General features: G+C 39.6%; 5 protein-coding genes, 1 long non-coding RNA gene and 1 other non-coding gene across 9 annotated transcripts; 4 read left to right on the top strand and 3 right to left on the bottom strand.

The window, feature by feature from the left end:
* Positions 1-2058: 2058 nt before the first annotated feature.
* rbp7a (retinol binding protein 7a, cellular) lies at positions 2059-3128 on the top strand. The gene is made up of 4 exons (XM_032572428.1): positions 2059-2286; positions 2491-2669; positions 2798-2899; positions 2990-3128. The coding sequence occupies exons 1-4, from the start codon at positions 2214-2216 to the stop codon at positions 3047-3049; spliced, it is 414 nt and encodes a 137-aa protein (XP_032428319.1). The 5' UTR covers positions 2059-2213; the 3' UTR covers positions 3050-3128.
* Positions 3129-4854: 1726 nt separating this feature from the next.
* Positions 4855-21515, top strand: ube4b (ubiquitination factor E4B, UFD2 homolog (S. cerevisiae)). Of its 2 annotated transcripts, XM_032572364.1 has the most exons (29): positions 4855-5190; positions 6663-6882; positions 8318-8453; positions 8648-8735; positions 8934-9078; positions 9203-9428; positions 9624-10094; positions 10907-11014; positions 11876-12017; positions 12300-12400; positions 12521-12635; positions 13290-13373; positions 13624-13680; positions 14111-14227; positions 14451-14549; positions 14638-14751; positions 14948-15146; positions 15325-15463; positions 15538-15637; positions 15852-15979; positions 16133-16231; positions 16386-16621; positions 17304-17430; positions 17552-17696; positions 17876-18010; positions 18181-18372; positions 19577-19751; positions 20944-21090; positions 21233-21515. In XM_032572364.1, the coding sequence occupies exons 1-29, from the start codon at positions 5167-5169 to the stop codon at positions 21295-21297; spliced, it is 4134 nt and encodes a 1377-aa protein (XP_032428255.1). In that variant the 5' UTR covers positions 4855-5166; the 3' UTR covers positions 21298-21515. The 2 variants fall into 2 exon arrangements, with proteins under 2 accessions (XP_032428255.1, XP_032428264.1); XM_032572373.1 differs by lacking the exons at positions 9624-10094; positions 10907-11014 and having other exon boundaries at positions 4856-5190.
* Positions 21516-23701: 2186 nt separating this feature from the next.
* On the top strand, positions 23702-83498 carry kif1b (kinesin family member 1B). The gene is given in 56 exon segments (XM_032572344.1): positions 23702-24024; positions 25493-25644; positions 41141-41217; positions 41315-41335; positions 41337-41495; positions 41747-41815; positions 42054-42101; positions 42103-42233; positions 42841-42952; positions 44556-44633; positions 44729-44794; positions 45276-45351; positions 45737-45815; positions 45932-46074; positions 48877-49010; positions 49824-49903; positions 50776-50851; positions 51917-52029; positions 52359-52465; positions 52958-53041; positions 53229-53323; positions 53325-53410; positions 53504-53576; positions 62910-63015; positions 63722-63870; positions 65301-65479; positions 65836-65976; positions 67267-67366; positions 67368-67454; positions 67456-67520; positions 69634-69752; positions 69989-70074; positions 70235-70267; positions 70269-70365; positions 70664-70686; positions 70688-70818; positions 70989-71079; positions 71171-71289; positions 71623-71678; positions 73486-73594; positions 73697-73763; positions 73904-73988; positions 74342-74447; positions 75555-75669; positions 75745-75878; positions 76640-76701; positions 76787-76932; positions 77597-77671; positions 77673-77858; positions 77937-78008; positions 78091-78212; positions 78957-79109; positions 79297-79489; positions 80311-80429; positions 80515-80533; positions 80535-83498. Coding segments are annotated over 55 exon segments (5382 nt in total). The 5' UTR covers positions 23702-24024; positions 25493-25538; the 3' UTR covers positions 80559-83498.
* LOC116725932 (uncharacterized) lies at positions 36945-39200 on the bottom strand. Its single transcript, XR_004340506.1, has 2 exons — positions 38736-39200; positions 36945-37028 (listed from the first exon to the last, which is right to left on the bottom strand). It is a non-coding gene; the product is annotated as an uncharacterized LOC116725932 (long non-coding RNA).
* Positions 83499-83981: 483 nt separating the features above from the next.
* pgd (phosphogluconate dehydrogenase) lies at positions 83982-91062 on the top strand. 2 transcript variants are annotated; one of them, XM_032572326.1, is made up of 13 exons: positions 83982-84107; positions 84527-84602; positions 84711-84890; positions 85623-85688; positions 85782-85900; positions 86012-86081; positions 86175-86309; positions 86403-86592; positions 87499-87629; positions 88585-88718; positions 89031-89130; positions 89496-89618; positions 90569-91062. In XM_032572326.1, the coding sequence occupies exons 1-13, from the start codon at positions 84100-84102 to the stop codon at positions 90686-90688; spliced, it is 1452 nt and encodes a 483-aa protein (XP_032428217.1). In that variant the 5' UTR covers positions 83982-84099; the 3' UTR covers positions 90689-91062. The 2 variants fall into 2 exon arrangements, with proteins under 2 accessions (XP_032428217.1, XP_032428225.1); XM_032572334.1 differs by having other exon boundaries at positions 83992-84107; positions 84510-84602.
* A 3204-nt stretch (positions 91063-94266) lies between these two features.
* Positions 94267-94482, bottom strand: LOC116728842 (small nucleolar RNA U3). Its single transcript, XR_004341034.1, has one exon. It is a non-coding gene; the product is annotated as a small nucleolar RNA U3 (small nucleolar RNA).
* Positions 94483-96991: 2509 nt separating this feature from the next.
* On the bottom strand, positions 96992-102064 carry tardbpa (TAR DNA binding protein a). Its single transcript, XM_032572313.1, is given in 6 exon segments — positions 96992-98741; positions 99297-99467; positions 99661-99801; positions 99926-99970; positions 99972-100090; positions 101327-102064. Coding segments are annotated over 6 exon segments (1191 nt in total). The 5' UTR covers positions 101568-102064; the 3' UTR covers positions 96992-98267.
* Positions 102065-119200: the final 17136 nt, after the last annotated feature.

Genomic DNA, 119200 nt, shown 5'->3' with positions numbered 1-119200 from the left:
ACTAAACAATAATGGAACCTGAAAATGTACATTTTAAACTCAATAAACAATATTTTCATTTTTAAAGGGGGCATCAGTTTTTAGTTTTCAGGAGGTTTGTTGCAGAAGAGGATCAGAGCTAAAGGCTAATTGTCTGTTTAGTTTTGGGAGCACTGAGCCAACAGGCCTCCAACCCAACAACATAAAGAGTCTACATGATTAATTCACTCAAGAATCGCAAACCATTTCAGTTTCGTTGAGTGCTGATATGTAACATTACATTTTTGGGACCACAAACAATGACCTCTGCTTGTTCTGCAAAAATAAATATAAATGTAAACAGATACGACACATCTAATATCTTGTATGAATACACATAACTTTTTTTCCCCCACGGAAATTAAAACAGACTTCCTTTTATTTTCATGAGTTATATTTACCTGAAGGATTTTATTTTATTGAAAATTCAGAATTTTAAATACATTTAGTTGGTTTAGTTAAATTGGTAAAATGTTCTGACTTGAATCAAACAGTTTGGATATCCTTACAATTGTTAACAGGAATTTTATGCCATTCCATGGTGTTTATTCTTATTAGCACAGATGAACATGGCTCCTTCTTGGTTCTAGAACTGGCGCCCAATGTTGAACCAGACTGGTCGAGGTTCACAATTCTCTACCGGACTTTGTTTAACTTTTCAATTATGTCTGCCAATTCTTAAAGCAGGGCTTTGGAGGTGTTGCCTTGTAATAACATCAATAGGTGTGCCTCCTTTTAGCTTACAAAGACATATCACCACCGTCTGGGCTTTCCCAAATGTTCAAAGACACGGTAAACTCAGTGTGTGTAAACCACTGAGAGTAATGAAAGGATTCTCTCATTTTTCTGGCATTTAGCTAACAGAAGTACAGTACAGACCAAAAGTTTGGACACAACTGTGTGTCCAAACTTTTGGTCTGTACTCAATACAGACCAAAAGTTTGGACACACTTTCTCATTGAATTCAATGAGAAGGTGTGTCCAAACTTTTGGTCTGAACTGAGTACAGACCAAACGTTTGGACACACAGTTGTGTCCAAACGTTTGGTCTGTACTGTAGGTCCAACTTACCTAAAGCAGGAGGTGTGTAGTCCGATGCAATGTCATATAGCAAGAAGAAAAGGTTATACTTCTTTCAGTGCATGTCAATAGCTGTCAGAGTGACGGCTATGATGTGTGTTATTATATACAATAACACAGTGGAATAATTTATGTTTTGGCACATTTGAGGTTTGATTTAATTGATTGTAGAACGTTCAGTTCCACTCAGACCTCTGAAAATGTTGGTTAGAGGAAGTTAAGTTATCATGCTATCACACAAAAAGATAATTATTTTGAAAGCATTTGGTTAGAATAAAGGATTAACTTCATCACAGAGGAAAATGATTAACTTTGCAGTTAATGTGTGAAATCCAAGATTGCATCAAAGCCTCCACTCTCTTGAAAATTGCTGTAACACTGTGGAGTCATCCCAGACTTGTGTTTTTTTTTTTCATAGAACAGACAACACCTCAGCAACAGCGTTCCAGGAAAACGCTAGTGGCCCTTGTTTTTTAACCTACAACAAGGTGATGTTTGTTTTCTTGAAAACTGAATTTCTTCCACACTTTGTGCTCGAGTGTGTCTATTTGTCAATTTCAATTTGCTGCTGCTCAGAAAAGTTTGCCATTTTGCTGTAGACTGTTGTATGACATTGATAACAATGTAACTTAAATTGGTTTGAGGTCAGGAGAGATTTGCTGCAGTTTAAATTTAATTGTTAATAAAAATTAAAACATTAAATTAGTTGCTTGCATAATATTAGAATAGGATATTTCACATTATTTAAAATTAATTCACAAAATTCACATATTTTTTAGCTAAATATCGGTAGAATTCTCTGACAGTAAACAACGAGGTCTGTTTTTTTCTTTTATTTGTGTTTTAATTCCTTAGCTTAAAAAGTTGTCTGACAGCGAACCTGTCTGACAAGTCTTTGCTTTCCATTACCATCCAGGTAGTGACGAGAGTGCCTCCTGCATCCTCACATGATCTTAACGTCAACAGAAACAGGAGGGATGACACACCCACCTGTGTGTCACGGGAACTTTCTGAGAGCAGCACTTATTAAGGCTCATCTGCACTGGATCACCAGTTCAGAGATCACAGTTTGCTCCTAGTAAACCCCCTGAAGAAGGAAACTAAGAGAAATCAGCATGCCTACCAGTCTGTGTGGAACATGGGACATGATCAGCAATGTCAACTTCGACGGCTACATGAGTGCACTTGGTGAGTTTGAATTTAAAAAAAGTACTCCATAGGATAAAAACTTAAAAGAAAAAAAAAAACAACTGAAAATTTGTTTGTGCTGTGAATACACAAATATACAAAGAAAAATTGAGCTTGGATTTTACACCAGGGTTATTATTTTATTCATGAGTCTGTGGCAAGAGTATGCAAAAGTATTCCTAATACATTCCTTCACTATTCCAGGTATCAGTACTTATTTGAGAAAGATTGCCCTGCGGCTGAAGCTGAAAAAGGTGATTGAGCGGCAGGGAGACCAGTATATCATCAAAACTCTCAGCACCTTCAGAAACTATGCTATCTCCTTCAAAATCGGTCAAGAGTTTGAGGAGTTCACAAAGGGACTGGACAACAGGCACATCAAGGTGAGGACTGATGTTAAACGTACCACTCAAAGGTGTTTGTATGAAGCATGAAATGTGCTGACCTAATTTTTTTGCTCCCATTCTGATTATTCTCTCTCGTTTATTTTGCCTGTTTTCCGTCTGCGCAGTCGACAGTGACGTGGCAGGGGAATAAACAAAAGTGTGAGCAGATTGGAGAGAAGAAGAACCGCGGCTGGGCTCACTGGGTCGAAGGCGACAAGCTCCATCTGGTAGGAATGAAATTACAAAGAAATTTCGACTTGTCTTAATTTCATGTGGTTCACATTCACTAAACATTTCTGTCACATTTTCCACCTCAGGAACTGTACTGTGATGGAGAAGTCTGCAAGCAGGTGTTTAAGAAGAATGTAAACGAGTAAAGAGGAAGGAGATGTTTAAGGAGAATTCGCTCGGTGCTGGAAGACAGCATGCGTCCGATCCACAACTGCTGACCCTGAAGAAAAGAGAGCCACACCAGTCTAGAGACTGTCAGGGGCTATGGGGGGACTCAGATCAGGAACAACAGATGTAGCTTTTTCAAGACACAAACCTACCCCACTAGATGGCACCACTACACCACTTTTTACACTGCATACTGAAGCTACATTCAAGCTTATAAGATGAAGCATCAGGAATGTTTCGTAACTTGTTTCAGCTGGCTGAAAACAGATTAAAGGTGCTTTTGGCTTTTCTCTTGTTCGAAATTCCTCCTTGAGAGCTGTTCTGTTCAATTTGCATTTATTGTTTTAAATGTAAAACTCTTATTCATGTAGATATTTTTAAAAGAAATGTAAGATATACTAAAATATGTTTGAGATACATTTTTGTACGATTTGAATTTTGCTAAATAAATTTTGTTTAAATAAAAGCTGTAATTTGTGATATTTGTCCATCAAAAAAAGTGAAAGTAAGAGGTGTAAATCTACTTTCTATGTGGTTAAGACCAAAATTATTCAGACCGCTAGCGGATTGAGATTTGAAATAGACCCGAAATATTGATTCAGTGGGGATAACCTCAAATGCATGCCACACTTTTCAGATATTTGATTTTAAAAACAAATATCTCCCTTTCCTCCAAATTCACAGATATCCAACCCATTGTGCTTAAAATGGCAATAAATACATTAAGGTTTGTGGTTGCAGGTAGAACTTTTTTTTAAAACAAATATAAAGAATACTTTTCAATTCCCTGTATAACCATGAACAACTACAAATGTTTGTTTACAAGACGGGAACGATCCTTAGTTCCAGGTATTTTCATTTTTTACAACAGTGAGATAAGTTCAATTCATTCAAAACATAACTGAGCTATTGTTGCTTTTTGGACTTCACAGTTTCAGCTGAGGCACCATAGGTTCTTGGTTACCCAGCAAAACAACAACAACAACAACAAGAGTAAACATAGAGTTTAAAACCAGACCAATCAAGTTTACAAATGTGAAAATTATTTTAGAACACAACACTAAATGCAATGGTATAAGCATTTTTGCCCATTTCAACAGAAACAAAACTTCCCATGTCTGCAGAAAATTGTTTGTTGGACAAATAACATTGGAAATGTGTGTTAGTTTTCTATTACTTTTTAACCTTTGCTCATAATATGTTGACGTAAAGTGAGCATAAAAGTCTCGAGACTTTCACGCTCAAAATAGGGCTGCTGAAAAAAGTCAGAATTCTGACTTTAATCATTCTAATTTCAAATTAATTTGAATTGAATTACTTAGCTTTCCTTTGGGACTAATAAAGCATTTTTGATTTAATTTAAATAAAAAAAGGCATCTTTTGGAGGAAAAAAGAGATTACTTTATTGATTGATGACTTAGATATTAAGCCAAAATTATTATTTTTTTCAGTTGCCCAAATCCTCTCTCGTGTAAATATCTTGGGTAAAAAGGTTTCATTTGAAAATATGCGCGAAAGCTGGCGTTATATAAAAAAAGTGTCTTGCTTGTTCATAACTCAAGGCGAAATCTACGTAAAAAAAAAAAGAAAAAGGCGATGCAGACTGAATGTTTATAGAGGAACAATCCTGCCATAACTAAGCATGCACACCGAAATACACAAATGATCAGTAAATTACTAGATTAAAATACATTAAAGTACTAGATTGCTCCTCCAGTACGCCAATGCCCAAAGAATATTTTCGACGCAGTGACGCAACACTCCTCCTGAGCTCTCTGAGATCACGTGACGTGGAGTAGAGCCAAAATGGCCGCTGTTGTATTTTGACGTATATAATAGCTAGCTACTTTTCTTTTTGTTTGATTCTCGGTAGAAAATCTACCAAACCAGAGACGCTTTGAAAGATCCGCATCTCGCCATCTACCATATATCGGCGTCCTAGTTTTTACCTTGGCGACAATCAAGACTGACACCTATTCGTTGAACGTGTTAAACTATGCATATTCAGTTCTAATCGAAGCTAGCTAGCTAGCTGGTTCTGGCTGGCACTCCGAAGCAACTGAAAGTGAAATAGCTAGCTGGCTTAGCTGCCAGGATGGAGGAGTTGAGCGCAGACGAGGTAAGGTGACAATGGATGAATGCCCTTAATATATACGGAGCGAAGCGTCACTACATTGATGTTGTTATTTTCAGTCCTAACATTTCGTCTCGCAAGCTTTTAGGAGTTGTAGAGCGAGCCTGGTTGCTACAAAAGGTAACAGAGATGTTAGCTTAACGTCAAAGGAAGGAATCACTCGCTCAGTTGATTGATTCTACAGTTCTCTTATTAGAAAGACAGTTATGTCCGAGTTGAACAACTCGGCTCCTAATTTTTTTTAAATTAAGTAAATTCATAATTGAAATATTATGTTGAAGAAATCAGTGGAGAGTCGTGTAACTGCCTGTGCCGTGTCATTTAGCAGGAGCACAGTGCTAACTGGTTAATGTTAGCTCACACGCTGTGCTTAACGGTGTTTTTTTGTGTGTTTTTTTTAATAAACTCAACGAAAGACTTATTTATACAGCTGGTCATTTTCACTTCTAACATGGATACTTTTTTAGTTTTAAGTTTGTGTTATTCCACTTGTTCTAACGGTAAAATTTCTTACTGCTGCTAGCGTTGACTTGCTAGCAGTGTTTGAGAAACGACTCAGCAGAAAGGGGCAAACAAACATAAAAACAGTGGACCACCATAGTAGTGTTGACGGGGCTGCTCCCTTTAGACCTCAGACAAAACATGCACTGCTTTTCCTAACCTTAGATTACTATACAGAAAATATACTGTCATCCTTTTAGCTCCACGTTCTGACTCTGTTTACAATGTTGCGCATTTTAACTATTTTTAGGCTTAAAAAATTATACAGAACTACATTGTTTGTAAATATCTTAAAATAAGTAATAGTTTAATTCCAGTCCAACACAACCAGCCTCAGTTTACACAGTGGATGTCTGAAAAATATAGGTTTCCTACGTATAATTTCATCTGATAATTTTTCAAGTTTAGGTAAATTTGAAAAAAATGAAAACAATTGGAATGTATTTTTACACCTTCCAGTAAGATAAAAACAAGATTAATACTAAATAAAATAAAAACTACCGAATTGTCAGTTTTAAATCTTCTGTAGGATTTGGTGCATGTTAAGTGCAAATATCTGCTGAAATGGTTTGGTTAAGGAGTCCTGCAGAACTTTAGGTTTTCTTCATCCTGAATTTCCTCATTGCCTAACCATTACCTTATAGTACCCACTGTGAAGAGGTTTGAAGTTAAAAACTTGATTATTGTCATTACGTAAAGGCCAAATGGCAAGGGCATTGCTCAGTTGCCCCACAACCTTGGGCATTTTGCCTATCTTATTACTCCCTTTACAACCGCTTGATAAAAATAAAACCTTATCTCTTCAACTTCACATAGACATGCCTTACAATAATCATGAATAGGGAGTAATACTGTGTAATTAATCAGAAACTGCCTGAAAATATTTCAGCTGGCTGGATAGTTTTGTATATCTGCTTCACTTTCTCTGAATTTATCATTTTTATTTTTTATTAAAGATTCGCAGAAGGCGGCTGGCACGGCTGGCAGGAGGACCGACATCGCAACCCAGCACCCCCCTAAGCACCCCTCTCACGTCCCCACAGAGAGAGACTCCACCTGGACCCCTCCCTGGCCCCTCAGGCGTCTCACCCCAACCTGTACCACCAGCTGCCTCTCAGTCATTGGGTCTCAATGTCCACAGTGGTACCCCTGCCACATCCCCTATGGGCACCTCTGGTAAGTAATCAAAGTTTATTGGTTATGGCTGCACTCTGGCATTTTATTCTGATGACTTTAACTGCCAGAAGTGTTTTGGGTTAAACATTATCATCTAACAGTTATATGTGTAGCACCATATTTTGTGAACTTTTGCTCAACCCTGTACTTATCTGTAATTAGCCTGGGCAATATATTTTCTGTAAGCCACACAGGATAAAAACTTGTTGTCTGAGCAAGATTTTTGTAAGGAATCTTAATTATTGCAGCCTTTATATATTTGAGGGATAAAAATGAGAAAATTGAATAACAATGGGCTTGCTGTGATCACTTTATATGAGACATAAAGGGTAGACAAGGTAGGGCAGAGGGGAAATTTAGGCTTTTCTCTGTGTTTTGCACTACTATTGCTCATATGGACACATACATTTCCTGGCATTTTCTGGGTAGACATTGGTTGTGCTTTCTGCTACCTAAACCTGCTTGAAAGAGCCAATAATATCTCTTAATACACATTTCATTTTTACTTTTCTACTTGGCTATTGGCTAAGCTTCCAAGGGATGTAGCTTAAATGATTAAATAAATATTTTCAATATAATTCCAGCCTCCTAGCAACCATTAAATTTCTTTAGGGTAATTCTGACCTATAATCATGTTGCACACAGAGCAAAGCTTAAAAGCAAAGTAGTAAACATGCGTGAGGTACTTGTGGTTTCAGAGTTGGTTAACTCTGGCAGCTACTTTGCTTTTCATAGCCTTACACTTTCAGTCTTTCCCAACTGATCAAGGATAGAATACTCCTGTCTTTCTCTGTCTTTCTTCTCCTCTTAGGCATATGGCTTTAAAAAAAAATGTTCAGGCTGCTGACACACATTTTGTTTTGCCTCAGATGTTTAAATTTATAGTTAGGCCCAAAATTATTCATACCCCTGGAAGAATCATGTAAAGTAATCTGTAAAATGTTGTTTATGTTTTTGTTTTGATTGAAAAAAATGTACATTTCATGTTGGCGCAGCCAAGGGCCTAACCTCAGTCTGATAAAGAGTCTGTGGGGAAAGCTGAGGATTAGGGAAACAGCAATGAGGCATTCTGACCTCAAAGGCTTGGAGTTCAACACCAGAGGATAAATTGTCAAAATACCACTGAAAACCTGCAATTATAAAAAGGAATTCATTGCCAACAAAGATTTTTTTTGGTTGATATAATAATAATAATAATAATAATAATAATAATTTTTGAGACCCGTTTGCTTTTTCTCAATAAAATATAAATAAAGCTGAATTACTGTTGTCAAAACTAGTGCTCCTTCTCCATTGTTCATTATCTTTTGAGAGATGTCGGCCTAATTTTCTGTCAGAAGTAAACTCATTGGTTGAATTCTGATTTTTAAAATGAAATATGGCAGATATATTAATAATTTTGGGCTTTTTTTTTTTTTGACTAATGTTCCTGCAGGGGTGGCATATGGTAGTCAGAGCAGCGAAGGTGTAAGCTCCCTCTCCAGCTCCCCCTCCAACAGCCTTGAGACACAGTCTCAGAGTTTGTCTCGATCGCAGAGCATGGACATTGACCCTGCCTCCTGTGAAAAGAGGTAAAGTTTTTTTTTTATTATTGACGTTTGCTACAGTATTCCCGTAAGATACTGTTTGTTATATAAAAAAGTAGCTGTAAAAATGTTTTATTAATCATCTGGAAAAGAAATGTTGGGATAAACTAATTGGCTTAAAATGTTTGTAGGATATTCACAAGCCTGCTGAGTTTTAACACATTCGGTCTTTTCTGCAGCATGTCCCAGGTGGATGTGGACTCAGGGATTGAGAACATGGAGGTGGAGGACAGTGATCGCAGGGAGAAGAGAAACTTAACTGAAAAGGTAAAGGGTTGTGTTAATCAAAAATCAGGCTTTAACATAACATTATTGTTTAGACCTTCAGATTAAACACGGTTGTTTACTTCTGACTAGGCTCTTTTTTTGTTTCACTTTTGGTAACTTTCATTCCTGGAAGCATATCTGTCACCTGATCAACCGGAGTGGTTATAGTCAGTGAAAAGATTTTCTCTGCTTTTTCAGGAAACTTCTGCAAACTCTGATGTCTCTGAAGATCAGGCTCTGCACTTGATTTGTAAAATCCTCCGCGTATCGTGGAAGGAGCAGGACAGAGATGTCATCTTTCTCCCTTCACTAGCTGCAGATTTTCACCAGAACCCTAAAGATGGTATTTTTCTGAACTGTCTTTGTCTGCCATTACAACTGTAGTTATTTTATTGTAAATTAAAAACATTTACTTTTTATTTCTGCCTCAAATAAATTGTTTGTTGCACTTTTTGTGAATCTTGCAGTGTACTCTGACTTCAAAGACCTCATCAGCCAGATCCTGATGGAAGTCTTAATGATGTCATCCCAGTCAAATGTCCACAACCCGTTCGCCAGCTTGACCGCCACCTCTCAGCCCATTGCGGCAGCGAAATCCTCCGACCACCGACTGACGCTGGTGCAGCCCTCTAGCCAAGGCGGCAGCCCGATGGGCCCCAGTGCTGGGTCTTTTGGAGCCAGCTCTCTGTCCAGGTAAATACCCAGACTCACGGTTTTTTGCACATGAACTGTGTATATTTCAGAAACGCAAGTAGATTGCTGATTTAAAAAAAAAAAATTGATCATGAAGTTCCTTTGTGGATTTTCTTGTCATTTTTTTCTGCCCTGGTTTCATTGTCAACAGACCCTTTTTGCCAATGATGATCTTGTTATCAATGCTATCCACAGTTTGTATGGGTGCGATAGTCCTCATCCAATGGCGTTGAATGCAGCAGAGAGGACTTGCCCGTCTCTCTCTACCCCTGCTGCACCTGCTCCACCCTCTACGCCACAGTTTGTAGTTCCCCCCAGCCCACCTGCCACTGCCGGTACCAGGCACACCCTCAATCCGTCATCTACCCCCATGCCCATCTCTCAGAGATATCGACCCTACTCTGTCACCACTCCCTGGGTGGCTTCTACTCCCTTGAGCCCAGTTTACAGAGGATATAGTTTCCCTGGTCTTTCTCCCAGCCCAGCTGTGCCCTCCGTTCCTCCAAACACCCCGGTTCCGGCAACGCCTTTAAGCCCCCAGTCCCTTCTTTTGAGCTCTCCCAGCTCAGGCATTCATCCCCCTTCCCCGCCCCTTCCCGTTGTGCCTCCTTCTCCCAGACTGAGTTCTCGACAGGCTGCCTTTGCTGCCAGGATCCCATCATCTAGGTATCTCATCTGTCATTTGTATGTGTGTTTGGCATGATCTATTTAATAAACACATAAAAAACGAACAAAAATAATTTTGTGAATCCCACAGTTTTATGTTAGGCATGGCGTGTGTTGATCTATAAGTTGGGCCGATTTTCTTTTCTCTTTTCTCAGCCTGTTTTGTTACTTTTCACTCAGACAAATCTCTGATTGTTTTAGCTGAAGATTTTGACTACTGGTATACAACAACTTAGAGATTTATTGGTCACTAATAGCAAAGAGCTAGATAATAAAAGTTACTGGGTCCAGCAAGCAAATGTTGTGCTAAAAATGTTGGGTCCATTGTCATTACACACACATTCCATTTTTAATTTTAATGCAATCATTTGTAAATATAGACTGCACAAACGGCTTGTTTAGAGTGAGGCAGACATACAATCAGACAGGAGTTTAATGCAGTAAGGGTTCCTGATCGTTTTGCATATAAATTCTATTTGACTCTTGGAATTGGATCTGATAAATCCATTTCTAAATGTGTCTAAAGTTTTTAAGTGGGACCTAGCTAAAATGTCCTTGTCTCACTATAGTAGATCGTGTCCTGGCTTCTGGGGGTAGCTGTCTTATTGTGTTAAAGCTGCACTTTGAAAAGCTTAAATATTTAAAAATATTACAAGTACACATCCATAGTAGGGCTTACAAAGCTGTACTGTTGTCTTTGTCCCACTTTCCTCCATGTCTTTTAGTAATTACCATTCCAAATTATTATTTTTTTTCTCTCTTCCTGTCCATACATTCTTTCTCTCACCTCTTCCCTTTTCTCATCCTGTCAGCCCCTTGTCGTTCCTGTTTTTTGCCCTTTCTGACATGTCTCAAGACAGCAGTGATGAAGAGTCTGAGGAGGAGGAGGAGGATTTTGCACAGGTTCAGTTTGGGTCCAGGTACACCAATGCTCGGTGTGTGTTGATGCGTGTGTGCGCACGCTTGCACATGGATGTGCTTACTGCATGGTCCATCCAGTGGCTCCAGCAGGTTTACCACTAGGGTTGTGCAAATATATGAGTCAGAACAGAGAAACTGATGGACGTCCAGCTGTTGGATGGTTTATTAAATGTTTCTTTATATGTAGGTGGTAAGTATAAAGATAAAGAACATCTCAGGTGGGATTAGATGGAAAACCTTTTTCTGATTTTGACATTTTTGTGGCTTATTGTGCCATTTTACTTTGTTGTATCTTTGGCTAATAGATTTAAATAGTTTGTCAGTAACAGTTAGCATCCCTGTACTGCTAACATTTGTCCTTAGGTTTTACACATTATAACCTGACAAAGCTGTGTTGTTTTAGAGTATTATCATACATTATATTTGAGAGCAGTGGTGATTTATTGATGCATTGCATGTTTATAACCAAGTTTTGTGTAATACATACTGGGCTTTGAAACCACTCGTACCATGTTGCAGCTGACCACTAACAGCAGTTTGAGCTTTTATCTCTACATTGTTTTGGTAAATGCATAAATGAAATGAAATGACATGAGACTCGGATAAAGGTGAGTTTTGCCTGCAAGGATTTGCTGCAAACAATTTAATTATTTGAACTCTTCTAAGCCCTTTTTGCCCCCCTTTGAAACCCTGGTGAGACCTGCGATGCTATTTAATAAGCTTGTTTCCTTGCAGGATCCTTCAGAGTTTTGCGTTTGTTGAAATCATGGTTTGATGTGATGGAACTTCTCCCGAACACAGCAGGGTTTTCTTCTGTTCTCTAACAATCCTCTCTCTGTATTTCATGTGTCTGTTTTTAGTCTGGGTGCCTGTGGAGGGGGGATGTCATGCGATTCAGCCAGCGACCGTTTCACCATTGAAGCATGCAAAGAGACAGAGATGCTGAACTACCTCATTGAGCGTTTTGACAGTGTTGGCATGGAGGAGAGGAAAGCTCCCAAGGTGGGCAACTGTCTGCAAGAGGAGATTTCTCGTATTTGTGTCTTTATCTCCAGATAAATAAGAAAACTGACTTAAGAGGATGAATTAAAACATTGTTAATTTCTGGACCTTTTTCATGAATAAGTGTGACTTAATGACTGACGCTAAAGTCTTCTTTCTGATGAGCTCCAGTCTTGTTCAAAGAACATTATTACATTATTATCTTGATCTGATTCTGTGAAATCCATCTTCTCGTTCCCATTTTAAAACCAGGAAAATATTTTATCTTGTTTATTTTTCCAGATGTGCAGCCAACCAAATGTCAGCCAGCTTCTCAGCAACATTCGCTCTCAGTGTATCTCCCATGTTGCCCTTGTCCTGCAGGGGGCTCTGACTCAGCCTCGGTGAGTGGAACCATTCACTTTTTTCCTCTTCAGCTATTTATTTTGTCTCCATAGCAACTACTCTTTCTCCTTGCATCCAGAGAAGGTTAATTATCTTTTGTCTCCTCTAACTGCGTGTAGGAGCCCCCTCCAACAGTCTCTGCTGGTACCTTACATGCTGTGTCGGAACCTTCCGTATGGCTTTATTCAGGAGCTGGTGCGCATCACCCACCAGGAAGAGGAAGTGTTCAAACAGGTGGGGAGCACGGCCTTCTATGTTCAGTGACCAGCTTGCCATTTTATTTCAGACACTCGGGCAGAATCACGAGTTATAGTTTTACCGTGTTACCTCTGAATACAAATTTAATCGGTTCCAATATGCTGTTTATATCTAAAACATATTTTTTGACACTGTTGACAGTGTTGAGTGACTTTAGTTGCTAACCTGTAACGCTGATGGAAGAGTCTGAGATTAATGATATATATCGGTCTGATTCCACTGCGTTTTAATCGCAGACTGGACTCTTCTGTTGCTGTGTGTGTTGACTCTTCTCAGTCTTCTACTAGAGTTTGAATGTTGCGCTTGCAAGCAATAACAGTATTTCTGCTGTATAGCTTAAAGGGGCTCTATTTCACCTCCAAAGTTTCATAATATTTTCAAACCAGCAACTGTATTTTATCTAAGTCCGTAATGACGCAAGCTGAGAGGAAAGTCGGCTCACCACAATACCATATTTTGTGTTTTACATTTAAATGACCAATACCGAATGATTTCATTCTGTTTCATAGTTTTACTTCATATTTATAAATGTAAATAATAAGAGAATCTTTTGAACGTCTCTGAAGCCAACAACAGAAACTAAAAGTTGTAGTACTAATTAACACCAGCATTTCCAAACATGTCTTCCAGATCTTCATTCCCATACTCCATGGGCTCGCTCTGGCAGTGAAAGAATGTTCCTTTGACAGCGACAACTTTAAATTCCCCCTCATGGTAAGAAGCCTGCAGAGCGGAAAGGGAGAAATATCATAATTGTAAGACTTAGAAAGTACAATTGGCAGCAAAGAGAGAAGAAGCCACAAAAAAAACCTGACAGCTTTTCTACTTGACAGATCCTTTTATTTCATCCAGATGAAATAATAAAATGTTGACGTTCACTGTCAGATGACAAATACTTAATGCTAAAGTTGTTTAATATTTCTTTTTACGTTTTAAGAAGTCAAAGATTGTTTATTTTCTACAGGCATTAGCTGAGCTTTGTGAAATTAAGTTTGGAAAAACTCATCCCTTGTGCAACTTGGTGAGTACAAGTATGATTTTCAGAGCTATGAGAGAGATTTTGTTTTGTTTTGTTTATGAACATTTAATTTAATAACTACAAATGTTTTTTCTATTGCAATTAAATAATTAAGTAATTTTAAACTCTCCTTTGATACTTTTTTTTCTATGGCTAAAGTTATCAAGTTATTTTTTAAATGAAAAATATAAGTGAAAAATGCAAATCAATTTAAGTTTTGGTTCTTGGTTTTTAATTTTATACATTTTTGTTTATTAACCCACAATGCACAATTAAATACTCTAAAGATAATTACTACTAATAATAATAATGATATTTAATGGTTTATTCTGGGTTGTTAAGTTACCCAGAAACTCTGGGTTGGAAAATGCCCAGTTTGTTGTTTATTATTTAGTGTAACATGTAAATCTGTCACTCTTCATCTTCTGTTTAGGCAACATCACTTCCTCTGTGGTGTCCCAAACCTCTGAGCCCTGGTTGTGGCAGAGAGATTCAGAGACTATCCTACCTTGGGGCGTTCTTTAGCCTTTCAGTATTTGCAGAGGATGATGTAAGTTGCACGTTCAACTTGTATAATTTCACCGCAATATATCAAAAGTCTAACAATCGTAATATCACTGTAATCAACATCCTTCCTGCGCAGACAGAATAAATATTTGATATTTATGTACTTTGCACTGAGGCTCGGATGTTTGCAATATATATGTTTTTTTTGCCATCATTTCCTTAAACCTTTGGGACTTTGAACAAAAATAGCTTGTTCTCTTGTTTAGACCAAAGTAGGGGACAAGTATTTCTCTGGCCCAGCCATCACCATGGAGAACACCCGAGTTGTCAGCCAGTCGTTGCAGCACTATCTGGAGTCAGCAAGGGTGAGTCTTCACATGTTCTTGTTTAATTTATTGTTTTTACTTTTATTTAACTTAATCTCTTATCATAATAATTTATTTCCTTTATCAGGGTGACCTTTTCAAAGTTCTCCATAATATTCTGCTGAACGGAGAAACGCGCGAGTTAGCTCTCAACTACATGGCAGCTCTAGTCAACTACAATGTGAAGAAAGCTCAGATGCAGGTATGTAGCGCACACACATCCTTTATTCATACAACAGCAGCTTGAACATGATATTTGAGTTTCGGATTTGTGTCAAAAAAAAACAAAACTGCAAAGATAAAGTTTGCACCCGTAACATGCCTCTAAGTAAAACTCTGGTTTTCACAAGTTTTGTTTTTCGAGCGACATTTTTTTTTTGTCTCTCTCTTTGTCTCAGACTGATGACAAGCTGGTTTCGACAGATGGCTTCATGCTCAACTTCTTATGGGTGCTGCAGCAGCTGAGCATGAAGATAAAACTGGAGACAGTGGACCCATACTACATTTTCCATCCACGGTGTCGCCTTGTTGTCAGCCTGGAGGAGACTCGTCTTAAAGCCACCATGGAGGAGCTAAAAAGCTGGATGGCTGAGCTGCGTAAGTAGAGAAAAAGGAAAAATACTTTCAGAGTGGATTGTCAAACCCCAAAGTAAATAAAATAAATACAACCTTTTGTTTTTTATTTAGGATGCAGAGATTATTCCTTTGACTAAAATAGAATCTATATAAGTATAATGTTTTTTTGTTTTTTTCTTGTCTGTGTGAACATCATCAGATGAGGATCCCTCAAAGTTCTCAGAGGCCAAGTTTCCCACCGAGTGTTTTTTCTTGACACTTCACACTCATCACTTGTCCATCCTGCCAAGCTGTCGGCGCTACATCCGCAGATTGCGCGCCATCCGTGAACTCAACAGGTAGTTTGTACACGGCAAACGGTTATAACTTTATTCATCTAGTGAGTTATTTATAACCTTGTTTCACATTTTAGGACTGTAGAGGAGCTGAAAAACAGTGAGGGCCAATGGAAAGACTCTCCTTTGGCCAGTCGGCACAGAGAAATGCTGAAACGATGTAAAACCCAGCTCAAGGTCAGTCCTGGTAGATTCTCTTACCGTCTGTCTGCTATATATTGATCCAATCCTCGGGACCGGCTTAAAGGCACAGACACACCAGGATTGTCTGCTGTCAGAATTGACTCCGTTTGGACACTCGTACTTGTTCTTTGTGCTGAAAAACAAGCGATTATGCAAGGGAACGTATTTCCTGAGACATGATGCTTATCATGTGTGACTGTCCTGTCAGAAACTGGTGCGAGCCAAAGCGTGCGCTGACGTGGGCCTTCTGGATGAGAACCAGCTGCGCAGATGTCTGCAGTTTTACAGCACAGTCATTCAGCTCATACTTCGCATGGTGGACCAGGCCTACCCCAAGTGAGTCGGCATACCACGGACTGACCATGCTACTGTTTGTCGAAATGCTAACAGAAAAAGAACAACTGTTTTTATGTTGTTGTTTTTTTTTCTGTCGGTCATGCCATTCTTCAAAAATAAACATTATGCCACAAAATGTTCTCCTTTTTTCAGCATTACCCTTCCTTTGAACCCTGAGATTCCCAAAAGCTTTGCTGCTCTGCCGGAGTTTTACGTTGAAGACGTGGCAGAGTTTCTGCTTTTTGTTGTGCAGTAAGTCCTTCACATGTTTAAGACATAATAAAATTGGATGAAATAATTTTATTTCCATTGCAAAGTTTTATTTCACCTGTATGAATAATTTGCATTTTTCAGCACATAGTACTTCAGAGAATTCCCTTCTTTACTACCTCTTTATTCCTTGCAGGTACTCTCCCCAGGTTCTGTATGAGCCGTGTGTCCAGGATGTTGTCACCTTCTTGGTAGTGTTCATCTGCAGTCAGCACTACATCCGGAACCCCTACCTTATAGCCAAGTTGGTGGAAGTGCTGTTTGTCACCAACCCTGCTGTACAGCCTCGCACTCAGAGATTCTCTGAAATGATGGAGAACCACCCGTTGTCCATCAAACACCTGGTCCCTGCTCTCATGAAGTTTTACACTGGTGGGTCTGCTTTTGACTGAAGAGTTTCCCCTTTTGTGTGCTCCTATATTTAGTGTGGTGACTAATCCTAGTAGTGTAATATCTGTATCTGTTTACAGTGATGGCAGCATACACGTTTAGGTTATCATGAAAATGGACTGAGTTGATTTCTGACTTTTGTATCTATAGATTTGAATCTATTCATATTTCTCTTCATTAGCCAATATATCAGCTTTGAAAATATTTTAATCAACCTTTTCACTTAGAACAGTGAAAAGGTTCTAAGTGAAAGGTTCTAAGACATAAACATAAATGTTTATGTTTGTAACATAGGTGATAGTTTAGTTTTACCAAAGGTTTTGCTGCTTAGTTGGACTCTACTTTTTGTTTGATGTACTTGTCAACTCTGAGTTTTGACATTCCAGCAGGTCGACAACCCTAAACAACCACTTCTAAAACTGAATGAGTTTTCTTTTTCCATTTTAATTACAAAATTCAACTTTATTTCTCTTTTGAACTACTCCATTGTGGATAATTTATTCCTAATTTGTGAGCTTAAATGTTAAAAACAGAGTTGTGTCACAATATTTAGTCAGCTGAATCGTGTGTACTTTTAAAAAAATTTTAACTTAAGTCCAGGTTTTGTACAAATATAGATGTTCCTCTTTAGTATTTCACTAAATCGTTACATTTTTCTCTTTAGACGTTGAGCACACTGGTGCTACCAGCGAGTTCTACGATAAGTTCACTATACGGTACCATATCAGTACCATCTTCAAGAGTCTCTGGCAGAACATTGCTCACCATGGCACCTTCATGGAGGAGTTCAAGTGAGTTTGTCGATTACAAAAATTGATACGTGATTAAAAATAAACAGTTGACGCTTAATTCTGAGACATTTTGGGTGTTTCAAACCTGATTTGAGCTTGTATCTCATCTCATCTCCCCCAGCTCTGGCAAGCAGTTTGTGCGCTACATCAACATGCTGATTAACGACACCACCTTCTTGTTGGACGAGAGCCTTGAGTCCCTGAAGCGCATCCATGAAGTTCAGGAAGAGATGAAGAATAAGGAGCAGTGGGATCAGCTGCCCAGAGTCTGCTCTACTTTATTATTATTTTTTTAATCAAGAACTCCCTGCTGTGTTGCAGTAATATTGATGGATTTTTTTCGTGCATGTTTATTCTGAGTTTCAAAACGTGGCAACAGATATGTTAAGGCACAGTTTATTCGACCAGTTTTTTTTTTTCTTCTTCTTCTTCTTCAAACTTCCAGGAGCAGCAGCAGAGCCGCCAGTCCCAGCTGACTCAGGACGAGCGAGTGTCTCGCTCTTATCTGGCGCTGGCTACAGAAACGGTTGAAATGTTCCACATCCTAACCAAGCAGGTTCAGAAGCCCTTCCTCAGGCCTGTGAGTGTTGCTGCTTCCTCTGCACGTTCTACAAGATTCACTCCATGTATTAAGTGAAGCTATTTCCATAATAAGAAACTAATTGTTCACATAAAGTCGAAATTATGAGCCTGACTTGGTGGTCTCAAACCAGACAATATTTCTGAGCCCGTCCTCTTTTCTCCACACAGGAGCTCGGACCTCGTTTAGCTGCTATGCTGAACTTTAACCTTCAGCAGCTCTGTGGGCCCAAGTGCCGGGACCTGAAGGTGGAGAACCCAGAGAAATATGGCTTTGAGCCCAAAAAGCTCTTAGACCAGCTCACAGACATCTACCTTCAACTGGATTGCGCCCGCTTTGCTAAAGCGATTGCAGATGACCAGGTTGGCACTGACTGCATTAAAGATTTTGATTCAGAGACTAAATTTATAGTGTTTTATTTGGAAATATTTCTATTGAAAATGTTTACCCTTATACCTGGTAAAGTGGTGGCCCTGCAATTGCTTTTCCTCTTTCACAATGTCATTAACATACTGTCAGTGTTGTATAGTAACGAAGTAAAAATACTTCACTACTTTACTTAAGTACATTTTGGAGTACTTCATACTTTCCTGGAGTATGAAAATGTTTGATGACTTTCACTTTTACTTCACTATATTTCCGAACTCAATTGCGTACTTTTACTCCGATACATTTTCAATGTGTGGTTTAGTTACTCGTTACAAAAAAGCGAGAGAGAGAAACGAAGTGTTTTGACCCCACCTACTGATTAGCAAGCAGGCTACCGAACAAAGTCGTAGCCTGCTTGCCTGGCTTGTTCATCACCTCCAATAGGATACACCTGTTTCGCTTCTCCCATTGTTGGGGAAATCAGAAATCGGAACACCTTGCATCGGGTGGGAGGGGGGGTCGAACAGAGAAGAGTGCTGCCCGCACTGACGCGGCTCAGGGATTACGTGACACGCAGCGCCGTGCCCTATAATCCACTGTAAGCTATGTAATGTGTTTTGAGGCAATTGACCAAAATCCCGGACAATTTTTAAATTCCCCCCGGACATCTTTTTAGGTCTGAAAAGTAGGACATGTCCGGGAAAAAGAGGACGTCTGGTCACCCTAGTTCAATGGGGGACAGAAGCCATAGCGATAGCAATTTAGACTAAATTTAACGAATATAGGAAAGGCATGCAAGTTCAAAACCACAAACCATTAACATGTGCTACTCTTTAAAACTGGAACAATTTATTAGCAGGTTTCATTTTGCCTGCACTTGGTTGGGTACATTATTTTAAGTTTATTTGACAAGTTTACCAAGATATAAGAAATGTCATTCAAACTTGCCTTGTTTTACTTTTTACTTGTACTTTTCATTACATTACTTGAGTACATCCATTTTTACAGTAATTTCCATACTTAAGTACAAGAAGTTTCAGATACTTTAAGACTTTTACTCAAGTAACATTTCAGTCAGTGACTTCGACTTTTACCAAAGTCGTATTTTGGAGAGGTACTTGTACTTTTACTTGACTCTGAGATTCCAGTACTTTATACAACACTGCATACTGTTGTGGATCTTTGTTTTCTTCGCAGCGATCATACAGCCGGGAGCTTTTTGAGGAGGTTATTTCCAAGATGAGAAAGGCTGGTATTAAGTCCTCTATTGCCATTGAGAAATTCAAGCTGCTATCCGAGAAGGTGGAAGAAATAGTCGCCAAGAACTCCCAGTCGGAGATGGACTACAGTGACGCACCTGATGAGTTCAAAGGTTCGTTTCTCCAATCAGCAAAGCTAATATTTGGGAGTTTAGTAACTGTTACAAAGCAAAATCAGTACTTTATTCTCAGTCTTCTGCATTTTGCACATATTCTGCAATTATTTCCCTGCAATAAAGAATAAAGTCTGTTTGAACAGATAATATAACGTGGATTATATAACTGAAGTTATAAATCCCTACTTCTAAACTGACTCCACCCAAAGAACCACAAATCAAGTTTTATAAGTATTATCTACTTAGGAATTTAAAAAATATTTAAGGATATAAACAAGACAGTTGTAAACTTTGTAAAAAAAAATATTATAGAATCAACCGGAAAAATGAATTCTTGATGTTTCAATGCATCAATACATAAGTAAATGAAGCACAAATGTTATTTTTTTTTTTCCAATGTCAAATCTGAGTTGTTCATAAGCAATACATCGTAATATGTAAATGCGGAGTCAGAACTCTGGAATCCATATTCAGTGCATAAATTAACCTTTGCCCTCAGGGGAAACAGCCGCTTCGGTGTGACCCCCAGGTCAGTGTAGATAGAGAGGGTCTTCATTGAATTCCAGACATTCGCTGCAGGTTTTGGCAGCTCATACGGATCATATAGACAGCTTAGAGCAAAGCTATCCTGTAACCACAGACTTAATATAATCCACAAAGAGAATGCGGTCTGCATACCAGCTTTGATTCCCAGATATGCCAGCCAGCCCACCACAGTTGATGGGAGTGTGTCATCCAGGACTCGGGCGTGACAGCTGTGTGTGTCGTTACAATGTCGCACGCCTGGTTTTTATTTTTGTAACCTACAGGATTCATATAAACAACTCTGACATTTCAATATATAAGGGGCACTCTTAAGTTTTTATTGGGTATTTGGTTCATTTGTTTTCTTAGTAATATTAGTTCACCTATCAGTGCACCTGTTCAGCTGTTTAGGATGGATTTTTTGGGGTAATTCGCACTTTGTTTTTGAGAACCGACAACCTGCCTGGTTCTAAACTCCATGCACAGTTTGAACTGGTGAACAAATTTGAAGGCTATGTGGTGGAAACAAACTAAAAGGCTCTAAACTTTAGAATGAAAAATGTATCAATTTTATGTTGCATTTCAGAATTAAAAAAATATATAATTAAAAAAAGTTTACTATATTTTTCTCCTAATCTTATCTTGCATATATATATTACCTTAGACCCTCTGATGGACACTCTGATGACTGACCCGGTGATGCTGCCCTCTGGGAACATTATGGACAGATCCATCATCTTGCGCCACCTGCTGAACTCCCCCACTGATCCCTTCAACAGGCAGCCCCTCACAGAGAGCATGCTGGAGTCAGGTAACATCATTATGATGGATATTTATTGAACGACCAAGAATAGTAAAAAGTTCTCAAACACTGAAAGAAACAACTTTTGCGGTTTTTTCAAATTTGTTGACTTGGAAGTGTTTGTTTTTGTTTGTGTTTTTTACTCCTGCAGTGCCTGAGCTGAAGGAGAGAATCCACGCCTGGATGAGGGAGAAACAGGGCGCTCGGCCTTTCTAACAAACCCTCCGTTGGTGTCTGGCTGCGTTACTGATTTGAAGGGATCTTTCCAAATCATCTGAATTTAATGTCACTACTACCAATGAGAACAACATTTTGAGTGGAGGGGAAAAAAAAGGATACCTGATTGGATTTTTATTTGCATTTATCCTTTTTGTCTCAAACCATTATCATGGTTCTAAAAGCAAAACATAATAAAGTTAAAACTTTTGAGTTTGTCTCTTGAGTTTGTGTGAATTATATCAAATGATAATTAACAGTTGCTGGTTTATGTATTACAATTTAGCAGAAATCCATTTGCAAAAAGCTAATTGATCATCTTTACAGTGGTCGCTCTGTTTTTTTTAAACCATCTTGGTTTATAAAAAATCTCGAGTGAGAGCAGAGCCAAGTAGAGTGTGAATATTGGTAAACTTGTTTGTGTTCTTCAGCTCATGTTTGTGCTTATGGATGACAAGTGGAACCATAAAGGATGTAGGCTAATGTAATTTAATTTTCAAAGGAAATGTTATTTCAGTCTTTGAACGTAATAAGCAGGAACTTCAGAAGAAAAAAACTGTTATATTTTGTTGCTGACTTCATTAATTTGATTTACTTGTATGTGTTCTGGATCTGAAGATAAAAGCCTCATTGTCACCTCAAGGTCAAGTATCTGTGTTATAGAAGAGGTTGGGGAGCGAGGGAAGAGACAAATATGAAAAAAAACTACCAGAAACAAAGCTCCTTATGGATAGGCAATTATTTTATGTTACTTTAAATTTCATGTAAAAGCCATTTCAGCTCTTTAAAAGCTCCGAAAGTATTTCCTTTAACAGGAAAGCTCCATGCAAGTCTATGATAAACATGCCTCCTATATAATTCCTGCATATCTACGAGCATTGAAGGTCTTTGGCAGCTCTTGGTGGTACATTTAGAAATTGAAAATTGTCCATACAATTGACAGAGACTGGACAGTTTTGAGACTTGTACAGTATTTACAGGCACTTTTTCTGTGCAAGTCCTGACAATGTAGTACAAATTTTGGAATCTCTTTCCTTAACATTAATGATTTTTGATTTTCTTGAAGAGCTGATCTAAGGAGGACAGGTTCTAACATTTATTTCTGTTTATTGCCAATTATGTCAGAATCTGTCCTCCATAACGAGCACCTGATTCTGTTAAGTCATCCACCTTCACTCATTAAACCAGACTAATTAATTGAAAGCAAGGCAGGGGTTAAATAATAAAGGTGTTTTTTGGTGTAGTTTGAAATTAGATACGTTTACCGTGAGCATGTCTGAACACAGAAATTTCCATTAAATGTAAATAAAAATACATTATGTTCACGTTTCTGAGGCTTAAAATAAGCTTCAGAAACCTCAAACGCATATTTCATTCTTACTGATAGTGATAGTCAACAAGGAGCTAATGACTATTAGAAACTGACTGTGTTAGATGCACTGCTCACTTTTTCTAGTCAATGCAATGTTGCAATTTCCTTTTAAAACGGATGTACTGATTTGTGAGGAGACATGAAAAACAAAATTGCTTTAGAGACAGTTTTAAACAAGATAAAATGTATTTATAATTTTTTTTTTCACGGTATTTAACTGATTCTACTTGATGTCAAAAAGAGCATAGACAAAGATGCATTTGGTTGACGAATAGAAAATGTTCAGAGTTCTTAGAAGGGATGCATTTAATGACCAAAAAAATATATATTTAAAAAAATAAAATAAAAATCAGATTTAACATGCAGGTCGGAAACCTGGCAGACTGATCTTGGCTGAAGCATTGACATGTACAAAGTAAAACTGTTTATTATAAATACAAAGGAAATTAAATATGTTTCCCCTATTTTAAAATTCAAGAACAAAATTACCTGTTACAAAGAAAAACTGTTTATTTTGTAAAACAAATTCAGCTGAGAAAGTCCTTTTCATAATTATAAAATTGATGAAGTCTATGTAGCCAATTTAAGAATACAAAGTGTATAATTTGCCACTAAAAAGAAATTTAATTTTAATTCAAAAAGCCTTATAACGTTAGTGCTATTCTGTTGTAGATATTACATAAAAACATACAGAGGGACTGCACCATAAACCGCCCTTTTGGTTTCCTTTATTGTTACTAAAAAATAGTTTTGCAGGACGCATCCTTTATCATTAGAAAAGGCTCGTTTAATTCCTCGCTAGGCGGCGCTGGTGTGCGGTGACCCTAGCGACACAGTGACAGCGGTGCTGGGAGAGGTGGGGTAGAAATCCTGCAGTGTGGCGTCACGGTAGAAAAATGGAGAGAGAGGCTCCACCCACACCCCAGACGTCCGATTTCATTGGCTCCTTGATGTCTTAGTCACCCACTTCTTCTGCGCTGATTGGTCCGTTGGCCTGACAGTCAGCACGTTGAAGGGGAGTTGACGTAATCTCTTCGGTAAATCAAGGCGATCCATCGATTTCCATTTTCGCTCGAGCGCAGACGGGCGGCCGCTTTTTTCTGTTGCTACGGGGGGGGGGAAAAAAAAAAATCAAGCTATTTCACCGAGTCACTTTGTTCACATTTTATACGTCACATATCCATACGGCGGAGGATACCGCTATAATGGGTGTTTTCCACGGAAGCGGACATTGTAGCAGTTTACGTGTGTGCAGATTCTGATTAAAAAACACCAACAACACATCCTGACGCCCGCAAGCTAACGTTACTTCTCCCCGCTGTCCGGTGGTGCCGCCTTGGATAGAGTCGTCAAACGTGAGTATGAACGACCGGCCTGGGTACATGCATTATATGTATAATCTTAATGGTTGTTATGCCAGATTAATTTCTGCTGGCGAACAGCTGTCTGTTGGTGCCAACATTAGTCATAGAGCTGCGTGTCTGTTACATATTTACGTCACGGAATGTACTCTTTCTTTTATTTTTATGAAATAAGCAAAGTAAATGATGTTAGTTCAAAGGGGTTACGTTTTATGCACAGTTGGTTAGCTGCTAGCTCTTGATGTTGATAGAAACCCCAACCACAAACCTTTCGACATGTCTTAGCAGTGTTAAAATGATCAAATGTTACAATTATGGTTTAAAACTCCAGTTGTAGCCATTTACGTGGTTTTAACCTTTCGTGCTGAATAAACTTGAACAGTGCGTCCCAGCCTACGCTGCTAATGGGAGCCTTAATTCTTCCCACAACATTCAGCACAGGAGGATTAGCCCACTTCTTAACATCGGCGAATTTAATTTTCCAAGTATTAGAAATGGACGCTCTTCATTTGTACCAATGCAGAGTCGCATGCAGGAGACGGGGGCCCCCCGGGCTCGTTGTCCCGCGGTGGCCCTCAGCGAGAAAAAAGGGGGGAGATAGAATTTCATGGGCGTATGCTTCAGCAAGTATGGCTGACTGCTAGAATAAGGAAACAACGAGGGACAATTTGGGAATCTAGAGGTGAAACGGGCTAAAAGCGAGCAGAAAGAAGCACGGGTTGTAATTAGTAAAATCATAGATACAGTGGCGACCCGAGATTGAATGAGGCCCATTAAACAGTTATGTTTGGGTGTCCACTTTTGCATGTTAGAGGGGGGAGAACATCCATAAAGATGTAATAACTATTTAAGTTAGGAAATAGAACAGTTGGGGTCAAAAATAACAAGAAATTGCTTAATTTAAAATTTTATTATAGGTATTGCCATGAAATGCTTAATAATCCCTGACTAATGTTGTCTTTTTTCTGTAGCCAGTGTAAATTTGGTTTCTTAACTTGTTACAGTTCTTTGATTCAATCAAATGCTCTTTACTGTGGAATGTATTTTAAAAACAGCAGTAAAGAAGATTCTGCTTCAAATTTACAACATGTTCATCTTAGATTTCTTTTTTTTTTTTAAATAAACATTATCAAAAGAACTGATGAATCTGATCATTTGTGTACAATTTCCTTCATTTGGTTGATTTGGAAAAAAGAAAATTTACTCATCTTCAAATAAATTAAACATAGATTGTTTGTGGGCACTAAAGCTTTAACAATAAATCCTGCAGACTGACTACTGACTCTACACAGAGAAAAATAGAAAACTGTTACATGCCACAGCTGACAGATACATAATATGTGCCTATAGGGCTGATATAGGACCTACAGTATGTATTAAGTGGATTCTGTTTAGCATGTTGGTAAAATACTTTAGATTACATGGATGCACTTATACTGTTTTTGTGTGTTTTCTTTTGGAGGAATATAAAAGCAGTCTTACTTGGGAGTCCGAACTGAGCAGCAAGAATGTCTGGGGCGTCTGTAAAAGTTGCTGTTCGAGTCCGACCCTTCAACTCCAGGGAAACGAGCAAGGAGTCAAAATGCATCATTCAGATGCAAGGCAACACTACAAGTAAGTAATCTACTGGCACGCACATGAGAGCATCCTTCACAAACCACATCTTTGAGTTCATGCAGGTTTGTCTGCACGTCCTCCCAAGTGCTGTTCTCTTCGGGAGGTCTTTTGCAAAGAGCCGGAGAATGAGCAAACTGAATGGTGGACGGTTAAGGCAAAACAGACTGAAAGGGAATAAAAGGCTTGCAGAGGGGAAATCCTCCCCCTCTGATTGGGGCCTACATGCCTGAGGAGTCTGTGGGAGAAATCCACAGTTGGTTCCTGATAGGGGAAACCCAGAGGTCACTATGAAGACTGACCTGCAATCACCGCCCAGGTCATCGGGGCTTAATCACAGCCATTGTTGTGGCTCTGTAGTTTATGATTGCATTATCTCTGGGCTTACACTAACAGTTTGTGTTGCACCTTCTAGATGCAAATAAAATGTTATAGATTAAAGTTACTCATTCACTTAGTGAACTTTTTACTTCACGTGGTTTTTTGTTTGTTTCTGAAAAACCGAAGCGATTTATTGACATAATTATTAGGGATGCAGCATTCAGTCGACAAAAGTTAGTTAAGAAACTCAAAGCACATTTTCATTTTTTTGTGTGTTCTTTTAAAATATAACAACCCTGAATTGGTGAAATCTAAAATTTGCAGATCAGACGTCAAATAAAATGGAAATCTATATTGCGAGGAAAAGCTATCTCTGAATTTCTATTAATTATTAATTTGCAATGCCCTTTTGTTGTTAGTTTTTTCTCATCCCCTTTAACAACACGTTCAAGAGATGAGTAAGTAAGGTAGTGATGTACTGGTGCCAAAGTTTTGATTCTTCTATAGGTCTCTAGACCACAGGACTTTTAAACATGAAGAGGATGGGTTGAAACAAGCCACAGGGTTTGTAACAGTGGCTAATAAAAAGAACTGATGCCAGATCGAGATGCTGTAAATTAAAAATGTTTTAATTTAATAGATCACATACTGAAATATTGTAACTGAGGCATCCTTGTGGATGTAAAGTGTGTCTTAAAAGAATAAAGAAAAGAGACGATGTTTTTTTTAAAAGTCATGTGATCAACCTGCTTATTTGTGATCGTGAGTCATCAGGTGCTGTGAAGTATTCGCTGCCTCCTTAGTCATGACAGTGCTGTATGTCCTGCTTCGGTCCGATGATTAACACCGTTCCCTCTGACGCTAACAGAACCAGCTAATGACCCAGTAACACAACAACGTCTAGCAGAGGAAACTTAGTTTTTCTTACAGTCTCTCTGGCTTTCCTCAGCTCTTCTCCTATCAGTCTTATCAGCCTCATTAGTCTAAGCTTGTATGAATCTCCTATAAGATCAAGTCTCCCTCCTAGATGTGCCTCACTCGCTCTTTATCTCTCGCAGTCTACCAAAAAGAGGATTTGTTAAATCCCCAGTACTTTTCTTTACTCCGTATCCTCGGGTTTACATCATTCCAATGTCACCCAAAAGGAGCTGGAGGGGAACTTGTGGTTCCTGGCAGAACTGCAGTGGCATACGCAGCGTTTTTAAGGTGGGGGTTAGTCAGCGAGCGTGGAAGTAAGGGAGAGGAGTAGGCTGCAGCACCGCCTGCTCTACCTCCTCATCACATGGCCAGATTGCAGAACAGAGAGAGAGAGGCTGGCAGGGAGCCATGCTCTTCTTTCATCAGGTCTTCATTGCAGATGGTATGCTGAGAACGCTGTCCTATTAGGATGCTGAGAGTTTTAACTGCACCTACTGGGTCAAACATGTGATTTACGGTGATTTGATGTACACTATGTCTATTTCCAGTCTTTTTCATTCACCCTTTCTTTTATCCTTTAAACATCTCACTCTCTCTTTGAGTCCAAATAGATTGCTGACAACTCCTGACTTGAAGAGGAAAAACGATTTGCTTTTTAAAATAAATTCTTTGGAATTAAGTTCTTGAAAGTTTCAAGCCATCCGGACATTGGTCAGGACTGATCAATCTGTGAATTGGACAATTCTGGTCAGCACACGATTTCTCTGTGCTTTTGTGTTTGGGTCTGTAGTGTGTAACACCCAAAGGTCATCAGAAGTGCAGGTGAAAATCTGTTTTTTTTTTTTTTTATTTACTGGCTGATTGTGATATTTTGGATCTGACCTACAGATTTTGTTTTCAGCCTTAATTGATGTCTAAATTTGTCCGTATCAAAGGAAACTCTAATTTGATACATTTAAAGATTGGAGAAGAAAAAATGCATTTCTTGTACTTGACCTCTGGATCATAGAACAGCACCATGTGAAAAAACTCTGACTCTAATCCCTGGCTGGTTGATTTTGTGCTTGACTAAAAAAAAATCACATTAGTGTAGAGGTAATTCTGAGTCATAGCTGCTTGATGTAATAAAACATGCTTAAGCAATTTGTATATTGCGCTTTGTATAAATTAACTCAATATTTGGTTAGAAAGAGCTAATCAAACGCTTCCTTTAACTTGCGTTTTCATGCTATTTTCAAGGGTTTTCTGGGCTTAAACAGGGACTGCAAGCAGTCTGGCATTTTTCATCGAATTGCTTGGTCAGCGTGTAGGTGTTTGGCAGATGTTTGCGAGGGGCCATGACACTCCCCCTATTGTGGTTGCTCAAGGGCATATGTGTCCATCCGTGTGCTTGTGTCGACAGCATAGAGCAAGAGAGAGCTGGGGGGGCAAGAAGAGCAGGACGAGCCGTCTTCTCCTCCGTCCCCCAGTCTTTTCTCAATGCCACAGAGGGCTGTCAGGGATTGGGTGCATGCAGAGTAGCAGCAAATTGATTATCCAGCATGCGTGGCCTCTGCAGCCAGCCTGGAAATAAGCAAAGGCCCTCTTTCAGTAACGGCCCTGAAACATACCAGAGCTAATGTGGTTATAAAGGAGAGATATAGCGGCCAGTTATACTGATATGTATTGGTGTTTCAAATGTTCAATAATTTCACCACGTCCACAGCATTAATTCAGTTCATGATATTCATGCTCGTCTCCATCTTGTTATGTAAACTATGTCGGTTCTCTTTAAGCCAGTGAGCAGAAAACAAAAAATAAATAAATCTGACTACAGAACCACGACTCGTTTGTCTTTCAGATCAGATGAATGACGAAGCCTTTTCACATGTTCACGAACTGAATGCTGTTCAGTATTATGCCCAGTGTTGAAGTATAAACAAAGTGACAAGCTGATAAAGCAACCAAAAGGTCACCACATCAATTAAACCTTCACCTTTCAGATATAATTCTACCGAGTGTCCTCTCAGTAAGAGCTAAGTGGTTGGTGACATTAGAAAATCCCCACCGGGAGGAAACGAGCTCTGCTCCGCTGTCTGTTAACGCATACAAACAGGCAGCAGAAATAACTCTATTATCTGCTATTTATGAGGTACTGACATTGAAAGGAATACTAGTGGGACATTCAGGGAGATATTTGTTTGAGGGATAAACATTGGTGTGATGAATCCTGTTCACACATGTCCGATTGACCCAATTAGGACCAATAATCCACCAGGCTTGCCTCAGGCTGCCACGCCCTGCCGCCGTAATCCTTCTGACCCATGTGGGTTTCCCTGGATATACTCCCATATTCCCACTGGAGAGCTGAATTTCTCAACTTTGATTATTTGTAGTGATGCAGTGACTTCTCACAAATATTCTAGGTTTACCTGTGCTTTTTAAAGGCTAAATTTTACAGTGTTTTGTAATGGATTGTGTTGATAGTAAATATGTTGGGTTACTGTTATCAGTTTTACACAGAGATACCAACAAACAGAATTTTGAGGCTAGTTTGCGATCTTTGGGTTTGTACAGATTTGACTTGCCAATGCTAATTTTAGCCAATTCCAGTTTCTCTTCAGGAATTTTAATTTTAAGAACTATTTTCAAAAAACAGTTCATTCCTTGCAGAATATTTATCCCTACTTTAACGCTGAAATTCCCAGAATTCTGACTCCACTCACCGTCCAGTGTTTGTTGAACGTTTAGCTTTCTCTTGCACTCTTGCAGTCTGAATAAACGACACAAACGCCTAAAAAATTTTCCCTTTTAAATAGCATGTTGTGGGCTTCCTCTGACTTCAGCTTTTATTACTATATTGATAAATTAAAGGAGCTGTCTTTAAATCTGAACAGATTTTATGCCCATTAGAAGCGCTGCAGTATGGTACATTCGCTCCACATAAAACATTGAATAAGTCCAGAGTCTAGCTAGCGCCACCAACTGGTTTCTCTTTGCATCTTTAGCTTCAAATGAGGATTGAAGAGATTTCTTAACTTTTTCTCCAAGTGTTTGGGGTGGAGTAAACATTATTATGTCTCTGATTATTAGACGCAATGATTAAAAATAATTTAAAATAATCTGCTCTTTAAACAAATTGTTTATGATTTATTCAGTAATTAGTTTTCAAATTACAAATCGGCATTATTTAAAGCTGCACTAAAACTTTCCACTGAGCCATTGGGACTTTGTTAATTAGTACTAAATATTTTTTTATTAATAAGTGTTTTTAAATGAATGAGAACTGACGACATGGCAGTAAAAAGCCGCGAGAGGAATCCCACAGACTGCAATGCACTTAACGTGGCCGAGGTCAGAAGAGCAAAGTGATCAGTTTCTTCAAATACTGAAGCAACTACGTAATCGTCGGCTCCACTGCGCCTCATAGATCTGCCTCAGTCAGGTAACCATACGTGTTTAAAATTGTCAGTTTTTGTAGTTTCTTGTTTCAGGCTCTGAAGTCTGTAAAAAGTATTTGTTGCAATTAAACAACAAGTAGAAAAAGTACAACTAATGAGGAAAAGCAGAACAAGCTGTGTGCTTCATAAAAGTTAGTTCTGTTATTCTTACAAAAGGATAAAGTGAGTAAAGGTGCCAAATAGCTGTACTCTGTGAGAACACCAATTTTCTGCATCGACTTGCTCAGTTCAGTTCAGTCCTTTTCTTTTTTTTTCCTTCTTTTTCTTTACAGCTCACATTTTGTTCCAGCAGCTTGCAAATGAGCTCGGTGCAATTGGAGCGAGCTTTTCAGAGGAAATATTGGATATCGGATGAGCTAATAACTACCCCCACTCTTGAGCGAGTGGGGGTAGTTAATCGCATCCTCGGCAGCAGAGACGGTGAAAGTCGAGCACGAGCGCTGTTCACGTGCAGCGCAGCGTGAGGCAGCATCACATAACCACACTAAGGTTTACTTTGCAGCAGATTTCTTTGACATGAACGACACGGGATTAAAAATGCTTGGTGCATAGAATAATTGTTGTGAACTTTCAGTACCAAAGGGAATCATTGATAACAGAAGCTGGCTTTTTATTTAGACCGAACTCAGACAGTCTCATTCAGGTTTGAGTGACTCAGGGATGCTGAGATGAGAGTCCTGGCATATCAGCACTCGCAGCGTTCCTTTGTTCTTCTTATCACTGAAGACGGACCTTTATGAGTCTGCCTGTGTGTTTGGACTTGTTGGCTCCCTGAGGGTATTGCATGACGGATAAGAATGTAAACATCAATGTTTTGACTCCATACTGTATCTACATGGCACTTAAAGGGAAGAAGCGGTTGTTCTTGCTGGGCGTGTCCGGCTGGATGTAGATTATGTTTCAATGAAGATAGTCAAGTCCAGCGTCGCCACCATCTTCTCTACACCACAACCGGCAGTGTTTTTCTCTTTTCTCTTCAGCCTGCATTCGTTCATCCATGCCTCGATGACGAAGCAGATAAAGGCATGTTTGTTTTCCCGATACTATGCTCCCTCTTTGATTCTTTTACCTTTGCTTGGTTCGCTGCCTCAGGCTCAGTTTAAAAGGCTGAACTTTTCCCACATTTTAAGAGCACGGCGTTTTTGTGCCTTCGTTTTCACTGTTCTCACTCCAGACTGTATTGTTGTTTTTCTCCCAGATTCTGAGGGTTGCATTCAGAAACGAGCTCCCCAGCTTTGCAGTCGTAGCACGGCTAGCTTGTTGATGGCCAAGAAGCTAATTCGGGATTATTCTTGTGTGAACAAAGTTATTTTTGTAACCATAATAATTTTGCAAATGTATTAAGGCAGCAGCGTGAAGCTGATTTTATGTTCAAACATGCATAAACTCACAATAAAATCTATATGAAAAGTCTCTTTCTTACTTTAGATAAGGATCAAAGAAAAGTTGATTCTGAAAGATTTTTCTGTCCCCTCCATGTTCATGATGTCATGATTACATAAAGGCAGAAAGCATTTAAAGTGAGAGTTGAGTTGCTGAGGGGATGCTGGTCGAGGAAATCCAGGTCACCGCTCTGTAAAATGGGCACCTGTTGTGTGCCATGAATGCACAGGGCTGTGTGTGTTTTTCCCCCCGTCTGCACCGCCTCGCCTGGTTTACACTGTTGTTCCCACTCAGCTGCTCTGCCCGGATCATATGATAATCCCCACGCTGTTTTCAGGCAAATTGAGAAACTCCTCTGTCATGTTAAGAGATTTAGGGCAATTGATTCCTTTTGAATTTACTGATGGTCAAAAATGAATGGATAATTGGAAGGCACAATTTCAATTTTATGAGTGTGGAGCACAGAAGTGTTTGTATTTCATTCTGCTGTTTTGATCATTCAAAAAAAATCCAGGATGTGACAATACTGTTTTAGTAAATGAAGCTGAGCTGAAAGGTAGAAGCAGTTTCCGCGTACAGAAAAAAAACAAATTGTGGAAGGACTGCTTCCTTTGCAAAACTTTTTGTTTCGTTGTATCAGATTTGCAATCTCACTTCCCAAAAGAAAAATTAAGGTGCTGTTCTGAATGTTTTTCATGACACAGGATGTGTTGAGCAATATCTTTTGACTTTTGAGGCATCATTCATAAAGTATTAAGTGCTGTCCTGGTTAGAGATGCTCCTGTCAGACTGCTGATCCTGATTCCTGAACAATAATTCTTTTACCAGATTCTCAAAAAGCATTCTGTATTTACTGGGATCAGAGGGGATGTCACACTCTGTGGCATAGGAGTCGCTGTAAAACAAGACCTTATTAGTATTTTGAAACGGTACATAATTGCAGTTGACATTTTGTTCCGGGTTTAACATGTAATCTCAGCAGAGAGCTTTTACCTTTGGAATAAATTCTTGGATTTCCTGAAGTCTTTCCAGCATTTCCAAGCCAAATCAAGTTGAAATCAAGTAGAACAGTATTTCTGTGCCATGTTCATCCTGCCTGTTATATCTGAAAGTGCCACTCTTTGTCAACAAGGTGTAAAAACTAGTTTTTCTTTTTAAAGGAATGCATTTAAAACATAACAAATGCTGTAAACTAACTTTGAGCATTGAACTTAACCTCGTTATTATATTATAATTATATTATTTGGTGCATTTGCTGACCAGGAAAATTTTTTAAAATTTAAAAAAAATTATCTTTTTTTATTTTGCCATTGTGGTAATAATTTCCCCCTCTTGAGTTTAAACCCAACACATCAGCTGACGGGCTGCCTTGTGTCCCCTCTCTTTGTTGAAGTTCTGTTTGTTTTGCTTCTGAATGGAGTCCTGCTGACTTAGCATGTTTTCTCTTCTAGAAACCTCCCCTTCAGTCGCTGTTATTCTGATCCCGGCCGCTGAGCCTGTCTAAGCTGCTGCTATCAAAGGCGCTTGCGCCCCCAGTTTGGTATCAGGGAGCGGTGTATGTAAGGTTTGGCTCGGGAGTTCAGCGGAAAGATTGGGCGGCTGAAATCTGTCCATTCCTTCCTGTCACTGACAGTCTGTCGGCATGCGAAGCACTAACTGCCATCTGCTGCTGTATAAATAGACAGCAGAGCAGAACGGGAACAGCTGGCGCAAAGACCAACACTGTGACCTCCTCCACTGCTTTCTAGTTCAGCGAGCGACCCCGTCTATGGTCGCTTTATTTACATGTATGTGTCACTTTTTTGTCTGTGTTTGGTGTAAATCTGGGACGGGGACTAAATCAAAGTTCTTTTTTTTTTTGGTAATAAGATTAAATGCAAATTTATGTTCTTAGATATGCTTTCAGCTACTGCTTTGAATTTCTGTCAGAAGCTTATAGGATTGTGTTTTTACTCCACTTGATTAAGAAGAGGGAAAACCTATTGCCAAATGTGTCGAACCTGCTCTCTCCTACTTGCTGTCGCCTTAAACGTCTGACACAATCCTTTTAAGTTCGATAGGTTGTAAGAGTTAAATGGGAATCCTGATCCACACAGAGGTCAGCAACTCCAAGTCCAGGAGGGCCAGCTTCCTGCAACTTCTGGATGCAACATACCCGATGTTGGCATGTCAACAAGTTTTATGGATATGATTCAGACTAGCTGGAGGAGGGATGCACCCAAACCGACAATGGTCCTCTAGGTCTGCAGACTTCTGCGCTTCAACATTGACTTCCTGTAGCGCTTAGTTCCTTCTCGAGTTAGACCTGGGTACAATTATAAGTAAGTTATTCTTATGCTTTAAAACAAATGTAGCCCTTTGTCTTTGTAGAGGAGTTTATATTTAATAGAACTTCATCGCTTTAAAGCTGAATTATCCAGTTGGAGAACCTTTTTTCTTTTTTCTTTAAACAAAGGGAGAGGGAGGAGAACAGCAGTGTGAAAAGAGACATTGTTACAGAGGAGGACCGGGCACATAAAGCCTTGTCATAACAAATTACCTAATGTTTTTTGCAGACCCCGTTGTCAGCTGCATTACCCTGCATTCAACGCTTTGTCCTGGTGTCTTCCTGTCCTTTTTTTTTTTCTTTCACCTTTTGTTTTCTCCCCCATAGGAAGGGAAATATATGATCTGCCTTCTCACACTGGAGGTTTTTTTTTGTTTTGTTTTTTTTTTCAACTTTTGGTACATTCTTTCAGAGTTCCAGGTGTATCTCAGATGATCGTTGTTTGAACCAAATGTGTGCTTTAGAGAGTAGAAACCTTGTCACAAGTGATTTAGTAAAGAACATTCTTCCTATGACTAGACAAACTCTCCTGTCTCTGGAAAGGTTTCTGCGTTTATGGAATATTTATTAGACCTCCGGTGAAATCGCAATGCGATCAGGGGACGCGTTTTCTGTTTTGGAGATGTTGTACGGCTTGTGTTGTGGTTGCAGCAAGCTCAGCTGTTTGTCAAATGTGCCAAGCAGTGTTCACACACTACTTTTAGCCCCGCATCCAGTGATAACTCTGTCACCCGCGCTGCAGCCTTGGTAACGGTCATCACACACAGACAGTATGCCATAGCACAAATGAAAACGCGCAGAACATTTCTGTGGTCACCTCAGCATCCACCTAGTTCCAGCCTTGTGCTTCCTGTTGGAGACTAAATAACCAAATTAGCGTTACTGTGGTTCAGCTTGGCCTCATGTCAGCAGCTGTTTTGCTTCGGCGCTCATGCAGAAACGGTGACGCAGGCAGGCAGACTATGAAGATGCATAGGGAAACGGCATGCGGCTCTAATATGCTGCTGGATTTTTGTTTCTGAATCACCTGGAATTATTGAGGAAAAGCAAAGGGAGTGACTCTTTTATGTGCTATCAAATAATAAAATACTCATCGGGTGATAATTATCTCAGATATCCAGTAAATATATGTAAGGCTGCACAATATAAGGAGAAGATGCACTTGAAAATGTTGTTGAATATTGCGATAACAATATTGGTTGTGAATAAGCCTGTCACAATAAGCAACTAATCGATTAATCATATGATAAATTAACATGAGCTTGATCATTTCCACTTTTGATAGTTTTTTGGGGTTTTTTTTTAGTTGCAATTTTGTTTACAGAGACATCACAATCCATTTTATTCATGTCTTCAGTTTTGTGTTTTTTATTTCTGTTTTGTTGTTTTTGGTTGATGTGTTTTATTTTGGATATTTAAAATATCTTCCAGTTCCAGTCTTAAGTGTTCTTTATAAAATGAAAGTCTATTGGTTTTTGACAGGGTGAACTAGCATTACTATGCCATTATCATTATATTACTTGAAAATGGTTTTAAAACAACAATATTATTGTTTATCGCAATGATTACTGGGACAATTTATTGTCCAGCTAAATATATAATAACAGGCGTAGTTGTGAATAATGAAGGTCGATCCAACAGGCCAAATGTATCTTTAGCATGTAGTGTGTATCTGCATGGCACTTGAATTCTAATTATCTACCAAATATTGCATTTAAACTGTCATCTGTGTTTGGCACAGATTGATATAACCAGGAGACATTGTGCAGCTCTGGTCACAGGCATTTGTGAATAAGTCCGAGGAAATATCCAACAGTTTAATTTTGCTTACAGAAAAAAAATCAAACAAATGTGTAACACAATTTAATTGCAATTATTTAAAATATTGCTTCTACAATGCAGCCTGTAGCTTCCTAACTGTAAATTTTAAATAGCATTGCCTGAGTTATTTTAGTTTTTACACCGTCAGTCGACTGTTCTGTCTTATTTCCAAACAAGTGAATCTTTCTTGTGGACAAATGGGGCAATCATGAAAACAAATTTTTGTGAATCATAAATTGTCCCAGAAATTATTGCGATAAACAATAATATCGCTGTTTTGAGACCATTTTCAAGTAGTATGGTTTGCAGTACACCATACTGATAAGAGCATAATTTTATCTCATAGGATAAAATTGAAGTTACAAAGCTCATTTTAATTCATAATGAAATTAATTGATGTATTTTTTTTTTTGTGACATTCTTATTCACAAGGGGAAAGTGTTAATCTTCTTTCAGCTAGCTGTGCTTGTTGCCAAGTAAATGTCTTAACAACTCACCCTGGCAAAGGTCAATTAATGAAGCTTCCTGAGCAGAATGGAACAACCCTGCGAAACGTCACCAGCACCTTTGTTAGTATTACTCACATAATTATTCATGTTTGTATTCTGCTGGTTTAATCAGTGTCAGGATAAAATGCTCATGTTGCCACTTACTGAAGGATTGTGTTGCTCTTGTGGGGTTTGTAAGAAGTTTGTCATTGGCTCATTTGTGATTCATAGAGGTAGCAGGGAAGTTGCAGGAAAAAGTCAGAGTTGAAGTAAGTGTTCATACTTAACTTGTATGATAGAAGGACAAAAATGATAGGACAAAAATTCTTCAAATTTTGTTCTAGTGCTTTAATTGGGTGATTGTGTTTTAACACTAGTCTGCACTAAAAGAAAATCTTTAGACTGTTTTCTCCCTCAGTGGTTAAGGGCTGTATCAAGGTATACCAGGTTTTTAGAAAGTTTTTGTTTCATCGTACTGTTTTTACCGTTCTCTGAATGAGTTGGAGAAAATCTAAATGAGATCATACTTCATCTTCAAACATGGATGTTGGGTTAAATAGACGCAGTATTTCTGCCATATTGGGGTCTCACCTGTCCTTTTAGTGTACCTGTGAGATCAGGAGACGCGTCGGCGGTGTTGGCTGCCTCCTCCAACTCGGTGGCAACTGGAGTCAGGCTCCCTTGGCTCTAAATGAAATAAGGTTGCCATGGGAAATGAAATGTTGAAATGAATTACCGCGATATCAGCTGGTGTGTAAGAATAGACTAAGAAGCAACAGACATCTCATTGAGCAGAACATTTTCTGGAACTGCATGACCCTCTTCAAACTCCTCGCATGAACTGAACATGTTAAGCTGCTGAGTGCGTTCAGTTCATGCAGCCGTCTTGGTGTTTGCTTGGTTTTTCCTTTCTTTCAGTTCTGCAGAGTAGCAGATCCTCTTGATTGTCTGCACTGTTTTTAGAGGGGCATTTCTTTGTTTCCTTTAAAAGTCTACATATGGGTTCACTTCCTGCCACCCTCCCCTTCTTGCGATCCTAAATTGGCATTGATCAGCCTGAGCGAACAGCTAGCAGTTCCCTAGAGGTTCGCTTGAAAAGAGAGGCTGATGTGTTCAGCCATTTTAGACTCTCTCTGCCTGTCTCAGGTGAAAGGCGAAAGCTTTTAGTCCCCATCTGGTGCTTGGAGACCTCCTAACAGCCTAATTAGGGAGGTGTGTTGTATTTTTTTTCTTCTAAGCTTTCCTGCTTGGATTATGAGACCCCATGTTGTATGCTGTAGCAGAAAATGTCTGCCAGCGATAACCAGCTGAGTGATGCTCTCTGGATGGCAGGATGTGGTTAGTTAACAGCTACCTACCTTGCTTTGAAATGGAGAGCTCCTGTGGTGTGCTCTCATAATCCCAGTCCTAATTTTGGACAGGATCTATGGATGCAGTGCAGCTCTAATTGGGGGGAAATAAGGTTTCTCATGGCCTTTTTTGGCCTTCAGTAGCTTTTCCTCACATAACATTTCAGTACATTTTTAAGAAATTGTCTCAATTATATAGATCCTTTAAAGCAAGTAAAAATCAATGATGAATTCTGACTATATATGAAGTATATGATGATATTAACTGCTGCACCTGCACACCTTTTATATCAGTGATTTACTTAAAAAGCCTTGGGTAGAGAAAGTTATCATCACTTATGGGATCCGACGCTATAAGTGGCTTAATGTCTTAAGTTACAAATCCCACAGCTTTTCAGAACCGGCGTTACTGTATGTTTCCTGTGTTGGAACCGCCATAAGCCACAAATCCATACTTAAATTGACAGTCATTGTTCACAGATCTGTATTTTAAAGCAATTTTCAGCGATTGGTGATGAGGAATGCACGAGAAGAGAGAGAAAAAGGGAACGCAGCGTGCCGCATCCTCCAACCCCCCCGTCTGTGCCAAGTTGAAGTTGTTATGGCAACCGGAGTCTGGTCCTATACCTGTTGCCATGGTTGAGAGAGACAGATTTTATGACGTCGTTTATGAGGCAGCAAAAATGCGTCTTCCGTCTCAAGATGGAGGATTGCAACTCCTGCTGGAGTTTAAGTGTAAATGTGTCTGCGTTTACAGCAGACCCGCTGGGTTTGTTTCCTCATTGAGCCAATTTGTGACATTCAAGTATGTTGTGAGTTGTAAAATATCAGAGGGTATAATGCTGGTTTCTGGTCCTAAAGGATATTTTTATTACTTTTGTGTACAATAGCATCAAATCCCCCTCCTACCTTTCTCTTTAATAAGAACTAACTCATCTGATACATTGACGCAATGACACACTTTATGCTTTGAGTGGTCAAAAGTGCCGAACATGGTACATAAGAATGATTGAATACCTTTTTCTTCTAAATAGTAACACCATACCTCTGATTTGAATCCAGAAATGCTCTTTAGGAATTTCAGAAAGTGCTTTGTCCTGCTGGAATGCAGTTGTTGATTCCCTAGGCTGAGATTTCCCCATCCACCTGCCGCCAAAGCTCCTCTGTCCCAATATCTTTCATTCGTATTGCTGTGTAGCCTCTCGAGCTAAGGGTGGCAGCTCATTAATAGCAACTGTAGATTGTTCCAGGAAAGGGCAAGAGGGGCATCGGTAACCTAAATCCCCCCCTTGATTTCTTCATGCCAACTCTCCAGTTTCCCTCCGGAGGCAGGTCAGAGGTGAAAATGGTCTTTATTTAGCCACCCATCTCTCTGTATCCTCTTCCAGGGCCCAATATGGAAGCAGCGGCCGAGCACCTTAACCTGAAGCTTGCAGAGCGCGGAAGCAAATGCATCGTTTTTATTTAAAGAAAGCTTGTTTTGGTGCGGACGTAATCGCCGCGTATTAAATGCAAAGCAGCTCAGAGGACACGCTGTGCTTTTCTGTCAGCATGATGTGACCCATGGAGGGCGATATGCAATCCCTGTCCCTCCTCTACTCCTGCATTATTGATAAGTGCGCTGAAATCCTCTGAGCATGTAAGGCACTCTACTGGCGACATCTCGATGCAAAAAGCCTCTCAAGCACCCTGATTTGAAGGAGCCAAAGGGGCTTGAATTTGCTCATCAGCTTCAGGACACAATTAAATACAACAACGCTAATTACAGCCCTGGAGTTGGCACTACACACCTCTTCTGGAAGATTGCAAATATAAACGCAGCATGCACGTATTTAGTATATTGCTCGTAATAATAGTTCGGGCTCCCTTGTAATGTTTTTAAATTAAAGACGAGCAAACATTTCCTTTAAGCTTTCGGTTGCTGTAGCGTGAGTAGATACAAACAGAGCAGCAATCCTTCTCCGTCTGCATTACATTTACATTTACAGCGTCCAGCCTTGAAGCTAGGACTCTTGTCCTGCGGGTAGCAACCAGCGTGGTTGAGGGGGACGACATACCAGACATGGTAGCAGATTCTTTCCCATCAAGAAATGTGTGTGTGGCCTCTGGGACCGGCTGGGCTGTGTGGAAACACTGTCAGCACGTTTGAAGCAGGTGAAATGTAGCAGAAGACGTTGAGTATGTTGGTGCTAAAAGATAGGTTTGTCACGATAACAAATAAACTATCGCAGAAATGATTGCAATAATATTGTTTAGTAACAATCACTGTAAAATAATGGCATAATAATGCAAGCTTGCCCTCTCAAAGACCAATTAAACTTTAATTTTGTAAAGAACATGTAACACTGGAACTGGAAGATATTTTAAATATCCAAAATAAAAACACAACAACCAAAAACAATAAATAAAACTGAAATAAAATGCAACTTAAATCATAACTGAAATTGATTATAACACGTCTGTAAACAAAATCACCCTTTAAAGTATATTAATAATCAGAATAGAAATAATGAAGTATTTTTTTTTCCTCCAAAATCTGTTTATTGTCTTTTATATTTCAAAACAGACACACAGACAAGTAACTCACAAATGCACAAAACACCTAACAAAACCAAAAGAAAACACATGAACAACTTAAACATTCAAGGTGACAAACATTAGTTGACTGCAGTGAGACAGAGTAATTTAAGTTTGCTATCTCAGAGGTGCATGTTGAGACTTAGTCCAAGAGATTTTATCACAGTCCACAAGCTAGCTAATGAGGTGATGGCAGTCGTCCTCCCCGAAACTAGGCATCCCGACATCAGTGTTTCAGTTTCGTACATTTTTCGAGCAAGTGAGTACATTTGGAATTAACAAATAGAGGTAATTTTAATTTATCATGTGATTCATTGCTTACTGCGACAGGTTTACTCAAATCTATTAGTTATTTCACTCTGGCTTAACTTTAATTAGAGAATAAAGACACGCTGGTTGGGAAGACTTGAACCGTTTCATGTTCCCTAAAAAAGATAAAAGCAGATGTAATGTGTCACTGACTCGTGACTTTTAAGTTCAAATATATCACGCCTGGTGCTGGGATTCAAAAACTGCCTCTTTGGCAGCAAAGCATAAAATAAACAGTGGATAAATGCATATTAGAAATTTCTGGTCCTTTTTTGAGGTCTGACTTGCTGATTCAGAGTTTTATTTATTTTAATTAAAGAGAAAAAAGTGTGCAGCGGGTATTATTTTTAAAACCAACAAAAAAATAAATGAATTATAATTTGCTTGTAGTTGACATTTAAAAGCCATAGAAGGGAATGTGTAATTTATTCTTTGGTTTCATTATACATGTTACTCTCTCACTGTAGGTTGTAATTGAAACTTTATGAACAAAGATGTAATAGGTGAATTATACCACCCCAGATGTTTTTAACCTTTTTTCTTATTTTTCAATAATCTCCTCAGCTATCCTGAACCCCAAAGCCCCCAAAGAACCAGCAAAAACCTTCAGCTTCGATTACTCCTACTGGTCACACACCACGGTGAGTAAGACATGCAGATTGCTGGAAAATTTATTTTTAATATCTATTGGTAGCCTAAACAGTTGCAAATCCTAATGCTTTATTTCCCACCTTGCAGCCAGAAGACCCCTGCTTTGCAGTCACAGAACCGTGTGTACAACGACATCGGAAAGGAAATGCTAGAGCATGCTTTCGAGGGCTACAATGTCTGCATTTTTGCCTACGGCCAGACTGGAGCTGGCAAATCCTACACCATGATGGGCAAGCAGGAGGAGGGACAGGAAGGAATCATTCCCATGGTTTGTATTTTTTTAAGATTGCTTTACACAGAATAAAGTGGTTTTGCACCTTTAAAAACAACATTTTTTCTGAATTATTAGAGGTGTTCTCTTGAACATTCTCTCTGTGCATTTTTATTAATCATTGAGATCATTTGATGAAGTTGTTAAATGGTTTGCCTTTTTCACTTGCTTTTTTTCTTTGTCCCTTCTGTTTATTATTTCCAAATTCAGTTCATGTAAATTGACAATCTTCTTTTTCTGTGTTCCAGCTTTGTGAAGATCTATTTGAGAAGATCAATGAAGACTGCAACAAAGAGGAACTGTCCTACTCAGTGGAGGTACATTTACAATTTACAATGGTCCTTCCACTATTACCAACCTGGTGACTTACTCACAATATTTAGCAGATTATTATTTTATTTTTTCAGCCTTTCTCTTCCAGAAAGTTTCGAATATAGATTGATGTACCTGTTTGAAGTTACTGATATGTTTTTAAATCCTCAGCCTTCCAGAACATAAACTCTGAGACTTAAACTTAAAATGTATGCTGACATATTTTGTAAACATTTTTTTTAGGTGAGTTACATGGAGATCTACTGTGAACGGGTGCGAGATTTGCTCAATCCCTAAAAACAAAGGGAACCTGAGGGTGCGAGAGCATCCGCTGCTGGGTCCCTACGTGGAGGACCTGTCCAAGCTAGCTGTTACATCCTACACAGACATTGCTGATTTAATGGATGCAGGAAACAAAGCAAGGTGAGTTAAGCCCCTATGTCAAGGTGAGACATGAGGGAAGATGGGGATATATAGAATGATTGGTAAAACAATATTAACCCTAACCCTATAGTGAGTACTTCCATCATCTGTACTGACAGAATGAATAGTTTAAGATGCTAGATCTGAGTCCTAGATTATGCTAAATCACTTCTCATTCATTTACTGCTATCCAACATTTTACACACGAAGAACTTACAGAATGTGAAATGCATGGATGTTCTGCTGTGTTGTGAAAGCTGCTGTGAGGAGGAGTGAACTCTGCTTTAATCTCCCTCTGCTGACTCAGAGGGCTTATATCCAGAACGTGGCGTGTAAAGCCTGCGTCTCCCTTGTGGCTGTTCTTCTCAGTGTGCCTTGTACACTTTCTGTATGGAGTCCTCACAATATTATCCCCATCCGCTACACAAACTAATCCCCTGGACTCAATTCACCCTAATAGGTGTAAAGCCCAGAGATGATGGTTCTTGTAACAACCAAAACTATTCATACAGCTTCTTTCACAGCTACTAATTTAATAGAGGTAGCATCAGTTTAATGTCTGTTTTGATGTGATTTGATAACTACGCCCCTGTGTGCTTACACACAGAACTGTTGCTGCTACCAACATGAACGAGACCAGCAGCAGGTCTCATGCAGTTTTCACCATCGTCTTCACACAGAAGAAACATGACAGCGAGACGGACCTCACCACAGAAAAGGTCAGACCATTCAGTAACCCTTTGCAAGCTTAGAAACATTTATCCTTTGTGGTTAAATGTTGAGAGTTCATTGTTTTTAACAGAATCGGTGATGGCGCAATTGTTGGATTGTTGGAAATTAAAGTAGCAGAAGCAGATTTTTTTAAATGTGTACTTTACTTTTTAGTTTTTAATAGTTTCTAGGATTTCCTGATTGGTATTACATGACTCAGATGCTCGTTCCTGTTGATCACCGGCTAAAAAATAAAAATTCAAGTCTGCTTTTTGGCTTTACGTACCATAGGTGGGTTTGGCATGAAAGAACAGATGAATATTTGGGAAAATATCTCATGCCCAAACACTAACAACAGTTTAGTGTGGTTTAGTGGGCACTAAACCACACTAAAGCAGTGTGGATTAGTGCGCATACTAAACTACACTAGTTTAGTGTGGTGTAGTAGTAAACTGTTTAATATGATATAGGGTGTGTAATGCTGGTGGCCTGTTTTTCGTTTTTTTTGGAGATCCTGGAAGCCTTGATAGCATACATGGCTTCGTGAAGTCCTTAACAGCAGGAGATACGAAACTAAAAATCTGATGAACTCCACAAGTAAATTGAAATTGGCCCATTATTTTGTTTTTCAAGAAGATAATGATTCAAAAATATTTAGCCCAGTCAACAAAAAAATGGGTTCTTGTAGCCTAGCCAATGCATTGCCTAAAACTAAAGTATTGTCTAATGACAACAGGGGTATTTTGATTTTTCACCAGTGAATTTTGTAAAAACAAAAAAAAAACCACTGAATAAGTGTCTTTGAGATGTATTATAATTTAAGAAAAATATTTGCTTTTGCTTTTGCCAGACTGACTTAAACAGCTGTTTAGAAAATTTACATTCTGTAGTGAATTTGTGAAAATAGCTTAATTCAGCCATGAATGGAGAAGGGGGGGAAATGGAGCCATTTTATATTTGACTTCCAGCATTTCCTCTCACGCTGTAAAGACACAAAGATTGCTGTTATTTTGAAAACAATGGCCATTGTTTCCAGCCACTCTATCGGTTTTTACTGCCAGGCTGCATCTCACCAAACAGGAATGCTTAAATGTGTATTTGGATTAATTTTAACCACTTGCTTCTTAAATGTAAATGTTGTAGATATTTCTCTATAATACTTGGCCCTCTTATTATGTCAGTAATCTCTGGTTTAAAGTGCTGTGTTTAGGTTAGACTAACTCTGATCTAATCTGGTGATCACGTTTTGTTCAGAACCTGATGGCTTCGTCTTCCCAGTTGAACAATATGAAATAAGTGACGGATAAACTCATTGGGTTAGATTATAAAACCAGTTTTAGTTCTGCATCATATGTTTCTAACATTATAATCACTGACTAAATTGTATAAGAGTGATTGTGGTTTCTATGTTCAATCATATTTCTCAGCTGAAGAGAAGTTTTGTTATTTCATCAGAACCTCTTGTATCGACGACGCCCATTATCAAAATGTGTGGAGAAAAATCGATTTGTTTTTTGTCGTTTCATAGCCTAGCACTCGTTAGACTTCCTTAATGCAAATCAAATTTATTTATAAAGTCTGGCATCTCATAGATTTGCACTCTCTCCTCAGGTCAGTAAAATTAGTCTGGTAGACTTGGCAGGAAGTGAACGTGCAGATTCCACTGGAGCCAAAGGTACCAGACTAAAGGTAAGAGTCTCATCTAAAGTGGCACAAAGCACCACCAATCAGACAGTGGATATACTCCCTATGTGTCCTAATTAATATGTTTTATTTTATTTCAGGAGGGAGCAAATATCAACAAATCTCTCACCACATTAGGGAAAGTCATCTCTGCCTTGGCTGAAGTGGTAAGCGCTTTATGCCTGATTTTCCAATTTCTTCCAGTTCTTTCCTCCTCCTATAGCCTTACTTTCCTCTCATTGAACTTGACCCTGCATTCTCGGGGTGCGTTTGTCGCCTGGCATGCTGTAACGTCTGCCCCTCTGTTTTCTCTCCTCTTGTCCTTTCAATGCCTGCTTACACAGGATAACTGTACCAGCAAGGTAAACACTTTGACAGCTAAAGGACTAATGTCCAAAAACAATCATTCATTGATGTTCATACTGTTAATAAAGTTGCACAGACTCAACTGTTCCTGTTTCATCGCCTAATGTTCAGTGCTTTTAGGCAACATGCAAAATTATGCCGACAGTCATTAGAATAGTTTTCTGCCTGTATTGTGATTCACTAGCAGTTTCTTTTTTTTTTTTTTAATGAAACATCATTATATTGAGAATTTCTTAAAACCTATTTCCCAGCTTTAATTTGAGCAATTTTGTTCCTTTGCAGAGCAAGAAAAAGAAAAAGTCGGACTTCATCCCTTACAGAGATTCTGTTCTGACCTGGCTGCTGAGGGAGAACCTTGGTATGAACCTTAGTGATGCTTGATAAATGTGCTAATCTGTTGAAATCTTCATCTTTCACGTGTTTTGAAGTCTTTATTTTTGCATAGCAAGTGACCCATTTTTGTAACAGAAAATGAAGCGGTAGTATATAAAAGGAAAGAAAAAATATCCGAAGCAAGTGTGCCTTACCCTGAGCCAAGTTTAAGAAGAACACCGTCAGCAGACTGTATTTCAAACTAATAATACAAGAAGCTTCCTTCTATCTTCGGAAGAGGCATTTAAAGAGCACAGAGTGCATCTTCAGCCCTTCCTTGATTCTGTAAATTTTACTATTTAATTTACTGTAGTGGAAAAAAAAAATATTCAAAGTAATGACTGAAGTGCCTCCTCAACGTTTCTCATCAGGTGGTAATTCAAGAACAGCCATGGTAGCTGCCCTCAGTCCTGCAGATATCAACTACGATGAAACTCTCAGTACACTTCGGTAAGATTATTGCTATGAGCTCACATTAACAGCAAAAAAAAAAAAACACAAGCTGAATAGTTGAAACTCTCACAAATGAATCCTGATGGGGATTTGTTTTTTGTTTTTTTTGGTAGCTACGCTGACCGAGCCAAGAACATCAAATGCAACGCTGTTATCAATGAGGATCCCAACAATAAGTTGGTGCGTGAGCTGAAGGACGAAGTGGCCCGACTGAAGGAGCTGCTCCGCGCTCAGGGCCTGGGAGACATCCTGGACAGTGAGTGCACAGCCACACTGTTCAGCCACTGCCTCCAACAAGCTGGCAACAACTTCTCTGTTCATTACTGTCTCAAAGCTCTGTGCCGTTCACATTCCCTCCTATCCAAGTGTCTGTATTTGTGCTTAATTCAAAATAATATGCTTTCAAAATACACTTTGATTGGTAGGTATAGATTTATTATTTTCTCCTATGAAATTTGTATTTGGGGTCCTGATGGAAAGTATGCTTTTCCTCTAATGTGCCTGACAACACAAAGTAAACCAGATGGAAATATCTCAGTTCATTAGCTACACACAAGAGTAATGGCTCACAGGCCTGTCAATTAGGAAAAAGACAGCAGTGTCAGCATGAATAATTACAAAGTGTCGCAATGTATAACAAACTGCCTACTTGCTAATGTTTGCTTATATCTTGTGTAACAACTTGGCACCTAACCAGTCAGTCTATGACCTTGCGTCTCGTCCTTGTCATCATTTCCATTTAGCGCTAAAATATTTCTCCAAGTCATTCCTCTCATACTAGCACTGACTTCTGATCCTTCTCATCTCTTCCTGCTCCCTCCCCTTAGTTGATCCAATGGGGGATGATTACCCAGGAAGTGGAATCAAATGTGTGTATATGTGTGCCAGTTATGCTTTGTATATCACTATTTGTCAAAATTCTAAAGGCTAATTGCTTAGGACCCCCACTGCTTATATATTAAGTCTGCTGCCAGCTTTGCATGCATTTGCTTAAAAGCCATAAATGGCTTAAGAAATAAGACTCAGAAATGCAAGGCTTTTGTAGGTGGTCTGATTTGGCAAAGGTTAGCATGCCAGTAGGTTACTATGCTTCGTGCTTGCTCTTCTCTGTTATTTTTTTTAGAATGATGGGGTGAGGCAGCTGCTTTTTTTGCAGGTCTAAATCCTACTATGTACAAATTTAAAGTAGCACATCAGTCTCCGCCATGGATCATTTTATAACCATGTCTCACCTTCTCTCACTCACTGTCTGACACTTCTTTTTTGTTGCCATTGGTTCTTGCTGCTTTTTATTCTGTTTTCTTTCACTAATCATCCACCGCAGGTGACACTGCTCAAAGCTTTAGAATGGCACTACTGAGTTCTCAAAGCGAGGCTCAGATCTACATACGGAAAGGTGCATATACTTTTACTTATAAGTAGCCACTTCAGAAGTGTGTATGTATATGGAGTTGACTAACGTAGTGTGCTTTAATAGTTTGAATAATTTTGTAGTGTGCCCTCTGCTAATACACCCTCTGCCCTCTCTTTGGAAATGGAACCAAAAGTAGTCGCTCACTTGCTCTTTGTAATGAGTGGTGCAAAGTTTAGGAAATTCAAAAGTTGTTCGATTTCAAAATTTAATTATCACACCCTTGCTTTTTCGGTTTTATATATAGGAACATGTAAAAGTTGCAAATTTTTGAGTAAAAGTTCATTCGTTTTTTCTTATTCGCTGTCAGACAATTGCTAACTAACTAAGCAATATTAGCAACATGTCCATTTTTCCTCACTTCATTAGCTATACACAGAAGTGTATAGCTAATATGCTCTTGTGTATTAGCTATACACAAGAGTGTTAAAAGGAAAATTGAGGTTGCAAGTAAGACTAAAGCTAATTGCTTTAGCTATTTTAGCTATTGAGTTTTAACAATTTACTACGAATTGTTGCCATGTAGCTTTATATAAAGTCCTGCAAGTGGACTAGTTAATGAGTTAGAAGAAAAAATGTCATGGTAATTCATAAAGACGACTGCTAATTTTAGCTTGTACAGTTTAAACATTTATCGCATAGTTGTTTCCGCTAAGCTAATGTTAGCTCCATGAGCAGTAAGTTGATTAGCCTTAACCTGTAACAGGTTTTTGTTTCCAGTGGGAATTTATTAAAGTTGTGTATAAATCATCTTGGTGAACTTATGTTGGCTGGAAGACTCACATTAAAGCTGTAGATTTTAAGCAATTATAAGTACATCAATTAGCTTGGAAAATAATTCATGTTCAAAACATAAATAACGATGAATTATTACTGCTACTCAGTTTTTTAGGTAATGTTTTCTGTTTTAACAAAGCCTACATGCCCCACATGAACCGATCACTCAAAATCTTATCCTCTTTTTGAATTTTTCTCCTAGAGAGCACATTGCAGGCCACCTTAATTAACTTCATGGCCATCATTTTAACCTTCCAGTGAGGCAGCTGCTGCTTTGCTGTGTTTCTGGCTCTGCGACCGCATGTGTAGAGCAAATTAAACAACCAATCTGCAGGCTGGACTTTGGCAGCATGTCTGTTGGTTTCTCTTCTTGCACTCTCTTGCAGTCTCCATCTCACTTCCATCCTGTAGTTAATAAATTAACAGCAGTTTTCACACAGGGTCTGTAATGCTGACTCATATTTAAGCTAGTAGGAATCTGAGTGCATGCTGAGCTCTAGTCATTCTTCTCTGAATGGTGTTGAATGGGACCAGTGAATCTCCTAGAGTGAAAACTGCTGCTTTCTGTAGATAATTTGCATTGTGGTTGTTTGTCTTAACCCTCTGATGTAAAATGTGTGTCTTACATTGGTCTTTCCCCTCCTGTGTCCTCCCCCCTCCCCAAATCTTTCTATTTCCCTTTATCTTCCTATTTGATGTTTGGTTCCTTCATTTATGTGTTTACTCCCTCCACCCTAAACCCTGGGCCTCCCCCCCATTTCTATCTTTCTCTCTTTCTTGTTGCTGGCTCAGACCTCAAAGACATTCAGAACAATAAGAATAGATACTTGATAGCCTCAGAGAACCAACGCCCTGGCCATTTCTCCACAGCCCCTATTGGTTCCCTGACAGCTTCTCCGTCCTCTGGCGCATTGTGCAACCAGGGGGGTCTTCAGTCGGTCACCAGCATCCAGGAACGCATCATGTCCACACCTGGAGGAGAGGAGGCCATTGAAAGACTCAAGGTAATTGGAGTAAATAACACTTGTGCTCCTACAGTAGTCAAAATGTAAGTAAACCACAGCTCACTTTGTCTGCACGCTACCGAGAAGCGGAGGGTAATTTTTAAGCTTCCAAATTTGAAATCAGCTTCAAGTAAAAACCTTAATACCACAGCTTTTGCTTTTGTTTAATAATATTGTTCAATATCTAAATACCAGTGCTTCAATCTTAGCCCCCACACCGATAAAACTCCTCATCTAAATCCACGTGTGTCCTCTTGGAGCATCATATTGCTCCTGTGTACTTTACAAGGTAACAACATAGAGGCTGCAAGAGCCCGCCTTGAGCTGGAGCTGCAGTTTCCATGACAACCATGGCTCCCAATCTGTCCGTCATCCCAGTGACGTCAAGCACCAACGCAAATACAGAGGAAATAAGACGAAAATAGATTCAATTCTTATTGGCTCGTAGCAATCACAGTGAGGCACATCATCATGTTAAATGAATGAAAACAATAAACATTTTAGTGATGGTCAATATTTATGCCTCTTATAAATGTGATTCTCCCCAGCACTGTTTTTACACTGTATGCCTGTGATCTGCTTCATTAAATATTTACTGTTATGATGTTTTAATAAAAAACCAATAACTGCAAAATGTAACAACTTGCCCTGCTTTAAGAGTTCAAATTTGTCCCCTTTTAATTTCAAAAGAAAATGCCTCAGCCTAAATAATTAAAGCCGTTTCTTACTCATACATCAGAATAAGTCCACAAAGAGGTTTGTTTAACTAAAATACGCTAAGCTGCAAGATTTTTTTTCCACTTCTGTTTTCAGGAATCAGAAAAGATCATTGCTGAGCTCAATGAAACCTGGGAGGAGAAACTACGGAAGACAGAAGCAATCCGCATGGAGAGGTCAGTACAATCAGACGCCGTATTTTCATTTCCATATGCATATCCTGAAAGGGGGGGAAGGAGCATGTGTCCTCCATGTGCATCCACCCCGTCAGACCTAATTGGGATTCATAGTCTGCCTTCGATGCGCGTCGGCTGGTGTGACGGCTTTGAAAAGCAGCCCCCACACCTCCGTGACGTCAGGCGCTGTTTGTGTTTGACTTTCCCAATCAGGCAATCCGCTGTGCAGGCCTACTTCCTGCTGGGTTTTATGTGTGGATGTGACAGGCGTTTTTTTTGTCTCACACAGATCTCTCTGTTTTTTGCTTTCATCTATTACTCTGCTGCTTGAAACTGTGTTTTTTTTTTATTTTATTTTATTGTGTGTAAAGCTAAATGTGGTTTTCTTGACGTCCTCCCTGGAGAGCTCAGTGGAAAATGCCCTGTTTGTAAATGACGCGTCCCCCTGCTGTCTGCGACTGCTGATTTTTCTCTCTTCTTCCTTACATTTTAATGCCTTTAATTTTCAGCATTGTCTGACATTAAATCTTTAGAGCTTGCAATCAGACCTCTTGCTTCTGTCTCTTCATTCCTCTTTGCTGCTTTTTTCACTTTCCGCTGCACCAATTCTGTCCATTTCCCTTGTCTTGGTCGCCTTGCGCTGCTGCACAAACACCCTTCTTGCACTCTTTTTTCTCCTTTATCCACTCATCTGTGTCAGACAAAATCACTTATTCTAGTCTATTGTTAGGTCTCATCCTCTTCCAGTTCTCATTAGAGATGTCTTTTATGAAATTAAAAGACATCAGAAAGATGTGTAACATGCTTTATGAAGTCCTTATTAACTATGCAATGCTGTTTCTGAGTATACATACATGTTGTCTTCATTACAGGGAGGCCCTGCTTGCAGAGATGGGCGTGGCAATCCGTGAAGACGGAGGCACTTTGGGCGTGTTCTCTCCTAAAAAGGTAGGGAAGGAAAGGATGACACGCCGAGCAGGGCATTGATGGAGGGGAAATCAGTCATAATTCCTCTGGGTGTGGATACTTGCCTTGTCTCCCATCACTTCTGTTTTCCATCTTATCTTTTTCCCCAAGAGAGCCCTCCCTTTACTGTCAGCATTTCTCTCACAATCCACTCGGTCATTCTGTGATTCTTTCCACTTTCTTTTTTCTTTTTTTTTTTCACCTACTCAGCTTAGCTGTGACGGGGCATTAGATGAGCAACTTGATTGCTTTTCTGCCAAGAAGGTTTGTTTAGTTGAATGATTAGACAAAAGTATCTTTCCAGCAGTAGATTGGTTCCTAGAATTAGGGGTCGTAATGTAGTATCTATTCTGTGCTTGTTCTCATGGTTTAGAACTAAACTTTTATGCTTTCATGACTTGTTTTTAGTTAGAAGTCAGATCATTTACATTGGTGTATTATTTAAAAATGCTGCTCTGTTCCACGCTGATGATTCAGACCTTTTACTGCCAAAGTCTTTTATTTAAGCTATTAGCCTTACTAGGCTTTCCATTTGCCCCAGCTCCCCTGCAAGTAGAAGCAGCAATGTGTGGCGTCAGTAAAAACTCCAATTTATGTTTGTGTGCAATTGTTAACAAAATCAGAATAATAATCAGCTTTGGATTTAGAAAACCTCTTCCAAATGTTGTGTTTTAGAGAAATAATGCCTGGCTGTTGCACATTATTTTCTGCTTCTTTTATTTTTTGTTCATATCTTCATATTCAGTTTCTTTTACTGAAATTTCTGTCCTTTTGCTGTCTTCCTTTCCACGGGTTAGCATTTCAGAGAGAAGCCTTGTGATCTCTATACAGACTTTAATGGGGTGTTTTCCCCAAAGAAGGTTAGTTTGGATTTGGATTTGTAGCCCGTAGAATCACCCGTAGTCCGTTTGTGATGCATCAGATACTTTAGAAAACCACAGTTGTTAATCTATCCCTGATGTGACAGAAGATGTAGAACAGCTGCCTGAAGCTGGTGAAAGGTGTTGTGGTGATCTTTATTCCTTTTTCTTTTCTGTTCATCTTCAGACTCCACACCTGGTCAACCTGAATGAGGATCCTCTAATGTCTGAGTGTCTGCTCTACTATATCAAAGATGGGAATAACAAGGTAACCAAAACCTGGATAATAAGACCTACAAGGTTTCAGAGGATCTGCACATTTTCTAATGTTTTATGTCTAGCAAGGGAAACCTGAGGAGTCAGAGGCTTAAAATCTGGCACTGCCAGCATTTTATTCCATCTTATGTGACTGGCCTCTCCTTGTCCTTTTAGTAGACTATTCTTTTGAAGTATTTGGTTACATTATTCCTCTGCTGGGGGGCATTGACTGATGAGAACATTACACTTTAGATCTAGCCTCTTGCATGTGTTGCCTCAGTGGGTCTAATTGACATCTGCTACATTTTTAAAATGCTTGACGACGAAACAGAAGACCTGGTCTCTCAAAATGGACTCTGTGTTTGTGACAGGGTCGGTCAGGCTGACGCTGAGAGGAGGCAGGACATTGTTCTAAGTGGAGCACACATCAAGGAAGAACACTGCATCTTCCGAAGCGAAAGAAATGCCAATGGAGATGGTGGGACATGAATTATTTTTCTTCCCAGTTTGTTTAATGTTTATATTTATTTATTATGGTATACAATGGGTTGTTTATAAAAGGCTTAGAGTATTTTTTAAAGATGGAAGCACTTAAAACTAAAGCTTTGTGAAATTAAGTTCATGTTTTTCTACTCACAATGTTTTTTGGTGTATTTTATCTCAATACTTTGTTTTAAAATTTGACCACATCTTATAAAAGTGGGAAAACTACAAAATAAAAATAATTTGGGGAGCAAAGAAAACAAGCTAAAATGAAATGTTATGAATTTCATTTGCTCCAGAAATACATTCAGATGCTACCATACATGTTTTGTAAGTAAATAAAAGTGGTTAATTAATACATGTTGCAAAAAATAGGCTGTCATTGTCTATAATCAGAACATGAACCCATTACTCCTTGACTCAGTTTTGATTGGTGGTAAACTATTAAGTCTGATAATTTTTTTTATTTTTTTTTCCCGCTCTGAAGTTATTGTCATGTTGGTGCCATGTGAGGGATCTGAAACCTATGTCAATGGCAAACGTGTTGAGGAAGCAATCCAGCTTCGTTCAGGTACGTGTCCTTTGTTTATTTATTTTGTCGATTTAAAATTAGAAATGTAAGTGTTTTTGATTCTGTGATGCTTTTATGGGTAGTTTCTTTTTATTTTTGGTTTATGAGGGTGTTGGACCATATAAAATTCGAGATGTTCATGTTGGGTTGACTTTCTCTGAAACTTCTGGGATCCACCTTTGTTCAGGCAACCGCATCATTATGGGAAAGAACCACGTGTTCCGCTTTAACCACCCGGAGCAGGCTCGAGCTGAACGGGAGAAAACGCCGACTGCTGAGACCCCCTGTCGAGCCTGTGGACTGGACGTTTGCTCAGCGAGAGCTCCTGGAGAAACAGGGCATCGACATGAAGCAGGAAATGGAGAAAAGGTATTGAAGCCAGTCCTCCATTCGTTGTTTGAAAGGTGCTAGGTTTTTGTTTTTGTCTGACTTTATCACAACATACTTTCTGCACCTATGAAGGCTCACCGAGATGGAAATTTTGTACAAAAAGGAGAAGGAAGAAGCAGACCAGCTTCTGGAGCAACAACGATTGGTGAGTTGGGATAAGATGGAAAAAATCAAGACCCACTTGACTTTCCTAAAAATGTTTGAGAGAGAATAGTGCAGAGTGGGTTTTTATAGTACTTTTTACTTTAAGCTAATTTTGTTTTAGCTAGAAACAGCTTCTTGACTGATTTACCTAATTTGGGTTGTTTTGTGTGCGATTTTTGAGGAAAATGTATTTCCACATAGAAAATTCAAAACCAGGATTTTCTAAGCTCTGCTTAGTTTCTTAAATACTAGTTTAAATTGGGACCTTTAAGCCTCAATTAAACAAATGTTCACTGCCGACACTTGTGAACTGAGTGTGTGAATTACATTTTTACTTCTGGTGCATGTCTGTTCTTCTTGCATGGAAGTTTTCAGATGAGCTTTTCATTTGTGTTCGTTTCTGAGTTTAACTGAAATTTTTCCATAGAAAGTCGATCAAGACTTGGATTGCTCAACTTTCCAAATTCCCCTTTTCCCACCTTTCTTATGTTTCTGATAGAGAATCTGAGTCTTGCAAAACAGCACCTGGAAGATAAATCAGATTTGATATGGAAAACACAAAAGCTTTTTAAACCAAATACTTGGTGTTACTAAACCACAGGTTTCTCTTCTCTTCTGAAAAGATGCTGCTTTTGCATGGTTCATGTTATTAGCATGTTTTCTTAACTCCTACTGGTTCTGGACTAAGTTGCAGTGTTTACCGCTGAGCTGTTCAACTCTTTGAAGTGGCTGTCGATTTGCTTGGATTAGATCTCTCTAGTTTTCTTGCTCTGGTTTTTGTCCTGAGTTTCATCTCTTCAATGCAGTTGCTGATGTATTTCAATGCATTGTGATAACTAAAATATTCCTGCTGTAGATTTATTTATTTTTTGACAGATAGTGGTTTTTGACAATGTGGTTTCTCATTGACTTCTTTGGCTACTTCTCTTTGTTAGCATAGCGCACTGAGGGCGCGGCTTCACAGTGGAGTTCTCGCTGCTCACAGTTAAACGACACAAAGACCTTTCTCATATTTCAGGTGGGATCATCTGCAAAAACGTCAGCCATTAAAGTATCGCTTTACCAGAGACATCACATGCCCATTTCTGGCTTCAGGCATAGTCTCACACACACAAAAAACTGACCGTCAGTGTCGACTGGTTGTGATCTGTAATGTTTGTTGTCTACAAAAAAAAAAATAATGAGAAACTGCATTTTGTTTTTCCAACTAACAACTTTTTTGTAGTGGATTAACACTTGCCCTCACTTCTGGTCGTCTTCTCTACTGACTTTCTGATCAGCTGCAACAACACTCTGTCTTCTAATTCACCGCTAACACTAAAGCCACTCAAACCTTCTGGACTAAGGCTCCAAAGTCCACCTGTGTGCATGCCGCTGTCGCATGTTTGGGATCCAGCTGTCAAATTGTAAAACTTTCAATTAAGAAGAGGAATATCACAAATCATTAGAAAAGTACTCCAACCAGCAACTATCATCTGTTATTTCCTTTCTGATCATTATAGACATGCTTTTACTTTTATTATTAATATGCAACAAAGGAAACAATCATCTGAAAATTTGCTCCCAATTATTAAAAAAAAACCATAAATTCATACCACTGTGGCCGTTTAAGTGGTAAAGATACAGAAAAACTGAGAAGAATGTCAATGAAGCCACTGTTGCTTTTGAATTTCTTTTCCCATCTTGAGTTTGAGTGAAATTCCTGAGGTGACTCTGCATGGCGCCATACATCTTTCACCGTTGCGATGTATGCAAAGTAGGGATGTCCTGATCAAGATTTGTTGTCATTTAAGAACAGGCACTTATATATACCATGTCGCAGTCCAATATCAATTCTAGTAGACATGTTTGAAATTTCAGTATCTTTAAAATATAGTTAAACACCATTACATGCATTAATATATTCCATTATAATTTATCACCAATGAGGCTCTGGATATTGCATCCATATTTCTGACTAGGGTTATTTTGTGGACACAGATTTTGGTCAATTTAAATTTGAATTTTGTGAACAAGGTTTTGGTGTAAACAGGTTTTCTGAATTTATTGGCCAATTTTAACATGTTTTCAGAGAGTTTTGATATTATATGTTACCGGTAATTTGGCTTGTAACAATTCAGTGCAGAAAGCTCTCAGGAGCAGTTGTATTGCTTCATAAACTTGGCAATTTGCTTTGAAATAACTCAACATTTAAAGTATAGTGTTGCTGCTTTCTGCGAAGCTCTTTACTACATGTGAATATCTGAGCACACCAAGCTCATTAATCTAGCTACTCTAGTTTTGCTAGTCTTTGTTTTCACAAGCACAGACATTAAAACAGATGGTGTGAGGTGAGTTTATTCAGAGACTCACCTGATGAGAGAAAACACTGGCCATTTAATCAGGTCAGATCGCAACCAAAGTCTGATGCATTCCTTTGGTCAGGACATCCCTATTGCTAAATACATAGAGTATAATTTATAAAAAGTATTTTTTTTATAAAGAAAGTCCTACAAATCCAGGAAAATTCTCTTTAATTGGCCCATGACTCCTACTTTGCTCTAGGTTTAGGTTCCCATGTTGCATATTCATACCTTTTTTTTGTAGTCATTCTTTTTTTAAAACCATTCTTTCATCCTCTCCCTGATTTCCCATTGTAATTTCTCCTTTTTTTGGGAACCATTTTGGTTTGTTGTTTTCTCAAGGATGGAGACTCTGATAGTGGGGATGACTCAGATAAGCGGTCTTGTGAAGAGAGCTGGAGACTGATCACTTCCCTGAGGGAAAAGCTGCCGCCCAGCAAGCTGCAAACCATAGTGAAAAAATGTGGCTTACCCAGCAGTGGGAAAAAAAGAGAACCAGTTAAAATGTACCAGATCCCCCAACGCCGGCGCATCACCAAGGACTCCAAGTGGGTGACCATCTCCGATCTGAAGATCCAGGCGGTGAAAGAGATCTGTTACGAGGTAGCACTGAATGATTTCCGCCACACACGGCAGGAGATCGAGGCTCTGGCTATCGTGAAGATGAAGGAGCTCTGTGCGAGCTACTGCAAGAAGGACCCCAACGAGCGGGACTCGTGGAGGGCCGTGGCTCGGGATGTTTGGGACACTGTGGGAGTCGGCGACGAGCGCATCGAGGACGTCATTACAAACTGCGCTCGGCCCGGAGGAGTAGTGATGGACGATCTCAAAGTGCACATTGATAAACTAGAGGACATCCTGCAGGAGGTGAAGAAGCAGAATAACATGAAGGACGAGGAGATCCGTGCTCTCAGGAATAAAATGGTGAAAATGGAAAAGGTTCTTCCTCTCATCACCCCGGAGGGCCAAGAAAAGCCTCCCGTGGCAGGAGCTCCCACTAGTGCGACTAGAACCCCAAGCCCTCGGGAAGAGAAATCTCCGGTGCAGGAGAAGCCAGAGGAGGAGGACGTGGATGCACAAAAATGCCAAAGCGCAGGGGACGACTCCACCATAAACCGAGGTCACATGCGCTGGATGCGCCAGGAGCAGGTACGCCTCAAGAACCTCCAGCAGCAAGAAATCTCCAAGCAGCTCCGCCGTCATCCTGGACCTCACCGCTTTATACCACCAGAAGACCGTAAGCTGCGCTTCCCCTTCAAAAGTAACCCCAAGCACCGCAACTCATGGAGTCCAGGTACTCATATCATCATTACAGACCAGCAAGTCATAGAGCTAAAGGTGCCCAAAGAAGCTGTAGAAGAAGAGGAAGGAGAAAGCCCTGCTGAAGAAACAGTACAGCCCAGAGACAAGATGGCTGCCTCAGTCGTCCACATCACCCCGCCTCTGCCGAACACTTCAGTCCAGCGCCGTAGAGACTCTGAGCAAGGTTTAAACCAGGGTCACAGACAAAACCATAGGAACAACCAACAGCCACATGAACGCGGCCGCAGCAACTCTTTTAACCACCGCCAGCGGCCCTCGGGTTCCATGGAGTCTCTGCAGCCACCTGAAAACAGGAGACACACGCAGGCTTTCTACCACCCCAACCCACCAGCGCAGCCGGCGCTTCACTACCAGCATCCGCCGTGCCACTACAATGGCGTGATGTACACAGACGGCGGCTTCGGCGGCTACCAGCAGTACCACCACGCCGACCATTGCTAACCCTCCTTTCAGCTTTCAGCCGCCTCCACGAATGCGCAGGCAAATGTCCGCTCCCAATCTAAAAGCCAGCAGAGAGACGGCAGTCTGACTGACAGAGGGACAGAACTAGTTTCAGACACTTTTACTTTTAGGCAAACAGCATTACAGATCACAACAGCAAAACTGACTGGGACTATTGCACTTGATAAATGTGTTACTGGTTGATCCAAGTGTTGTTCAAAATGTAAAAAAAAAAAAGACCTTTTCTCATCATCATGATCATGTTATTCCTAATTTTTATCAGTTTTTGCTGCATTGTGTGTGTGTATGTGTGTGTCGGTCGTCTTCAGGAGCATTGAGAGAGTCACAAGGATTTAAGGCCAACAAGACGATAAGGGGGTTATTTTTAACAGGAGAGCAACGCTTCGCCTCTTCATTTATCAGCATGTACGACAATTCATGAGTCATGCTTTGATTTGCCAAAATTATGCTCATGTTTGAATCTCTGAGTTTACATTTTTATCATTTTAGTATTGATTTGATGACGAATGTTTCAAGCCGCAGCACTATGGCATGTTATTGCCCAAATGAGGAACAGAAAGCAGTTGGTATTTATTTCATTTTTGTGCCATTTGACTGACTTCCAGATGGAAAAAAACGAGTCCTTATTGCAATTTTAGATATTTTCTTTTAATGCAAATCACAAATCACCATTCTCCTTACTTAGCAATCAAACTATTCTTGCTCATTTAAATTTGAAGAACTTGAAGCACCAGTGAAAGGTGCGCCTTTTTTAACTCAAGACTGAGATCGTAGTAATTGTGTGTGATATTCAATAAGTGCCTTTTTATGCACTAACTTTATTAACCCTGCTATGCATTTGCAATTCAGTATTTTCTTTTTCTTTTCCTATGTATTCACTGTGCTGGCTCTTTTTCTTCTTTTTTTTAAGAAACTTCACAACACACCAAAAAGTTCAGTTGTTTTTGCAAGCAGCTTTGTGATTTGTATCCTTTCTTGTGCTTTTTTTCATGTAACTGCCACCACTTTTGTTAAAGTATTTGCACTCCAAGTCTTTGGTAAGCTGTGTATTTACCTAGGGAGCACAGTGATGGTTATTTTACACCTGTAACTTGATTTCTTAGATTTTTTTGTACCCTCCCCCTATCAGATATCTATTATTTCTTCAAATCCTGGAGCTCATTAAGCTCCAGGATTTAATGCTGAAATGCTGAGACACACAGCTGAGATATTAAGTTTATAGTCAAAACCTTTCTGAAGAATTCAGCAGTTTTTCCCCCCCAAGTCATAAAATCTTCACCATGTAAATTGTACTGCATATTTAAAAAAATGTAGTCCAGCCTTAAAATTTTAGTCTTGTGGTTCATTGGGTAAGCACAGAGCTCACTTTGTGTCAATGGATACCCACTGAGTGTTGTCATGGTTCCCAAAGTCTGGCCTTTAAAAAATGTTGGAGGAAGGGCAACGACTTGAAATGTTTGCATACTTGTTATTCAGGAGAAATGTCCATATCAAATGAGATTTTGAGGACTGTTTAGTTTTTGTTGGATCCAGACAGAAAAAGCAATCATTCGGAGAAATACATCTGTTTTTCCCACCGATTGTTACTGTGCTGTAGCTGCTTCGAATAGTTTTAGCAGAAAGATTTGTCTGTTCATGACTTTTACTTGCTCCAGCTGCAGCTCTAAGTCACCCCAATAATTCTCATAACATATAATCAGAAACAAATGCTTAAGGAATATGTTTTAAAGACTATCAGACTGAATGTAATGATTACTGTCCCTCGATGACTATCTATTTTTGCATGTTACATCTTAGAAGTCCTAAACTTATAGGACCTGCTCCTTATAAAAAAGCGATTCCGGAATTGCTCCAGTTCTGATGGTAACCAGTTAGACTGGAAAGTGTGCATAAAACATCAAATGAACTCTGTACAGTATGCTTTTCTTCTGAAAAACACATAACCTCGATACAAGTGTTGTGCATCTTGTTGTTTAATCATCAGTATGTGCCTCATTTTGACTGTGTGTGCTGTTGCTTTTACAGTATATTAGGTATTTTCTCCAGACCTATAAGACCTGATGAATATTATTTACAAGTATATTTGCAAAAAAAAAGGACACATGTGTGTTGCTGGAGAATTTATTTTTCAAATGATGACTGAAATAAAATTACCTACTTTTATTTGAAGGTTTTCTACTAAAGAGTTTTATTTTTGTTTGTTTTTCTTCAATACTGTACAGGATAAAATTGTAGACCTACAGAGATCCCAATCAGGACTTTTAGTCTGTAGTCATACTCATTTAATTATGGACATTTGACAGTGCAATTCCCAAAGCTCTGAATTTCATCAGTATCTCATTGTTTACTATTGTTCCATGTAAATCAGTGATGTTCATGGAACTGCATTGGTAGGTTGTCTTGACAGCAGTAACTCAAGTCTCTGCAGGATGTCTTCTGTTTCAATAGATGCCTCCAAAGCGACACATTCAACAGCAGTTATTTTTATTTTCAGTAAAGTCTTTGTGGAATTAATTGCCTTTACTCCTTAGTAGATTGACAGGATTCGGACCGGATCTGCATTGAGGACTGTGAATATGATGTGCCTGCTCTACCACTGAGCATGTGGAACCCCATTTACATTATTAGTTTGTTTTTGTTTTGTTTAAAGAAATTCACGATTTCCTCCTTCTGCCGATGTCTTCAGTTGCCTGCAGTGCTACGCTGAATGACTCCTAATAATTTGGCTCATACCATATTTTAATGGTAGCCCAGTTAATGTGTGGACAAATCCTCCAAAGAAAACTGTTCTCTTACTTCATAAACGTGGCACTAGCAGGGTTTCCCCCAGAGAACCTGCTACCCCGGGTGTAGGTGCACTAGGTCAGTTCACTAGCAGCCCATCATGTTTTTCTGTTGAAAAATATTGACAGTTACAAAACATTTGTAACTGTGCATGTGCAGGAATCATAAAGTGAAATAATAGCATGAGGTCAATGGGAAGGTGAAGGGAAGGCACAATTCAATGTGTCAACTATAAACCCTAGCTTAATCTGTCTTTACTGTCACTGTTACTGGTGTATAAGTAAAGATTTAAATAAAGACACAACACTTAGACAGGTGGGGGGCAAGTAAAGCCTGGTGGCCTGCCAGGCTTATAATACACTGAGGGAAACCCTGACTAGGGTTCTGGCGTCAAGTAATCAAAATACCTCATCAAAAAATCAATTCTTTATTATTCTGGCCATATTCAGATTTGCAATTATGCTTCTGTCTGTCTGAAGATCCAGCATACGTCTGTCTGTCTGACAGACTTATGCTTCCACCTGAACCAGTGCTGTCCAGTCAACAATGTTGTCGACATATTTAGCAAACTTCCATAGCCCTCTCCTGACTTTTTTTTTGTGACTTTTGACAATTCTGCAGCTTTTTCTGGTGATGTTGTAAATTCTTTGGAGACTTGGGGAAGTACATACTGTTCTTGCTCATCTCAACGATCAGTGGGTTCTGTCGTGGGCTTCTCCCCCGACCCACAGGTCTCTGTGATGCCTGGCTGCTCCAGTCCATCACCAGCTGGAGCCAGACCTCCTCATCTAGGCAGGGAGTAAATATAATATTCTTTATCTGACTTAAACTGCTGCACTAAGGTAAATCACTGAATTTGTTGGTTTTGTCAACATTTTTGTCTATCCAGGTGGTCGATGTTGGTTGCATACCTAAATGGAAAACTAATTTCTTGTGTTTAGTAATCATGATTTAAACATGAACTCAGTTCATTATTATTTTACATATTTTTTTTCCTAACCAAGTAGCCCTACTTAGCATTTTGCTTTGAAGGGGAAGAAACTTAACTAGTGTTTCATCTGCTCCCTGTGCAGTCAGATGTGTGTGTGTGTGTGTGTGTGTGGTGTGTGTGTGTGTGTGTGTGTTGGGGCGGGGGGTATTTATGACAGTCTGCAGAAGCAGGTCACGTGACACTGAAGGACAGGATGGTGCAGCAGCCAACGCACTCTCTGTTTGCTGGGAATGTCACTGTAAAGAGTAAAAACAGTTTGTGGGAAAGAAATATACGAGCCAATAATAAAGCTTTGCAGCACATGCTCACATTAATGGCAGGTGATTTAAAAAAAAAAAAAAAAAAAAAAAACTTCCTCGAGAAGAGTGTGACTGAAATGAAGTCCCAAATAAAACAACAGGTGTCAGAAGCAGAGTTTAGTTCAGGTAACTTAAAAATGCTGTGATGAGGACGGATGCAGCACTTAATATTTTAGAAGCTGTGAAAGACGAGGTAAAAAGTCCTGAATAGGTAGAGTCCAGTACTCTGCTCATGTGAATTGTAATCCATTAAAATTCACTTTGTTTCTCATGATGGCGATTATCATACACTGATAGTGTTGCACAAATGAGTGTGTGTTGGAAATAGGCCTTACATTTGGCTTTCAAAGCCTATAAGTATTACATTTCTAAAATATTTAAACACTTTAAATGCGCATTGTGACTCTGAATCTAATGTATGACGTTTCTTATGATGGTGACAGTTCTGCCAGCTTTACGACGTAAGTCTTCTCTCAGTCGAGCAGCGAGTTCGGGTTTCGGTTTGTCGGTAGTTCTCAGCAGCGAGGCGAGGAGGTCAGCACCAGATGAAAAGGCTTCATTGTTTTCCCAGAAGACTGTGAACAAACAGGATGAGGTCATCGGGACCACAGCCTGCCTGTCCTTCTCTGATGATGATGATGATGATGATGGCGCCCCTCATTGGATTACGTTTGACTCAGCTTCTCTCGGTTCTTTTCTTCTCCCACTGAAGCAAAAACAAAAAAAACAAAAAAATCACTTGGCATTTTAAATTTTAATAATGTATGCTGATGGGTTTTGCTTTCTGATTTACAAATCGGTTTGGATATGGTTTTTTTGTTGTTTCTTGTTGTTCCAAGTAGTACATTTTCTAGGCTATTAATATTTTACACAATGTGCAGAAGTATGCTGCTGTTTAATGTGTACTGACATGTTGCAACATACTTATTTGCCATCATTCTAGATTATGCAAAAAATTCAAACTTACCCTTATGTTGCAGACAAATGTCTTTGGATAAATGATCAAAGTTTTCAGCAACAAAGTTCCTGGAATCAGTCCTGGGCTGTTATTTGGGCTGAATTGTGTTGCTGATTTCACCTGTGTGTGCAGCTGATGGACAGCTGTCCATGTCCCCCTGTGTGTTGGTGTCCAGGTTTACGAGAGCAAACTGCAGGAGCTCCAGAAGCAGGTGGAGACGCGCTCTCTGGTCGCAGAGACGCCCGATGAGGCAGAGCTGGAGGAGGATGAAGAGGAGGAAGGTGTGTACTAAGAAGATGTTTCTTTTTCTGCATTAGCCAAGAATGAAAAGTATATAAATAAATGAGCCTGTGTGTTTTCTTCCACATTCTGTGTCCAGAGCCTAAATTACTGGGATGTGCGTATATAATTTTTCTATAGTCATCTTTTATTCTAAGACATATTAATAGTCATTCTAATTTCCCACCAAAGATACTAATTGAAATCAGACTATAGATTCATAAATCTAATCCAACATAACAGTTTACTAGATGTTTAAATGACCGTACTGTTTTAATGTTTCAGCCCGTTGGCTACAAATTGTCTTAAAAAGTCAGACAACTGTAGTTCCTCCTAATTTCATTTTCCATTTTTAACACCTTACTGGCATCTGCTTGAAGTTTTAAGTCCAGCTGCTGTTGGTAAGTTGACACTTTTAGAAATTGTGATGGAGCTGAATTGGAAAAATAGTCCAGTTTGGATTTTAAAACGGTCTTACTGTCTCTGCACAGTCATTTCTTGCAGGAAATTTGCCTTCAGGACTCCACATTATGAATTATGCTGATTTTCTTCCATTAATTTAACATTCTTTGAACCCGTGGAGAGGCTTAAACAATCCAAACGGCTCTGTAAAGACCTTTCAGAATTTTTTCCCCTGGTCTAATTTGCCTTTAAAATGCGCCGTGAGCATTATGTTGATGTCACCTCTGCTTGGTGTGTTTTCCACAGTGCCGTGGACACAGCATGAGTTTGAGCTGGCTCAGTGGGCCTTCAGGAAGTGGAGGTACCATCAGTTCACCTCCCTGCGTGACCAGCTGTGGGGGAACGCCGTGTACCTGAAGGAGGCCAACGCCATCAGTGTGGAGCTGAAGAAAAGAGTGAGAGAAATCATGCTGCTGTTAATGTTGTTACGATGAATATAACAATGTGTGTTATACTGCTATAACAGAGGACCAGGTCTGATGCAATATTTGGTAATGCTATCCCGCTCTGCACGCCAATAATGAGTCATTTGGGTAAACTTTGATTCTTCAAAGAAATAAAGATAAACTGGGTCCAAGAGGCCAAAAGCTGATGGAGAATGGTGATGAAATCACAATGACATGCAAGACTGAGACTGAGGAAAATGTGGATTAATTGCATTTGCTGGAGGTGAAACGCACAATATTTATAATGCAAATTAAGTTTTTTTCATTTAAAGTCTGGTCTTCTCCTGGGTTCCCTTTTTTGGTATCTTTCTGAAATGTTCCGGAAATTGTTTATAATACGGAAATATGACATGTACATCATGCTTAATGAGTGGCGCTGTTAGGTAATTTATGCTTTGTATTACCTTAACCTTTTCTCAGTGGATCAAAGTCAGAGCTTTAATTGGATCAGAGAGTTTTTGAGATTATCCAGTTAAAATACTAAAATACAGCCTGTGGCCTGTCCTTAATACTTATTGCATGATCATGCAAAATGGATAAATAAGTAGGTCTACTTTAGATGGGCAGTTTTAGTCATATTGGTACTTTTATTGGTATTTTATGTATGACAATTTTGGAGTAAATTGTATTTGACTGAATTAGACTGGTTTGTCCCATGAGAAGACAGTTATTATTGAATAAAATGTTTAATTTGGGGTGTTTTTGAGTGGCATCTCTCTCTCGTTCTTGCAGCTTTTAAATGATCCTCTAATAGTTTGTGTGACTAGAAATGACACTTGGCATAGTCTGCCGACTAGATTTCTAAACACAAACTGTGTGTGATGTCTTCAGGCAATGCAGAGCATCACAAGGGAGACCAAAAGCATCCGCTGATGTTTAGAAGTCAAACAGTTTTTGGCAGTCACAACAGAAAACTGAGTCCAAAGTACACATGATGACTCTGGTGGACTTTGTGTGTCTTACCTTTGATATTATTTAGCTAAAACATTGCATCTCCCTCACAGTTTTACATGCTCAGGATGTGACACTTTAATGTAATGTTGATTGAATGTGGGGTGAGGGAAAAAATGGTGGAGGAGCGGTGCTCTAGTCTGACTTTTAAATCATCCAGAATGCAGCATTGATCCACTGTCACTTGAGACAAATGGAAGTGGGAACAAATCTGAAGCTGGTTCGCTATAGTTTACCTTCCACCAGGAAGCCAAGGGATTTACACTCCACATAAACTGCAAGATGCTACAGTAGAGTCCACTTTCCACAGTGTTTTCATCTTGAGTTTTCATTCTCTGGATGTTTTAAAGTCAAGTTTTGGTAATAGTTTGAGGCTTGAAGCGACTCGTTGAGGGTGAGGTCCTTTCTAAATTCTCCCTCTTCCTCAGGTCCAGTTCCAGTTCGTCCTGCTGACAGACACGTTGTACTCTCCACTGCCCCCTGAACTCCTGCCCCCAGAGCCGGAGAAGGAACGCGACCCGAGACCCTTCCCTCGCACCGTGGTCGCTGTCGAGGTTCAGGACCTGAAGAATGGAGCTACACACTACTGGTCCCTGGAAAAACTCAAGTAATAATTACCTTAATTTGCACACATGATGCTATATGATGTAGCCATGAGAGTAGTTGGACTACACGGTGTCTTCTACAGTTGTTGCAAACTGTTCGATTATTGCTCTGACTTTAGATATAGGCATCTGTAGTAGGAGTTTCAAAAATGTGAAGGAAGTTATTTTATACAGTATTTTAAAAATCAATTGTTTTGAATTATTTTTGCCTTTTTTTTTTTATCTCTACAGAGAAAATAGTCAAATTCAAATCGCCTGAACATTATCGGTTTTTCTCCCCCTCCAGTTTTTTTTTTTTGTGAGCTTGTAAATTTCCATCCTGCATCCATTAATCCTGAGTGCATGTGGTCATTTACAGGCAGAGGCTGGAGCAGATGAGGGAGATGTACGACCGCGCTGGAGAAATGGCCTCCACTCACCAGGACGGCGATGGAGAGGGAACTCTGACAGGAAACGACCCGTTCTACGACCGTTTCCACTGGTTTAAGCTCGTTGGGAGGTTTGTAGCCGAATATGAACACTACACATTTCAACTAAATAGTTTTGGTTCTTGCTTCTTTTTTTTTTTTTTTTTGCTTTTTACTTGTTAAACAGTACCAGGGAAGGGTTGGTTACCAGTATCAGGGTATTTAAGCTGGCTTAAAAAATGTTGCTACATTGTTCATTGTTTACACTTTTTAAGAAGAGCAATTAGATTTATTCATTTGTGTTTAAAATTTTGTTTTAAAACGGTATTATTTACCAAAGCTGTACTGAAGCTTTTAGGATTTCTTGAGGGATTTTATTTTTCATTGCCATCACTTCTCATTGGAGATTCATGTGTCAGTCATATCACATGTTTCCCACATCATGTTTTGTCATTTATACCAGATGATATTTTGTTCATTATTTAAATTTGTTTGTCCATTTTATTTGTTTTTCTGATTTTTTTTTTTTTATTTGAATGTGTATTTATTTTATTTCACATCACATTTTGAGTTTTTGTAACCATTTGTTGTGTTCCCTTTATTTCTGAATCACTTTGTATCGTCATTGGTTGCCATGCTCTTCCTGATGCGTTCTATAATTCATGTTAACATGGGGGTTGGATGAGGTGGGAATGTTGGCGTTTTGTGTTTTATCCTCTTTCAGACAGCTACATGAGGAGATTTACATGCTAATCCATTAATGTGCCGTTATTCAGTGTTGGTTTAAAATACCATTTCTGGTATTTGCTGTGACACCTGCGATTAGTTTAATGCCGGCTCTTTATGAAATGAATCCTAAACTGATGAGCTTATTTAAAGCAAAAGTGGCCTTTGCTTTAAATGAATGCATGTAGTTAATGCAAATAATGCAATTAATGTTAAAAGTTCTTTTTACCTTTTTAATTATTTGAATGAAAGCAGGGTTCCTACACAGTTTGGACAAGTGTGGAATTTGATCCGAGTATTTTTCAGGTCTGGATAAATATTTTCACTTGTCCTTTTTTTTCTCTTTCCATCCTTTTAATTTATTTTTGAAGATTCCCCATTTGAATCCACTTTTGAAATATCTCCTGCAATGTTATAGTGAGCTTTAGGATTTTATGTTTTGCAAAGGACTGAGAGATCCGGAGAGTTAGGTCTCCAGAAGTCTAAAATATTTATATGAAAAATGTGTAGGAACCCTGAAAACATAGAAAAACAGCAAGAATCTTTCAAAATGAAATGAGATCACTGATGCCTCACAAAGCTTCTGAAGCTTTATTTTTTTTTTTAACTCTTCTGTTACCCTCGCTGCCGTTCCCAAACCTTCGCTCCCCCAGTAGCTCTCCCATCTTCAATGGCTGCGTCAACGAGCACCTGGCCGACCGAACGCCCTCGCCCACGTTCTCCACCTCCGACTCTGAGATCACCGAGCTGGCGGACTGAGCGCCAGAGCGAGATGTCGGACTTCATAGACGACGAGGCGTTTGTGGACGACACGAGCTCGGATGCGGGCACCGAAGAGGGCTCAGGACATCTTCAGCGACGGGCAGGACCCCTTCTACGACCGCTCCCCCTGGTTCATCCTGGTGGGAAGGTCGGTGATCTGGGCGTTTCCTCTTCCTCTGCACACGGAGGCTGGGACAGGAGAGCTGCTGTTGGCTTGTTTTACTTTAGTTGAATGCAGTGAAGAGTAGCTGAAGCATCAAAGATAAGAGTATAATTTAAAATAATTAAATTGAAGAAACGGAGGCACATGTAATAGTAGTTGTTGTTTTTCTCAGACTCAGAGAAGCTGGAAATAAATGAAGTACTTTTTTAATGTAACGTAATTCATCATCGTTCTGTGCTCCGAGGTTGGCTGTCGAAAATCTACTTTTAATTTGGACTCTGTTCCTAAGAACGATGAAAAGCCAGCATCACCTCCTGCCGTCGTCCTCCTGTGAGATGTCTCATCCTCCACCACCACACTCTGCTGACTGCATTAACTCCCATCTGTCTGTTAAAACGGCCTATTTGTTGTCATTAAGTCAAACTAAGTACTTGTCCTGTTTGTTGGCTTTTTCAGTTTTTAAACTTGGATTGTTTTCATTTTGATTTGTTTCGGGGGTTTTTTGTGTTACTTTGAAATCATTTTATTTCGGAAATGTATGAACTCAGACTTTTGTCATTTGACCGATTGGGGAAAACAGTTTATAATCTACTTTCTTTAGTGGGTGTATTTAGCAGTTGAAATAAAAAACAAAAACACAAAAATACCTTTAAAAGCAGTCTAAAAACACCTATAATAATGTGAAGGTTAATGCTTCATATGTTGTTTTGTAAAAAAAATAAATTGTTGACTCATGGTGTAGGTGACAGCTGTGTCTAATTTATTATGTATTGGTTGCGTTAGCTTGCTTCCAATGATTGCTGATTATTAAAAAGAACTTACTAAGTAACTCTGTTTAATGGAAATTAGAGCAGTTTTTCAATGTTTTAGTTTTTAAAACAGGCTATTCCTTGTGTATATGGTCACATAGCTGGAAAACAGCTTATAATTTGCAGGTTTTAAGTAATGAAAATGCATTGAATAGAGTTAGGTTTCATATAACTGTGAGTGCTGTTAACACCTCCAAGTAAAATTGCCCAGTTTGCGCCCCTGGTTTTGCACCATGTTGCCTTTTCATTTTGTATCACTTCCTCCCCCTAGGCTCAAACCAGTGACGTTCAGGTGTTTTTTTCTGTAGTTTAGTTTTCTTTCTTTTCAGTAATTTTGGAGGCAAACAGTCAGTAAGAGTTGAAATCTCTTACCTAATTACATTTAACTTTGTGTTGCCACCTAGTTTACATTTATTTTGGTTCTGTTTGGTTGCTCCTGAAATGTGATCAATTACTTCCGCGGTTCCAATCCCAATAACCCGTAGCTACCTTACCTTACACTACTTACTCTAGACTCAATAGATGATAGAAAAGTTGTACATATGTACAAATATCCCTGAAGTGGATGTAAACTGATGCATGGTTAGTAAAAAAAAAACGGCCTGTGGCAGACTGGTCGGTTTGCTACTTTTAATTTGCAACACAAGTAGCAACATAAGTAACCACAGAGTAACCAAAAATGTACAAAATGGAGAAGCTCCTTCTGAAAACATAATATCTTAGCAATAAGCAGTGTCGGTGCATCCAAATAAGACAACACATGGGTGCAGGTTTTTCCCTGCATCACTTTGACTTCAGATATTTTACAGATAGATGTCTTGTGCTTTAGTTTTGGGCATTAGTCTTCATCGAAGTGCTGCAGGTTGTTATAGCGTGTAACTAGGAGCGCTGCACTTGCAAATCATGTCTTGCGAAACGGAATGTCAGTGAGACCAGCACGGCCAATGGCCAACACTGTAAAATGCTCTTATATAGTCTTTACTGCTGCAATCTGCTGATCAGTCATTCCACTGTTAAACTTTATGAGACACAAAAATGTAACTATTAAGTATAATAAGAGATTTTAAGTAGCTTTTGCTCATTACATTGTCTTTTTTGCCTTTTCATTTACTTTGTTGTCACTAATATTTTACTGTATATATTTAATAACTTGTCCTAAACATGTTAAATTTTTAAACCTCTGCTTTCCACCTTCAGATGCTAAATAAATGCTACAGTTATTGATGCGTAGCGACTCACAGCTGCAGCGGTTGTTCATTGTTTCTCTTCTCCCTTTTTTTTGCTCTCAGAGCTTTTGTGTACCTGAGCAACTTGCTGTATCCTGTGCCGCTTGTTCACCGGGTTGCCATAGTTACAGAAAAGGGCGAGGTGCGAGGCTTCCTGCGCGTGGGGGTCCAGGCTATAGCTGGTGAGTAATTAATGAGATCTCTAATGCTCTGGGATTATTACAGCAACTAACAAAATATGTGTAGCTCTAAGTTCGGCTTTGAGATTCTAATGGCAGCATGTGGGAGAGTCCTGAGGGATCCGATGCGCTGGCAACGCAGAGATTCCCTCAGATCCTTTATTTATTCCCTTTGATGTGCTTTGACAGTTTAGGTTTGTGACAGATCGGGATAAAAGGAGAGCTTGTTTCTTTTCTAGCTGACGAGGAGGCTCCAGATTACGGGTCCGGGGTTAGACAGTCGGGGACTGCCAAGATTTCTTTTGATGATGAATACTTCAAAAAGGTGAGTCTGGAGTCACATGAAAGCAGTTTGAAACTCAGACTCTTTATTTCTATTTTTTTTTTTCTCCAAAAATACCAACTTGGTAAAGAAACTTTAGACACTCAAACCCTCTCTAGACCAGCTATATGCTAATGTCTCCGACTTTTATCCATCCAATCAGACTGACTTTCCCTCTACGGTTATGACCCGCTCCTGGCTTGTCCCTGGAGGAATTGCGCATTGTGGAGGGTCAGGGTCAGAGCTCAGAGGTCATCACACCCTCCGAGGAGCTCAACAGAATCAACGACATTGGTACGGCCGCCAGACTTTCACCTCTCCACTCGTAAATTTTCAGCCTCTCTTCCCTTCGCCGGAGAACACGCTCGGCAGATGTCCCTGCTGGATCCAAAGTTGAGCTTTGTCGTGTAAATGAGGCAAATGCAGGGGCTTTTATTTGCTGTGTGAGAGGATTTTTTTACAAAGCTAAAAAAAAAAGAAAAAATTTGTGAATGGCAGGTGTGATGAATAAAGAGGAGCAATTCACACGTCAGCAGCTGTAAGTTTTCTGGTTTTTTTTGGTCATTTTTGATGACCCTGTTGTTCTCCTCAGACCTCAAGCTGGGCAACATCCCAGAACGCCAAGCTGAGTCACAGTGAGGGTCTAGCAGGCCAGCTGGAGGTGGGGAGCATCTTCACCTTCCGCGTGACTGTCCTCCAGGCCAGCGGTGTCCCACCTGAGTACGCCGACATCTTTTGCCAGTTCAAGTGAGTCGACATTCTTCAAAAATAAGAGCAACGCTGTTTAGATTGCCTGAAATATCAGTTTGCGATGCTTCACCAAGCCTTCAGCTTAGGAAAACTGCAACAGCATTACACGTTTGTGTGTAAATTGAATTAATTTAATCACTCTGACTTGTGTTCACGTTTTGCTTCAGTTTTCTCCATCGCCACGATGAGGCTTTCTCCACCGAGCCGCTGAAGAACACCGGCAAAGGAGCTCCGCTGGGTTTCTACCATGTCCAGAATGTGAGTACAGACATGTGGACGTCATTCCTTTAATCCAAACTGTTCCTTATGACCAGAAACTACATTTTTCTTTTTCTTTTTTTCTTTGCAGGTTTCAGTGGAGGTCACAGAGTCTTTTATTGAGTACATTAAGAGCAAGCCCATCGTGTTCGAGGTGTTCGGCCACTATCAGCAGCACCCGCTGCACATCCACGGCCAGGACCTGATCAGGTTGGTAGCTTTTAAAAAATACCTTCTATAGAAATGTAGGATACGGTGCCTTCAAAAATATCTTTATCTTTTTCGTGATGTTGTCACATAAGAACAGCAAACTTGTGTCACTTGAAGGGAGCAAAGGTTTACCTCAGGGCTTACTGCAAAATGTTGTTTATAAATTATTCATACTGGGAACTATTTTCTGATGGCCTATCATATTAAATACAAATAAAAATGTCTGACTTAAATGTAACAAAATGTAGAAATATTCAACGGTTAGGGTAAAAGTTCTTCATTGAAGGCACATTTTTCTCTAAAATACATATGTCCTTTCTTCCTCTTTAACAGTCCTCCAACACCGTCACGGAAATACTACCCCATCCCCATGCCTCTGTCCAAACCAGGTAAGAAATCATCACACAACACCGTGATATAGTGAAATGTTCTGTCACCATCATTTCCCCGTAACTTTGACTTTGTTATGTAACCATATGTCACGTGTCCTTTTTTCATTTCTCGCTTCCTTTGGATCCCTTTTTGTCTTATTGAATCATTTTTCTACAATCTCTATAATCCTCTTACCCAACTCTGTCCTGCCTTTTTTTCCCCCCACTCTTCTTTTTTTCTCCACACATGTACTCACCCATCTTTCTGCCGTTCACACACGCAAACGCACATCACCCATCCAGACCACACCCGTAAGATCGAGTTGATCCGCTACCTCGTGAGCGGCTATGTTAACGGCACAGTGCTGGACACGTTATCCGAGCACGCCAACGCCCTCGCCTCCTCCGCTGTGGCCAGCCTGGAGGACGAGGCTGACCAGCTCTCACACTTCCCCTTCCTCTCAGTGCTCCACGACCCCGTGTTCACTGTGCCTAAGCACCACGGTTGGTACACAGGACTCGGTAGCGGTCGAGGCATTAGATGCCCCCCCCGTAGATGCTGTTTTGTGATTAGACTAGCGCTTTGTTCTCGTGCTGCTCCGTGCTTGCAGGTGCACATCGGAGCACTGCAGTGATCGCTGCGGACACGTTTGGGTCCCGACGGCTGAGCTCTAACCTCCCCTTGCTGCTTAGACTGACTGGAGCTCCTACCTTCCAGTAGATGTCCCATATTTGCAGAAATTTAAATTGCGTCCCAAGTTGTGAAGCGACAATTAATTGCAAAAGACAGCTGATTAGACTACATATGGCAGTTGAATAGTGTCAAGCTATATATAACAGAAACGATTGTGCAAATGAGAGAATAGCTGGTTTCATCAGCTGGTTTAATCCTGCTGATGTGTCAGACAGCAGGGAGCGGTCAGTGTTAGGTGTGATCTGTGATTTAACTCCTCACACTGTCTTCACATTTCAGTCAGGCCCTTGCAAAAGTATTCACACTCATTGATTTCTCACGTTTGTGATGCTGTAATGAAACACTTCAATAAAGGAAGAACAATGACATGTGGGTTTTCAAAAAAAAAAAAAAAAAGCTGCTACTACTCAAAATCTGAAAAGTCACATCTACAAACAGAAGTTTTTGCCCGTTCTTCTTTGTAAGGAATCTCAGGCTCAGTCAGATTAGATAAATGGCGTCTGTGATGATCCCTTTTCATCTCTTGCCACAGACTCTCAATTGGATTATAGGCCTGGACTTTGACTAGGTCGACCTTGCACATCAATACACTTTGATCTATAGATCTATAGAATGTAGGTTTTCTTGAAGAATCACACGCAGTCTGAACAGCGTCCCCATAGCATGATGCTGCCACCTCTGTTTTACTGTGGCATATTTGGGTTCAGGGTGATTTACCGGTTTTCTTTGTCCCTGACCTGTTGGCTGTGTGCCTTGGTCTTCAAGAGGTTGTTTGTTCACTAATGTTCTCTAACAATCCTCTGGATTAAATTGCAAGGGGCTTTATTTACTAATTAAATGGGGGGAAAAAAATCAAATACACCTTATAGTTTTCATATTTTCATTTGTAAAAATTTGTCTTCACTTTGTTGTTTTCGATCACAATGTCCTGAATAAAACACATTGAAGTCTATGGTTGGGATGTGACAAAAACCAAGAAGCTTTTCTACCTTTACAAAGCCCTGTATAATCCACTAGACTCAGCAATGTGCCCATACGACATGACTATGTTGTCTTGTTTTAAACACTGAAATTCAGTGGAACATCAAATTTAAAATACTTAGCTGATGGGTGTTTGTGTGTTTTTGATAGTTCCAGCCACCAAGCTGAACACCATCACCAAGTCGAACCTGGGTCAGTGTGTCAGCAAGTACGACCTGCTCATCTGGTTCGAGATAAGCGAGCTGGAGCCGACCGGAGAGTGAGTGTGTCTCTTTGCACCATTCCCAGGGGGATGAATCCAGCCTCTAAAAATGCATTGAAGCCTATCAATAAAGTCTAACCTGGTTTTGTCCACACACAGGTACATCCCGGCTATAGTGGATCACAGTGCCGGATTGCCCTGCCATGGCACCTACCTTTTGCACCAGGTAAGGGTAGAACATTTTCTGCTCCCCAAGACTCAGGAAGATAAAGACTTGTCTATCTATGATAATACGAACGTATAAGTTGTTTCTGTTGTCAGTGGCTTTTAAGCTGCAATCTTGATCTCCTTTCATCTTTTCTGCAGGGGATCCAGCGGAGGATCACAGTGACTCTTATACACGAGAAAGGCAGCGAGCTCCACTGGAAGGATGTTCGTGAGCTGGTTGTAGGTGAGCCATCTGTCCGTGAGCTTCACTTGATCTAATGGAAACTACACAGTAACACAGGGGTAAAAAAGTGAGGATAAACCCTTTAGACGAGGCTTTACTGCGAATATACCACACATACCTCTGGGAGGGGAGAGAGGCTTCTGTTTTGCTTAAGGCAGCTTCTCTTTCTAAGCTTTTTATACACTGTAGTTGCCACAGATGGACCAAATAATTACATTTCACATTTTTTCCATTCAGCCTCTGGACTCTGACCAGATGTTTGTAGAGTGTGTGTGTGTTTTTAACATTTTTTTATCGCTCAAGAAGTCTGAGCGACCAGTATTGACCCGTCATGCCGTTGTATTCTCCATCAGGTCGTATCAGGAACAAGGCCGAGGTGGACGACAGCGCAGCCGACGCCGTCTTGTCCCTGAACATCATTTCTGCCAAGAATATCAAGTCATCCCACAACACTAACAGGTACGTGAACTGGACTCTCAGAGTTACTTTGGCTCTGATGAACTCTAAACCTGGCAAGGGGATAAATCCATCTGTTTGTTGTGTAGGCTTTTCATGTTTTGGTGTTTAAATATGTGAAAATGTTCTTGTCTTTATAGTTTCTGAGGGTAAAATGAATTCATTGCATGAGCTTTCTGTTGTTTTTTTTTAATTTACAGTTGTTGATGTGCTTTATTGTTTCTGTTGCCTGACTGTTTGTGCTTCTCTTTTTATTCTGTGCACTCTTTCCTCCTGCTGCTGCTGGACTCTTGATTGTCCTCAGGCTTTCTATTGATAAGGATATTGATAGGTACCATTCATTAGAGAGCATAAGGCCTTCAATGAAGGACCTTTATGTCTCTCTTTTAGAACCTGTAGACTTTTAGAAATAAGTTTAATAGATTTTTGCTACCCTTTTTGGTTCCCTTCCCTGTTTGTTGCATAAGATATGTATTTGTTTCCATTACCATTCATTTACAAAAAATCTCAGCTCAAAATGAGATTGATGGACTGTTGATGGACAAAGGCGATCTAAATGCAAATGCACCCTGATCAGTACTACTTTTATAGATTTATAAGTTTGTGACTTTAGTATAAATAAAAGTCGTGAGCTGACCTACTGTGGCCTCAATTTGATTCAATTTTTTTGTTTTTTTGTTTCGTTAATTACCCTGAAATTCAGTAAGGTCACTTGTCTGTGGGTAAATGCTCCCCCTGCTGGTAGACGAGGATAAATGTAACCTCACCGAAAAGGAATTGGCTTGTAAAAATAATACATATCAGTATATTCAAAAAGGTAGCTTTACTTTTAGTTGCATCATGCTGAACTTTATTCTCAGTATGTTCCAGCTCCTACTTTGTGTCTTGTCTTGTCTTTGTGTCTTCTCTGTGTTTGTCCTCAGCATCCTGTCACGATGAAAGTGTGAGAAAGTTTCGTTTTCAGCCATCTAGACCTGTGCACATCCACACACCAGCTTCTTTAGCCAAATCCCAACCTTCCATGTCACAACGAGAAACACAACAGCAGTGTTTTTTCAAGCGAGAAAGCTCAACTCCTGTTGCTTCCCTCTGTTTTTTTTTCCCCTTCAGAACGTTCTATCGTTTTGAAGCTGTGTGGGACAGCTCGCTGCACAACTCCCTCCTTCTGAACCGAGTCACTCCATATGGAGAGAAGATCTACATGACTCTGTCTGCATATCTGGAGGTTTGTCTTTCCGCTTCTGTCTCACGGCGATCTCGCTGCGTCTCGGATGCTGGCTCACTCACACTCTGCTTTCAGCTGGACCACTGCATCCAGCCCGCCATCATCACTAAAGACATCTGCATGGTGTTCTACTCCCGGGATGCTAAGATCTCCCCGCCGCGTTCTCTCAGGAACCTCTTTGGGAGTGGGTACTCCAAAACTCCTGACTGGTAAGCCTGCAGGTTGATGCACTTTGGTGCATCTATTAATGATAATAATAATAATAAAGATGTATAGCACTCCAATAAAAAAAGTTTCTGAGTTTTGAGGTTCTGTTTTGTGTACAACTTTAGCCTGCTGATTACAATTTTGCTTTTTGACTGGGAGTGTAAAACATGATTTTACTGTCAGTGGAAAACTCTGACAGAAATATTTGAATCGATGTTTTACATTGTCTTTGGTGCCTCATAGAATTAATGAAATGATTGGCTGTAGTAATTGTAATCAGTGATATCTGTATTTGTGTTCTCCTGAGAATAAGGACACTTCTCAGAGATTTACAGATGGCAACAAATATTTCTACATCCAGCATTCCCATTACTGAGGGAGAATATTGCTGTAAAACATTCAGTATTTCTGTTATCTGCCGGTCTGAAGCTTAAAAGTAGTTTTAACAAACAGCAGAAAAACTCCTTTAATTCTTATGTATTAATTATTTTAAGTACTTCTCTGGTACTTTGAATAGCTAACATTAAGACTTGTCTGTGGAAGTAATAACTGCCACTTTGATAAGTGTAGTCAATAAGCCCTGGTTGCGTTTTAGGTATGGTGTGTTCACTGACCATAAATAGATCGTATTCTTTTGGTTTTTGACCATACAATCATGTCAGGTCTGTTCAAGTTGAAATCAATCTCCAATTATTACCATGCTTTATACTCTTTTGGCAAAATTTTTCATTTAATGTATTTATTTTTTGCTCCTTTGTTACAGCAATCGCGTCACCGGGATCTACGAGCTCAGCCTGTGCAAGATGTCCGACACCGGAAGCCCTGGTAAACAAGGAGAAAATGATTTAAAGAAAAATCTGAATAGTTGTTTTTTGCCTTTTGTGTTGACAAGCCGGGTTCTCCTGCACAGGGATGCAGCGGAGGAGGAGGAAGGTTCTGGATACTTCAGTGGCCTATGTGCGAGGGGAGGAGAACCTGGCCGGATGGAGGCCCAGAGGGGACAGTTTGATCCTGGAGCACCAGTGGGAGCTGGAGAAACTCGAGCAGCTGCATGAGGTGGAAATTTGGATATCAAATTTTACATTCACATATTAAAAAATATTGCAGTTTTGCATATGGTTGCTGATGACCAATCTTTAAAAGGAATAGTGATTTTTTTTTTTTTGTCTGAATTTTGCTAAATATAGCAAACGTGCAGACATGACCGTGGGTCTGTCAGTCAAACCTCTGTCATAGCAGAGCAAAAAAGGGCAGTGGCTGATTTTTAGACCTTTGCCAAAGTAGATAAAATCGGTGGATCTGATCGGTTCCACATGCAAGTATCGAATGATCACGGATCTCCCAAAATTAAGGAAATCAGGGTCGATTTATTGGTGCAACCCTACTTAACACTGCAACTAGAAGACATTTTAAATATCCAAAATAAAACACAACAACCAAAAACAAAACATAAAACTGAAATAACAACCCATATACAAGCAAAGCCATAAATAAATGAATGATGAAGTCTCTGTAAAACAAAATTGCCCTTCAAAAAAAATATTAATCATCACAATGGAAGTTACCAAGCTCAGTTTCATTTATCATGCGATTAATTGCTTATGGCGACAGGCTTAGTTCCCTTTCTCTGTCATGTTCTTTTGCTGCTGTGAAAACATGCAGTTCAAATAACTCCTAATGATGTAAAAATAAAAGAAACGTGACTTGTACCTCCCCTCAGGTGGAGAAGACCCGTCACCTCCTCCTGCTGAGGGAGAAGCTGGTAGAGGCGCCTCCTGTGGGAACGACTCCCATTCGCCAAGTCCCTGAGCGAGTCTCTGTCCCCCAGCATGAGCTCGGGGACCCTGTCCACCTCCACCTCCATCTCCTCGCAGATCTCCAGCGCCACTTGCGAAAGCGCCATCACGCCCAGTGAGAGCAGCGGCTACGACTCGGCGGACATTGAGAGCCTGGTGGACCGCGAGAAGGAGCTCGCCTCCAAGGTGAGGAGAAATCCCACACGGCCAGACACACGCCGGTGATATCTGAGCTTCCTGGAACTGACGGATGTTGTGTTGCAGTGTCTGCGCCTGCTGACGCACACCTTCAACAGCGAATACAGCCAGGTGGTGAACAGCATCAGCGACTGCAAGGTGAGAAACGATTCAGATGTTTTCCTCGCTCCGGTCACGTTTGAACGGGTAAGCATGCGATACGTTTTGCCTTTCTCTCCAGCTGTCTGACATCTCGCCAATCGGACGAGACCCATCGGTGACCAGCTTAAGCAGCGCCACCCTCACGCCCTCCTCCACGTGCCCCTCTCTGGCTGACTCCCGCTGCAGCTCCTTAGACCAAAAGTAATAATGTTCTCCTGATACTGGTGCATTATTAGCCACGGAGGATGTGTATATTAGCTGTTTTTATTTTTTTCTTTTCAGCTAGTCTTAACATTTACGAAATAAATGTAAACAAAAACTATACACAGTTTGCATTTAAGATAGAAAAAGAAAGCCTTTTCTCTGTTATTGTATTATACTCAAAGACTTTCAAGTAGCATAGTTTTAGCTTCACCTGATTCAAATTCTGTTTAAAGAAAATCTCTTATCAGCATCTTTTGCTATCCGATTATTAATCAGTTAATCCAAAAAATAACACATTAGCCTTATTAAATGAAGCAGAAACAGCTGGACTTATCACATTTTTATGTTAAAATAAACACCAAAATGAAAAAAACAACAACTTTGAAACAGAATGCAATGTATTCCGTTTCATTGCATTTTCGTTTCTTTATTCTTCTTACTTAAAAAATGAACTGAATTATTTGTTTATTTCCATCTTTTAGTGTATTTTTAAATAATGTATGAAAAAGGTTTACATTAAAAATGGGACAGAATATATTTTTTAATCTATTTAAATGTCAGAATAATCGATACAACAATAGATTTACTAAAATAAAGCAAGTTTGACGGTCATACAACAAAATCTTATAAAACAATCTGTCTTCATGAAGGAAGTCGCAAGCCATAGTTTACAACATAAACGAGCATATTTAAATCATATGGTGGACAATTTTGACATTAACTTGGCTTTCTGTCTTAAAGGACCCCAGAGAACAACTCCCGTGCCTCCAGTCCCTCCTGCTCGGACTATGAGAACTTCCCAATGGTTCCCACTCTGGAGATGTCCTACCTTGCTCGGGCTGGAAAGAACGAGTTCTTAAACTTGGTGCCTGATATTGAGGAAATGAGGCCGGGGTTAGTAATAAATGATGGCGGCTCATCTGAATTGTCTGACCTGCACTAGTTGTGTAGTAAAGGAGTTATTTTAGCTTCAAGGCAAACATGTATGTGTCCATCCTGGATGATGTCAGAGGATCAGATAATTAAGAAAACAAAGTAATAAGGTCATTTTAAATATATATATATATTTGCTTCATTTCAGGTCTGTGGTGTCTAAGAAAGGTTTCCTCAGCTTCATGGAGCCGCGCTCCAACACGTGGGTGAAGCACTTTGTGGTCGTTCGCCGCCCGTACGTCTTCATCTACAACAGCGACAAGGACCCGGTGGAGCGAGGCGTCCTCAACCTCTCCACAGCCCAGGTGGAATACAGCGAAGACCAGCAGGCCATGCTCAAGGTGCTCGTCTGTTTCGGCTTCTTTAAATCAGAAGTTTAAATACACTCATAATAAGTGTAAATGTCATATTAACCTTGGGCTTTCATCGATCTGTTTGAGCTGCTTCTTTTTCCAGGGTGGATTGATTATACAACATATAGCTTCAGTCATTTTTATAAACTAGAACCTTACTTTAGTGTGAGTTTTCATCCATCAAGACCTCTTTAAATGTATCAGAATAAGTGTCCCTCTGTGGGTGGCAGAGAAACCTGATGCTTGGACTTTAGGCCTCTTTCTTTGGCAGGATTGGTTCATAAAATGTCCTGAAGCTTAATCCTGCTACAGTTTGCCTTTTGAGATTGTTATTTTGTCATAACACTCAACCCTGTCCAAATATCAAACATCTGACCTGAACTGTGACCCTCAGATGTAAGACAAGTGATGTTCAGGAACAACTCAGGAATGTTCTGGGACACGCGTGTCGCCAGCGGTGAGCTTAGCGTCACATCAACATGGACTGAGAAGAACCGAGATAGAAAGAATTCTGGAACGGTCTTGATCGAAATCAAGCAGGATCTTTGCCAGGAAACCAACCAACTCAAAGGAGATCCGCTAGTTCTGATAAGATCAAATGTCCAGCCAGAATTATACTATGAGCTCTTTGGTGGCGCCTAAAGGGGAGGAGTACTCTCTCAACTTTTCTGTCATTCAGTGCATATCAGTTCTTCTTTTGGAACATCATTGGCTTAAATCAAATTATTTAGTCTCTCCACCTCGGAAAAGTAACTTTTCCAGTCAATCTGATAAAGCTGTGTCTCATGATGTATATTTGATGTCTGCAGACTCCCAACACGTTTGCGGTGTGCACAAAGCATCGAGGAATCCTTCTGCAGGCCAACAATGAGAAAGATATGAACGACTGGCTGTACGCCTTTAACCCTCTGCTGGCAGGAACGATAAGGTACTTTTATACTTTACATATGCCAGTCTTCAGTTCCTCTTGAATGAATGCACCTTTGCCTCACCGCAACATGTCGTCCCCTCAGATCGAAGCTGGCGAGGAGGACGCAGCGGCCTGATGAAGAACTGAGTGGAGCCGAGGAACCCCCGCGGCTCTCGCTCTCTCTGAGCAGCCTTTGATCAAACAAAGTGTTAACACTTATTAATCATTGTGAGTCTTAAAGGTTTCCTCTTGTAAGTAGACTTGTGGCTTAAGTCTCTACTTTTCATGCGACTAAACGTTTAAGCTCCGTTGAACTTTGCCTCTCCCTGGCCCATCCCCTCCCGTCCCTCCGGCACCCCGAGCTCTTCTTCTTCTCCTCCCCCCCTCGGCTCTTTTGTGTTTTAAATTTTTACAATGGGTCTGATTTCTTTCCGCTTTGTCGTCATTCCTGAACTTCCTGACTTGTAGCATGTCGTAGTAGTCTACTTGTGTGTGCACGGCTCTCCAAAAAATCTAATTTTCAGTTTGCCAATCATCTGTAAAAAAAAAAAAAAAAAAGGAAAAAAAAAGTCTTATCAGTGTTATTTGTCTCCCAAAATAAGTTTAATTTAACTTTTTGCTTTTTGGTTTTTGATAACGTGCTCGGATAAGAAGTGCAGCAGCAGTTCCCAGGGGAACACCAGGTTTGCTCCCTGAAAACAACGCAAATTGCAAAAAAAAGAAAAAGAAGTTAAAAATCTGCAAATATATCAAAGCAATCTCTTAGTTATGCTCTATTACTTACTATTAGTATTGCTTTCCCCTTTTTTTATTGTTAGCTAGTAGGGAATTGCGAAGCGAAACTTAAAATTACAAGCGAAATCCTGTCGAGCTCAGCACCGAATCATCCGTGATGCTTGGATCCCTCCTCTCAGCCACTGTACATACACCGACTCCCAGGTAGTGCCAGTGTCAGTCCGAGCATTTGTGCAAACATTAAAAAAACAAAACTTGCTTACTGGATAAAAAGAAACAAAAATGTACAACTTTTGTACGGGTAGTTCCTGCAGGAGTACTTATTTTTCCGTTTGGTGTTCCACCGTAAGAAGGACGTGAGAGGGGGAGGTACGGGAGAGAAATAAGAGAGAGAGAAAGAGAGAACAGCTCTTTGCTTTAAAACACTGCAATACTCAAATCCCATGGTAGGCTGTTCTTTCTGCTTCTACAGCTAACATAAACCCAAACTTGGTTACTCCACTGTCACATGTGTGTGAAACTAAAGACGCGATTAGAAGTGAAGAAGTTGCTGGGTTGTGAGACAAAGCGAGGTGATGAAGTTGCTCAGGCACAGCCTGAGGAGGAGGAGGATGATGAAACGTTCCCCTCGTTGGGTAAAACCTCTAAAATTAAGTTTTGTCCATTTCAGCACCAACAAACATGACCACTTCTTCATTTTCCGTTCAGCTTCCTGAATTGAAACTTCTCCAACCCATCTCTTTTTTTCCCCCCCTTCTTGTTTAAATAATTTTCATTTCTCAAAGTCTTTTTTTTTGTTGTTATTTGAAATGTAAAAAAAAGGGCATTTACTTATTTTTTTTTAACCAGCATTTACTGGTGTTGCACTTTTTGTTTTTGCACATTAACTCGCATCTATAGCAAGGTCAGGTAATGCAGGATTGTATCCGAGCTTCAGGAACAAGAACGAGAGCACATATCAAAGCTACACTGGATGAAAAGATGAAAGGGACGACATGGAGTAAGGGTTTTTTTTTTTGTTGTTGTTGGTGAGGATGTTTGCTTGGTGCCTCTGTCTCTGCGCAGAAGGGCGTAGTTAAACTCTGGCCTACCAACCAGCAGTTCGCCCGCCGTCTCACCTGACACGAGAGCAGAAACGGAGGTCCCTGCGATAATTTAATCTCCGATCACAGGTCAGGAAACCTGCTGGTCAGGGAGTGCTTAAAGAACTCATCGTAGGATATAAACCGTGCATCTATGCATTCATTAGGAGATGGGGGGGGGAAAAGTGCTGCTTTTTCATATGGAAGAACATCAGATCAAACATTTTCACCCCAGTGGGTAATTTTCAGAAGTATATTATTATGGATTATGTGTTTATCATTTAAAAAAAATGTACATATTAGTTTGCAGCTCTTTGCACATATTAATAAAAGGTTCAACTAACTGATCAAGTGAAGTCTGTGTGGTTTAGTTGTTCTGCTCATAGTGAACCAAATGAAGATTTGGCAGCCTGAACTGAGAGAGAGAGAGAGAGTTGAATGTAGGATTTAGGGTGTTTGGTTTTTGTCGTTTTCCACCATTTCTTTAAAAGGGACCTAAGATGTGACCCACTGCACCTTTTTTTTTTTTTCTCATGGAGGCGAGTTACATTAGTGCTTCCTCTTTACCAGAAAGCGGTTCACAAGTCTGCTTTCGTCTTTTGAAGAGATATTTGCTAACGACGCACGGTGGCCAGGTGTCTGAAATCTTAATAAAAGGTGATTTTTATTAGCTTATTTAATCTAATATCAGGGAATATAACACATCGTAGCTATAGACTAAAATTATGATAGAACTCTTTAATGTGACTTTTTTTTCTTTTTTCCGTTGATGCCTTTCAAACAAAACTAGTCCTGATCATCAGCCCCCCTCTGACAGTATCTTTGGGATTCGTGCATTAAGAAGAATAAAAGGAGCAAGACCTGAACATTTTACTGCTGTACATTATTTGTCAGACTGGTTTCATTTTCATACTTATTTTGTAAATATCTATGTTGTACGGAGCTTGAACTAAACTGTAAATATGTTTACTGTATTTGTAATAATTATAATCCATCCGCTGTATAGCATAGATGTGTCATGCAGATATCCTAACTCTGTGTATGGTAATCTTGCACCACTGAACTGTTTAGTGAATGAGACAACAATAAAAAACGAAAAATGCAAACTGCATTAGCAGAATGTGTGATGCCTGCTTTGATTTTTTTTTCTCTTTGTCAAGTTATTTGAACTGCACAGCTAACAAACGTAACACAAGAACCAATTATGAAACGAGCAACAAACACTATTTTGTCAAATGCCGTCATTAAAATAAAGAAAACGTCTTCATTCGTCTTTTATTTCTACTTCCATGAACAGTTTAAATAACATTCATCATTTTTTTAAAAATTTTTTAACAAAGTTTATGACATAGTTTACTGAATTCCCACTTAATATTTTGCTTCAGTATGTGGGATTTTTTTATTTATTTATGCATAAAGCTAAAGGTTAAATTAGTTTCAGTCAAGAGTTTAGATATTAATGGAATTGTTTAATCACATGAAATTAAAACGTGAGCTGAGAGGCCGCCTTTCATTTTTATTAGTTATGTGCAAGTTTTGATTCTTTATTAGTATTTTTAACAGGCGCACTTTAGCCAAGCCGTAAAGCTTCAATGTGGGTGTAACGTGAATGAGAACCGAACCAGCCAATAGGAGGCGGGATATCTCTGGTCAGCGTTGTGGACCAATTAGAATTCTCGGCCGAAGTGCGTTGTGTCATCTAGGCGCCCTCTGATTGGTGGATGCTGTACGTGGGCGTACGTAATCTGTTGCATCACGTTTGGAACAGAGGAAGGAGGAAGCAAGCACCCAGAGAGGAGAACCCGAGGAGAAGCAGCTCGACTCTCATTTTACCTCGTCTTACCTTTCAGCTACTTTACCCGAGGAAAATCATGGCTCAGTAAGTTTTCTAAATACGCCGTACTTATTTTGGCAGTGGCACAACAATTGGTTGTTGTCGACGTTTATGCTTTATATTTAGCAGTTCTTTAGCCTGTTTTAAAAGGGGTTAATCTTCTCTGTTGCAAAGTTTTAGTAGTTTTCTTGCTGAGTATATAAAAAAAGCTCTTGCCATAAGTGCAAATAAATATTTGACATGAACATTTAACATGTAAAACTACACGGATTAGTGACTCAGTAATCACATTGTACTCTGGGAATTGAAGTCATCTTGGGCTCTAATCAAAAGGCCCTTTATTTTAGTAAAAGAGCCAGGAAACCCATACCAAAGTGATGTAAAAGTTTTTTAGTATTCCAGTCTGATGCCAATCTGCCGTCAGATCCTGACATCATATATTATAAGACTCCTCTTGATTCCAGAGCAGACATTGCACTGATTGGGTTGGCTGTCATGGGCCAGAACCTCATCATGAACATGAACGACCATGGCTTTGTGGTAAGACCCTGACTTTCCTTTATTTACATTTCTCCTTGGTACATCGTGTTCTGCTGTTGTTGTGGGTTTTTTTTCCTCCTCAGTATGAGCAACATCTCTGCTCTGCAGGTCTGCGCTTACAACAGAACCGTCTCCAAGGTGCACGACTTTCTGCAGAACGAGGCAAAGGGCTCTAAGGTGGTCGGGGCGGAGTCCCTGGAGGACATGGTGTCCAAGCTGAAGAAGCCCAGGAGGATCATCCTGTTGGTTAAGGCTGGACAGGCAGTGGATGACTTCATTGATAAACTGGTTGGTGTTTTTCTACCAAAACATCAAGAAAAAAAAACCTAAACTATGAAGTATTGTATTCTTAAGAGTCTAATTGTATGATACCCTTGAATAAACATGCAATCCTTTCTATACATTTGCACAAAGATTTAAAACAAAATAACCAACCTGAACTCATTTTAACTAGAGAAGGAGTAATTATTCCTACTGCTGCTGAAATGGCAGAATAAACACCAGGTATATTTAAGGTCTGGAAATGAAAACTTAACAGCCATGTTTTTCATTCTCGTAAGCAAGAGGAGGGAGTAGAAAGGTGGGGAAAGGCAGAACTGTTAATTTATGTGGCATAGAGAGGGGAGGTAATAATGTTTCATATTCATTGAATACATAAACGATAAAAAAAAACACAATTTGTGGTCTATAAAGACAGCAATAAACAGCATAAACATTGACAAATTTTGGGAGTATAATTGAAAAAAGAAATCAAGTTAAGAATATTGTTATAATTTCATTTTCTGTTGAATTATAAAACCGAAAATGTGTAGAAAATAAATCTGAAATCATCAGCTCAGACTTCAAAAAGAAGAGAAATTCAGTATCAGCTGAGATGATTGGTGCATCTCTATTTTAAACTTTGGAGCATTATCACATAAGCTGTTAACAGTTATGAAATGATTTCATTTTTAAAGGCTCGGTATGCCTTCATCTTAAATCCACTTCGTATTCTTTTTTTTTTTTTTTTTTCTTTTACAGGTTCCTCTGTTACAAGCCGGAGACATCATTATCGATGGAGGCAACTCTGAGTACAGAGACACGACTGTAAGTCATAGAAGTTTGGCAGAAACGTTTTCTTCTTTTTTTATTTCCCAGCATAAATTTTCAAAGTTGCTCGCTTGTGTTTTGGTCACACAGCGGCGGTGTAAGAGCCTGAAAGAGAAGGGCTTGCTGTTCGTTGGGAGCGGAGTGAGCGGTGGAGAGGAGGGAGCTCGCTATGGACCCTCGCTCATGCCAGGGGGACATAAGGAGGCCTGGTGGGTCCTAAAAAAAAAATACTGAAAGTTGCCTTTTCTCTCAGTGGTTAAAAGTTAATGTTTGCAATTAGCTGGTTAAATATAAACATTTGACGTTATTCATTTTTAAAGGCCACATATTAAAGACATCTTCCAGAGCATTGCTGCTAAGGTTGGGACAGGAGAGCCTTGCTGTGACTGGGTGGGTGCAGCCGTTTCTTCTTTAAACATTTAGGGTCCAGCAGGCTCCGGCTGTGCGTCGTCGGCTGACGTCGTCGTGCGTTTGTTGGGGCAGGTCGGAGACGAGGGCGCGGGTCACTTTGTAAAAATGGTCCACAACGGCATCGAGTATGGAGACATGCAGCTGATCTGCGAGGCCTACCACCTGATGAAGGACGTCCTGGGGATGGACCACGATGAGATGGCGCAGGTGAGGTTTGGGAAGAGAGCGTCCGTCGACGTTATTTTTCCCGTCTTTTGTCGGTGTCGTGTTAACTCCCTCCCTTCTGTTTAAAATGGTCAGGCGTTCGACAGCTGGAACAAGACAGAGCTGGACTCCTTTCTGATTGAGATCACGGCCAACATCCTTAAGTACAAGGACGCCGACGGGACGCACCTGTTGCCCAAGATCCGTGACAGCGCCGGACAGAAGGGCACGGGGAAATGGACGGCCATTTCAGCCCTGGAGTACGGCACACCCGTCACTTTAATCGGTAGGAGGAAATAAGAAATGAGGAAGTTTCTTGTTTCCCTTCATCTTCCTGCAGTTCTGGTTTCTTTCAGTAAACTCCACTCCTTGTAACAAAAAGGATTAGGACACACCTGCTAGGATTACAGCGTCAGACAGTTATTGAAGAGTAAAGGTCAGATTTATTTCCAGTCAACAAGCGTTTGTTAGATGTGATTGTTATGAGGCTGCAGGTTAACAAGATTGGAGGCTTTTCTGGCTGCTTGCTCCTCTCTAGTGACATAAGAAGGATTTGGACTTGTTGTTTACTTTTATATTGTTGTGATTATCTCAGAAGTACATGAAGTAAGGCTAACATTACAAAAACAGAGAGAACTCACTTTAGGACACGACTGTAAGTAAATCAGCTCCGAGAGAAAAAGTTGATCTTTTTCTAGCATGAACCGCCCCGTTACCAAACCCAGCCAGGCTTTGTTAGGATTAGCTTTTTTTTAATGCCGTCCGCTCTGCTGCTGTCGGCCGCCGCACACTAAAAAGACCTTCATTGTGTGAGAAGTGTCCCAGCTTGTGTGGAGCAGTGTGCATGGGGGGGGGGGGATTTCAGAGGCCTCATCAATTTTTCTCTTGCATCATCTAACTGGGCAGTTTGTTTTTCGCAAAGTCATGCTGACTAAACGGAGTCTTTACAGTAGAAAAGGATTTTATTATTTATGTGTTAAACCTTAAGATTTCTGCGTTCTGTGAAACACCTACTTAAACTCCATAAATAATGCTGAGTCATGCTGATTGTAATTTAACAGTGCTCTGTTGATTAGATTGTGCTGCTTCACGTCAGCTCCTCTGCGTCTGCTCTGAGAGATTTCAGGAAATCTAATGGTCGTCTGTCCCTGATTTCGTATTCTCTCCTCCTCCCTTCTTTCCTGCGTCTCAGGGGAGGCCGTCTTTGCCAGATGCCTGTCCTCTCTGAAGGAAGAGCGGGTCCAGGCCAGCCGCAGCCTCTCCGGGCCCCAGGGGGTCAAATTCAACGGCAACAAGGCTGCTTTCCTGGAGGACATTAGGAAGGTGGAGAATTGGGCTCCTGAAATGCATCATTATTATTATCATTATTTGTCGATATTTGTTTAACCCTTAACTGTCACGAGGTCTCTGGTGTCCTTACAGACCATTTGGATAACATGGAAGCGTTTTCAGGCTGGCAGCTAAGGGGTTAAAACAACAACAGTAATATTCAGTATTAAGTCGAAATTGTAGCATTTTGTCAAATATTTAATAACTTCAATTTAAAAAATTGTTTGTCTCAGTACATTGTTACCTACCTGCAAAATCTGCTTTGCGGATGGCCAATATGGAGCTAAAATTGTGCTGTATATTAGATTTTATTGTGCTACGGCTTATCTGAGAAAATAAAGCACCACAAAATCTATCTGCATTTTTGGCTACAGATGTATCTGCATGAAATCAGAACCTGATGAACACAAATGTTGCTCCAAAAATCTGGTGAACTACAGGTAAAATAACAATAGATTAAACAGAAAAGTAACAAAACTATATCAACACTAATGAAGGTTTGTAAACACCATAACTTATTATTATTAAGTTTGTTGTTGTTGCCTGACAGGAGGATTTTATTTGACCTAAAACAGAGTTCGAGTTTCGCTTTGCTGCAGTCGTTGAATCTCTTAGAAAGTTCAGAAAGTTTAAACTAAATTAACTCAATAATACCGTAAAAATGGATACATATAGAAAAGTGTGGCACAATTTTATATTGTTTAACATTTAATATTGTTTAATATTTAATATTGTTGCTTTCCAAGTTATTATGAAGGACAAGCCAGCAGTACTCACAGGTTTATGAAGGTGTTCTAACATTGACGTTTTAGGGAACTCATCTTCTGTTGAGCATGGCAGATTTCCTGTTTTAAACCTGAGCAGGTGGAAGTGTGAGCTCCTGCATATCACAGCAGCCTGGGCTTCAGAATATTCTGCCCTGTTAAAGCGATTGTTTTTGTTTCTGCAGGCTCTCTACGCCTCCAAGATCATTTCCTACGCGCAGGGCTTCATGCTGCTGCGGCAGGCGGCCAAAGAGTTCGGCTGGACGCTCAACTACGGCGCCATCGCCCTGATGTGGCGAGGAGGCTGCATCATCCGAAGGTGCTACTCAGCCTTGTTCCATCCTCATTTCATGCATGTTTTAATAAAAGATACATAAGGCTTCAGTAGAACGTCTTTCTACTGCCTGAGAAAAAAGCTTTACTGCTGTGATGTTAAGGAAGTTAAATTGGATCTTTTTTTTTGTTATTGTTGTGTTGTAATGTGGGAATTTTAGTGGAAGAAAGTGTGACCTTTCCTTTACAGTCAGATGGAGTGAAGAATGATGACACCGTGGTTGATCATCTGATGGAAAGTGTTGCATCAATCTAAATCACATACAACATCTCTTTGTCTCTCTCTCTCTCTCTCCAGTGTTTTCCTCGGTAAAATCAAAGAGGCGTTTGACCGAGACGCTGACCTGCAGAACTTGTTGCTGGACAATTTTTTCAGCAATGCTGTGCAAGACTGCCAGGTATGAAGAAGTGGGAAGTCGAGCAAACCCAAGCTTACAACAGCCGCATTGACAAAGTCTATTTCCTTCTTGTTACAAAGAAAAGCTGTGATGCAAAGCTGTGACTTATTGCTGTAACCTTTCAGCTGTCTGCTAAGGATCTCTTTACATTTCGGATCAAGTAAATTCAGTCCAAGTTGCTGGAAAACGAAGCCTGGCAGCCGATTTCAAGACGTCCTTATTTTAAAATTTACTGAACCTATTTTAATTAAGACAGATTCACACGTTTAGTACTTGCTGCAAATATAAAATCTGTTCTTCCTGACCAGATGTGCTGCATGCAAGCAGCTTGGATGAAGCTCTCATTTTTTACCTTCTGTCTGTAGGAGTCGTGGCGCAGAACGGTCTGCGCCGGCGTCCAGCACGGCATCCCGATGCCCTGCTTCACCACGGCTCTGTCCTTCTACGACGGATACAGACACGACATGCTGCCTGCCAACCTGCTGCAGGTAAATATGGCAACAGCTGCTGGGAATCGGCTCCCACTGAGCAGAGGGTCAAGTCTTATGGGCGGGGGATGGTGTCAGATTACACACAGAGAACATGTTAGGAGCTGCGTGTTGGGAACTGTTTCTGTGACCACATATTGTTTTTCCACATTTTGCCGTATTACGACCACAAACTGCTGTGGTTTTCTGTAATAGTCCAGCACGACGTAGACCATAAGACCTTAGACAGGTCAGGGAGGAAGTTGTGGAGAATTTATGTTAAAGATTTGGACGTCTAATGGAGCACTGTTCAATCCATCAACCATTGTTACCAATACTGCTTAGTCAGAGTAGCAGCCATTTTTGGAAGTAAGGCGAGTTGGCGTTCTGTTAAAAATCAGGCTGGAGAGACATCATAAGTCATCGTCCAATGAATCGGAAGTTGAAATTTTTGGTGTAGCACGTAAAACACTGTGTATGAGAGGAAATGCTGCCCATCACGTCTGTCATAAAATATGGTGGCAGGATGAGCTGATGGGTAGATAAGTCCTCCAAGAAACCTGTTGGAGGTTTTAAAGGTTTGAGCACCTACAGTAGTACTGGTTTAGGAGCAAATTATATGCATGTTAAAATGGCCTAGTCAAAGTCTGGACCTAAATCTAGCTGATGTTTGGCAAAGAATGTAGCTGAATAAAGCTGGTGGAGACCTACCCTAAAAGACCTGCAGATGTAATTAATTTGCTAAATTAATTCAGGAAAGTTGAATTCAAATAAACACTCTTTTTAATTTGATTACAAATATCCAAAAACTATAACTTTCCATCCAGTTCAAGATAATGTACTAATGTGTTGATCTATCACATAAAGCTACAATTGAACACATTGGCAGTTGTGGTTGAGATGTGAGCAAGATCAAGTGGTGTGAAGGTATCCGTTTTGATCATCAGTCACTTTGATTTTGTTGTTTTCAGGCGCAGAGGGACTACTTTGGCGCTCACACATACGAGCTGCTTTCAAACCCCGGGCATTACATCCACACCAACTGGACGGGCCACGGCGGAAACGTCTCCTCTTCTTCCTACAACGCTTAACAACCACCCCCACCTGGTGCAAAAAAAAACAAAAAACAACCACAAATAAGATGAGTAAAAGAGGACGTTGCTTGGAAAAGAAGAGCCTGGGTCCCACATTCCAGCTTCATAACCAACCTCAGCTTCATCCTGACTTTTACTCTTCAGAGACCTCTTGCAGTTTTATTTATCAAGAAATGGGACCATAGCGTGTTTCTGCTTCTGATCTGTCCTGATGTAGCAACAATCACACACACAACAACCCGTTGACCTCATCTGGACACCATGGCCAACGTTCATCAGTCGTGTCGGACCCAGCGTTAACACTGGATTAAGGTGAAGCGTTGCACTGATCTGTAAAAGGCTAAATAAAGATCTCAATCCCTTTATAATTAGCTTTGATGGTCCTTACACCGTGTGAGCTGTGAACAAGACTAAGGTTTGTTTGTGTGTAGCTCTAAATTAGGAAACTCATTACAGACTCTGGTAGTCTCACAGAGACAGACAGACAACTGGAAATAAATGGAGGCCTTTGAATGTAAGCTTTAACGACATTGACACATCAAGAGTCACGACATGCAAATTCTCTTTTTCAAGTTTGCCCCAATTTTATGGTTATATAATTTTGCTTCAAAGTGTAATTTAAGTTGTTGTCCAGCAGGGGGACTTAGAGCTGCTTTAGGCTGCAGAGTGAACAAAGCCTCTGAGTAAACTAATATTTGTTTTTCAGATTTCATTGGAATTTAAACTGTTTAATTGTATTTGTTGCTACCAGACTGACTGCTACCAGAGATCCTTCCAGCCCACAGCAGTCACCATCACCAACCGCTCCTCAAACACACTTAGATGATATGATTTGTGGTATTTGGGGTAAATATTATTGAAGTATTTTTGATCCTGAGGGTGACAGTCTGGGTCAGATTACTAAAACTGACGATTGGACGTTTCAACAGAAAAACGATCCGAAACAAATTGAAACAGAAAGTCAAACATTTGCACCTCGTTCCTGTTTAAATTTAATTTATTTTGCTGTGTAATCACCACCACAATCGAGAAGAAAAGTTCAAATTAAAACTCCAAAATTAAATCAATAATGGGACTTTAAATGTGAGGAAAACACAAAACATCAAAAGCTAAATCAGTGAACCGTCCCTTGATTCACTGAACATCTTCAAGCTGATGGCCAGACTGGGTTTTAAAAAAAAAATTCCTCCTTTTGTTCTAGCTTCAGTAATAGATGGAGCAATGCAGCAGCTATTGCACCCAACACAGGGAAGGATGCTGCGCCTGCCAACACAGCTGTTACCACACTCACTGGTAATCGGCAAACAAAGCTTCATTACACCTCACCTTACCTTGGGTGACTCTTGTGTTGAGGTTAGCATAACGTTCCCCATCTCTCGTCATGGGACACTTCAGACCTTTACTTCGTGTGTTAAAGCTTATATCTTAAAGCAGAGCAAATAGAGTATAAATATTGTTGCTGATTTATTAAGGGACACAATAAGACTCAGTAACCAGTCACTGGTAACCAGTGACCAGTAGACTCAGTCAGTACAGTAACCAGTAGACTGAGTCACTAGGTAAACTTTTCGGCTTCTTGTCTTCTTGCAGACCATTGATTAGCAGCTGTTGCATGAGAGGCTATCAGAGCTCAGTGAAGCCTTACGGAGGTGAAACTGTGACTCATCTGCATTAGAGAGAGGACAGACACTAAGGTGATGCATAATGGAGCAGGTGCTTGGATCAATTTCCCTTTATCCCACACAATGGACGTGCAACCAATCTGAACTATTTCAGCAGTGTGGAAGTCGTATTATTTTTTACGGTGAGGTCAATTTCTTGCATAATAGGGCTTTAAAAAGTACAACCTCCAACTAAAATGTTTGGGGGTTTGTGATGTAAAAACCTTTCCCACAAGTAATGTGACATTATCCTGTACAATTCAACTTAAAAACAAGCCAATCTGTTATCTTTAAATGCATTGTGACCAGGTGTGCTCCATTTGTGTTTTGTAAGGCAGACAAACTGTCGAGCTATGGGAATAACTCTTAAGAATCAGACAACGGACCAGGTACCTTAAATGTTATGGAAAAACTGGAGTATAACTTTGACTAGACACCAAGTAACAAGTCTTTAATATGTAATTAATATTTCCACAAACCTACAGCTGTAGATCAGGCAGCCTTTGCATATGTGTGAGTACAAAGAGCTGCTGACGTCAACACCAGCTGTGTGAATCAGGCACCAAAACACACAGATTGTCATTAGGCCAAAAATATTTTCCATTTTGTATTTTCTAATCAGCTGTCACAATTTAATCCTTTCTAAATTCATTTAGATACATTTCACTGGGTACTCTTGCTTCCTTCTATGAGCCAAAGACATGACTGTGAGGTTAATTGGTCTCCAATTTATCCTTTGGTATGAGTGTGTGTGCATGGCTGTTGTTAACAACTGATAACGAACATCTTTTGTTGTTTATTACATTTAGTTAACGTTTTTCTTTTTGTTTCAATTTGATCGGTGTCACCAATTCAAGCAGTCTAATTTCTAGTTTCCTTAATGCGTTAAAAAAAAGATCCCTTGAAATAATCAAGGTGCAACAGCACAACCTGCTGGAGGAAGACTGTAACTACACCCCAACTAGTCAAGTTGAACACCTTACATTACAAATGTGAATATGTAGCTGCTGTCCTAGGAAAGCATGACAAATCCTTCCAGTCAGGAGGAATGGGGCCAAAGGTCCAGCAATCTATTGTGGAAGGATATTTAATCTGTCTCAAATTACTCATCTCTACTAAATGCAAAGATAAAACCAGAACTTTAAATACATTGAATACAAAAACACATCCTACCACTGTCTTACCAGGTTCAGCTTCTTCTTCACAAAGTCTTTAGCATTTTCTGGTTTTTTTTTTTAGAATAATTTGCACATTCAGATCAGAATGTTCCCCCTCTCTAACATTCAGAACCCGCCTCCTTCCACAGTGGTATGACTGGCAGGACATTCCCATCATGTCTGTACTGGCATATAATTGTTTGAACAGATGGACGCGGAGCCTTCAAGCATCTGGAAATTGTTCTCCAGGATGAACCAGCAGCTGCACGATTCTCTTCCAGATGTCGTAAGCTGTGTGTTCCAGGTGTGCCTCCAATTAAATCAAATGTGTCAATTAACCTACTAGAAGTGTCCAAAGCCATGACGTAATCATCTGGGCTTTCCCTCATCGATGGTAATCGTCCTTATTTTGAAAGTCGTCAATAAGTAAATAAATATTCACATATTCCCATTACTTGTGGTTGTGGCAAGTATAAATAATTTTGGTCATTCTAAATGACCTACATTAAGAGAAGTTTGGCTGATTTGCCTTCAGGCAGAGAGAAAATAAAATATGATTCATGTGTTTTGAGTGGTTATATCCTGAATGTACAAGTGGAAATAGGTTTGGTAATCTGAAGGGAGGATTAACACCACAGTGGAAAAAAAGGTGGATTTCACCACATACTCGTTTAAATATATTTAGGATTAATTCTCAACTCTTAGTGAAGTTTAAATAAAAAAAATATATAGACTTTTCTTTAACATTGTACTCACAACCACTCTGATCATACTCCATCCCTCGCTGACTCCAAGGAGACAGTGAACGGTCATCAAATGCAAGGAACATGTGACATCAGTCACCTTTCTATGCAAGCTTCCCGCTCAGGATAGAGCATCACCTACTCTTCATCGTGGTTAGCGAGACCATACAGATTAGAAACACATTTCTCAAGTCACAAACTATAGAAATGATCCCTGAAAGTATAGTCTTGACTCATCAAACCTCCTCCACGTCTTCTAGTACAAACCTCTTACCCTTCTCAGTGACGGTGCAGACAACGCGTTGCAATCTCTACAGGTAATTAATGTCAAACTTAATACATCTACACAAACCCCCTTTAGATGGTTGTAATTACAATAGTTACAAGTATAAAGTATCCTGTTGCAAATTATGTTTAATAAAATAGGTGACCTCTCAACTTCCAGAAATGTAGCTGCACATAAAACAGAAGCATAACTCATAACTTAAATATAAATGCTGCATTAAAATGGAAAAAACTAGGATATAAATAAGAGTTTATATATTTGTATTCTCTTGTTACCCATAAGGCAATGCGTTTTAATGTTCCACAGCTCAGACGCTACTGCCCCACGTGGTAGAATATGCCAACAACAAGTGTCACGGTCTGCTGCATGCAAACCGGGGGGTCGCTGTTCAATAAGTGTGCGGTCTTCCGTGTTCCTAAATTAAGCCAAATAACAAAAATGATAAAATAGAAAGGCATATACGTGACGTATATGATAGATGCAATTTAAAAACTCGTAGTCTGTAAGCCTCTCGCTCAAAATGGATAGTTCATTCCTCAAAAGCAAATATGCAAGTCAATGAAACTCGGTGTCATCTAAAAGTAAAGTCCTGGCATGTTTGTGGAGAAGATAGTCAAGTGGCTTTGTCATGTTTTCATGCAAAAACGTCAGACCTTGCTGACACTTTAGTGTAGCTAGAGAATGCTACACTATTTGTAAAGCCGTTTAAATTGTAATGTGTTTAGTTGTTACACATTACTGTACTTATTCAGGACAGTTATACTCCACTGCTCTGTCTAGTACGTCTGCTCTGCTGTGAAACAAAATAAGCACGTTTGCATGGTCACAACAATCTTTTTGTCCTTATGATAAAAAAAAATGTCTGCAAATACTTGTACATATTGCTCAGTTATCTTTATTTCCTCTAAAGTTTATACTTTGTAAGCTGTGAGTGCTTGAAAACCAAAGTACAATTCCTTGTTTGTTAACACAACCTTGACCTGCATACAAATGCTGTCACATTTTTGCTGCATTATGCTCTATGCAGTTGTTTTTTCCACAGCATTATGCATAAGCCAAAGTACAAACTTATTTACAACAGAGAAAAGCTTTACACAACTGTAAACAATATTAATCAAAGTTGAGGTTCACTGAGAGAAATTGCTCAACTTGGCAAACTTTTTAAAGAAATGATAAAACATAATTTTGACAGATTTTGAAAACTAGCTCAACAGTTTGGTATGTAACGATTCCGGCAATGAAATGACTTATAGGGAATGACTATCCAGGATTCATAAGTATAGTTCATTTGGACTGACATACGCAAATGACGTTATAGAAATTCAGAGAATTTTATGGAAGCAACTGATTCATGTCTGAAAGCAATAACAATTTGCTGGAAAATAATGAGACATATGGTGGCTAAATGTTGTGCAAGTTGAATTAGTGATCAAAATAAAACAGATTCCAAGCAGAGAAATGAACCAAAGCAATTGAGAAAAAGTAAACACTTTGTAGAATTGCATGACTGCTTAATCAATAGCTGGGGTGGACACGGCTCCTTTTCATTGCGACTTGTTGTGCGTCAGTAGGTCAGAATATGAAAGATTTGATGGCGTGCAACACAATATCTCTATATTAAAATTATTTTGTTACAACTTGATCTTAGGTCAAATTCAAATATTTGAAGAAGTTGAGCTCTAGCTTTTAATCATCAAAACAAACGAAAAGCAAACACTTGGAATATAATTTTGTATGTAATTAATCCATGCACCAGTTTCACTTAAAAAAAAAAAAAAAAGAATTTCTAAATCGGAGGGCTTAAATGAAAATCACAGCACAGAATAAATAATAATATATAACCTCTGCAAAACTGTCAGCTATCTCAAGTAAAAAATAACATGCTTACCAAAACTGAGACCACATACAACTTAAAAAAAAAAAACCCTACTTTTTATTTTACATTGCAACACTAGTATCAATACACAAAGTGTGATTTTGCGCTCAGGTCTTTATACTTAAAAATGCCAATGCACTTCTTCATGAAGGTAAACAGCTATCAACATATCCTGCTATGCTAATACAACTTTTGATCACAATAAATATAAGGTTTTATACTCGCATATACCAGTAACTTGTGGAAGTATTTATGAACATGATCTAGTGAGGTAGAATTGAACAGTTTTTGGAGAACAAAATGAAATTTCTAACAAGCAGGATGACTTTGGTCCCAATGTGTCAAAGCAAACAAATATGTGAATATAATTTTGATATCACTCTAGCTGAGTGGTCGAATGTTTCTTGCTAATGAGGAGACGTAGATCCTTCCCAGAATTAAGGCGATTTCGGCTTCGTCATCAAGCGTCGCTGACTCCAAACTGGGGCTCAGAAGAAAATCTGGCTTTTTCCAAATCCGACGACCCTAGACATGTGAATTAAAGTGTTGGCAATTCAATTAAAGTCAAAAACAAGTCTTTGTCAAGAGGGTATTTTCCCTAGTTAAATTAAGTTTTATTTCACACTTCCCTTTGATTCACAAAACATAGAAAAATGCATTCGAAACCACTTCAAACACAAACTTTCAATGGGAACTATTCAAACATTCACCAGGAACATCTTCCAAACTTCAGCACTCTTTCAGTGTTTTCCCCCCCTCCCTTCACACAGACTTCACAAACAAAGTCACATTTTCACACAAAGAGGGTGGTAACAAGGAGAAAATAAGACGAGCATTCACATCGCATTGGACAGCAAGAAAAGATCTACTAAAAGATACAGATATTCATAGCACTTGACAATTCAGTGTGATTTTTTTTTTTAAATATAAAAAAAAATCAGGGATGGATAGAAAAACGATACGAGTAAGCAGAAAACTCAGGGATCTTGAGATGCAAGAAATGTCCTTGTGATGGTCACTGAGAACACACACGTACTTTGCTTCTTCCTCTCACACTCGCACAAAGCCACAGGTTCTTCTCACCTCTCCCAGGCATTTGTCTTTCAAAAAATATATAAATAAAGCACAAACAGTTCTTGCTTTCCTTCCTTTTGCTCACTCTCATTCGGTCCAACACCAAATCCACTCATCGAGATCAAAAAGCGACAGGGGCAGACAAGATTTCTATATCCCGAAAAGAGGGAGAAATAAAAAAAAAAAAAAAAGAGGGGAGAGAAAAGAAAGGCAACACCCACCGTCTAACACCGTATACGCAGAGTGAAGCTGTGTTCTCGGATGATAAAGCATTTACACGTGGGAGGAGGGGAAGGGATACTGAGATCTGCCGAACATTGCAGCCAATGAAGCGACTCCTCCCGGGAAATTGTGAAAGAGTTGGTGAACTGCGAAAGAAACGTTCATGAAGGCGTTTCCAAAAGAAAAGAAAAATAAAACAAACCAAAGAAATACAATATGATGCATAAATATATATAATTATCTGACAGCCAGCTTTCGACGGACTGCAGGGAGACCTCAGCAAACTCGTGCACGTTTATAAATAGTTATGGTACATGCACGGCCGTCTCTTCGTAACATATTCTCACAAACAAAACTACGTAGGAGGATTCCACAAACTAAATGTTTTACCCATTCAATGCATGACTACACTGTCAGTCACACCAGTAGAAATGTTCGCTTTTAATAAAATAAAAGGCAGTGTTTCTTTCTTAAATAAGATATAAGCCATTCCTTCCTGTAGGTATACTTACCAGATTTGCCTAACAGCAAGAGAAAACATCAACTCTCACCTAGCTCTACATTCCCCAGCTAGAAGACTTAGACTCCATTGACGTGCCAAAGCCGGAGCTGAAGCCGCTGCTGGAGGCCGTGTTAGTGCCTCCGGCCCAGCCCAGGCTGGCTGAGCTGGGGCTGCTGTAGCTGGTGCTGGCAGAGCTATACGTCTGATCTCTGGTGGTAGAGGCTGTACCTGCCGCTGTGGTCAAGCCCTGCTGGTTAGCCAGCATGCCCATCATTCCCCAGCTGCTCTGCAGCGCTGCCTGAGCTGCTGCCACCATCGCTGGGTTAAGGCCCAGAGCCCCAAAGTTAACCCCTCCACTACCGCTGCTTAGCCCCCCGCGATTACTGCCGTACCCCTGACTGAACCCGCCAGCCCCAAACCGACCCCGATCCATCATTTGCCTACTGTTATTGTGTTTGGGCTCAGCGTTGGAGATGTGCACGCTGACGCCCTTGATGATCAGGTCCTCTCCGCACAGAGCCTGGGCGACCTAGGGAAGAACAGAAGGAGAACATTTAACACCACAGGCTGTTGTTTACTTCAGCCTACAGCTGAGCAATACTATTCCTAATAGTTTGTGGTTTCTTCATTAATTCAATGCTTTGCAAAAGTATTCACCCCTCTCAAAGGTTTCCGCATTGCAACTGCAGACTTCAGTGTAATTTCAGGGACAGTTGTGGTGATAGATCAACTATAAGGCAGCATCTTACTTTTAAAGGGGAAAGAAAATGTATGTACTTAATTTGTTTTTACGAAAAAATGATGTGTAGTCAGAATTTGTCTTCAATGTGTTTGAAGACAAAAACATTTCTGCAGCAGCAAGTCTTTTCAGGTATGTCTTTACCAGGCTTTGTGTTTTTTGAGACTGAAGTTTTAACCCATTCATCTCTGTAAAACAATTCAAGCTTAACACACACAAACATTTGTGGATGTAAAATAAATAACGTGAAAAATGTTTGAGAGGTGTGAATGCTATTTATTTTTTACTGCAACATCTTAAAATTTGAGCTAATATTCAGTGTAAGTGAAGAGTAGCAGCTCTTACCTGATCATCAGCAAACGTGACAAATGCAAAGGCCCGGAAAGGTTTGGGAATGAAGACATCAGTGACTTCACCGTACTGCATGAAGTACTGCCTCAGATCGTCCGTCGTCATGTCCTCTGTGCAGCGGCCAACAAAGATTTTGCGGCTCCGCATCGGTTCATCGGGAGATGCCTGGGGAGAGAAAAAAGCCCGATCAGATTATAGATAGAGCGTTTGACTATGTACAATCTGTTGTGATGATTTAAAAAGTGATTCTCAAAACTTCTAAACAGCGATAACGAAGGAATGTGACTAAATCTTAACAGTGAAAAAAAACCATCAAGTTCTCATTTTCTAGAGTATTCTGTTATGGTGCCGAGCTTACCTTTGAGTTCGGAAGTTTGCAGTCACACCATCGTCCGTCAATCATGTGTCTCTGAGCAATGACTTTAGTTTGCGTCTCATAGTCTGCAAAGCGGACGAAGCCAAAACCTTTTGAGTTGCCAGTTTTTGCATCTCTCTTCACCTGGAAACAGCAAAGCGTGAGAATGCCAGATTAATTTCCGCTTTAAAATTGCTATTCAGTATAGTTAGAGCTTAATATGAGGGGAAAAAACAGGAGCATTTAAAGTTAAATGAGACATTAGTACCTGCACCATAATGACCTCCCCAAAGGTGCTAAAATAATCCTTCAAAGTCTTGTTCTGTTGTTTTCCAAGGCAACCCGAGGACTATGAGGTCTGATGTTTTCTGAAAACCTCTTTTAATTTTAACAGCCGACGCCGCGTCGATTTCCTCCATCTTCCTTTTGTTATCTGCAAAGAACAAATAATATTCTGGCATGAGAAAAAAATAACACAATCACAAAAATCTAATTAGACACACGGAGAACGGAAAGTAAACATCCACAGAATCAACTATAAACCAAGACAATTTATTCTGTGCCATTATATGTATTTGATATATAGCTACGTTTATTAATGATGCAGCTTCCTGCTTAAATGTCAGGATTTACTGACAGGTTGGTAAGAAATTTGTAAAAAATTAAAAATCTTATGTCACAAGCCACTATCACACCTCCTGATTTTCTTTGAAAGCATTTAAACTCAAGACTTTCTTTTGTTTACAGATTCAGGAAAACTCTGTTTGACTGTTAGCTTTTGACCCGACAGTTTAATTTGTCCTTTAATGCCACAATACTGAGGTCAGACTGGTTCAGGTCTTACCTGTCTGACAGGACTTGATATTGGTTTTTTTTTTTAAAGTCACACATCAAACCTTGATGTTTAATTCAAACCTTAACTTTGACAAACAGATTTGGTCAGACGCATGGGGATCCACTTTTAAAGTTAGAACTCTGTTGTATTTTGAAGTCTTAAAACACTGGATCCACAGTTTAATTGGTTCTTATTATTAGCCCTTCTTCATTTTATATGTGATTTTAAACATGTTTTTGCTCACCAATGATGCTCTGAATGGACAGGCACTTGTAGCTCTTAAGTTCTGGACCAGACTGCCCCTCATCTAAAAGCAAATCATTACTGAATGGCTTTTAATACCTTAGGGGAGACATTTTTTTCCTGTTGAACCATGTTGATCATTTACCTTATGTAACTTGTGATTTCTTGACTTATCTGTATGTTAGTTTTGTGCTTTTGTGTTGTATTCTTAATTATACAACTTTTTGTAGTAGTATAATGCCTGAAAAATGCATTCTATGTACGTAGATTACCTTGAATTTATTTTCTAAAACAGTGAAAAGCTTTTGAGGGATTTATGAAGGAGTGCTGATGTGGTTGATAAGTATTGTTTTCACAGCAAACTCTAAAAAAAAAAACTCTGTACTGTGCTCTGAGTAAGCTTTTGCTATCTTTAGGCATTTGATTATAAAGTAACACAACTGCAGAAACTGCAGAATAAAAATAGCATTTAATGGTGGGTTTTGTGCAATAGCTGCTAAATCTGACTGACTGCACACTTGCTGTGAATACAGGCTGAAGTTTGCAGACAGTCTGCTGGTAAACAACAGGAAAACGCATATCCTGTCTTACCTTTGGGATAGTTGACGACATAGACCAGGTTTCCCCAGCTGCTCTCTGGTGCATGCAGGACCCCCTCCACCAGCCGGACCCCCCTCATGCACTGGGACTCCGGGTTTCTGTACCGAAGACCACAAGCCCCCGGGAACTGGGCTGATACCGAGGATAGTAGAACAGTCCCATCGTCCTCTGAGGGGATCTCCATGGGCTCCTCGTTCTCATCCTCAGCCACCCTAATGTACAGCTCTGACATGTTGCTCCGGGATGGCTGAGCGCTGCTGGTCCGTGAGCAGTCAGCTGATGACGGAGCTCAAGTTGCTGGTTAACTACTGAGGTGCAACGCAAGTTGGAAGGTCTTAAACGTGGCTCAAATTGTCTTCGGTTTAAATAAAAGACACAAACGTACGGCAACGGAAGTCAGGAGCGGACAAACCGTGCTCATTCGACAGTTGTAACATTTAAAAGCTGGCGGTCATGAAAGCCCGATGTTTTCCCTCAACGGAACACGTAAACAAGTTAGCCAGCTAGCTAAAGAGCTAGCAAACTCAAAGCAGCTCGGAAAATGAATGACTATGTTTAATGTCAGCGAGTAAACACTTCTTATTCCGGATTACAAGTATGTAATCGAAAACACAATGTAAACAAAAACCTCCAGAAGTTGTTGTTTTCGGTGAAATTTGATGAACGAAATCTGCACAGCTACACACGGCTAACAAAATGGCCGCTCACCTTGTAAAGATGACATCATCCGTACTGGAACAGCTCACTTTCATGTAGGGGAGGTCGAAAAATAAAAATAAATGAAATAAAAATTATTACCACTGGTAATCTCTTTTAATAAATTATAGTTCGTGTTTTTGACGTTGTGTTAATGTTATTGTCGTGCGGGTTTTGATTTACAAATCTTAAGCGAAGTGAAAATCTTTTTAAGGCAAAACCACTTCGACTCAAGATAAAACCAAAACAAAAGGAACTCAATTAATATTCTGGAAAATTTGATACCTACTTTTTAAAAATGTGTAGCAAACTTAAAATAAATACCGTGAATATATTAATAAAAATAAAAAAAATTACTCTGTACAGTCTTTATTCTGTGCAGACAATGCTGAAATGAAACAGGCTGGTGTAGAGACTTACTAGATACAACAAATAAGAAACAAAATAGTTATGTTGAAGGTATATTCCTTCAAACTATAATTTTTCTGCATAATATTCTTAGTAATAAACAAAATAACTGAACTTTGGTTGGGAGTGTCACATCACAAAAGACATACCGAAAGCAGAAGCAAGCAATACAAGCTCTCTATTGCTTATATATTATCGTAAAGCATTCGTGTGGATGATAAGCATTGCTAGAAAAACCTACATGTATTAGGTGAAATTAATAAATTCTTTCATTTTCTACATTTGAAAGTGAATTAAATTCTGGATTCATGTGCGTTTCTGTAAAGCAGGTTGTGTTTTCTGCAATGCAGAAAGGAGAGGGCTCAAATATAAAAGTATGGGCCGGGTTATGATCGACTTGAGTCCAGTCTTACAAAAAATTATCTGATTATCATTTATTAAATCCCAAAGTTGAAGACGAAAATAAAATTGAAAGTATTTGCAAAAGTTTGGTAGAAGGATGTGTAACAAAAGTGACTTAATTTACAGTTTTAGTGCAATAACAAAGAAGACATTGTGACCCAAAATGGTTCTCAAAGCTGTTATCAGACAGTGTGACTGATCCAATACCTTCAGCTTGTGACCTTGCTTTGTTCTCCAATGTATGATAACCAGTGACCTGCTGTCATCATGGGAGAATAATATAATGATAAGATAATTTATATTGCTATTTTCACCCTGGGTTTTGTACTATAAAGTATTTATTTTTCATTTAGCTTAACCAATTTTGATTATTTTTTCTTCAAAATCGCTGAATTTTCGCAATTTCCCATTCACATGCTCGGAAGCGAAGCTGGTGAGGCCGCAGCGAGCTGAGCCTCACCTGGGATTGATCAACTTCTCGCTAACTGCACTGGCTGCCACTCTATGGTAGCATGTTCCTCCTGTCTGTACGTCGCCAATAAAATGGTTAAAAACATTTAATATATGAACTGATTTTCCATCATTTAGCTTATCTATATAATGTACAGTGTCACCGACTGTGTGTGTAACGTGAATCGTGTGCTGAGGAGCGATCAGAAACCGCAGAGAACAGACTCGAGGTGAGGCAGGCAGTTCTCCTGCCTCATGGCAGGGGGCGCTCATGATCCCAGACATTGTGACTCCGCGTCTGCAGAGCAAGAGACAGCGCGCTAGTGATACAGTAAATAAGGGAAGCTATACGCAAGCTATGTGTAGCTTGGCTGATACAGAGAGCGAGAAAATGATGGTTTGAGTTGTATAGGTTTCCCCTTTGCTGTGTAACATAGCACTAAAATAATAATATATATATTTAAAAGTTTCATTGAGTTAACGGAATTTTGCCCTTCAGTGTTGTCCGCATGCGCGAAATGTCCGTATGTAAACAATAACATGCAGGGGGTCTTATGATTTGGATGAAGTCAGTGCCTCACCAGCCATGAACCTCACCGCACGTCACTGATGATAACTTTAATTACCACTGACATGAAAAGTGGACCTAAAATCCAAGTGGCCACATATTCTGATTGCTGATGGTCAAAAATGTGACCAAGCCGGACATTAAGAGAACTAATTTGAGCTTCAAGCCAAACATTTTTCCACTGATGACATGACCAGATGGACGGAGCTTAGGTAAACATGTTCTAATTTAGTGACACCAACTCATGCACAGGACCAGAAGTTTAGGTTTTCACAGACTCATGAACAACAAATTATGTTGTTTCTCCAGATATTTGCTCGTATTGATTTTTTTTTTTTTCACTTTTAAGAACATACTTTATCCTGTTTTCCTCTTGGAGTTGATGTTATTGATAACATCAACTCCAAATAAGAGTTGATGTTACCCACGCATTGGTTCTAATTTTGAAACAATGCGTGGGTTTGACGAGATGAGGAAGCAATGATAAAGAAAATGCAATGATAAAGCAACGATGAAGCTCTGGTGCTCACTGGTGTTCAGCGAGGAGGAGACCAGACAATTTGTGACTCTAACCATACTTGCAATGCAAATACTGTACTGCAAATCATGGATAGTGCTGCAGTACTGGTACATTTTTCGGCTAAACTTTAAAATGACGCAACACAAATGTTGTGTGATGCAGCAACAAACTTTTCACACATTTGCTCAAAAGGTAAGCAGCTATAAGCAATTACAGCCCTGTGCTGATAACAAACATCTCCCGCAGGCGTGCCACAGAGTAGATGTGCTCACCTTCAAAGAGACAAATCACAAAATGCATTGGAGCATGGAGAACATAGTGCCATCCGGAGGTGAGTGTACCGATGATGAACACAGTAAAACTAAAGAGGTGATTAATTATTGGATGTTATTGTGACCATTAGCTCCTCCGCTGCATTTAATAGAGCCACACTTGGCTCTGTTTTTGTTTGTCACTCAGTCATGCCTAACCTGAACACTTTGTGGTGAGTTTTTTCAGCCTCTGCCTAAAGTGAGATTTAATAGACTAAGTGCCTAACATTAAAATTGAGATCTACTATTGACAAGTCGTTGCTTTGACAGTAAAACAGTCTCTGACAAGTCTGGTTTATCTAAGAACATCTGGAGTCTATTGAGATTTCTGCTGCGTAAAGCAGAGTTAAAGCTTTGGACAACTTCAGGAATCCTAACAGAAAAGTATTTTAGGACTGGAAATGAACACAAAGACTCAGGTGATCTGAACCCACAGATTTTGTGCTGAGGGAAGCATTGCAGCTGGTTTTTTTTTTTTTGTAATGTGTGACCGGTTTGCAAAAATAGAAAGATAAATGGGTCAACATGCAAGGTAATTCAGGGAGAAAAACTGTTAGAAGCTGTAAAAGACTTGAAACTGGGGAAGAGGTTCACGTTCCAACAGGGCAATGATCCTAATCTCACAGCCTGAGCCAACTTGTGTCACGTCAGCACAGGTCTAATTGAGAATCTATAAGACTTAAAAATTGATGCTCGCGAATGTTTTATAATCAGATTGAAATTTAGCTTTTCAGCGCAAAAAAATATGAGTATCAACATGTGCAGAATTGCTAGAGAAATACACTAAAACACTATGCCAAAGGTGGCCCTACAAAATACTGCCTCAATAATGAATACACAATTGTCAGATTTGTAATTGGGGAAAAAAACAGGTGTTACAAGTAAAGCATGTTGTAATCTGACTGACATGAAAAAAAAAAAAAAAGTAATCAATGGGTGTGAATACTTACAGCAGAAAAAAAAGTTTTCCTCTTTTTATTTTTTAAAAAAAAAAAATCCATCTTTACATTTTCAGGTATCTTTATATCTTCAGTTTAGTTTAAACTGACATCTTTATTCCATGCATACGATTACATTCGCTAAGGCTGATTGAATAAACAGAAATATGAGCAGACCTCTGCCAGCTGGTGAGATAATCCAGACGTAGACGGGTGCAGGTGATCTAAAATAAACGCATCCCTTTTTCTGAGCAGCAGAAGACACAAGCACCAGGCTCATTTCGTCTCACAGCTAAACAGAATAAAACTAAACATTTTAGTTACATCGTGCCATGTTTCTTTGGTATTATATTCTGATTGTCTCAATCAGCTCCGAGTTGGACGCAGCTTTACCTGTCATTATGCAGTCTTTCTAACCTCCAGGAGAGGGCAGTATTGACTGTTTTTTTACAGCATTTTTTAATAGGCTGCAGCTTGCCCTCCAGGCCTGTTCCAAGCGAACCAGTTTTGCGAGTTTTTGTACCCGCACAAACAGACTAATTTTTAATTATGCTATAAATCATGTTATACTCCAAACATGTCATAACCCAAAATATAAATTACACAGGGTAATATTGGATTGCCAATATTTTTTGCTGTATTATCTTATTTTCACCTTATCACAAACATAATTATGTTAAAGAGAATTGCATATTTGTAAAAAAAAATCTGAGGCAAAGAATTATGTGTTTTTGCTCCAAAGATAAACCTTTTTCTTGTCACCTTTGTTATCGTGACATCTTGACATGCACCAAAGCTCCTGTAGATGACAACAGCGCAGTGTTTTGCAGTTACATGCATCATATACAATGGGCCATGGGGCAGAAAATCTAAACTTCCTAGAGCCTTTGGTTCCCATCTGCTCTGTGAACTCATGAACAGGAAATGGAATAAGCTCCGCAAAAAAAAAAAAAAAAAAAAAAGGCACACCAACATCCTCCTTCTTTTCATGTGGCCTATTGCGGCTATTAGCCTTTCTGTGCATCGACTGTTAAGTGTCTTTACAAAGTTAAAAAATCTCTTTCATGTTCTACTGATTCTTTTTTGTTGTAATTTCAGTCGGAGCATATGGTTTGCACATCTGGGGGATGCTAAGCATGGTAGCACCCAGCCCCCCCCCCCCCACACACACACATATTGCTCCTGTTAAGTGATCCATATATGGTCTTCATTGTCATTGCAGATAATCATTCATCGCTGCTATAAACAGGTCCTCCTTACTGGTCGTCTTAGGTTTTGGGAAAAATAATTGAAACTAGTAAAGTCTTTCCTTTCTTCGTTTTCACATATCTCCTTGTCTTCACCCGCCGCGCGTTGTTTGAGCATTTCTGCAGACTCAACCATGAAAGTGCAAAACCACAGAAAATGTGCACTGTTATAAAACCAGAAGACTCAGCGACAAAACCGTGCAGCTTCTGTCATGTGACCACATACAAGCAATCAGATCAGGAAAGTAGGTGAGTGTATCTTGTTTCATTTCCTCTCAAGCAGATGCATTTAATCCCACTTTGATTGAAATAAGGAGTCATTAAAGGAGACTTAACGATGCCAACATGAAGTGAAAATCACTATTGTGTGCAACTTTATGCCGTTAAATGACACTTCTGCCAGGCAGACAGGGTTCACATGCCACCGAAGAGACACACGAGGGAGGAAGAGGAGGTTGGAGGAAGGCTATGTGTGGCTCTGAGTGGTTTGCCGAGCCTCTTCATCTCTTTCAGCGGGTAATTACAGAATCATGGGTCAACCACGCATGTAACCACAGTTGCATTGCACAGTAGCAGATGTCCTCTTGGTATTCTCTAGCAAAAAAGGTAAATAAAAACAGATGTGGCCGGTTGCTATACAGATCTTGGCCAAACTTATGCACACCACTAATTGTTCCCATGTGGGCCCACTGAGCCGGAGCAGTGCAAGGAGAGGCAAGGCAAGGGGTGGGTATGGCCTGTTTGAGAAATGCTGGTTTTTCTCAGGAGGAGAAATTTATGAATGGGAGAGGGAGTCTCTGGTGGCATAGCTGTGGTGGTGTGTGTTTATTTTGCTATGTGTAAAAGCAGGCTTCCCTTGTCCAATTCAAAATGAGTGTTTTTTCTCTGTTTTAGGGCTCTGATCCTCCAGGTCTCCTCTCTACTTGATCACAATGGTTCTTTGACTCAAGCTGTGCCTGACTGGATGTGAGCCAGGTGTGCTGCGGGCCATATGAAAAACTGAGGAAGAGGCCCGATTGCAACGATATCCTGCCTTCGCAGATGATCTGGTTACTGTACAGGACGCACGCCAGAGCGGAGACCTACAGTGCTGTGTTGGTACTGTGCCTGTAAACCTGTATACGGGATTTTATGTGACGGGCCACCAAAAAGCAGCGTGTTATTTTGAAGTAGGAGAAAAATGATGCAAAATGTTCTACATGTAAAAGATATCAAAAAAGCGCATTTGTATTTAGCCCTACTGAGTCGTTACGTTGTAGGATCACATATGTCTCGAACAGACTGACATTTCTGTTAATTCATCTGCACAGACTGACTCAATGGACATTGAGATTGAATGGAAGGCAAATTTGAAAGTCTTAATAACTATTCTCTAACATAGCTTTACTGAGTGTTAGTTTTAAGCAACACATAATTTATTGGTTCCTCTTTGATCAGACCATCTTCCACATGTTTGCAGTCCCTTACATGAGTTTTTGGCAAACTGCGAACAGAAGTTATCATGGCTTTCTTTACCGTTGTCCTTTTGGTTGACTCTTCCATCTGAGCTGTGAATCTCAGCATTTTCTCCAGAGTGACCAAGGTTCTCTCGGCTGTTTCCCCAATGCTCTTTTCATCCAGCCTGTCATTAAGATTCACAGCCACAGTTTGCATTTGTGCCATACACTTTCCGCTTTGAGATCACGGACTGAACATTGTTTTGTGAGACGCTCAAAGCTTTTACAACTTACCCTTGCTTTAAGCTTCTGCTCAACGTCCTCCCTGACCCGTCAGCTGTGTGTCTTGGTCTAAATGATGCTGTTGTTCATTAATGTTCTCTGACAAAACAGCTGGATTTATACTACAGCAACTGGTTGCAATGGATTGGGCACCACAGTAAAGATTGATAAATCCAAATTATTGAGAAAAAAACAAACAAAAACAAAACATTAATCTTTTGCTTTCCACTTTACAGACGTGTTAGCTGTGCTGGCCTATCACTCGAAACCCTAAATGAATAAAGTTCGAAAGGTGTACTTTTACGAGGTACTGTACAGGTGATCTTGCCAGAGCGCACGCTACAAAAATCCCATGTAGCGGCCTAATTCAGTCTGATGTTTCATCTTCCGTTGAGCTGGAATGCGATCCATCCTCTTCTCGCCACAAACCCACACCCACATACACTTCCATGTCTTCCACTGTGAAACAGGCTGCCAGCAGCGTGTGCCTCCTCTCCCTCGCTCATTAACCGCAACTGTCAGATCCTCCAGAAGAGGAGCAATTAAACCAGATAATAAACACTCGCCATCAATTCCTGTTTGTTGTTGTTGTTGTTGTTGTCGATGATGTCGAGCTGGGGGCTCCTCTCCTGCCACCTTGGTGCTAACTAGTACTTGAGTAAAACACAGGAGCGAGCAGAAAGGGGAGAGTCCCCCAACGTAACAGGGAAGAGGCCCATACCTGACGACGGGGGAGAAAAAAAAATAATGAAAAAATGACACGCAGCAAATGTTAACAATTAGATCCTAATCAGACGCAGCTCACAGAGGCTGTTCTTTCATCCCAAAGCTTCACAGACAAAAAGCAAACAAAGTGAAACAAACTGTCAAGATAAAACACAGCTCTGGCAATGTCTTAAGGTTTCTTAGAGGGCAGAGATCTCACTGTGTGCTGCTGTAGAGACTCTTTGGTGTCTAGCTCTTGTATTTGAGCGACATAACCACTCTTCACCAGAGTGGGTAATGCTGAGAGAGGACGTGCTTAACGGTGAAGCGAGATGGACCTGCTGTTTGAATGGGTATTTTTGAGGAACACCCTCTGTTTGTTCCTTTCTTTTTACTGAATTGTTGACAATTATTATTATTTTTTTTGAACCAGGACGTCTTCTAACAAGCCGAACTCTTCTTGACCTGATGCATGTCACAGATCTGTGTGGTTCATTCATCACTGTTGAGCATGTGAGAAAAAAAACATAGTTGCTTGGATGGTTTTCCACTTAAATTTGAAGGCTGGACAAAGCGTCCTTCTTTAAAGACAATACCCTTTCCTCCAAAGGCTATAAAAACATGTATACAGCTGTACAAGGAGTTTCCTGAGCCAGAGGCAAAATATGCTGTCAGATGTTCCTATTACCAATCAGGATGTCGTGGCCTTGGAAAAAAGGGCCCAAGAAGAAAATGTGGCTGGTTCCAAAAAAAAAAGAGATGAAAAAAATCCCCGATCTGATTTCCCTTTCGGTGTGGAAAAGCTGACGTGACCGCTTGTTTTGAAACCATATTTCCCACAAAAACACCCTCAAAACTAAACAAAATTGACAGTGTTGGATTTATCGTCCCGTGCTCTTTTGTCTTCAGCCGCCACTGTTTGTGCCTTTGCCATGGCAACAGAGGGGTTATTTGTCTTTACAGGCCTTTTTACAATAACGTCCCTTTCCTGACCAAACAACAGAGGAAATATCAGGTCAAGCCTCTTCCTCCTTTCTTAATGATCGGGTCAATTTGGTCTCCGTGCTTCAGATGGATCGCTCGCATGTCGCCTTGCAGTTCTGTGTACAATTTCTGATGAAGATTTCCGTCGTCTCAGAGTGCGTACATTTTATTTTAAACACTTTTCTGTTTCTAAAATGTTACAGGAAAAGAGGTTTTCTATTTATGTTCAAGATGTTTGAGAGCTCAGTAAGCTAGTTTTGACAAAAACACTAGATGGAGACAGAAAGCTGACTCCCAGTTTGGAAATGTCCTCAAAAGAAATGAGTGGTCACTGTTTCAAAAGTTTTTACACATGCAAAGTTGGAGAAATGTATCTCTGAGAAGCATAAATCTGAAAATCATAGGGAATTTCACTTTACTTCATAGAATAATCTGCTTTTCTCAGATAAAATGTGTGCACTCATCTGCAAACATCCTTCTTTTGACTTTTAAGTACCATCTGCAGGCTCTGCCAGGCCAGTTTTATAGAGGCACGTGGCCTCTGTATAAACCTGAAAGAAAAAAAGTTGTCACCATTGAACAACATAGTACATAAAGATCCACCTTAAGCTTATTACAAGAAAGTCTGACTGCTTGCAAGAACATAATGAAACTAGGTAGGAGAAAATAATTGTGTTTAGCAGTGTTTATGCAAATGAGTCTGGATTGTGAAGCTAGTTGGACACAAAATACTCTATAAATGTTCAGACTATTTACGATATGTTGTTATAGGTGAAGTTACACATGTCCAAACCTGGAAATTGGAAGTTAGACAAAATGCCTTAACCAAATGTTAAATGGGTTCAGGGCTATACAAAAAGATTATGTTGAACTGAGTCAGTGATTATGTAAATCACTGGCTCTCACTTGGTCTGAGACATTATTTAGAGAATAATGTCGATAGGAAAGTAGAGAACTCTCTTGTTCCTTCATGTATCTGAAATGTTTTATGAAAATGAACATTAAATACAGATTCATATAGTTAGGCCCAAAATTATTCTAAAATTACTCACACCACAGACAGATAAAAGATTTTCAGTCCTTGTAATTTAAGTAAATTACTATTAGGTTTCTTTTGGCTGGACGTTTTTGATTGACCCAGTCGCATCCTCAACTTGAAACTAAATGAATCTTTGAAGGGAGTTAAAGATTAGGGTGATGGCAGAAAGATCCTTCATTTTCAGAGTTGAAGGTCATGACCAAAGCGAAATAGTCAAAACAATAGTGGAAACATGCAAAAATCTGGTCAGCAATTGTAGGAAGGGTTTGACTGCTGTAATGGCATTAAGGTTTTTTTTTTTTCCATTAAGAAAGGTATAAATAGGTTTTGGCATGCCTTTTAAAAAAATAAAGTACATAAGTATAGGTAGCTTAAAAAAATAATACTCCTTTTACATTGTTTCATTATTGTCTGAGAGATGTCTGCCTTTTCTCAAATAAACAAATTTCTTGATTCAATGTAAGTAACTTCCAGCCTGTCAGGGTACGATTCGCAAACCCCTGACAGGTATGTCAACGGTAACAATCTGTTAAAGTAGATTTTTACTTCATCTGTCAGACTTCAGTACAACTGTATCAGAAAACAGATCTCAACTTTACAATCAGATTGTGAGGACATCTCAAATTTTCTCTCCATTAATTCAAGACTGGCTTTAATTTTCCACAAAATAAGTGGAAATCATGGACTCATGATGATGTGAATAGATAGATAGATAGATAGATAGATAGATAGATAGATAGATAGATAGATAGATAGATAGATGTTTTTTTGTAAATATATCAAAAACATTTAGCTATCAGGTTTGCTTTTACATCTCCTAACCTGAAAGCTGCACAGAGCATTTGCAGGCTAATTTCTTCTATCCTCATGAACAGCACTAATAACAGAAGATACTGACAAAGTAGATGAGGAAGAATTAGGCATAAAGGCAAGAAGTGTGCAGATAGAAAGTGCATGTCACAATTAAATTACTTAATGGGCCAAAGTCCCGCGACAGATCACATGTAATTTACATCAAGAGTCGCTATAATAAAGACTTTGTAAAACTTACATTGAAATTCAATTAGAGTGTTGAATGCATAACCAAAGCCGTGAAAAATGAACTCATTGGGGGTCCTCTTTTCATTACTTGCCCCGAGGCAAAAGAGACCATTAATTTAATACATTCCATGTTTTTTCACATGAGCATTTTTAAGTTGGTGCACATTTCCATCCTAATGTATCCAACACAAAGAGAGAGCCTGCCAAAGACTGCATTATACAAGCTGCAAAGAAACCCCACCCGCCCCACTCTCCACTCCACACTCCACCACCCCCGTCCAGTTGTTACCTTGAGTAGTCGGACCACTTTCAATCAGTCAAGCTTGAAAAACGACCCTTCAAAAATAGAAAAACAAAACAACAAAAGAAGAAATTATGATATGGTATTATTGATTTGTAGAGTGGTGAGTATTTCTGTAACGGGCAGGTGCCGTCCCCATGGCACAATGGCGCCGCTCGAGTTAGACTGTAAACAGCTAAACGGTAAGTCTTAATTAAGACACTGCTGTTTTATCTTGGAACAGTGGATCTGCACACTTCAGTCGGCCACGAAACGGAGACAAAGCGGGGGACCCTCGTCAGAAGTTCCACCCTTAAGAGGAGAGCTAATTAAAAGACTATTTCATTAACTGTTCCAGCTTGGTAAATACAAGTTTACCAGGGGTCAATAGATTTTACAACACATAATGATTTGGAATATAATTACTGTGTAAAGGGAGCTGTGAGAAATGCCTTCAAAAAGTTGTTTGCACGGCCGTCCCGGCATGTCAGAGGCCAGGTTGTGTTGTGCTGCCATCGACTTGATGCACCAACAGTCTATCAGGACTTCCTGTCACCTTTACGCTGCACATATCACCGCCAGCAGAACCACACTACAGCTGTTGCCGTAAAATAGAAGAAGTACATCTCATTTTGACTCGGCTAATTCCGATTTGTCCCTCTCCAAATTGCAGGGCCCCGATCAGGTCCAGGTTGTCCGCCGGATTTTCTCAAATGCTTTATTGCAGAGGAAGAGAACGTACTTGTGTTTTGTCATGTACTAATTAGTTTAAAATGAACACGCTTTGTTTTTTTTCCTCCCATTGTTTTTCCAGCTCTATACACACAGGCTGCTAATGGATCCAACTCGAGAGAACAATGCCTCATATAGTAAACTTTTCCCTTAATGAGTGGATGCAAACAGCAGGGCTGCATGTGAAAAGTCATAAACACATACTTTTTTTATTTTAGGGGACAGAAATGAGAGTGACACTGGAGCCAGTCTGGGCGAGTCTTTGTAAAGCGAGGAAGTATGAAAAAATATTTAAAAAGTCATGTATTATTTATTGGAAAACCGTGAATGTTAGAGCCTCTTTTCCTTGTTTCAGCACGCATTTTTCCATTTGTCTTGTGATGCTAAATTTTTAACGTTTTCCCCCCACATTGCGTTGATGTTGCATATAATTAGTGACTTTACAGCAAAATTGCTTCTGACACCGCCGTGTTCACAAATTAGGGGACTTCAGATTGGGAGGATTCAACTGGGAAAGTGGGCCTGAGAGAAGTACAGAGTTGTCTAAATATTACATGTGCTGCCTGAGAAAAGTGACAAAATCGGCCGAATTAACAGAAAATTTGTGAAATCTTATTAAGAAAAAAAAATATAAACACTTGGTTTATTTATATAAGCTTGGAAAGCTCATCATGTTTTCAAGAGCAGGCTGTGCCCTCTGCAAACACACATCATCTGCATGGAAAAAAATGGTAGGAAATGCTGAAGTGCATAGTTGATTTATTTATTTTCACCCAGACGGATACTCAGAGCTTTATACAGATTTTGCCATTTGGAGGCTGAAATAATGGATGGGGCACTCATCCATTTTTAATTTCGCCGTGTTGTGTGAAGGGTAAACATGATGTTTGAGATGTCTTTTCTGTGCTGAATGGTGTTTTCTTTATTGTGAGACTGTGTATCAGGAGTGAAAACTAGTCACGGCAGTATAACAAGGCACTGAGGGTCAGACATGCTGGAAATAATGTTTTTTTTCTAAGAGGGAATTGCTACAAATAAACTAATACAGGGTTATTGCATTTGATTTCCCTCAGAAGTCATAACATGTAAAACAAAAACAAATAAAAAAAATAGAAGAATTTACAATGTGGATCTTTGTTGTGATGAATTAAATTAACAATAGAAGATGATAACAACTAGGCATGGGCTGGTACTACAGATTTGATGAAAAAACAAAATATAATAATAACACACCTAACAATTTATTACTGTAGTACAACTAATATTTGTTGTAGCTGTAGGCCTATTGGAGTTTTACATATGAGAAACCTGAACTTCTGTTTCATTATATTTCCCTCACGGTTCTAACCAATACCACAACTATCAGGTGCTTTGTCTAGAACAATAACAAAAAAAGATTCATGGTCTGTAAGAAGAAAAAAAAGTCTCTAATTTACAATAAAATATGGTAAAATTCTGGCAACCACAGAATTTTACCATATTAATACGGATTTTACCGTATTTAAAGTTCTGGCAATCACACCTACAGTAGTTTACCATAAATTAGAAACATGCCAAAGTTCTGCATGATCAAATAATAGGCAACACAACGCAAATACAGTCTGACCAAACATCTTTGCCTTCTCTTTTAAGCATATGCAAGTTTTTAAACGTATATTTAAAATTAGCATCCATTTGTAACAAAGCTAGCTGCTGATTTGATCTTTTTTGCAGCAGTTAGCCGGGCCACAATGCTAACACTCGCTTCTACGCTGTATTGTGCCAGCTTAACTTTTAAAAAGATCTTGTTCTAAATTTGACTGACGTGCTGAAACTTATTAAATGTCTTTAGAGTTCAGAATCTTAAAATTTTGAGTTAGTCTGTTGTATCATTTTTACATTTAACATTTTCTTCTTATGACGTAATATTTCCGACGTAGCCTTCGCCATCCTTATTTTCATTTAGTTTATTCTCTGTTGATCTTTTTACTCATAAATCTGGTTTTGATTTAGCTGGGCACCTGATGAAGTAGCTCTCATTACATGTTCTCCTTTAATAGGAAGAAAGTGAAATCGGTCTTAAATTCAAAAACTAATATCATCACTCACTGAGCCAAATCTTACTTGCTCATTGTACAAGCTTTATCAAAATATGAAATGGGTAAAATTGAGAAAGACCAAAGGACAGACCCTCTGCAATGTATCTCCAGAAAAACAAAGTCTATGTCTTTTTTTCAATCAACAACTAGTGGAAGTGTTAAACTGCTGCTTTTTAACTTCCTGTAGAAGCAGATGCAGAGCTAATGTTAGGTTTTATAATTCTACTGTAGCGCTAGTAAACCCCTAACAAGGACAAGCTGTAAATTCGGTTCACAGAGGTTAAAACTTAATTAATTTATGCTCCTAGTTCACCACTGAGACGCTTTAAACTAAATTCACAATCCCACTGTGAAGTAGTTCATAAAGGGGTAACTTTTCATACAGAGGGCATTAACAGTTAAAAAAGTGAAATTTGAAGACAGAGCAATAACAGGATGAACTGTGCCTGCTTACACCCACACACGCAAACACACAACTGTTCCCTTGCTGTTGTCTCGATGGGTAAAAAATTAGTTTTTCTGCCAAAAGCAGTCAAATATTTTCTCCATTTTTAGAACAGTCATTATTGAATAGTTTTTTGTAACTTTTACAAAAAATATATCTTTTACATATTTGCTAAAAGTGTCACCATGGCAGCGAACAGTATGTTATGAGAAAAGATCACTCTCCTCTCTGAGCTTCTATTGCCGTCTGAAGAAACGCACTCCTGACCTAAAACAACCAATCAGAGCCAGGAGGAGGACCCTTAGCACTGTCAGTCAACTTTGTGAACTCGCTGCAAAATGTGCTAATGGCAAAGAATCAACTTACCTTTACAGGAAAACTGTTAATCTGCATGTCATCGGTGGCCATGCTAACTAGCCTAGGCAGGCTCTGCTGATGGGAGGAAGCACAGAGCCAGTGGGTTAGGTTAGAAGGATGTAGTGGCACGCACATGGTCATGATTGACAGCACTATGACCCGCCTCCTTGCACTGATTAGGTTGTTTCTAGTTAGCACTAGGAGCACTGGGAGAAGCCATGGGAGCTCAATTTTTCCAGATTATCTGTTTCCCAAAGAGACAGAAGCTAATTTCAAGTCATCAAATTTTTTAAAAGTTTGATATATATGTATATATCAAGCATATTTATGAGAATTAAAGGTAACATAGTTACTCAATTGTGTTATAAAAAGGCACTTTGTGAATGGAAAGTCTATAGTGCCTTTTAAGTCAAGTTTATAATTAGTTCAAGTTCATCGTATGAAAGAAATCCATTGTAGACCTCAAACTCTCTAAAAAGTTTGTTCCTGCTCATTAGGGGAACATTTGAACACGCTGTAAAACAGGATTTGTTTTCAGTTGTGGCAGTTTTTATTCCAGTCCTCTTGTAGGTCTGTGCAACAGCCTCCAACATAATTTGTTAGCATCTTTGCTTATGAAAATATACTACATTCCTTGCAACCAATTTATTTCTGTTTTTCACGTTTCTGTTGAGTTAGGTTGCCATAGTTTTTCTAATGATTAATCATGTCTGACCATCCAAGAAAAAAAAAAAAGAATTAATTGGTGCTTTGTGGAATAAACATGCACATGTGTATAAATTCAATCACTGTTGTTAATTAATTCGTAGTCTTCTGAGATCCAAGGACAGTGATGTTTGATGACAGAAAGTTCACCCAAGGGAAGTTGTCTGGGAAGAAAATCTGGGGAACTGTTTTCAGTTTGGACACAAACACAGGCTCTCAGATCCTGCCGATAATTTGGGATCATTTTTAATAAGTCGTAATTACGCAGAGGGTCTGATTGTGCTCCGCAGCCCCTGAAAATGAAATATGTTGCATCGGGGCCTGGCGGTAAAGGATATTGCTTGCCGTTCATACATAATTGAGAGATCTTGAATGTCAAACCAGTGGGAGAAAATGCAACAGAAGCAACAGTACACCTCGGCACAAAAACCTGCAAAGCATTGTTTCTCTGCTCAGAGGAGAACCTGTGTTTTGTGGATTACTAGTGCTCCTGAACTAGGTATAATGAAAGGTTTTTTATTCAAGATTGCATTTCCAAATCAGCTATTTTAACCCTTTTCAAATAAATGGATCAGACGACAACTATCACAATATGCAAGCGGAAAAAAGATGCATTTTTTTTAACTTTAACAGAAAAGCTCAGAAGATGAAGGATGTTTTTAGCCTGTCCTCTTTCTCTGCAGGGTCTCTGATGGAGGCTGGAGGACTGGCAGCAGGAAACAGATAACCTGACTTTGTTAGTGTATGAAATACACAAGAGCTGCCATGGAAGCTCTTTATTTCCTCCTCCCTCTTCACAGATAAATGACTTGCCGTCTCCCGAGCACGGAGCCATCTTTTTTATTTTTGACATTTTCCTGTTTAATGTGGTGCACTTTTATAGGAGCCATCTTTATGCTCTGCCTTTTTGCATTTTCTCCTAAGTCCTAAAATACAGTTATTGATGCCTCGCCTCTAGTGCATTATGCAGTATTTGTTAGTAAATACCATTTTTGCATATTGGTGGTAACAGGAAAATGCATGTATGGAAATTCTAATATAAATTGACTTATACGTATGGAAGCAGACAGTGCTCACTAAGCTCTTCTGGACGTAATATATTGTTCTTTATGCTGCTAATCTCATGGAGGAGTCTTAAAGCTGCTGGCTGAAGGAGGAAAGAAAAAATACCTGTGCTTTAGCTTTTAAAGACTTCTATCTTATATTACAGGAATGACAGATTGTGCCTCTTTCTAAGGCTTTTATGCTTTGTTTCAAGAGGACCAGGAAGAGGAGAGATATGTGAGGAGACGAAGGGTGATATTGATAAGGATGGAAGGTAGCAGAGGAGTGTATCCCGGTGTAATGCAGCTTTACGGTGCCCTTTTTCATTTAGCATGAATGGTTTTTATGAGTCCATTTCTTGGGTGAACAGGGATGTAGGAAGACTGAGGGGTTGAAACAGACAGAGGACACATAAGCAGCGCAGAGAAACACTAAGCTGGGGTCTCATTACCACCAGAAAAACCCGTCTTTCAGGTAAAAACACATCATATTCAGGCAAAAACATGAATGAACAGAGCAGTTAAAATAAATGAGCTTCTCCTATAAACACTAAAGCTTTACTGCTAATAACTTTCACCTGGGCTATGCATTTATTACCTTATTATCAGATTCTGTTTTTCTGGATACATGTTGAATAAAATTCATTCCCGTCAAAGCATCACGTTTAACACATTGTGCGAACATTCACAGTCTTTAACACATTTTCCCCCCTCCAGGTTGTATGTACTTTTGTCACATTCCGTCTAAAAATGAGAAATCCACACTGCATCTCAATGAATTTTGACAGCATTTTCACTGTAGACTGAACTGCTTTGAACAGAAGTGAACTTTATTTCCGCAGGTAAGGATCTGTTGCACATAAATCAATGTTTTTAGATTTCTTTGTGTTTTACTAAGCCCAAAGATGTTTGCTTAAAAAAAAACAAAAAAAAAACACTTGAAAATTTAACTTGGAAACTATGTAAAACTGGGAATTAAATCAGTGTGAGTGGTTGACTATAAAAAGACGACAGGAAAAAAAGTTAAACAATAGTAAATATCATGTTTCAGCAAACTTTACTTGTCATGCTATATGGACACCCTGTCTACATAGATGAATATTCACTCACCTTTGGATAACTGGATACTTCAAGTAGCTCCAACTGAAGACAGAACAACCTGCTTTCTGATCAATCCAGGAAATAATACAACAAAAAA

The sequence above is a fragment of the Xiphophorus hellerii genome, chromosome 1 (assembly GCF_003331165.1).
Source record: "Xiphophorus hellerii strain 12219 chromosome 1, Xiphophorus_hellerii-4.1, whole genome shotgun sequence".
Taxonomy (NCBI): domain Eukaryota; kingdom Metazoa; phylum Chordata; class Actinopteri; order Cyprinodontiformes; family Poeciliidae; genus Xiphophorus; species Xiphophorus hellerii.
This window is presented reverse-complemented; position numbering and strand designations above follow the sequence as displayed.

Bases quoted from the DNA above. Each gene is read 5' to 3' on its own strand.
- rbp7a (XM_032572428.1), top strand. From the start codon at position 2,214: ATGCCTACCAGTCTGTGTGGAACATGGGACATGATCAGCAATGTCAAC. The intron at 2,670-2,797 runs GTGAGGACTGAT...CCGTCTGCGCAG, and splicing joins TGGACAACAGGCACATCAAG to TCGACAGTGACGTGGCAGGG. The intron at 2,900-2,989 runs GTAGGAATGAAA...TTTCCACCTCAG, and splicing joins AAGGCGACAAGCTCCATCTG to GAACTGTACTGTGATGGAGA.
- ube4b (XM_032572364.1), top strand. From the start codon at position 5,167: ATGGAGGAGTTGAGCGCAGACGAG. The intron at 19,752-20,943 runs GTTCGTTTCTCC...ATATTACCTTAG, and splicing joins CGCACCTGATGAGTTCAAAG to ACCCTCTGATGGACACTCTG. The intron at 21,091-21,232 runs GTAACATCATTA...TTACTCCTGCAG, and splicing joins AGAGAGCATGCTGGAGTCAG to TGCCTGAGCTGAAGGAGAGA.
- pgd (XM_032572326.1), top strand. The intron at 85,901-86,011 runs GTGGGTCCTAAA...TCATTTTTAAAG, and splicing joins GGGGGACATAAGGAGGCCTG to GCCACATATTAAAGACATCT. The intron at 89,131-89,495 runs GTATGAAGAAGT...TTCTGTCTGTAG, and splicing joins ATGCTGTGCAAGACTGCCAG to GAGTCGTGGCGCAGAACGGT.